The sequence below is a fragment of the Pholcus phalangioides genome, unplaced genomic scaffold (genome assembly GCF_987345545.1).
Source record: "Pholcus phalangioides strain wild (caught in Gottingen) unplaced genomic scaffold, Ppha-v1.0 ptg000017l_1, whole genome shotgun sequence".
NCBI classification, from domain to species: Eukaryota; Metazoa; Arthropoda; class Arachnida; order Araneae; family Pholcidae; genus Pholcus; species Pholcus phalangioides.
In genome coordinates, this window is record NW_028301610.1 from 50,927,180 (window position 1) to 51,071,358 (window position 144,179).

A 144,179-nucleotide genomic window follows, 5' to 3' on the forward strand; every position below is an offset into this window, starting at 1 on the left:
GGCCCACAATGAGGGGTTGGACACAAAAGACAAAAACATGTACAGGACAAAACGAGACGCAAGACATGTACTGCAAGATGTGTAGAAATAAACATGTAATTTGGGCTATTGAAGGTGAAGTATATGAGCACAAAAAGCGATGACAATGACGTGTGATAGATTTGGCGTTACCCAGAGTGCACCACGAGGAGGCCTATCACATTACACCCCGAACCACACTTGGTCTTCACTGATCAAGCAGTAGAAGTCAGATGACGGAATATCGTGACGAACCCAGGGCGTTGATGAGGCGATGTTAGATCACGAACACCGGTAGAACCACACAAGGTATCCAGCGATAAAGTGGTGGAGTCCAGTTAACGGATATCTCGACGAACCGAGGGCGTTGACGAAGAAGCGTCGTTAGATCGCGGACATCGGCGTGTTACACGTGGATTTCGCCGTTCAAGCGGTGAACGTCGTGACGAAGGGGTAGCATCAGATTGCAGCGTCATACGAGGAAACTATCAGATCACTGCTATTGACCGTGCCAGCCAACGCCAGATCTACAAAGGCATTAGGATCGAGAACGGACGCCAGACATCCCTGAACGGCATTCTTGGAGAACAATTGACGGGAACATCGGACCAGCCGAGTTGTTCGGATGACTTGAGATTTTAACGCTACACGAGACTGAAGCAAGATTTGAAGCACGGACGTGATTATATATAGCTCTCAAATCACTAAGCATGCAAATGAGGAGTAACGCACATGGGCCCCCATCAACATCGGCGTTCCAAGCGGCAAGTTCGGAAACTAGTTTCCCTTTCTTCCTAAAACAGTTCGTGATACGTCGGCACCGAAAACGTCCGTAAGTAACAAGCTTGTTTAGTCGACAGAAAATAATTATAAACATAACACAAACTCAATAATAAAACATAACACATGCACTACTATTACATCAGGGATAAAGGCCATGTTACAAAGCACAACTCAGATTCTAAGTATAATTGGGTTTACTCTCTCTGGGATATCATTGATAATGCTGGTTTCTCCTTCCTCAAACTTGAAACTAACTATCCAATTGCCAAATCCCACCTACCATTTATAATAATAAATCTGAAGGATCAAGATGCTCACCATGTTTTATCTCGAATTACTAATTCCGTTCGTTTCCCTCTCTATAACAATCTAAAAACAAATATAGCTTTGGAGGAATATTTTAATTTTAACATTGATCTACGCATAAAAAGAGTTTTTATTCAGTTGAGATTCCAGAGTCATGTACTAATTTTTTAGAGAGTGAGGCACCATAGTATGGACACATCATTATTTTCAAAGACCGGTTGGAATCAGTAGGGGTGGTAAGTCAATGGGAAGAATTTAGTACGAAGCTGTCCTCTGTTTTGCACGACGTCATACCCTTTGTTCGAAAAAAGCGTGTTTGTACATTGCACCCTCTATGGTTCACGGATAGCGTGAGGAACCTTTATCTTGAAAAGAAAAGAGCATTCAGAGAGTATAAAAGTGGACGTGGTGACCTATCATTGTTTACTGATAAAAGAAGACTGTTGAAGAAAGTGATAAGGGATAGTAAAAAGGAAGTTGAATCTAGGTTGGCAGATAACATTGGCTCTGACCCAAAATCATTTTTTCAATACGTCAATAATGGATGTAAGGGGACAGTTGGCCCCCTCTCGATAGGAGGCTCTAAGGTAGAGAGCAATGTAGGCATGTGTAGTGCTTTCAATGACTTTTTCGCGTCGGTTTTTAATGGAGATAATGATATTCGATATACGGGTGTTGCATGGGGTAATAAAACCCTCAACGATATTCAAGTAGAAGACGTGGAGGTCCTAAATCTTCTAAGAAATGTATGTGCAAGCAAAGCGCCAGGACCAGATATCTATCCCAGGGTTCTCAGGGAAGGTGCTAATGAATTGTTGGGGCCAGTCGCACAGATATACAGGAGCAGTGTTGCTGAGGGTATCGTCCCGAGAGATTGGAAACTGGCTAACGTTGTTCCGATATTTAAGAAGGGTAGTAGAGAAGTGGTGTCTAATTATCGTCCAGTGAGTTTGACGAGCTCCCTCTCGAAAATTTTGGAAATTATCATCAAAAGGCAGTTTGTGAAGTGGATAGACGAGAATAATGTATTGTCGGATAATCAGCATGGGTTCAGGAAGGGGAAGTCATGTGTAACTAACCTCCTTTGCTTCTATGATTACGTGACTAAGGCTTTGGGTAAGAGCAAAAATGTCGACGTTGTTTACCTTGATTTCCAGAAGGCATTCGATCGGGTCCAACATGGCAAACTCTTGAAGCGTTTATACGAGATTGGAATAGGGGGCAACTTGCTGAATTGGATAGAATCGTGGTTAAGAGATAGGTCGCAACGAGTTATGGTGAACGGGGAATTCTCTGGTTGGACAGACGTCACAAGTGGAGTTCCTCAGGGAAGTGTCCTTGGCCCCATACTTTTTTCACTTTTTATCGACAAACTCGATCAGGGTATCGATGGAATGACTACCAAATTCGCAGATGATGTGAAGCTAATGGGGGTAATCGGAAATGAAAGCGATAGGGAGTTGCTCCAGACCAACTTAAACAAGATTGCAGCATGGGCAAATGAATGGAGCATGACGTTTAGCGTAGATAAGTGCATGGTCGCTCATTTTGGTTCGAACAACCCACGGTTCTCTTACGAGTTGAATGGTGTTACTATCCCGGATGCAGCTAGAGTCACCGATTTGGGAATTCTCATTGACGAGCGACTTAAGTTTTCTGAACATTGTTCAGCGGTTGTCAAAAAAGCGAATAGAATGCTTGTGTGGTCTCATTTTCAAAAAGGTCTCTTCGCGTTCTCCTAAAGTCATTCTTCCGCTTTTTCGAGGCTTAGTTCGTCCTGGTCTGGAGTATGCTGTAAGGTTTTGGAGACCATACCTACAGAGGGACATAGACTTGATTGAAGGGGTGCAGAGAAGAGCTACGCGTGTCCTTATTGGCACACAGGGCTTGAGTTATGAAGAGAGACTTCATTTTTTGAATATGTTTACATTGGATGAACGCAGGTGTCGAGGAGATATGATCGAAGTGTTCAAAATTTTCAATGGGATGGATAGGATGGACCATGAATTTTTAGTACACCGCCAATCAACTGCTTTTACAAGGGGACACCAGTATCGATTGGTGAGGGACAATGCAAGGGAAATTTTCTCTAATAGGGTTGTTAATAAATGGAATAGCTTACCCCCGGAGGTAGTAAATTCTAACACAATTGACACGTTTAAAAAGAAATACGATAAACATGTTGGGGTAAATCGGGAAGCTATCCATTCTTAGAATAAGACAACCATAAGTATTCTTTATGGGCATTGTATAATATTTTATCATGTGTATATATTGTTTATAATTTGTGTTAATTGCATTTTTAATGGGGTTGCTGTATTTTTGAAACATATGATATCCATATTTTTATGGGCATCTTTTTATCAGCCACCTCGTTGGGCATTTTGCCTGTTGTGGCGTTGTATTTGTATTATAACCTGCGATAAATATACTGCAATATGAAGTACTGTCTGGTAATTCTACTCCTCTCAGCCTGGAAAATATTTTGCTTTTTAACGAGTACACTACATGGTTTAATATATATACAAATTTATTTAATCTGCATTGAAATTAAGAACTTTGCGAATAACTCCTAACTGTAATCAATTTGTTCATATTTTTATCCCCATGTCATGTTTAAACTATTTTTCAGTTCTTTTGCCTTCCCCCCCCCCCCAGTTATAATTTTGTGTTATGTAATATCTTTTTTTTGCCACCAATTGTTAAAGGCCAGCGGCCAAAACAATCAACTTGATTGATTTTCATAACTTGTTAGAATATTATGTTAATGGACAAACAATTTGTTTCTGTTTTTGATATCTGGTAACACATTATTGATCAAGTATTTAGTTTCAGAGTTTTGGTAACAGTACAAGAAACAGGGCTGCTCAAGTCTGAACAGCAACAGATGTCTCTTATTTTAAGTGTTTCAATCTCTGTAATATGTGTGTCTTTTTTCAATTGGATATTTCGGTTGCAATTACCTACACTCACACATCATTAATAAGAAGGATATATCAACAGATCCAAAATGATAAGTGGTTATGGGTCTCTTCATGCTGACTCTGCTGTGTGTGAGAGAAAACAATGAGTTCTTGAGCCTAACTCCAGTGAAGCCTACAAGTGAAGTTCTTAAGGATAGAAGCTGGCCAGATTCAAGTCAAGCCATTGAGTGGCAAAGGAGACTAGACACAATGGAAATATGGGATAAAATCTGCTTTAAGTTTCTATGGTGAGGCTTTAGATGTAGTCAATGGGAAAATGTAACTGCCAGGAAAGCCATTGGATGGATCATCAGCAACTATTGTAAGTCAATACAAGATTGACTTGGAACATAATAAAGAAAATAACTGTGCCCATGATGGTTCTAACAAATTCAATGACAGAGGACGGAAAGTAATGAGATTTGACTGTGCTAGGGATGTATGGCTAGAGCTACACATACTATTTGAAGCCACATCTGAAATCCAATTGTACAACATTTGTTTAGAGTTCTTCCAGTTTAAGTGGTCATCGACTGAGGATATGGCAGCAAACTTATCCAAACTGAAGGAGCTTAACAAAGGTTTAGAAAGTAAACAAAAACCAAGCATCCACATATGCTGCTGATAAGCAAGATAGATGCTCTTCCTCAAAGTTATCATGCCTTCAAATCAAGTTGGTTACTCTTGAGTGAAGAGAAAAACACTGATGATGATTTAATGACGTGGCCATGTTCTCATCATGAGCGGGAATTAAGGACAGACCATGGGCGGAGATACGGGGGGGGGGGCCCCCAGCGTCAAAGGTTAAGTTGACTGATCTAATGTATATGTATATATGCATATATGAATTGACATCATCATCATCATCGTGCCCCCCAGAAATAATGAACGTGCCTATGAGACAGACATCAATGAAACTGAATCAGATCACAAAGCATTAGTTGCAAGTTTCAACTAGAAATCCCAGAATCATCAGAAAAGAGAAGAAAGCACATCTTCAAGAAATACAGTATGTGTAATTACTGTTATCTGAAAGGACATTGGGTCAAGAACATCCGTAAATGGATTGCTGATGGTAAACCACCAAAACCCAGTTCAAGTCGTTTCACAAGATTTCAGAGTAAGGGTGGTGGTACCGCTACTACTGTCAGCACGACTCTCTTGGCTATAGATGTTTTCGCTGCAGAAGTGAATTGTGATGATTGATATATAGATAATAGTGCATCTAAACATGTTACCAAGAGTAGTAATTTCTTTGTAGACTGAAAAATTTGAATATCGGTATGGTATAACTGGCAAATATAAAAGTACTACTAGCAGTTGGGAAAGGTGCATTAAGAATAGTGGCCATGGTAAACGCTAGAAAACAATTTAAAAATTTACAAGATGTCTGGTACGTTCCTTATATAAGCAAGAATCTGTTTTCAGTATTAGCAATGCAAGACAGAAACCAGAACAGTATTTGAATCAACATGTAGAAAATGTTATCTGAAAATTAATGGCGAAGCAGTCCTTAGTAGATCACGAGATAGCAGTGGTGGTCTTTTCAGAGCTGAAATTAAAGTGCTAATACCAGAAACCCAAGTCGAAGTAAATATGGCGAGCAAGTATGATTCTCTTCTTCAGATTTACCATGAAAGATGGGGACATCAAGATAAACAACATGTGAAGTCATTAATGGAAAAAGAACTCAGTATCAAGGTCAACATTGATAAACAATTATGTGAAGCCTGTATCTATGGCAAGGCTCATCGTTTGAAGTTTGACACTAGAGAGTTAAGCCACAAAACCAGGAGAACTTATCTCTACAGATATATGTAGACCATTTGATGTATCGTGTAGAAAGTATCGATACTACTTTGCTGTTTTCAAGGACCAGTATTTTGCTATGTTTTCTTCCCAAAGCAGAAATCAGAGGCTGCAAGTGCACCAGAAGACATGCTAAAAACTTGGGGCATAAAGTTGAACAAATATTGAGTGACAATGGTGGAGAGTTCGACAACCAAGCAGTCCAAAGAGTTCTCAAAAAGAATGGAATTATTCACAGATTGACAGCACAGTATACTCCTGAACAAATTGAAACGAGAGAACAGAACTTGTTGAGATTGCACGAACTCTCAAGTACTCCAACAATGAAATGAGCTTCCCGGCTTTTCTGTGGGCTAAATGAATGAACACCAGGGGCTCTGCCACCGGACTTATCCCGTTCTCGAGATCTCTTCTAGCCCAGCTTTGTGGCAGAGTCTGGAACAACGTGAGTGCACCTAACAGTCTGAGTGTGTAGCTAGTGTTGTGTTTGATATTTCATTTCTGCCATCTATACTTCAAATTGTGAGTGAAGTGTAATGATTGAATATTTGTAACGTTGTAGGCCTGTTGCTCTCTGTGGGGAGACTAACTTGGAGAGATCGGCTCACATTCACGCCTTGAAATTGGAAACCAAAAAAAACCAACCTCAGCCGACCACCTTTTCTATGGGCTGAGTTTATCAATATATCAATACTTCAGCATATATTCTTAACAGGACTGGAAAATCTTCGGTTCATAATTTAAGTCTGTTTGAGCTATGGATGAAAAAGAAGCCTGAATAAGGCATATGTGTATCATTGAATCAGTCTGTTATGCTTATATCCTAACTCAAAGAAGGAAGATGATGGATAAGAAAGCAACAAGGGGTTATCTTATCAGATACGATGGAGATGAAAGGTAAATTTCCTGTCGTGATGTGGTATTTCAAGAGAAGCCTTTACAAATTGAAAATATTGTGACACTTTTAATTGAAAGAAATGATCAAGATAAACTTTCAAATGAGGAAAGTATACCCATAATGAAGAATCAGAGGAAAATAGCTGTAGGTCAGAAGATGAGGTTGAAATAAACGTCAGACAGCTCAGGATTTTTCAACTTGTTTCTGTTTCTAAGGTTTGAAGACTACATTTTATGTTGGCAGATGTCTCCATGGCTGATGCAAATGAACCAGAAACTTAACAAGATACAATCAATTGTACAGACAGTACACTTTGAAAGAAAGCCATGGACTCAAATGAATTCTTTAAGAGAAAATTGTACATGGATTCTACAGCCATTACATAAAGGATCGAAAGCTATACCTTGTAAGTGGGTGTATCCTATCAAGAATCATCCAGATAATTGTATTGACAAGCATAAAGCGAGACTTATAATCAATGGATTTAGTCAACGTCATGGTATTGATTGCAATCAAACTTTCAGTCCGTAACCAAGTTAGGAACAATACGCTCGATAATGAGTATTGCGGCAAGTGAGAAATTGCATTTGACTCAATTTGATGTGTCTACAACGTTTTTATATGTTGAACTAGAAGAAACCATTTTATGCAACAACTTGAAGGTTATAATGATGGGACAAACAATGTGTGTATTCTCAAGCGCAGTCTTTATGGACTTAAGCAAGCTCCTCACTGTTGGAACAAGTGTGAGATTTTTTGTTGGAACAGGGATTAAAAGCAAGTGAAGCCGATCCTTGTTTGTACACCAAAAATTACTCGTAGCGTTATATGTTGATGATGGTCTAGTCGCAGCAACTGATGAGAGAAAAGCTGAATGTTTCATCAAACAGTTGAAAATGAAATTTAACGTCGTCAGTAAACCAGCAACATACTTCTTAGAGTTGGAAACATATCAAAATTAGCCAACATGCATATGCAAAGAAAGTGAAGGAATTTGGTATGGAAAATTGTAGACCAGTTCATACACCTATTTTGAAAGAGCCATCAAAGGAAAATGGTCTCGAATCACAAGCGGATACATCATTTCCTTACAGAGAAGTAGTTGAAGCTATCATGTATCTTATGGTAGGCACCAGACCCGACCTAGCATACAGTGTAGGAATTTTATCACGCAAGCTAGAGAATTCTTCAAAAGAAGATTGGGTGAAAGCCAAATGTGTTCTCATACATTGCAAGTTCCACAAGTAAAAGCATTATCTACAAATGTAACTACCATCCCAGGGTATTAGAATGCTGTAGTGATGCTGACTTTAGAGGATGTGAATACAGGGGTGGTGATCTTGTATGCCGGTGGAGCTATCTCACGGCTCAGTCAACAACATTGACCACTGAAGCAGAAATTGTTGCAGCAACGAATGTTGTAAAGGATGTACAAAGCAGTTCTCTACAACTTAAAGAAGTTCCAGTGATCCAAATTGATAATAACGCGGCTATAAGAGTCACATAAAACCCAGAATTCCATCGCCACACAAAGCACTTTAAACATTTCTTCATTCGTGAAAAAGTGATGTAAGGAGAGTGTTGCGGAAGCGTTAAGACGCACCACTATATATTGTGATGTAACTTACGATATTTTAGATATTCCCGTGTTAAATACCTCATGTCTACGACGCGGCCGGAGATCTAAACGAACTAGTTTCGTAGCACGACATATTATACATTAATAGGAAATCATGAACAGGACATTAATCGGAAAGGTTATTATTATTTTCGCAGAGAATTACTATTTAATTTTATTCATTCATTGAAAATACTTCGACACGGTGCATTACACTAAACTCGATACAATTTATATTCAACATGGACACTCACTCCACCAAATTAAAAACACAATAATTATATATATAGTTTGAATCACTCACCGTCATCTCGGGGCAAGGTTTCTTGCGTCCCCTACATTGAGGGATCTAGACCCGGGGTTAGGAGGAGAGAGTAGAGTAAATAATTAACGACTCTTCAAGCGCGACATGAATGGTCGTCCAACCTCCAGCAACACTCTCTGGCAAAAGCCTCGTGTGTTCCCAAACCAAGTTGGTGAAGACCTCTGCTATTGCTCAAAGGCAATCGCCTGATTTCAGTAAGGGGTTTTCATTGGCCCAGAGGCACAATGTCTGTCTGTAGAGTTGTGATTGTGTTATGTAATATGTACTTATTCGGTGCTCAAGTGCGTCTTAGAAATACCTGGTGAGGGAAAGGAGAGCACACGTGTTGCATCCCATGTATGTATGTATGATGTGTGGTTTCTCGATGGGACGGCGAGAGGGGGAGAGAGTGTGTGTAGGATTGGATTGGATTTTAAATTTTCTGGCGCAAGGACCAATTTGGTCAAACTGCGCCAAAACAAACTATAAAAATAAGAAAAATCATCCTTTTGTCATGTCAAAATACTAAAATCATGCATGATAAAAAGCAACGTAAAGCATAAAAAAATGACATGAATCGTAAAAATCTATAATTTGTTATAAAAACCAATGGCTTTGATGAATTTAAAAATGCGAGATGCATCGCTATTGTCATTTAAAATGTCATGAAGTGAAAGATGACTTTCACCAAAAGCGGTCGTAAAATGATGACGATGATATGAACAAGTAAAAGCATGAACAATGGTCAATGGACTTTGACAATGAGGGCACTCTGGTTGACTCTCTCGTAATAACAAATATGATTGTGTGAGGCGACTGTGTCCTATGCGCAACCGGGCAAGAAGAACTTCCTCCTTTCGGTTAGTTCTGCAGCTCGAACGCCAATGGCCAAGTGTGGGCTTGATGGCATGTAATTTGTTATTAATTTGATTGTTCCAATGGTCCTGCCAGCGGTGATGCATCACTTCCCGGAGGATTGAGAAGTGGTCACTGGCAGGTACCAAAAGGCTATTATCAATGTTGGTTGTTGTTCGAGCTGCGGTGTCTGCTTTTTCGTTGCCCGGTATTCCTACATGACCTGGTACCCAGTAAAATTTTACTGTGGTACCATGATGAATGAGGTAATGCAGTTCATGAAAAATGGAATGAATGAATGGATGAGTGTGAAACGTACAGGAACACAGTGCTTGTAATGCGCTGAGAGAGTCGCTATAGATAATGCATCGTCGGTGGCATTTGAGTCGTATATGACGTAGAGCCTGAAGGATTGCGTACAGTTCTGCCGAATATATAGTGAATGTGTCTGGAAGTTTGAAAGATGTCTCCTCACAGCAGATGTAGGCACAACCGACATGGCCAGGGCTCTTGGAGCCGTCGGTATATATGGGGAAGTACCTGTTGTACCTACCCCTGTGCCTAAAGAATATCTGTCGATATATGACATCTGCTGTGGTGGCTCTAGAGTATGATGATAATGAAAGAGAGACATCTGGCAGAGAATGCTCCCATGGTGCCAGTTGGCAAGCAACTGGGGCCACACGACTGATGTCTAATTCTAGTTCTTCCACAAGTGCCCTCATACGAAGACTGTACGATGGAACACATGAAGGTCGAGCAGCAAATAGTCTATGAAATGAGGGATTAAAAGTGACACGATGAAGTGGATGATCTGGAAAAGGCTTCATCTTGATAAAATATTTCAAGGAAAGTTGTTGGCGTCTTGATGTCAGTGATGGCTCGTTGCATTCGACATACAGGCTCTAGTAGTAGTGTTTTGTGCGTTTCTGGAGTGGTCGTAGTGTTTTGTGCGTTTCTGGAGTGGTCTTGTTGTTTTTTGGTGCGTTTCTGGAGTGGTGTGCTATCTTCCTTCTCGGTTTATAACCTTAGGGTAATGTACTTTTTAGCTTCCTTACCTTACATCAAGTCTTACCTGGTTGTTTTGTGCTTTTATCACAATATCAATATCCTGGTAAGCTTTTTTCTTTTGGAGTTCAAATGCCTACCAGGAGTTTGAAGTTGTGATGCTCTGCTGAACTGATGCTAATCGCCACACGGGCATAATCGGCTGAACAGAAATGGTTCGAGAACCATAAGCCCCCCGCGAACTAGGCGTTGTTTTAAAACATTCAATGCCCATGTCCGCGGGGGGCTAACGAGTTTTCGATTTTTCAGGTTTATCCGTTGTAACCGGCTTGACCTGTAAAAAACTGGGTTTTTTTTTCATTTTAGCTCGTCTCCACCTCCCCATAAAACGAGCTTTTTTTTTTCCACAGCCACCAAGGAACACCGAAACAATTTTGTGTTCGGTTGTTCAAAAATTTAGAAGAAGAGGTATATCGTAAGTCCAGATTGGATAAAAAACCTCAAATATTAAATTACGTACCAGCCAACAATTTTTTTCAAATTTTGAAGAAAATGGTTGACTATTTAGTAGTAGTGTATTTGTTTATATTTGCCAAAGAAAAATGTTTCAAAAGGATACACTACACATGTATTACATTAAATAATATATTGTATAATCAAACAAATATATGTGTGGGTTTTTGATTGATTATACAAATTGAAAATTACAGTTTTATAGCAAAAAAGGTTAGAGCAACATTTCTTAGCTTCATAGTTCATTTCATTCATAGTTAAAGCAACATTTTTTTCAACAGTCTTTTCCTACATAAAATATGTTTTTTCAGTTCTTTTATTTTTTATTTATTTTTTTTTAAATTTTTAATTTTTTTTCAAAATTTTTTTTTTAATTTTTAAAATTTTTTTTCAAAATTTTTTAACGGCAAAAGTAAAATACATACAACATTTTTTCAGAGTAAATATGCAATCTTAAAGAAATAAAATAAAATATAAAAGCATAAAATATTTTCAATTTTTTTAATATTTTTTGTCGAGTTCATGTTAGATTTTAGAATTATTTATTTGCTATAAATAATTCTATATAATTATTGTTTAAATTCTATATTCTAAAAAAAAAAACTATACTTATGGTTGACATGCAATATTTTTACAGCATTTTTGTACAAACACATACATCATTTTTAGAGTTCATATGAATCAATATTTTGGCTTCAATAAACAAAATTGAGCGCTAACGCATTCATTCTGTATCATCGTGATTAATCTCATGATGTCCATATGATAAAAATTATTTACTTGACCCTGTGAATGTCTTATCTGTGAAAGAATTCAAAGTTATTTTTTCATTTTCGGTAGTGTAGACTTGGTGTTTTCTGGAAGTTATATTTCTTTGTAAATTTCTTAGCATTTTTTCTTGATAGAGACATTCTTTGTACATGTCTAAAGTTAGATCTTTTAAAATATTTTTTTTTACACCCTTCCCAGTTTTTTTTATTTCGTTGCCGAAAGTGTACGCATACATTTTCGGTTTTAAAGAGCAAAACTCTCTTATCGGGGTACCTTTTGTTTCATCTTTTAATAGACCTAGTTTATTTTGGTTTTCCCTATCATACAACGGGTGATTACAAGGGTAGTTACTAAAATCTATTATATCTTTAAATTTTTCTGCTAAAGTTTCATACAAGTTACAAGTGTTTATTTTCAACACCATGTTATCGGTATCAGTGTATAAAAGTTTACATTTTTCTGAACCGAAAAACTTTTGAAAATGTTTGTAATACAATTTATATAATTTTTCTTTAGCAAGTTCTAATATTGAAAATCCTATGAAAATAGGTTTATCTAATATAACTTTATTTTTCGTGCTTTTGAATAAAACACAATTTGTGTCTAAAACTTCAAAATACTCAATATTTGGTAATGACAAGTATTTTCGAGCTTGTTTTTTGTTGAGGGCACACTTTATGTCCATTTTATTCCTAACATTTTGACATGTCTTCCCATAAAAAGCATTGTTCATTAACTTGAAGAATCCTTTATCAAAATCGTTGAGCGATTGCTTCCTTAGATGATTATTTAAATCAACATATGGTTTCAAAAATGGAGTCTGATGAAAAGATAAGACTTTATGAATTTTTTTAAGTTTCAGCCCCATCTTAAGGTAATATTTCAGTAACCTGTAGTGACAGATATAGTTTTCTTTATCATGTAAAGTGTTCAATAACTTTTTGTTTTTACTTGGATATCTTAATTTCAATTTTTGAACAAGAGATTTTTGATATGGAGATAGCATATCAGCAGTTATTATTCTATGCTCTGGTGCCAAGGGGAAAGTATTATGTTTATCATGTAAATAGTAAGGGTATGACAAATCTACTTGAAATATGTAACCAATGTTATCGTCTTTTTTAAGTTTTAAAATATCTATTTCTTGAATTTCACTTTCATTTAACCACCGAAAGTTTGAAATGGGTAAATATTGCGTTTGACAAAAGCCATATAAGTTATTGACATCAAGAGAAATAATATAAATTTCTTCTAAATTAGGGTTATAGTTATCTAATTTAGGATTATTTGCAATGGTGTGGCGTGTATTATTAAAACAAATTCCTCCTCGCATACCTTCTTCTATGTATGTGTACATATCTATTTCAGGAAGAAGATGTATTTTTGCTTTCGTGAATTTTAATCCTGATTGAAAAGTCAAATGAGGCGTGGAAAAGAAATAAACAGGATCGAGGTTGTAATTTTTGAGAATGAGCATGCGAAAGTTCTCAAATACGTCCGCTAGTAATAATGTATCTGTTATCTGGTATATTTTCAAATAATCTGCGAATGTTTTGCAATCGAACGTCTTCCACACAAGCTGAGCATGATTGTATTCTTCTTCAGATATATTACTATTTGTTAAAGTATTGAAAAAATATTTTTTGGCTGGTAAGGATGTATCTTGGAGCTTTTTAATATCGTCAAAATATTCATACGGGAAAATACCTTTACTTTTCAAGAGGTATCTGTTTTTAGATTGGAAAAATTTATTAAAAAGCGGGAAATTGTAGTTCGATTTTATTAAATTGATTGCTAGATTTGCAAGAGAAGATTGTAAAAATTTGAAGGAGTCAAGCATAATTACATTGTCTATTTTTATGCACATTATTCGCTCGCTGTTGTGCGGCACAATTTTTAATTTTTTCACATGATGATTTCTAATGCCATTCATGATGAAATGCCCATCATATCCCTCTAGATTATGAATATAAAGTGGAATGAAATATTTTTTTTTATAATTTAAGTTGCATGAGTTATGAGCATATCCTCGAAAATTTCCTGTAACATGACAGTGATCTATGACAATATGGTCATCTATTGTAAAATTAATATCACATATGTGGCATTTAACATTCTTACTGAAATCAATCGTGTTCGCTTTTAAGGGTACAATATTTTTCAAATCCTGAATGAGACTTTCACTGAGCGATTTTACTGTATTTAAGAACACGTTAATGGCATCTTCACCGCAATAATATACTGTTAGAAACAATTCTTCATTTTTAACTACAACGATAGAAAAACTTATTGGTTTATGTAACTCAGTTCTAACGGTGTTACAAGTTTTTTGTTCCGATATTTTACACGTCAGGGCTTCAAAATCCGCGTACATGGAAATTGGATGCTTAAGGGTTTTTTCTATGGCTTTAAATTCTAAAGTTAATTTTTTGGGTAAACATACTGGGTAGTTATTAGTACATAAATTTCTGTGTTTTTCAAAAGTTATTTTCCGTTTAAAACCAATGAAACAAGATGGGCAAACGTGGTGGATTCCTTGTTTTGCACTACCTAATAATCTATTAATTTTAGTTATTACAAAATAATGATTATTGTGTAACAACAAATTGATGTGTTTCTTGTTTTTTTTCATCTTAGAAATATAACAAGGGTGAATGCTTTTCCGTTCGTAAATGTAAACATTTATACCGATACTGTTCTTTTCTTCGAATTGTCTTATATCATCTAAATTGACTGGAAAAGTGAGATGGTTAAAATTCAAATATTTTTTAAACTTGGTGTACGAGTACCCAAAGCATTTGTTATGTTTTACTGGAAAAAGAGCAGCTAACACCGCAAGTAAAAAACAATCTTTTTGATTAGTTTTTATGTTTAGGAGACATTTTTTTTTTTTTAAATCACTTGGTAACTTGGCGTCACTGCAAGCACCTGATAGAGGCTTATATCTCCCAATGGTTACGTCAATAAAATTTAGGGATTCTATAACCCACCCGGATCCATTCCTTATGAAACTTTCAACATTATCAATGATCTTTTCGAAGGCTCTCGAAAGAGCGTCTTCATAGTTATTCGCAGTTAATATTTTTTCTACCTTTGAACAACTATAGAATTTTTGACGACATATTTCGTCATCCTGTTTTTTTGTGAAAGTAAGTTCTACACAGAGTATAAATTTGATAAAGTTGAAAATGGTAAATAACTTACGTATTTCGTTTTTTAATCTCGTAAATAAATTATATGGATCTTTTTCCTGCAAATACTTTCGATATGTTTTAATGAAACCCCCGAAACTTTTTTTTCTCTGTATGAACATTGTTTTATAAGATTCGATCAACTAGTTCACCCTCTAGAAATAGTTTTTTTCCGTATACATTCAATGATACGGGATAAGTTCAGGTACATAATTTTACGGAATTACCTATTTTCAAGCTGAAAACCGTCTCCTATATGTTTCTATTTTCTGATGAGGAGGTTGATCACTAAGGTCTAAGACATATGTAAAGGTTTTTTTTTTTTTTTTTTTTTTGGTCGGGTTTTTATTAGTAGAGGATGGCTTTTTTTTTTTCTTTTATCGGAATCATGATAACCTCCTCTTCATCATTGAAAACTGAAATCAAAATCAGTCTTTTTTTTTTATCAGACCAAACCTATCCATCATCTAGATGTTTATGTTTAACATCTGGAGGAGGCACCTGATTTATGAGTCGTTGATCAGAGAAAACCTATCCATCGTCTAGATGTGTTTTTGCCACACCTAGAAGGAGGCTCCTTTGTCTCTAAATTGTGAGGATAACTTTTTTAATTAAGAGGTTACGATGCCAATAGAGATAATGTATGATGATACAGAAAGAATTAGCATTCTAAGTCTACAATACCTATAGCTTTCTATTATAGCTTTTCTATATAGCTTTCTGCATCAGCGCTCAGTCTACAAGAAAATCTATGTCTTATGTACATTGTATTTACAAAAATCATAGTTCCACAATCTTTATTGTTTTAGGTATTGCTGCATGCACTCAATAGCCTTTTTTAGCGTATCGAGCAAAGTTATGGGTAAGTTGAAGCGATTTTTAACATCTCCGTCAATAATACGGGATAAGTTTAGGTACATAATTTTACGGAATTCCCTATTTTCAAGCTGAAAGCCTTCACCTATGTGAATTTTGTAGCTTTCTATTTTGTGATGAGGAGGCTGATCACTAAGGTCTAAGTCATATGTAGAGCTTTTTTTCGTCGGATCTTCATCAGTGTTGGATGGTTTTTTTTGGTTTTTGGTTTTCTTTCTTTTATCAGGTATCACGATAACCTCCTCTTCTTCATCAGAGGAAACAGAAATGGGTCTTTTTTTATCTAAAAAATTATCAGACAAATCCTAACCTTACAAATAAATAAAATAGGTGTCTGGAACAGTAAATAAAAAAATATTGGAACGAGACTTACCGTTGTTGGTAGCCATCCTAACTTTGATGAAGATGATGAACAACTGATAGATTCGATTGTGGACTATGAAATTGTGGGTCGATGAGCTCCAGTATTTATACGGTTTTTCAAGACTACTATTGCGCGTACACTTAATGTTTCGTATTATACGAGTAAGTAGCTGTTATTGATTGTTTTCATGCTGTGGTTATTTCTTTCTACTAGTAATTAAGGATGTGGTTATTTTTTGAACTCGTAGAAGTGAACTCTTGACATTTTTAAACTCGAAGACGTGAACTCTTGACTTTTCTTTGAACAAAGACTCATTTGAATATAATCCTTGAGGTAAAGTTAGTTTCTAAACATAGTTTCTCTTGTCTGAAAAAAAAAAACTACCCGGATCTATATCCGCCGTTGCATATCCGGCATAAAAATGAAAGGAAGTCTCTAACAGTTTCGTCGTTCGAGACTTATTTGGATAATTCACCTCATTTATGAGTGCGTTTAATCTCTCATGGGAAGTTATTAGTGTATTGTCATGACCAAAAACGATTCAATGACGTTTTTAGCATGATAATTCAGATTCTACTTGAGTCTGATTTTAAAAACACTCCACAATGAACACAAAAGATCGTGTCAATCTAAAAATAATATATTTATTCATAAGTAGCATAAATTAAGATCACAGAAGTGGACAAAAACAATGACGGGGTTACACATTGTCAGATACAATATCTAGATGTGTGTACATTGAACGGCTTTTTATTCCAAGATTCGATCCAACAAACAGTTCTTGTATAATATGGTCACTATTCATAATTTTGAAGAAAAACACTTGTGATGACACAGTTTCTGCTAAATCAAAACTGTTTTCAATAGCGTCTGTGAGACAATGCTTCATGTTGTCGTAGAGCTTTTCACAAAGTATGTACGGAACAAAGTTTCCACATTCCGTATTTTCAACCATGAACCCAAAACCATAATGCGAACGATTCGATGCAACAAGTTTATGAACTTCCTCCAATATTTCCTCGTTAGTTATGACTTTGTAATATTTAGGGTCGAGGGAACCAAACGAATCTGGATAGTCAAAATTGAAACTTGTTGCAGCAGTAATACAATCCATCATTTTTCGATAAAGTTTGCAATCGAAAGTATAGGTCTTCAAAATTCCATCTTCTCCATGAACATAAACGAATCCGTAGTGGTCCATTTTAGTAAATACGGTGATTGTAACTCGGTTCCCGATTTTTATAGATAACAAAAGTTGGCTTTATTATAGTAAACTGTTGCAATCTTGTATGGCTCCGATATGTAAGATATTTGGATAAATTACTTGTTTGGCGACATAAGAGCAAACTATTTTTTCATTCACATCTTTATTTGATGTTAATTCATGCAGTTTTTTTCTTCTAACAATGTGTGATAAGAAATAGAAACAGTACAGAGCACACGATCTTGAGAAGGGAGATTGATAAACGACGTCATTCCACTCGATAGAAGTAGAATTTTTTTTGATAAATTTTAATATGTGTCTGCTTCTACATTTCATTCCATAACTATCGAAATAGTAACATTTTTTATTATCGAAATACATCGCCACCCAATGGGATCCCCGTTTATCACTCGTATCAAGGTTAGAAATGAAACCTTTGTGCTTTTTGTTTATTTTCATTGGAAGTTGATCTGCTGCAAAAACTCCTGCAAACACTCGCGATAAAATGTCGTCACTCATTGCGAGCTGATACAACTCGAATGTATTCATTGTTAAAAGTGAGTAAAAATGCTTCTACTTTTATCTATTTGAATCGTGACGGGAATTTGATAATAAACGATGAGTGTCATCGTTTCTTGCAACGCTTCACTGAATTTCATTTCGATAGATAGATTCGAGTTTTCTGGTGGGCTGGTATGTGTCATGTCCCCCGAAAAATCACTGGTAAGATCGTAACAGTAAAACGTGAAGCCTTTACTGTATGAATCATACGTTATATCGATATTTGATGAGCCATTGGAAAATTTATTCAGATCAGTGAATAAAGAGAAATAATTCCTCGCATAAATAGATTTATCAAAAATAGGACTGTATGGTTTGGTAGGAAAGGTGATGCCATCCTTACGTAAACAAATATAATTTAAATTGGCGTGAACGAAATTAAACGGGTTCTTTTTCTCATGACCATTGAAATTTTGATTACCAACCAAACCCAAAACTACGATGCTAGGTATCTCGCCTAAGAAAACGTTCGATATAGAGTGTGATTGAACACCACTTCCAATAGTGAAAGATTTCACTTCTGATCTTCGAAAATTCATCTGAATATTTCCACCTTCTAAAGCTTTAGCGTGACCGACTATAACAGAAGGTGAAACTTGAACTTTCCTAATGTACAAGCTTGCTTCTAATATTTGCAATTTATAATCGGATTTATCAGCTAAAAGACAGAAACTGTCCTTCGCTCTCTCAAATTTTATTTTCAAATTCACGCCGTTTATTAACAATTTAGACTGTTGACCCAAATCGAAATGCAGCTTCCCGATTAATTCCTTTGATTCCGATGATAAGGCGTTTCTTTTTATTAAACCAGCGTTTTCTGTCGTGCTCGGGTCGTAGTCATCCATTTTTTCTGTGTCTTTAAAAAACAAAGCGCTAGTGAGATAACTTTCTCTTGCATCGCGTGAGGTGAACAGTAATGATTCCAGATAAGCCTTATATGCGTAATTCGCGTCATTCAGTATCGGACGATCGTTGAGAGAAACTTGCATGGAAGCAAATGCAGTGTTTAATATATAATTTATAGGAGTTACTTTAGCACCAGCAGGAATCGATGTTCCATCTCGCTTAACGATTTTAGCTTTTAGGTGGAGAAAAATTTGAGATGGGTCAATGTATTTTTCTGAACTTGATCCTGATACGAGAAATTCTATAGGACCGGTTGAACTTCAATGAAAGCACTGTTTTCGATCGCAAGTTGCATGAAATTTTTCTCGAACAAATCGAGTTCACTCTTCAAACACGGACATGCGTTAGTAGCCATGATCAACAATAAATGATGCGGAACCATAAGAGTTCAGTTCATTTATAACTATCCGGAAAAAATGTCTTTTTTTCTGCGCTTTGTAGTGATGGACTTCTTTCTTTTTCTTCGTTTTCGACCTCCAGATTGCATTTTCTTGACGACATCATCGGCGATGTTGTCTCTCATTTCTATGAATCTATTTTTAACTGATGGTTTGAAATCCTTCCCGGCTAAAACGTCAGATGCAACGCCTACTCCTGTTTTCAAAATTTTCCGACCAAAATATTTCCCGATTAAAGGTACTACATGCCGAAAAAGATTTGAAAAATACCCGGACCCTCTTTGTATAGCTCTTCCTGCAAAATATGGGAGACCTGTTCCACTCTGATTTACATAATATTCAGTGCAATCTTTAGGGCACAACATGTTCGTTGCGTCTGAATGAACGTGTGATACAGCTTGTCTTTATATCTGCACGAAAGACAGCACGAGAAATATTTTACCATCAGTAAAATGTATATAATCACCTGAAGACCCTCGCAATTCCACCTCCACGTTTTCAATATAATTTTTCTGAAGATCGAGGTACAATGGATTTGAATAGCTGCGGACGACCTGATCACCCTCTTTTTCTTTTAATACTGGAATAATTTTTAGTAACGGCGCCATTGTGTTTCCAACTATTTGACTCGATATCAAGTCGGTGTATACGAAAACTTCAGATATTCCCGCCTCCAGTTGTAGACGATATTGGGCTACGTGTTCACCAACTCCAAATTTCATTTCTTCGAAACCTAGAATATCGGCGAACTCTCTTGATAAAAGTAGTTCATGATCATCTGGAACTGTTAATTTAACTGTATCATTTTTTAAAACGTCGATTTTAATTTTATCGAGATACTTTGAAAGTTGTTTCCCGTTTGAATATAAACCTTGAGGTAAAGAAAAGTTCTGTGTTTTCATGACCTTTGTTCTAAGCATAGTTTTTCTTATTTCGAAGTAATCACCCGAATCTATATTCACTGTTGATCCTGCATAAAAATGAAAAGAAGTTCCTGTCAGTATCGTAACATTTCTTTTCAAACTCAGCAGTGCAGCAAAGGTAGCGCAGTTGTCTTTATCAATGATAACTTCAAAACCTGGCGATACTATTACAGTCACATATCTTTCACTTTCATCAAGAGAAAAACGCACAACGCCTTTTATCATAACCATGTTTATATTATCATTTATAACATCAAAGAATTTCAAGTCTTTATTGTTGTTTTCTTTGATACTTTTGACTGGAATAATTTTTTTAGCCTCAAGCAGTTTTCGTTTATCAACCAAAGTAATATACTGTTCGCTCACGTCCTTCATGCCAGGTCTGAGTTTTAAATTTGTGTTCAGTTTAAATTTTGTAGTTGTTGTTAAAACTACGTTCAATTCGATCAAACTCAAGAGCTTCAGTAATAGCGGAGCGTTATCTTTCTCTATTCTAATTTCATAACCGTTTGGAATGTTCAACGTGACATCTTGAGTTTCATAATTGACATCGAAGTTGACAATATTCGTGTTTGCTGTGTACAGTATGTTTCTATTTATAGCCTCAAAGGCGGTGTCATACTTGTTGCTAGAAATCAAAATATCGTATTCTTTGATGTCGGGCTCATCAACTTCATCCGGATAAGTGACTTGGTATTTTGAATTCTTTTCCGTAATATTATGCCACGATTTTGGAAAAATTATATCTGTCAGAGCACACTTCCAATTCGATCCTTCTAAATTTAAGGGTGTTGGCAATTTGGTTATAAAATGACTCTGTGTGTTGTTGGGGAAAAGTTCATTGCTAACATTGCTAGCCAAAGTAATGAAAAATTGATTTCTCATTATTTCAAGTCAGAAGCCTTGATCCAGCTGTTGTACAGGTCAGAGAAGCCAAGCCATCTAACATAAAACTCTTTGCTTTTACCGAATCCACGCGATTTTAGAATTTTTTCGATACCCCAATAATCTTGAGAGGATTTAATAACACGCTGCAATTCTTCACCGTACCAGCGTCCAGTAACCGTTTCACCACGAAGATCAATCAAACCATAAGTTGGGGGATTTGTGGGATAACGCTTATTAATTAAAAAAATTTCCACAGACCAAGGTGTCTTGTATGATTTACGTTGTATTATTTTTCGAGTTTTCAAAACTCTTACCTGGTCATTCAGTTTGAATTTGAAATCAATAGGAGCCTTCGAACCGTACAATCGTTCAAATATTTCCGAGTGGTGAATTTTTCGTATTTTCGAAGGAGCGAATCCAGTGGTGCGGTTCACAGTATCGTTTATACTTTTGACAATGGCAGGTAAAATATCAATGTATTTATACGATCTTCGGTATGTGAACGCACGGTACAGTTTGCTTTTTATTGTTCGAATCATCCGTTCAGCTATGGCAGCTTTCGTGTCAGAAAACGTGGAGTAATGCTTCACGTTATGTTTTTTTAAAAAAGCTTGAAACTTTTTGTTGTAAAACTCGGTACCCCTATCAGTCTGAAGGTGAGAGCATCTGTCTGTTTTGAAAATTTCTTTGAAACCCCTTAAAACCTCATCTTGTGTCTTATTTTTCAGTAGTTGAACGAAGAGTTTGCGACGAAAAACATCTACAACTACTAAAAGATATTTGTAGCCTCTGTTATCTCGAGCATAACTTTTAAGATCAGCCAAGTCCATATGCCACAATTCATTCACACCCAGAGAAATTATAGGGCGAGTTTTGATCTTATATTTTCTGACATGACGATGCAGAGTGTACGGATCCTGACTTATTAACCAATTTTTGACTTTGCGTACTGGCACTTTAGCTTGCTTAGCTAACTTGTTGATACCTCCTAACGATGCTGGGTTTTTAAAATCGTAGTAAATGTCTTTCAGTATTCCAACCATTTTTTACCGGGACTGTGCGACCGCAGTTTTTTCCTTGTCTTCGGGGTTTTTGCTTTCCCGTGAGTCTTAACCGGAGTGAAATAAGATTCGAGAAATGGATCTCTTAAAGGAGAACGTTTGGCGCGAGCTTCCATTTCATTTTGCTTTAATGTATTGTTTTGAATCCATTCAATGGGAATGTTCTGCTTTGTGAGATGGTGAAAGAACAAAGGAAAACTTGGTGGTATGTCAACAAATTTCCTGTTACGCATAATGTATGAGAAAAAATCTATAATATTTGATCCAGGAAGTGGCTTTCCATTAATTTCTACTACACCCAGTTTTGACCATGACATATCACCCTCTCTCATTTTGTCAATCAAAAGTGGAACGAATTTTCTTGTCGAGAGCGGTATTGACAATAATATCTGTTTGACAATCGGATCCGCATCTTCTTCTTCTTCTATGGAAACTTTAGATGGCTGAGCTTCTTGTTCTTTACTATCAGGAACGACTGCAACCTTAACGGGATCTACTGGTGTATGAACTATTTTCTTGTATTTTGATAAAAGATTTGAAAGTAATTTAGCTTTGACATCGTCTGGAATATCGTTTGTATTCAGGAGTGACTCGATATCGCTTTCCAAATGGGATTCTACTTTATACCGTTTAGGTAGCGGTAGCAAGTATTCATGCGGAACCAAAGCCATTTTTTGAGCCATTTATCGCTGAAACAAACTTCCTATTGCACCAATAACAGCTGGGATGATATATGGTAAAAAACCACCTGCTTGATTTACTAAAATATTTTTTTTTCTTTTATTAGAGACTTTTTTATCACCAAGTTTTCTAATGACTGATTTATATTTTTTGATTTTTGAAACTTTAACAGGAACGTTCCCGTGTAAAACGTTGTAACAAACCTCACAAATAGAATGCAGCTGTGAAGGAGTGATGGTTTTTAACAGAGCTTGACGCTGAGATGGTGTCGTAGATTGCAAAAGTTTTAACAGGTGATAGTTTTTACGAACTGATTTCATGATTTAGGAACAAAGACCCAGTATTTACCGTCAGCATCCGGAAAACAAGAACTTCTCAATCGACACACCGAGGAAGATAAAGGGTGACAATCGATAAATATGTATGAAAACGGAGTCTCCGTTGCCTTTTTATATGCATCCAAAAAGAATCTGCACTGGCCGGGAAAAGCTTGACGAGCTAAACACTGAACCTGACTGGAATCTCTGATGTTTCTGAACAACACCAAATAATGCGTGTTAAGGGAAATATTGCGAAAAACTTTATTTTTCGGAAACAAATTTTGAGTGATTAAAATTACGCTCTTATTTTCGTGATGTGATTTAACGGTAAACAGTTGTGAGACACTACCGTCAATGGCTTCTAAGAGGTCGTCTATAATTATTAAATCATAATTATCGAAATTTTCGGGCAGCCCTTGATGGAAATGTATATCTAAATTATTTTCCTCTAAAAACCAAGGTTGGAACACAGAATAACACCACAGTACGTTTTCTATTTTTTTTTCGTAAACATTACTTTTTATTATTTTCCTCACAAAAGTCGATTTACCAGATTGAGAAGGTCCGCTCACCAAACAGGTGGATGGAAACCTCAGCATGAGATCATGTTTAAACACGTTCGCAGAGCTTTGAGTATTCATGGGGAAACAGCTGAACGCCGACGAAATATGGTTTTAGAACACCCTTTTCCAAGTAAAATATTCTAATATCATAGACGGTTGTTTTTTTATCTTTAAAGCATGTATGGAAATATATGCGTCTACCCAAGTGTATTGACCTATAACAAGAAGTGTTTGTTATGTTGACAGATCGAAAACTAGCAGGAGAAACGTCAACTCTAGTAAGCACAACATAGATGGTGAGAAATAAAACGAACAGGAAAGATATCACGATCAAATAAAATCGTATTTTTCTATCAACCATTATGAGGAGAGTTATTTTTATATCCTCACTGACCGGGAACTAAACAAAGAAGCAATTATGTTATGTGAAAAGCAATATATAGAAGGATGGAACACAGACCACTCCAGAAACGCACAAAACACTACGACCACTCCAGAAACGCACAAAACACTACTACTGGCTCTCCATTGGAGACGTCCGGAAAGCTCCAGAACAAATCCGCAGGGCGAGATGGTGGACTGGGTCGAGCACACTCAGATAGCTCCGAGGTGCCGACCCGTATACAATGGAGCCGTAGTCGAGCTTCGATCTTATTAAAGCTTTGTATAAGTGGAGGAGCGACTTACGGTCAGCTCCCCACGATGTAGAAGAGATTACCTTCAAGAGGTTCATCGTCTTCATGCAACGAGCTCTTAATTGCGCAATTTGAGGTTTGAAAGTGAGTTTCTTGTCAAATGTGATGCCGAGGAATTTAGTATTTTCTACAATAGGTATTAGATTGTTATTGAGAAACAATTGTGGGTCATCATGTAGGTCTCGACGCCGACAAAAGTGCATAGCAACAGTCTTGTCAGCGGAGAATGAAAAGCCGTTATTATGAGCCCACTTGCTAATCTTGTTGAGAGCGGTTTGTAATTGTCTCTCGGCTGACCTCATATTCACTGATTGGTAAGATATCAACAGATCATCCACGTAGAGTGCGCCAGTGACAGACAACGGGAGTTGGTTCAACACCCCGTTGAGTCTTAAAATAAAAAGTGTAACACTTAAAATGCTACCTTGAGGTACACCTTGTTCTTGAATTTGGGGAGCTGATAACGTGCTTCCGATCCGTACCTGAAAGATGCGGCGAGCAAGAAAGTTCTTAATGAAAATGGGCAAGTTGCCCCGCAAGCCGCTATTATAGAGGTCGGAAAGAATTCCGTGCCTCCAAGTACGGTCGTAGGCCTTTTCTATGTCGAAAAATATGGCTAGCATATGCTCCCTCTTCACAAATGCTTGTCTTATTGATGTCTCAAGGCGTAACAAATTGCATGTTGTGGACCTGAACCGTCTAAAGCCGCTTTGATGTTTCGATAAAATATTGTTAACCTCAAGGTAGTGCATAAGGCGATAGTTGACCATGCGTTCCATGAGCTTACATAGACAACTGGTCAAAGCAATAGGTCGGTAACTGATAGGTTGCTGAGGATTTTTGCCAGGCTTCGGGAATGCAAGAACAATGGCTGCTCGCCAGGTGTCAGGAAATGAATGACTGACCCAGATCCGATTAAATAATATGAGTAAATGTGAGAGTGATTCAGATGAGAGATGCCGAATCATGGAATAATGAATGGCGTCGGGCCCTACAGCTGAGTCAGGACTTCGCTGCAAGGCCGTCGTCAGTTCATGAAGGGTGAACAATGAGTTGTACCCCTCCGGTGTAAAAGGCCGGAAGGTGTACGATGTACGTTCGGCCGATGATTTAATGGGATGAAACGATGGGGGATAGTTCGCATCACTGGAGACTGTGGCGAAATGGGCGGCGATGGTATCCGCAATATCCCTCACATCGCTGATGATAGTGCCATTGGTGTTTAAAATGGTGATTGGATGAGACTGATAATGACCATTGATTTTTCGGATCCGGTCCCAAATGATTTTAGATGAAGTAGATGAATTGATTCCCGTGGTAAACTTTTGCCAGGACTCGCGTTGAGCCTGGCGCCTGGTTCTTCTCGCTATCGCCTTTGCTTTTAAAAACGCCAACTTGTTGTCATGGGTAGGATACCGCCGGAACCTACTCCACGCTTTCTTTTGTGCTTTAATCGTAAGATTACATTCGTGGTTCCACCAAGGTTTAGGAAATTTAGGAAGTTTCGAGGAGACTTTGGGTATCGTTTCTTTGGCTGCTGAGATCATACAACTGGTCACAAGGTCGACACAGTGGTCGACGTCGGGTTGCGAAACCATATCCTCCGTGATTTCTGCCTTGACCGTGAAGTCTGCCCATCGGGCGGCCACAAGCTTCCACCGAGGAGGACCCTCAGGTATGCTATGGCTTCGATCAAGGCACTTAACCACTAGAGGAAAATGATTGCTCCCGTGGAGGTCCGGATCAACCGACCAGGACCAGTTGGGCAAGAGTGAGGGTGAACATAAGGATAGATCTATTGCAGTGAAACTATTGTTTGGGGCATGAAAATGAGTGAAACTGCCATCATTCATGATGGCGAGGTCCATGTCTTCTAACAGCCGTTCAACCATTTCCCCACGAGGGGTGTTGCTGTTAGAACTCCATATTATGTTATGCGCATTGAAGTCTCCAAGAAGAAAAAATGGTGGAGGTAATTGATCAATCAGATCTTCTAGATCTCTCTGTAAGATGGTGTCATTTGGTGGCAAATAAATGGAACAGATGGTAATTCTTAGGCCAGTAGAAATTTCCACCGCGATTTCTTGCAGGTTCGTGCGCAGCGTTAGAACGCGCGACGACACGTGATGTGGAACCAGCAGAGCAACACCGCGGCAAGCTCTACTCCCGTCATCGTAATTGGTACGGAACAGGGAATGTCGCCTGATGTTCCATGTCTCCGAGGGCTTCGTAAAAGTTTCCTGGAGTGCCACGCAAACAGGATGATAACGATTGATCAAATCCTTGAGATCTTCATAATTGGATCTAAGACCACGAATGTTCCATTGGATTATGTTGGCCATAAATTAGGTAGAAGTAGACGGTTCGAGGTCTTTAAATTTATTCCGGTCTAGTTTCCGGCGAGTACCACCAGATTCTGATAGATTATCAAGATCCATGTCACCAATTGACTTGTCATCAATTAGTGACACATTCTTGAGGGTGGGACATTTTATTGCTCTCTGTATTGCTTTTCTTGAATATCCGGTCTTTTTAGATTTATTTCCAGAATTAATCTTGGGTTTAGTAACAGTAGGTTTTTTGAATGTGTGCACTGTTGCTTTTCCTGCCTCTTCTTCGGAGGTAGTGGACTCCCTCCGTAATCCAGCAGAGCAACAGCAGCCACAACTATTACACGGTTGGTTAGATGATGATGTTTGAGTTGATGTATCAGCTATTGGTTCAGTCTGAGTTGTTACGGATGCTTTGGTGACATTGTTAGTCATATTAGCTGATGATGGATTTGTTACCATATTAGAATATGATCTATTACCTATTGGAGTTTGGTTAGAGGTTATACGACGGCGTGCTTCGATATATGAGATGTTATTGAGGACCTTGATCTTCTGGATCTCTTTTTCTTCATTCCATTTCGGACACTTTCTGTCAAATGCGGGGTGGTCGCCACCGCAATTGACGCACTTGAATGGTGAATTAGTGCAGTTGTCCGAAATGTGGTCCTTCTCACCGCATTTTGCGCAGGTGGGTTGACTGCGGCACGCCGTTCGTGAGTGACCGTATTTTTGGCAGTTAAAGCATCGAACAGGGTTAGGAATGTATGGCCGGATTTTGAGGTTATAATAACCTATTTTAATATCTTTCGGCAATGTTGGTGATGAGAATGTGAGAATTATGTTTCGTGTGGGAGCTGGATTGCCATCTTTGCGGCTCATAATATGTTTGGCAGATGTTACGCCTTGAGACGCCAGCTCTTGTGTTAGTTCTTCTTCATCCATGTTAATTAAGTTATTATCTGAAATGACACCACGTGAATAATTCAACGTGGGATGGATTTTGACTGTTATTGGAATGTCTCCGAGAGATGTGAGCTTTTGAATGAGTTCGGCTTGTTTGGATGTGTTAGTCTCGATGAGAAGGTCTCCTGAACGAAGGGCCTTCACCGATTTTAAGGTACCAACTGTGCCATAGAGAGCTTTATCTATTACAAATGGTGATACTTTGGCCAGCGGTTTTTCAGCATCTGAAGAGTGCAGAAAGAAAAATGAGACAGTTGATGAAATTGAAGCAGTTACAGTGACATGTGTTTGGTTTGAAGCAGTTCTTTGACGTTTTGGTGCATTTTGATTTTTTCCCATATTTGAATGGGTATGGTTCCACTCCCACCCACCATGCCCACCATGGAGCCCTACAAGGGGACGCGCACACGTAACCGGTGAAGGTTAGTAGCAACGTCAGGTTAGGTGGGAGCTATACACCACCAAAGCAGGCGAGCAGACGCGTTCAAGATCAAAGATCGTCGTGAAGCAGCACCAACAAACCTCAACGACGTCCGGCAGGCCCGGCCCCTCTACCTGCCCAGTAGTGTAACCCCTTCAGCCACCGAGGCGACCACAGCCGATTGACCTGGACGGGGCTAATCCAAGCCTCCCGTTTCGGCTGAATCCGAGGCCAAAGCTAGCGCATCAGGCTAACCAGGATCCCCATCTCCAGCCTTACGGGTCTCCACGCACGGCAAACACGCAGGTAGACAGCGTCCCAGACAGAGCATACGCTAGAAGCAATGCCCCGTCTGGGAGGACCCCTCCCCGCCTAAGCGGGGTCCACAATGAGGGGTTGGACACAAGACATTAACATGTACAGGACAAAACAAGACGCAAGACAAGTACTGTAAGAAGTGTAGAAAAAAAACATGTAATCTTGGCTATTGAAAGTGAAGGATATGAGCACAAATAATCGATGACAATGACGTGTGATAGATTTAGCATTACCCAGGGTGCACCACGAGGAGGCCTATCACATTACACCCCGAGAGTGTGTGTAAGGTGCACTCGTGACATATTACCTACGAGAAGGGGGAAAATTTTACGAAGTAAAATTTTTCAATATGAGACTGGTGAGACACCCTTACATATGGCACGAGAGAAAAGGTGAGAGTGAATCGCATACATGTCAACTATAATGTAAATATGGCAAGCATAAAGTGGTGCACGACCAAACAAACAAAAACATGAAATTTTATGCAACAAACAGAGTTCAACAAGGAGAAAAAAAAATATGGTGTATGTGTGTGTATATGTAGGCACGTTACAAGTGAGCATCAGAATACATGTCAGGATGAAAAACAAAATATATGGCAATAGTATCAGAAGTTGTGTAAAAAAATTTTTTTGTGCCAGCAGTCAAGTATACTATATGGATCAAACAATGCCGTTTGGTTGGTATGTGTGTAATACACAATCAACAGTGTTATACCAAATAAAATATACAAAGAAAAATTTAAGACAAACTTGTGCTTCGTAGTTGCCAATGAAGATATAATCTATTAGAAATGTCCATCTATGTACATATCCTCTGCTCCAAAGAAAAAAACAATTTGACATTTCTCTCTTTTTTTTTTACAAAAGAATGAATCACAATTCAACATCACAACTATATATCAACAACTTGTGTGTGGGTGGGGCACATGTGTGGTGTAGTAGTAGTAGGTAGGGCCTCCAAAAAATGGCTCGGGGATCCATGATGTTCTTAAGTCAGCCACCTCGTTGGGCAATTTGCCTGTTGTGGCGTTGTATTTGTATTTGTATATGACATCAACACTAGAACTACTTTTACATGAAAACCCAAAAAAAAAACATGTCGCCTTCACAAGGAGCAGTATGCACAAACACATATCATCAATGATATAACTTCAATGTTGAGAAAGAACGAGGATTCACTGGAAAGAAAACTAGAAAAAAAAAATTAAGAACGTGCACACACACATACAGCAATATCGAGACAAACACACACCAATACTTAATTATATATAAACATGGGGAAGGTGTAGGAGATGACGAGTGAGTGACCCAAAAGGTGAGTGAGAGTGCCTGTACCAACTTAATGATATACCAAAAAGGCTTTAAGCATTTCACAAATTGAAAAATAAAATTCAAAAAAGATCACACAAAAAAAAAAAAGAATATATATTGGCATGACAAGTCGACTCGATGCACGACATACAAGCCAAGAAATTGAAGTAGATAGAGTCACTAGACTGGAACAGTTCTTGTTAGTGGACATATAAGTGACGGGTGACACAGTGGTTATGCAAATTCGACACTAATAAGAATAATATGTAAGTGAGCTTCCCTAAGTGAATGGAAAAAAAACTATGTGGGGCAACCAATATTATGCAAAAATGACCTCAAATTACAATTAGTAGAGATACGAGATACTTGAGGAGACGAAAAAGAGGAAGAAATTGGAAATACCTGAGTCATATCAGTCCACTTATCATCATCATCTGGAAGATGGGAATCATTTTTCGATGAATTTTTACAGTCATTGGTGGACACATGAGACACGGTACAGTTCTGTGGTCTCCGTTTTTCCAAGCAAGACACACATGAAGAAACAAATGCTTTCGTCAGCTTTACGATGTCAGGAAACCAATACTTCTGTCGAAGACGAAGGAGTGTTCGTGAATGTTTAGCATGTGTAGATGAAACACCATGCGACGACGATAAAGCATCTGGAACAAATGACTTGGGAAGAACAGTTTTCACTTTACTCGGTTTCGCTTTAGATGAAACACACAAGACGCCATTGTGGTGAAAGAATGTAATGTTCTGGTAAGTGTTTGTTGTTTGTAATACAGTCCTTGATGTGTTGACAAAACTCATCTTCACCTTGAGCTTGTTGCACGTCTTCAAGCGAGTGATTCGGTACGAGATGTACTGAAGTTGCATCCGAATCAGGAAATTTCTCTGGTAACGCAACACTGGCAGACGTGTTGTGTTCTTCAGGAACATGAGCAACATGCGAAACTTGATTCAAGTGTGTGTAAGGTGCACTCGTGACAAGAGATTGCAGTACAAAAAGGTCTCTACAGAGAATCAGTTGGCCGATATTTGGCTGATATAACAAAGCCATTGCATAAACCAAGATTAGTGACACTGTCCGCTAAAATAGGATTTGCATTGTAACGGAATTGTTTTATTAACGGGGGAAAATTAGAATATTATGTTAATGGACGAATAATTGATTTATCTATTTCCGTTTTTGGTATCTGGCAACTCATTATTAGTCAAGTATTCAGTTTCAGAGTTTTGGCAATAGTACGAAAAAACATGGCTGCTCAAGTCTGAACAGCAACCGATGCTGCCTCATTTTAAGTGTTTAAATCTCTTTAATATGTGCTTTGTTCAATTGAATATTCTGGTTATAATTAGTAACAAGGATATATCAACAGATCCAAAATAATAATCCAGCTTCAACGTGTAATATAATCCTGATATTTTCATCACCAACATTGCCGAAAGATATCAAAATTGGTTATAACCTCAAAATCCGGCCATAAATTCCTAACCCTGTTCGATGCTTCAACTGCCAAAAATATGGTCACTCACGAACGGCGTTCCGTAGTTAACCCACCTGCGCAAAGTGGGGTGAGAAGGACCACATTTCGGGCAACTGCACTTCATCATTCAAGTGCATCAATTGCGGTAGCAATCACCCCGCATTTGACAAGAAATATCCGAAATGGAACGAAAAAAGAGATCCAGGTCCTCAATAACAACTTGTATATCAAAGCATACCATCCTATAACCTCTAGCCAAGCTCCAATAGTTAGTAGCTCATACTCTAATATGGTAACAAATTCATCATCAGCTAATAAGACTAACAATGTCACCAAAGTAGCTGAAACATCATCTAACCAACCGTGCAATAGTGGTGGCGGCTGCTGGATTCTGGAGGGAGTGTACCTCCAAAGAAGAAGCGGGAAAAGCAATGGCGAACACATTCAAAATCCCTACAGGTACTAAACTTGAAACCATTTCTGGAAATAAAGCTAAAAAGAAACATTTCAAAGCCAGATATTCACAAAAAGCATACAAAGAGCGCTGAAATATCCCACCATGAAAAAAAAATTCACTAATGATGTCAAATTGACAAATCAATAGCTGGCATGGAATTGGACAATCCTCCAGAATGTGGTACTACTTACCGCAAGATTGACCGGAATAAACTGAAGGAATTAAGTAGAAGTGGACGGTTCAAGGTCCTTAATTTATGGCGAACATATGAAATATTCGTGATCTTAGATCCAATTACGGAGATCTCAAGGATTTGATCAATCGATACCATCCTGTTTGATTGGTACTCCAGGAAACTTTTACGAAGCCCTCACAGACATGGAACATCAGGCAACCTTCCCTCTTTCGTATTGACTACGATGACGGGAGTAAAGCTTGCCGCGTTGTTGCTCGGCTGGTTCCACACCACGTGTCATTGGACGTTTTCATGCTTTGCATGAACCTGCAGGCCATCGCAGTAGAAATCTCTACAGGCTCAGGAATTATCATCTGATCTATTTATTTGCCACCAAATGACACCATCTTACAGAGAGCGATTGAAGATCTGATTGAATAAGTGTTGATCTGAATACAGAACAAGTGTTTATTTCCTGCATCTTACAGTACTTGTCTTGCGTCTTGTTTGGTCCTGTCCATGTGCTTGTTCACGCAGCTGGGGAGGGTTCCTTCTAGACGGGGCATTACTTCTAGCATATGCCCTATCTGGGACACTGTGTGCCATGCGTGGATACCTGTTAGGCAGGAGATGGGTGTCCTGGTTAGCCTTATGTGCTAGCTTTGGCCTCGGATTCAGCCGAAACGGTGTATCGTTTTATTAATAGTACATTCCCGTTTGTTTTAATGTTACCCAATATTGAAATAAATTTGCGAATGACAACAATTAAATAAGACAGTTTTTCCCCCACTAGTATCATTTATTAACAATATAAACCTGTTAAAATATTTTTAGGATTAAGCAATGTAACAAACAAATTTTTCTTAAAGACATTAGAAAATATCACAATGCTATTGAAACGTTCTCACCAAATCGTCCCGTGCGTCAGGACAGACTTCGTTCTCCGAGTTTCTCACAACTTCGGTAATGGAAGAATAGTCCAGAGCATTTCTAGATGGCCAAGTTTAGCAAAACACTACATCAGCGAGTCCAGGATGGACGTAGACATGTCTTGAAGTCTGTCAGCAATATTCCATCCCAGATGAGAGGGCATCCCCTCTTCATTTCACATGCAGACCAGTGGACAGGTAGAGACGAAGCTACTCCAGCAGATCCAAACAGGAAACTGGTCCATCAACTCATGACAAGCAACCCTTCGCATGGAGTGAAGCGGGACGAGACGTCTCAGCAACAAACCTCTACGTATTCGAATACAGAAGTCTTAACGTGTCGATATCTAGCAACACTGCTGGTATATATGGAGAAACCCTTCATCTCAGCTATCACAAGAACGAATCAGTACTGAGAATCGACGCTACTGAAATGAACACAAACCTTTTAACAAATAACATCATGATAATGGTAATAAATCAACTGTAACCAACCTTGCGAACTTCATCCATGATCTGTCGGTTACTCTTGACTATGGGGAACAGATAGACACCATATACACAGATTTTGAAAAGGCTTTCGATAGAGTAGATCATCATGTACTCTTAACGAAATTACGCTCGCAACTTTGTCAAATGAATCTATAGCTTGGTTTGCTTCCCATTTGAGTGACAGAACAAACATCGTTAGACTGCCATCAGGACATCTTTCTAAACCAAATACAAGCACGCCTGGTGTTCCTCAGGGGTCCAATCTTGGTCCGTTACTTTTTCTCATCTTTGTATCTTCAAAATAGCTGTTGCCTCATCTCCGCTGATGACCTAAAATTTCATAGATCAATTCAATCCATAGAAGACTGCTTGGCTCTTCAAAATGATATATTCCATCTGAATGATTGGGGTCGGGACAACAATCTCGGTCTGAATGTTTCAAAGTGCAGTGTCGTATCATTCACGCGAAAACTAAATCCATTGCTTTACGATTACACGGTAAATACAGCAGCTATAGAAAGAAAGAGCATGGTAATGGATTTAGGTGTAATTTTCAATAGTGATTTGAACTTCAGCGGTCACGCGGAAAGTGAAAGTCCAACAAGTCACCTGGGCCATTCACCTTAGTTCCGGCGATGGTACGACTATATATCGCATGTCTTACCCTCACTTGAGCATGGCTCAGTGATATGGGGCCATATTCCTGCAGTGATGAGCGTACGTGTTGAACGTGTACAGAAAAAGTTTTTGAGGTCATTATTCAGGAAGACTTTTGATGTGTACGTCCCAGATGCGTCTACTTCGGATCTTCTCCCTTTTTTCAAGATGACATCTCTCGATAGCAGACGTACAAAGCGGGATCTGTCATTCCTTCACAAAGTTCTTCATGGCAGAATCGATGACTGTTATCTGACGAACCTAATTAATATCTCCTTGCCATCTCGCGAGCGACGGGTTAATATAGTTCCTGAAATGTTTTTATTTAACTCGTGCACGCACGAACATTTTAGATGCTTCACCAATTTTGCGAGCATGCAAAAATTATAATACGGGTGAATTCCCAGATATTTTCCACAAGGATTCCATGTTGTACTAGGTGTTATATGAATTTGTATATATTTTCTCATCAATTTTCGACGTTTTGTCTTCCTCATATTGAATTATCAATGTGTGCTTCCGTTGCGCGTATATATTTTTGTATTTTGTTTGTTGATTTTATTTTTAACGTGTAAATTCGATGAATTATTAATTTTCATTACTTGTATTTTTCGTATTCTTCTATCCATGTGTTTCCCATCTCTGTAATTGGGCTCAGCCTGTTGAGATGTATAAATAAATAAACATCTCATTGCATATTTATACGGAATAAAACACTATTACGTAACTTTGACATGGAAATTGGCAATACACAGAATGTAAACATTGAAGACCTGGTCAGGGCACACAATACTAGGTCTATTGCACTTTGAAATCCTTATGATGTTATTACCAACAAGGTGAGACCGATGGCATGAAGGTAAACATGATTTTCATGTATAATTATATTTGCAAAAACATTTATAACAAATTAATATTGTACAATTATATTTTCACATTTAAACTGAGCTATACGACGATTCTGCGGGATCTCTACCAGCAATCCGCGGGTCCCATGATCAGAAGAGGAAGTTAACAAGACGAAGCTTGAGGATCATGGAAACGGGTGAGGTAACTTTAGCCTCTCTCTCTCTTAGGAAGCGTTTCCTGCTCAGGTCCACTAGTAACTGAATATCTACTGAAACTAAAATTTTGACTAGTTTTATCCACAGTCAGTGCCGTCTTAATGCATGGGCCACCCGGTCACTTCAAGAGAAAAGAGGGTCTCACAAAAGTTAGATCTGGTTGAAATTTTCCAGAATTTGCGCCAGTAGGGCCTCGGGTGCCCGAGTGGCATGGTGGGCAACATACTCGTCTACCATCGTGAAGGTTGTTGTCTGGGTCCCGGGTTCGAACCCAAGGGAGGATATTTTCCCTAACGAACTCGAGGCGACCACCGATATAGACAGCGCCTTCACTTCCAACCCATCTCACTAATGGCAGTAAATTGCAATAAAGCGATATGGCCAGAGTTGGTGTTTGGTGAAGTAGTAGGGCCTCGGAAAAACCACTTGGTCCAGGGGGCCCATGATCTTAAGACGGCCCTGTTGGATTGGATTGGATTTTAAATTTTCTGGCGCAAGGACCAATTTGATCAAACTGCGCCAAAACAAATAAGAAAAATCATCCTTTTGTCATGTCAAAATACTAAAATCATGCATGATAAAAAGCAACGTAAAGCATAAAAAAATGACATGAATTGTAAAAATCTATAATTTGTTATAAAAACCAATGGCTTTGATGAACTTAAAAATGCGAGATGCATCGCTGTGGTCATTTAAAATGTCATGAAGTGAAAGATGACTTTGACCAAAAGCGGTCGTAAAATGATGACGATGATGTGAACAAGTAAAAGCATGAACAATGGTCAATGAACTTTGACAATGTGGGCACTGTGGCTGACTCTCTCGTAATAAAATATATGATTGTGTGATACGACTGTGTCCTATGCGCAACCGGGTAAGCAGAACTTCCTCCTTTCGGTTAGTTCTGCAGCTCGAACGCCAATGGCCAAGTGTGGGCTTGATGGCATGTAATTTGTTATTAATTTGATTGTTCCAATGGTCCTGCCAGCGGTGATGCATCACTTCCCGGAGGATTGAGAAGTGGTCACTGGCAGGTACCAAAAGGTTATTGTCAATGTTGGTTGTTGTTCGAGCTGCGGTGTCTGCTTTTTCGTTGCCCGGTATTCCTACATGACCTGGTACCCAGTAAAATTTTACTGTGGTACCATGATGAATGAGGTAATGCAGTTCATGAAAAATGCCATGAATGAATGGATGAGTGTGGAAACTGACAGAACACAGTGCTTGTAATGCGCTGAGAGAGTCACTATAAATGATGCATCGTCGGTGGCGTTTGCGTCGTATATGACGTAGAGCCTGAAGGATTGCGTACAGTTCTGCCGAATATATAGTGAATATGTCTGGAAGTTTGAAAGATGTCTCCTCACAGCAGATGTAGGCACAACCGACATGCCCAGGGCTCTTAGAGCCGTCGGTATATATGGGGAAGTACCTGTTGTACCTGCCCCTGTGACTAAAGAATATCTGTCGATATATGACATCTGCTGTGGTGGCTCTAGGGTATAATGATAATGAAAGAGAGACATCTGGCAGAGACTGCTCCCATGGTGCCAGTTGCCAAGCAACTGGGGCCACACGACTGATGTCTAATTCTAGTTCTTCCACAAGTGCCCTCATACGAAGACCGTAAGATGGAACACATGAAGGGCGAGCAGCAAATAGTCTATGAAATGAGGGATTAAAAATGACACGATGAAGTGGATGATCTGGTAAAGACTTCATCTTGATAAAATATTTCAAGGAAAGTTGCTGGCGTCTTGATGTCAGTGATGGCTCGTTGCATTCGACATACAGGCTCTCCATTGGAGACGTCCGGAAAGCTCCAGAACAAATCCGTAGGGCGAGATGGTGGACTGGGTCGAGCACACTCAGATAGCTCCGAGGTGCCGACCCGTATACAATGGAGCCGTAGTCGAGCTTTATGTAAGTGGAGGAGCGACTTACGGTCAGCTCCCCACGATGTAGAAGAGATGACCTTCAAGAGGTTCATCGTCTTCATGCAACGAGCTCTTAATTGCGCAATATGAGGTTTGAAAGTGAGTTTCTTGTCAAATGTGATGCCGAGGAATTTAGTATTTTCTACAATAGGTATTAGATTGTTATTGAGAAACAATTGTGGGTCATCGTGTAGGTCTCGACGCCGACAAAAGTGCATAGCAACAGTCTTGTCAGCGGAGAATGAAAAGCCGTTATTATGAGCCCACTTGCTAATCTTGTTGAGAGCGGTTTGTAATTGTCTCTCGGCTGACCTCATATTCACTGATTGGTAAGATATCAACAGATCATCCACGTAAAGTGCGCCAGTGACAGACAACGGGAGTTGGTTCAACACCCCGTTGAGTCTTAAAATAAAAAGTGTTACACTTAAAATGCTACCTTGAGGTACACCTTGTTCTTGAATTTGGGGAGCTGATAACGTGCTTCCGATCCGTACCTGAAAGATGCGGCGAGCAAGAAAGTTCTTAATGAAAATGGGCAAGTTGCCCCGCAAGCCGCTATTATAGAGGTCGGAAAGAATTCCGTGCCTCCATGTACGGTCGTAGGCCTTTTCTATGTCGAAAAATATGGCTAGCATATGCTCCCTCTTTACAAATGCTTGTCTTATTGATGTCTCAAGGCGTAACAAATTGCATGTTGTGGACCTGAACCGTCTAAAGCCGCTTTGATGTTTCGATAAAATATTGTTAACCTCAAGGTAGTGCATAAGGCGATAGTTGACCATGCGTTCCATGAGCTTACATAGACAACTGGTCAAAGCAATAGGTCTGTAACTGTTAGGTTGCTGAGGATTTTTGCCAGGCTTCGGGAATGCAAGAACAATGGCTGCTCGCCAGGTGTCAGGAAATGAATGACTGACCCAGATCCGATTAAATAATATGAGTAAATGTGAGAGTGATTCAGATGAGAGATGCCGAATCATGGAATAATGAATGGCATCGGGCCCTACAGCTGAGTCAGGACTTCGCTGCAAGGCCGTCGTCAGTTCATGAAGGGTGAACAATGAGTTGTATCCCTCCGGTGTAAAAGGCCGGAAGGTGTACGATGTACGTTCGGCCGATGATTAAATGGGATGAAACGATGGGGGATAATTCGCATCACTGGAGACAGTGGCGAAATGGGCGGCGATGGTATCCGCAATATCCCTCACATCGCTGATGATAGTGCCATTGGTGTTTAAAATGGTGATTGGATGAGACTGATAATGACCATTGATTTTTCGGATCCGGTCCCAAATGTCTTTCGATGAAGTAGATGAATTGATTCCCGTGGTAAACTTTTGCCAGGACTCCCGTTGAGCCTGGCGCCTGGTTCTTCTCGCTATCGCCTTTGCTTTTAAAAACGCCAACTTGTTGTCATGGGTAGGATACCGCCGGAACCTACTCCACGCTTTCTTTTGTGCTTTAATCGTAAGATTACATTCGTGGTTCCACCAAGGTTTAGGAAATTTAGGAAGTTTCGAGGAGACTTTGGGTATCGTTTCTTTGGCTGCTGAGATCATACAACTGGTCACAAGGTCGACACAGTGGTCGACGTCGGGTTGCGAAACCATATCCTCCGTGATTTCTGCCTTGACCGTGAAGTCTGCCCATCGGGCGGCCACAAGCTTCCACCGAGGAGGACCCTCAGGTATGCTATGGCTTCGATCAAGGCACTTAACCACTAGAGGAAAATGATTGCTCCCGTGGAGGTCCGGATCAACCGACCAGGACCAGTTGGGCAAGAGTGAGGGTGAACATAAGGATAGATCTATTGCAGTGAAACTATTGTTTGGGGCATGAAAATGAGTGAAACTGCCATCATTCATGATGGCGAGGTTCATGTCTTCTAACAGTCGTTCAACCATTTCGCCACGTGGGGTGTTGCTGTTAGAACCCCATATCAGGTTATGTGCATTGAAGTCTCCAAGAAGAAAAAATGGTGGAGGTAATTGATCAATCAGATCTTCTAGATCTCTCTGTAAGATGGTGTCATTTGGTGGCAAATAAATAGAACAGATGGTAATTCTTAGGCCTGTAGAGATTTCCACCGCGATGGCTTGCAGGTTCGTGCGCAGCGTTAGAACGCGCGACGACACATGATGTGGAACCAGCAGAGCAACACCGCGGCAGGCTCTACTCCCGTCATCGTAATCAATACGGAACAGGGAATGTCGCCTGATGTTCCATGTCTCCGAGGGCTTCGTAAAAGTTTCCTGGAGTGCCACGCAAACAGGATGATAACGATTGATCAAATCCTTGAGATCTTCATAATTGGATCTAAGACCACGAATGTTCCATTGAATTATGTTGGCCATAAATTTCAATTTCAAATAGAAGTAGACGGTTCAAGGTCCTTAAATTTATTCCGGTGAATCTTGCGGCGGGTAGTACCGGATTCTGTAGGATTGTCAAGATCCATGTCACCAATCGATGTGTCATCGATAAGTGACAAATTTTTAACGGAGGGATGTGTCAAAGCTCTCTGTATGGCTTTTTTGGAATACCCCGTCTTGAAAGGTTTCTTTTTTGTTTTATTTCCAGAACTAATTTTCGGTTTGTACCAGTAGATATTTTGAATGTGTTCGCTGTTTCTTTTCCCGCTTCTTCTTCGGAGGTAGTGGACTCCCTCCGGAATCCAGCGGAGCAACAGCAGCCACAACTATTGCATGGTTGATTGGATGAAGTTTGAGTGGATGTGTTAGCAATTGGTTCGGTCTGAGTTGTAATAGAAACTTTTGTTACACTGTTAATCTTGTTAGTAGTCGGTGATTGTGAAGTCGTATTGGCGTATGATTTACCAACTATTGGAGCTTGGTTAGATGTTATGCGACGACGTGCTTCAATATACGAGATGTTATTAAGGACCTTGATCTTCTGGATCTCTTTTTCTTCATTCCATTTCGGACACTTCCTGTCAAATGCGGGGTGAATGCCACCGCAATTGACGCACTTGAATGATGTTGAAGTGCAGTTGTCCGAAATGTGGTCCTTCTCACCGCATTTTGCGCAGGTGGGTTGACTGCGGCACGCCGTTCGTGAGTGACCGAATTTCTGGCAGTTGAAACATCTTACGGGGTTAGGTATGTATGGGCGGATTTTGAGACTATATTAGCCTATCTTAATATCTTTCGGCAATGTCGGTGATGAGAATGTCAGAATTATGTTACGTGATGGAGCTGGATTGCCATCTTTGCGGCTCATGATATGTTTGGCAGATGTTACGCCTTGAGACGCCAGCTCCTCTGTTAGTAGTTCTTCATCCATATTAATCAAGTTAGTATCTGAAATCACACCACGTGAATAATTCAACGTGGGGTGGATTTTGACTATTATTGGAATGTCTCCGAGGCTTTTGAACGAGTTCGGATTGTTTAGGTGTGTTAGTTTCAATGAGAAGGTCTCCTGAACGAAGAGCCTTCACTGATTTTAATGTGCCTATTGCGCCATAGAGAGCTTTGTCTATTATGATTGGTGACACTTTGGCCAGTGGTTTATCAGTGTCAGTACAATGCAGGAAGAAAAATGAAACAGTAGGAGCAGGATCAGTGACAATAGTTTCGCTCATAGCAGTTCTTTGACGTTTTGGTGCATTTTGATTTTTCCCCATTTTGGAGATAATGTGTTCGGCCCCTACCGACCATGCAGCCCTACAAGGGGACGCGCACACGTAACCGATGAAGGTTAGTAGCAACGCCAGGTTAGGTAGGAGCTATACACCACCGAAGCAGGCGAGCAGACGCGTTCAAGATCGCCGTGAAGCAGCACCAACAAACCTCAACGACGTCCGGCAGGCCCGGCCCCTCTACGTGCCCAGTAGTGTAACCCCTTTAGCCACCGAGGCGACCAGCCGATTGACCCAGACGGGGCTAATCCAGGCCTCCCGTTTCGGCTGAATCCGAGGCCAAAGCTAGCGCATCAGGCTAACCAGGATCCCCATCTCCAGCCTTACGGGTCTCCACGCACGGCAAACACGCAGGTAGACAGCGTCCCGGATGGAGCATACGCTAGAAGCAATGCCCCATCCGGGAGGACCCCTCCCCGCCTGAGCGGGGCCCACAATGAGGGGTTGGACACAAAAGACAAAAACATGTACAGGACAAAACGAGACGCAAGACGTGTACTGCAAGATGTGTAGAAATAAACATGTAATTTGGGCTATTGAAGGTGAAGTATATGAGCACAAAAAGCGATGACAATGACGTGTGATAGATTTGGCGTTACCCAGAGTGCACCACGAGGAGGCCTATCACATTACACCCCAAGACGGCCCTGTCCACAGTTGCTGCATTACTCTAACTAGAATTATTTCGACTATCATTTTTTGTTTGATGTAATTCTTCCTGCACGTGGGAAAATTTTCGACTAACCTGTACACTCTTTGACAACAAATGTCTTAAGGTCACAAGCATTATACTTGCCAATAATTTTACAATTTCGATCATGAATTAAATAAACTGGACCTATAATGGATACGAACTAATACTTGGTCCTTAACATTACACTCATGTTGGACTCCCCTTTTGTCGTAATAATATCTTTGTCTTCGCTGTTGCTTTTTCACTCTTTGACTTGAACCACGGTATTGGGAATATTGGCTCTTTCCGAGATGGGAAGGTGCAAAGCCCAATCGAAGGGCAAGGCAAGCTCACGACCAAGAAACAATTTCAAAGGAGAGGCACCAGTGGTCTCTGAGGGCAGAGTGCAAGGCCAAACCAAAAAAGACATTCTTATCCCAGGTACGATGGTTATCGGAAATATAACAAGAAATCATTAGTTTGAAGGTTTTGTTTATTCGCTGTCAAATTTGACTGCGGGTGATAAAAATACACTCATGTCCATAAATTGAGGATAATGCCAGCTCCGGCAAATAAAGGTTCAGAAACAAAACAAACGTTACTTATTCATAAAGAACAAAAACGATGGTGTATGTATGATACCATTCGTAAAAACTACGATTTTTGCTCCCTGGAGCAATTGTAAAATATATCTCCTTTACAAAAACTTACTATTACATGGTTGGTATGATGGTTAATACATTGTACGTCTCCCATGCGATGAAATACAGTCCGTACAACGCCTAGGCATGCTGAGTATCAAATTATCGATCTGATCTTGGGGAAGATCACTCCACTCAGCAAGCAATGCTCTCCGAAGTTCCGGTACACATGTAGGAGGTGGTTGACGGGCTGCAACTCGTCAGCCAAGCATGTCCCACACATGTTCTATCAAGTCAGGTGAGAATGCTGGCCATTCCATAGGGGTTATATCCTAAGATTCAAGGCATTCGTTTACGATGTTTGCACGGTGAGGACGGGCGTTGTCATCCATAAACACAAATTCTGCGCCATGGCACCCCTAAACAAACGTACATGTTGTTCCAGAATGATGTCCCTATAAATTTGGGCTTTCATGGTTCCGGTTTGAACATACAGATCTGTTCCGGAACCCAGTATAATTCCACCCCAAACGAGCAATGCTGCACCACCGTAACGGTGTCGTTCAATGATGTTGTCTTGGTGGTAACGGGTACCTGGCGTTCTCCATATGAAAGTCCGACGTGAATCAGACTGCAAGCTAAACCTGGACTCGTCGGAAAACATCACACAAGCCCACTGTGACAATGTCCACATTGCATGTTTTCTACTCCAGGCTAATTGCTGCCGACAATGAGTTGCCGTGAGCGGAACACATCCGACAGGCCTGCAAGCAAATAGACCAATATCTCCCAAACGTCTGTGCACGGTTTGCCTTGAAACTGTGGTACCCGTGGCTGCAGTTAGCTTACGAGACAGGTCGGATGCTGTGCTCCGTCTGCTTCTTTTGGCAGTTACTGCCAAATACCGGTCTTCATTCGGCGTTGTAACTCGGGGGCGACCTGTACTGTAACGTCTGCTGACATTTCCGTTATCTTGGAATCGTTGCCAAAGCCTAGAGATGACACTTTGGGCAATTCCAAGTTCCTCGGATACTTCCATCTGAGTACGCCCACATTCCAGGCGGCCGATAATTCTACCACGTAAAAAATCATCCACATGCGTCCTCTGTGTCATAACTATTCGCTTATGGCACTGAGCGCCTTACAGAACTCTTGTGAACAATTTTACTTCTTTGCCACCATTCCTTATATACCCCCTCTTGTACTATCGGCATCATCTGGTGGCTTCCTAAAATTTGCATATCATTCTTGCAGATGTGTGTGATAATTCTACAGGTGAAATTTTTACTTTAGATTTCGATTTTCGTGCGATTCTGAATTATCCTAAATGTATGGTCATGAGTGTAAATCAAAGATATATTACCCCTTTTTTAATAAAATTTGAAATGAAACAGGGACCACTATCAGATGCAATATTTTTTGGAAACCCGAACCTAATATACAATATTCAAACAAGTTTTTTGCAATAACTAATGCAGTTATTTTACAAAGGGGGAAAAACCAACCCATTTAGAGTAATAGCCGACTATGACTAAAAGATGCACATTTCCTTTAGAGGAAACGGGAAAGTTTCCCATGGTATCTACTCCCACTATTTTTCCTGGGAAATTCACTGTTGAGGATATCATGGCATCCCATTTTTTTTAATTGTCATTTTCTTGTCTAATAAATTGGACAGCTCAAAACATATTTTTTGACATCTTTTCTGATGCCAAGCCAATAGGCTCTTTTCAAGCACCTTTGAAATGTTTTACCCACTCCCTTATGACCAGAAGTGGGGTGATTATGCATTTCCACAAGAAATTTTTTCTACAGGCATTAGGAATAACTAATAATTTACCTGATTCAAAAGGAATAATATTTTTCTAACTTATGATCAATAATCCTATTTTCAGAATATTTTATGATGTCTGCATGCTCCAGTCTCTGGTAATTAATTCCGAGGCATCCAAAAGGGAAAACAAATATAACTTGTTATCAAAAACATCTTCAAAATCTATTTCATTTTTTGTCAAAGAAGTTATTCTTGACAATCCATCGGGAACCTGCATGGTTGAACCTTGACGATGTTAAAATTGACGAGGATACTCCTGTAACAGCTATGGGTAGGCTCAGCAGATGGGCTTGAGGTTTTTCGCGTCAAAAAACCAGGCTGCAGCCTTGTGGTCAGTCACAACTGTCACAGGTTCCCCAGAGAACCAACCTCTAAACTTATGACAAGCCCACACCACCGCTAAACCTTTCTGCTTGGAAACAGAATAATTCTATTTAGTAGAATCGAGTGTGCGGCTTGCAAAAGCCAGGGGCCTCTCGCCCTCAGGTTGAACTTGCTGCAACACAGTGCCTATGCTGATACCCGAAGCATCTGTATAAATTTTTAGAGCACAACTTTTTCTGGTGGTCAAGGACTTATTCAAACTATCAAAGGCTTGTTGATGAAGTGCCATCTTAACGCATGTGCTCAAGCCAGGAAGCAATAACTCTAGAAAATTTTTGCCCACTGGTTTCCTGCTTCGAATAAATGCAGAGTTTAGTTAGAAACAAAATCTCTGATGTTTGCTACGACACTTTTTCTGATATCGAATAGATTTGCCTTCATTGATTCAAAAGAAGATTGGCCCCGGAATAAATGTCAATTTTTGGAATACTTGGGAAAACAAATCTTTTCTCTCCATCTCTTCGTGAGTACAGTTTGGGACCCCTGGGAATAGGAGATCATGCAGAGACCTTTTTAAGAATGAAACTGAACATTCTATTTGCGTTTTTGATCACCGCAGAACAGAGTCGCTTGTCAATGAGAATGTTCAAATTGATGATCCTAGTTGAATCAGCACACACACACAATAAGTGAAGCATGGGTTGTTCAAACCAAAATGTGCAACCATGCACTTCCGGGCCGTTCAAGTATTACGACGTCATCGATGGGGGGGGGGGGGAGGGGTTTCCGATTTGCTGATTTTTGATGACAAGGGGGGGGGGAGGGGGGATTTGGATAATGCTTACGTCATCAACCACCCTTTATGAAAATATGAGTTAGAATTCAGAGGGGCAGAGCTGATGACGAAATTTTGCTGGGGAGGGGGTCAAAAATGGCTAAAAATTTTCTTGCGTAATACTTGAAAGGCCCCTTATTAATGCTAAAAGTCAGGCTTCTCTGCAAAAATTCTATAATTTATGTCATCACCAGCATGTGGCACATGGCCATATATAGTAGCTATATCAGATTAGCCCCCTGTGATGTCATGAACTCAAACGGAATATCACAAAAGCAGGGGAATCTAGTCATGTTGAAGAACAGTTCTGGAGTTCAAGTCTGGTGAGCAGCAGCCGGCATCCGATAGAAGATCTTATAGTGATTGATGAACATTGCACGATATTCTAGTCAAATTGACGTCGGAAGATGGAATGGAACTGGACGTTGCAACATTCCATTTGCATACCCGGATTAATTTTAGTGTTTCCCAACACTGATTCAAACGGATAACAATAATGAGAGAAGTTTTTCTTCCACTTAAATAATTTATTAACAATACGTTAAAAATTTTTTAGGACTGACAAAGTAACAAATTTTTCTTTAAAGTGTTATTAGAAAATATCACAAAATTTTATGAAACGTTCTCACCCGAGACGGTCCAACAGGGTATCCTTCAATACTTTGTTATCAGAGTTCTCGCATCTTCTACAATGAAAGAACAGTCCAAGAATCCGCATCACCTCCCGATGGCAAAGTTCAGCAAGAATCTGCACTAGCAGGTCCAGGGCCGCAACTAGATGCTTGGTCACCCGGGGCAAGCGCGCATTTTGACGTCCCCTTGTAATGTTGAAGGAGAAATTTCAGAATAAAATTTGCGCCCCCTCGGACCTACCACCTGGAACACGAGATCCGCCTGTTTCTCCTAATTGCGGCCTTGAGCAAGTTCAGAAAGGATGCAGATACGTCCCAAAGTTGGTCAGCAATATTCCAACCTCGATGATAGGGCGTCCCCCTCGTACTTTCACATGCAGAAACCAACAGGAGGACAGGCGGTGGTGCTACCTTGACAGCGTCGCAGCAAGAAACTGGATCATCATTCATGACAATGGAAGGAGAGCAACCCTTTGCACGGAGCGTAGCCGGACAATACGCCTCAGCAAGCATCGAAGGCAGGAATCAAATCAGTGTCAATACTCAGCACGCTGCTGGTATATATGGGGAAACTCTTCGTTTATGTGATAGTGTATGACGAATCAGAACTGAGAATCGACGGTACTGAAATTCGACGACGTCGCGAATTTCATGCGCTCTTTTTTCTAGCTCCCGTGATGACAGGTCACGCTTTCTTTCAGGGCGAGAACATCGAATGACAAAGGGCAGCCGACGGTAACGCTTCAACATCGTCCCTACCGAGCTATGGTCAGCGAGAGTGCATAACGCAACTTGCACCACAACTCCGGTTTTATCTTGTCAGAAGATCGCCTTACTGGACATCATCAACGATAATGGACCATCTCGGTCAAGCTGCGCCAAAACAAATGTTCTTAATAAAATTGGTAAAAGACTTGTTCTTGTCAAATCAAAAAGTAAAAGTAGCATGAAACGTAAAACAATGACAGATTGTATGAAATTATAAATATACTTTTTCGTACAAGCCAATGGCTTTGATGGGTGGCAACACAGGTTGCATCGGGGATAGACAAGTTTTCATTTATTTATTTTTTGTGTTATCATTAATTTCCGGTTCTAAATTTTTTTTTTCTCTTGAGTTAATAACAACACTGAGTTCGTCAGAGGTTTCATCGTTTTGCTCTACTTGTAAACTCAAATGCTCGGCGCGAGCAACCAGTGTTAAATGCTCTTCTTGCTCATTGAATATCCACGGTAAATGTGTGGGAATCACCGGAAAGCTGTCGGATTCTCAAACTGTCCACTGGCGCTGCCCAAAATGCTCTTTGGGACTAATAATAATAGACTCGACAGACTCTAACAACCAAATTAGCAAACATCGATCTGACAAATTGAGTGTTAACCAAATTAATTCTGTAATCACTTCTGGTTCTGCTCCGGATGCTGCTACTGAAACTTCAGGTGAATCGATCACACAAGAAGGTCCTTTTGACGACCATGTATCTGCAGCGGAAAAAATCTCAGGCATATTGACGCAATCACCGGAGGATTTCGACATTGCCATCGCCATCAGGCTTGCCTTGTCTCTGCAGGTTGACTCAAACGCGAAACTGAAGTCTGTGTATGAAAGTATCAATTCATTAGGTACCCGTATATATAAGATGGAGAGCTCCATTAGAAACTGTGAAATTCGAATGGAAGATGTAGGTGCTAAACTGAGATGCACGGAGCAATCTTTGAGTGACGGTCGAATGAAGCTTGATGAAATTATACAAGAGAATGCATCCCTGAAGCAGAAGATTACTGAATTAGAGGATCCTAGCCGTCGCGAAAATTTGGTATTTACGGGTGTACCGGAGGAGGTTTCTGAGAAAAGCTGGAAAATACGAGCCGATCATCTAGGTGTCTTTCGATAAGGTCCATAGAATCGGTAGGAAAGGTGATAAATATCCACGACGTGTGATTTGTAAGTTTTCAAACAGAAACAGCTTGTTTTTAAAAACCGATTGAAGCTCAAAAGAAACAAATATATATATCGACGAGGATTTTTCTGTGCATACCCACCTGGTCCGAAGTAAGCTGCGATCGTACGCCCGTGATCTCAATATTCGTTTGAATTATAACAAACTCTTTACTGTGGTGATCGCATATTTACGTATGATAGTCACTCCAATCGTATTGTTGATATTGTTGGTGACCGTGATCAACAAACGCCAACCGAACTCGATGATCAGTCGTTAACTGATACTACAAATTTGGAGTAAATGGCCGTCCCTTATCAAAAAATTGTAATGTTCCTTCCAGAATAAATAACAATGTCTTGGAACTCTAAATCTAAATTTGTAGATTGCCAGTGTATACGAAATAATAATCATGGTGTGCCGGTTCAAATCTTTTGTTGGAACATTAATGGTTTACTATCCAAAAATACAGATTTACTAAATCAGATATCTAATTTTGATGTATTCATTTTGATTGAAACCGATATTCGTCTTCGCCGTCGTTGGGAACGGACGTGCTATTATCGCGCTCCGCTCACCGACACGCCAGTGCGCCATTTTGTGTCTTTCTTTGTGTTTTTCTTCGTTCTCGTGAGTTTTACTTAGCGTGTTGTTTATTTTTGGGTCATATTCTGCGGTGATTTTCTTTTTTTTTTAGCGCACGTTGGATTGTGAGATAAGTGGTTTTTTTTTTTATATTGCTCTCATTTTTTTTTAAATTTTCGTTGTGTATTTTCGATCGACTTATATTTATTTTTCTCGTTCGCATTTCATTTTCGTTGTTTTTTCGCCAGGTTCGCTCGCTTCTTTGATATAAGTTCGTAGGTTTTGGACGTTAGTGTTAGCAAACAGTGTATACTTTTTCCCGGGTACTCTCAATAACGTTGTTTTCCTTCCATTTGGGCCTATTGTTGTAGTGTTAGTGTTTTGAGATAGTTAGCTAAGTTGTTAGTTAGTTAGAGTCGATAGTTAGTTAGTGTTGTAATTCTAATAAGTATAAATTGTACTTCGTAGCTTAATACTTTTTTTAGAGGGTGTTGTATTCTTTATATACATATTTATTTTATTCTTCGTGATTTAGTGCTGAGCATTCTACTTTACGTAATTTTTTCGTATAATCTCTTACGTATATTTTGCATAGTAATGTATTTTACATTATTTTAATTTCCAGTTAACGTTTCTCATTTTCGTATTGTTAAGTATTATTATTATTATCTAGCTTTAGCAATAGTGTTAGTATGCCTCGACCTCGACTAGTGTTGTGTAGAGCTTGCGACGGGAGGTTTCCCTGGTCTAGGGGTATAGTAGCTGATAGTTTCAATTGTAAGGGGTGCTTGGATAGAAAAAGGCTGGAACACGAGGTCGAAGCTTTACGGGAAAAAGTTAGGGTGCTAGAGGGTCCGGTTATAACGGACCCTCTGGTCGTCGAGCCACCTGTTGATGAAGAAGCAATCTCCACGAACAACGACATTTTAGAGGGCGAATGGGTGGTCGTGGATGAGGTAGAGGGGGATAGTGATAGGGGTTTAATCATCGGCGATTCTATGGTTAGGGAACTTGGGAACCGAGTGTGTAGGGATTTTCGGGGTTTCGAGCGCTGTTGTCTTCCTGGGGGGAAGATTGGCAACGTTCGAGACGTTTTTCATCGCCGAAAGTTGCCCTTGCGGGTGATTCTGTGGGTGGGAACAAATCAGGTAGGAGCGAATATTAGTGAGTCTCTGTCAGAGTACCGGGATTTACTATTATCCGCTAGGGAGGGGGGTTCAGATGTGGCAGTGATTCCAGTGCTGCCAAGGGGTAGTAGGGGATATAGGAGTAGGATCCACCAATTCAATATAGGCCTGAAGGACATTTGCTCCTCACTTGGGGTCACGTTCTTGGAGCTTCCCGCATTTACCGATAGGTGGCTTCGTTCGGATGGGATCCATCTAAATAAGAGAGGGGTCTGGGAGGTTTACGATAGTCTTAGGTCAGGTTTTTTACTCCCAGACCACGTAGTCGGGAATGCGGGTTAGTTAATGATAATCACAACAGTACTGACGGGGAATTACCCACCTCTGACTTGGATGGCTTCTCGATTGACAACAAACCACCGGGCAAATTAAAATGTGTGTTAATAAATGCCAGGAGCTTGGGTAACAAGAAAGATTTTTTAGAAACTATGATAGTTGTGGAGGACTTGGATCTTATAGCCATTACAGAATCTTGGGCAAACGATGGGGATGAATCTTTCTTACACATCTCCGGATACGATACTTTTTTGAGAAATAGATCTGATAGGAAAGGGGGTGGAGTGTTGATATACGTGAAATCATGTTTGAAGGCTAGAGAGTGTAACGTACAGAGAAGTGATATTGAAACCATATGGGTTGAACTTGAGAACAAAAGACGTCATAAGCTTATTGTTGGGGTTTGTTACAATCCACCGAATAGGGATCAAAACTACATCGCCAAAATGCACGATGAAATTTCCTACATGTGTAAGCGAAAGAGGGTTCTCATACTAGGGGATTTCAATTACCCGGGTATTGATTGGGAGAACCTTTCATCTGGAAATCAGTATGAAAGAGACTTTCTTAAGTTGGTGCTCGAAAATTTTTTGTATCAGCATGTATCAGAAGCCACTAGGGGTACTGCTATTTTGGATTTAGTTCTTACTAGTTCTGAGGATCTAGTTGAACATGTTTCGGTGGGGGAAGAGTTTTCTTCCAGTGATCATCGTATCGTCAGATTTCACTGTAACTTTTCCTCGGGTAAGGTTGATAACAAAAGATTGGTTCCTTGTTTTCGGAGAACTAACTTTGATGTTTTGCGAAGAAGGTTAGCGGAAGTTTTCAAAGACCGGTTGGAATCAGTAGGGGTGGTAAGTCAATGGGAAGAATTTAGTACGAAGCTGTCCTCTGTTTTGCACGACGTCATACCCTTTGTTCGAAAAAAGCGTGTTTGTACATCACACCCTCTATGGTTCACGGATAGCGTGCGGAACCTTTATCTTGAAAAGAAAAGAGCATTCAGAGAGTATAAAAGTGGACGAGGTGACCTATCATTGTTTACTGATGAAAGAAGACTGTTGAAGAAAGCGATAAGGGATAGTAAAAAGCAAGTTGAATCTAGGTTGGCAGATAACATTGGCTCTGACCCAAAATCATTTTTTCGATACGTCAATAATGGATGTAAGGGGACAGTTGGCCCCCTCTCGATAGGAGGCTCAAAAGTAGAGAGCAATGTAGGCATGTGTAGTGCTTTCAATGACTTTTTCGCGTCGGTTTTTAATGGAGATAATGATATTCGATATACGGGTGTTGCATGGGGTAATAAAACGCTCAACGATATTCAAGTGGAAGACGTGGAGGTCCTAAATCTTCTAAGAAATGTATGTGCAAGCAAAGCACCAGGACCAGATGATATCTATCCCAGGGTTCTCAGGGAAGGTGCTAATGAATTGTTGGGGCCAGTCGCACAGATATACAGGAGTAGTGTTGCTGAGGGTATCGTCCCGAGAGATTGGAAACTGGCTAACGTTGTTCCGATATTTAAGAAGGGTAGTAGAGAAGTGGTGTCTAATTATCGTCCAGTGAGTTTGACGAGCTCCCTCTCGAAAATTTTGGAAATTATCATCAAAAGGCAGTTTGTGAAGTGGATAGACGAGAATAATGTATTGTCGGATAATCAGCATGGGTTCAGGAAGGGGAAGTCATGTGTAACTAACCTCCTTTGCTTCTATGATTACGTGACTAAGGCTTTGGGTAAGAGCAAAAATGTCGACGTTGTTTACCTTGATTTCCAGAAGGCATTCGATCGGGTCCAACATGGCAAACTCTTGAAGCGTTTACACGAGATTGGAATAGGGGGCAACTTGCTGAATTGGATAGAATCGTGGTTAAGAGATAGGTCGCAACGAGTTATGGTGAACGGGGAATTCTCTGGTTGGACAGACGTCACAAGTGGAGTTCCTCAGGGAAGTGTCCTTGGCCCCATACTTTTTTCACTTTTTATCGATAAACTCGATCAGGGTATCGATGGAATTACTAGCAAATTCGCAGATGATGTGAAGCTAATGGGGGTAATCGGGAATGAAAGCGATAGGGAGTTGCTCCAGACCAACTTAAACAAGATTGCAGCATGGGCAAATGAATGGAGCATGACGTTTAGCGTAGATAAGTGCATGGTCGCTCATTTTGGTTCGAACAACCCACGGTTCTCTTACGAGTTGAATGGTGTCACTATCCCGGATGCAACTAGAGTCACCGATTTGGGAATTCTCATTGACGAGCGACTTAAGTTTTCTGAACATTGTTCAGCGGTTGTCAAAAAATCGAATAGAATGCTTGGTCTCATTTTCAAAAAGGTCTCTTCGCGTTCTCCTAAAGTCATTCTTCCTCTTTTTCGAGGCTTAGTTCGTCCTGGACTGGAGTATGCTGTAAGGTTTTGGAGACCATACCTACAGAGGGACATAGACTTGGTTGAAGGGGTGCAGAGAAGAGCTACGCGTGTCCTTATTGGCACACAGGGCTTGAGTTATGAAGAAAGACTTCATTTTTTGAATATGTTTACATTGGATGAACGCAGGTGTCGAGGAGATATGATCGAAGTGTTCAAAATTTTCAATGGGATGGATAGGATGGACCATGAACTTTTAGTACACCGCCAATCGACTGCTTTTACAAGGGGACACCAGTATCGATTGGTGAGGGACAATGCAAGGTTATGGTGTCGCAGGGAATTTTTCTCCAATAGGGTTGTTAATAAATGGAATAGCTTACCCCCGGAGGTAGTAAATTGTAACACAATTGACACGTTTAAAAAGAAATACGATAAACATGTTGGGGTAAATCGAGAAGCTATCCATTCTTAGAATAAGACAACCATAAGTATTCTTTATGGGCATCGTATAATATTTTATCATGTGTATATATTGTTTGTAATTTGTGTTAATTGCATTTTTAATTGGGTTGCTGTATTTTTGAAACATATGACAACCATATTTTTATGGGCATCTTTTTATCAGCCACCTCGTTGGGCATTTTGCCTGTTGTGGCGTTGTATTTGTATTTGTATTTGTAATATTTGTATTTGTATTTGAAACATGGGTACCAACTATTTATACTAATAATTTGATTTGGCATAATTTTCAAGTTTTCCAGAGTTCGGCATCCAGATCCCATAACTTTGGCCGACACTCGGGGGGTATCATCGTCGCCGTTCGTAAATGGAGGGCGAGGGTGATAACGATTACTGATAACTGGATCGCGATAGAAGTAAGTTTGGACATTTCAACATTTGTGGTGATTGCTGTTTATTTTCCACCTTCATCCAATTTTACCAGATTATTTATCGAACTACAAATATTAATTTTTGATTTGAATGAGAGAGGAAATCAGGTATTTTTATGTGGTGACTTTAACGCAAGGACAGGGAACGATGGTGATTTTTTTCCCCCAGAATGCTTGGGAGGATTTGCTGCTGAAAAGCTCAAAGTCAGGCGCTGTTCACGGGATCGTGTTAAAAATAACAGCGGGAGACCTTTTTTGGATTTCTTGCAGGAATGTTCTCTTAAGCCCCTTTCACACGGAGCAGATGCGATTCCGCATACCCTTTCACACGAGCACTTTAGGTTGAAATTCGCGCATAAAAACTATTTTTTCGCGATTTTTGTAATTATTTTTCTCCTTCACCCCCCATAGGCAGCCTAGAGGCATTCTTTGGTAGTTTAATCTTGAGCCCCATAGAATATGGGTATAAAGATGCCTTCATTTCGATAGGAGAAAATATCTTATAATATTTTCAAAAAATCTGTAAGAAAAATTCCAAAAACACATCCAAGGTTCGAAAAATCCAATTCAAAAACATCGAAAACATTCGATGTTCCAAAAAAAAAAAAAAATCTGGAAATATCAACGAATTTGCAAGTAGAAAAAAAGGGGAGGGGTGGAGACTTTCAAAATGTCTGTGCTTAGAAATATTCACATCACAATTCTGTCTTAGGCCGGGATTACACTATAAAAGATTTAAGACTGTAAAAGCTCTTTGATAAAACGTGAAAAATCAAACCATTAAGAACACCGGTTGCATTTGCTTGAATGCAACCGATGCGCCAATTGGTTGAATTTTTCAACTTTTATAAAAGATCTTTTACAAAACTTTATAGTATAATTCTGGCCTTAAGTCCGGATTACACTATAAAATTTTTATAATTCTTTTAAAAAAGCAACTAATAAATTTATCGGTTGCATTTTTCAAGTTTTATAAAATAACTTTCATAAACCTTTTAGAGTGAAATCCCATCCTTAGTCTCCCTTCTGAAATATAAAATTTCATTTTTTTAAGTTTATAGACTGAATATCGAGTAAAATATACTTGTCTTAATCCGGCCCTGAGTGAACACCGTACGTGGATAACATTGTTTAATAAAAGTATTTTTTTTAAATTCAAAAAAAATTAAAAGAAATAATAAATATTTCAGATATTTATATTTTTTAAATAATTTTAAAAATTTAAAAAGAAAAAAATTAAAATTTTTAAATTAAATTTAAAAGTTATTAAAGTATGTAGTCAAGTAAATATTCGTAATGAACAGAACGGCTTATAATTTTGGTCCCGTCAGTGGTTCTTGTTGGCAGGTTTTATTATATAAAATTGTGAAATATGGACAAAAGGCAGTTAAAGTTGCTATATCTCCATCTCAGAAGGAAACGGAGGGATAGACGTATGTAGGTACATTATATTAATGAGCAGGGACCATCATATGGTGTTTTTAAGTGCATTTATGGGAAATAATTAAAAAAATTCCGTGAAAAATCACCTTCAAAAAGTAGCCAAAGATGCGGACGAATTCGCTCCGCATCGTGTGAATAGCTCCGAATAAACCTATTGTCAAAACATCTATGTGCGGATGCGGAGCCCGCACTTAGGTTTTGACACATGCGGACGATGTCCGGACCCGCATGAACATTTCCTAGGTGCGGAGATTTTTCGGCTCGTCTGAAAGGCGCAGTATATTCCAATTGTTGAAACTTCTTCCGGACCCGCATCCGCTCCGTGTGAAAGGGGCCTTAGTACTACCCCGGACTTAATGGTAGAATAACGGGCGACCTCGAAGGTCATTTTACATTTGCGAAACAGCAAGGAAACAGTGTAATAGATTATGTGGCTGTATTTACTTACTAATATTACTAGGCTGGAAATTTTGGATTATCCCGATTCTGATCATTTTCCGACCCTCACCACTTTTCTTATAAACCGGTCGAATAATTTCTCAATCAATTCATCCCGAAAATCTTTTCGCTCGACTTGGAAGGAAGAGTATCATGAGATATTCTCGAATAAGTTAGATGAAAATCTCAGCGAAAATGCCTCAAAATTAGTTGAGTATTTCAACTCGCATGATTTGGACAATGTCGTGAATCTTTTCAATGACGCTGTGATAACCGCAGCAAACCACTGTGGTCTTATTAAGGTGAGTAGTGGTATAAAAAGTAAGATTAAAAATCCGTGGTTTGATCACGACTGCCAGTCACTCAGAAAAAGCTTATGAAAATTGCTAAGAAATTTTCGGAACACTAATACTGAGCGTGATCTCAATGAATACCTTCACACTAAAGCTCTATATGCGAAAATAATTAAGATAAAAAAGTTCGAGTATTTACAGAATACGATATTTAAACTTGTGTCGGTGAAAACTTCTGCTGAATTTTGGGACATAGTCAACAAGTACAGGCGACGGAGAAGCAGCTATATGCCAGATATACCAATGCAAATGTGGTTTGATTATTTTTCTTCCCAACTTTCAACGATGCGACCCAATTGCAATTTAAATTATCGCTTTTTTCCTGTAGATCCTATTTTAGATAGAGAAGTGGTTTATGAGGAAATCGATTCTGTTATTCTTAAATTAAAAAATAAAAAGTCGCCGGGATTAGATAATATTTTAAATGAATATATCAGAGCCTTCTCCCCTGACACCCGCTCACTCCTGGTGAAAATTTTCAATAATTTAATGCATCATTTTATCCTGCTGCATGGAAAAAATAATTAGTCCTGTTTTTAAGAAAGTTGATCTGAGTGATCCCTCTAATTATAGAGCTATTTCGTTGGCATCCTGTCTTGCTAAACTTTTCACTTCTGTATTGAATAACAGACTAAATAAATGGTTAAAATATAACGATATTATCGGTGAATGTCAAGCTGGATTTAGGGAGGGATATGGAGCAATAGATCATATTTTTACTTTGAGTAGTTTACTTGGCATTCAGCTCCAGCGTAAGCGAAGAAAAGTCTATGGCGCTTTTATCGACCTAAGTAGAGCATTCGACTCCGTCCCATATGATATTAAACTCTGGGAGAAATTGCAGAACTATGGTCTTAGTTACCGATTTGTTTCTCTGATTAATGATTTATATGATGACGCGACTGCTCAAATTTGTATTGGCAGTGAATATTCACACTCATTCAACATAAACACTGGCGTTCTTCAAGGAGAAATACTTAGTCCAAATCTTTTCTCAATTTATATAAATGAAGTTATAGATATTTTAGATAACGCAGAAATTCCTGGCATAAATATTGATGATCGAACAGAAATACATATTTTACTGTACGCCGATGATTGGTTCTTGTATCCGCGAGCAGCACCATATCTTCAAAGAAAAATAAATTTAATTTTTGATAGATTTAAGCGTTTAAAGCTAACAGTGAATTTCAATAAAACAAAAATAATGGTTTTCCGAAGAGGAGGTAAACTATCTTCACACGACAATTGGTCATGGGAGAACACAACGATTGGTATTGTACCGGAATACACCTATCTTGGTGTACCTTTCTCCTCCTCGGGTCTCTTCACAAAAGCTAACAAACACTTCTCAGGAAGGGCCCAGCTTGCAATCAATAATTTAATACCAATTCTCGCAAAAATGAAATGTAATAATTTAAATATACATTGTAAGCTTTTTCAATCATTAGTTACATCTGTATTTTTTTACGCGGCCCCTATATGGAGTATTTTTGATTTAAACAGCATCGAAAGAATTCAATAATTTTTTTTCAAAAGAGTTTATAACCTGCCTAGAAATGTACCTGGTTACGTCATTAGGACAGAATTGGGACGTCCGCTTTTGAAAGTATTAGTAATTCGACTCATAATAAAATTCTGGACGAGATTACTGAAAATGCCCGAAACCAGACTTCCGAGAATCTGCCTCGCTAAACTAAATAACATGTGTGATACAACTTCTGATCATTCCCGGAACTGGGTAGCACACCTAAATGTTATGTTAACAAGAAATGGGAAACCGCATTCAGATAATTGTAATGTTCCCCGGACTATTTCTAGATCTCTTCCCAGTTTACTTAAAGCAGTGGCTGATATTGGATTTCAAATTGATTTCAACAAAATTCACAACTCTAAACATTTCCGTTTCTCTATTCTACCTGCAGTATATCTTTTCATCAACCTTCCAATTAACATAATAAGGTTTTTTTATGAACTTAAGATTAACCATGACATATCGACATCCTACTGGCAGAACCTTGTTTTTTAGAAATGTTTGCAACAGACGTGAGGCCAACGATCTTCTCCACGTAATTTTTGGTTGCCCAATGTACATATCTTTCCGCCGGAAACGTATCTCACAGTCGTATTAACTCCCTAGAATCAAATGAGCAGTATCTCATACGCTTCCTGGATACCCATGTTTCTGATCGACCTTTTATTTTTGGATTATTTAATTTTTTTCGAGATGTGCAATTATTTTTGAACTTGTTTGAAATTTATGAATGAAGCTTATTGTGCGATCATTTTTGAGATTTTTTCTTCTTTACCTTGTGGATTGTTATGTGTAATTGATTTTCCCCGATGATATTTATTAGATACAAATGTAATCTTTTTTTTTTCTCTGTTTTTGTACCACTTATTGTAATAGGCCAACGGCCTTTAATATAATTAATAAATCTATCTATCTATCTATCAATGGCTTTGATGAATTTAAAAATGCGAGATGCATCGCAATGGTCAGATAAAATGTCGCGAGGTGAAAGATGATTCTGACCAAAAGCGGTCGTAAAATGACGATGATGTGAACAAGTAAAAGCATCAGCAATGGTCAATGGACTTTGACAATAAGGGCACTCTGGTTGACTCTCTCGTAATAATAAATATGATTGTGTGAGGCGACTGTGTCCTATGCGCAACCGGGCAAGCAGAACTTCCTCCTTTCGGTTAGTCCTGCAGCTCGAACGCCAGTGGCCAAGTGTGGGCTTGATGGCATGAAGTTTATTATTAATTTGATTGTTCCAATGATCCTGCCAGTGGCGATGCATCACTTCCCGGAGGATTGAGAAGTGGTCACTGGCAGGTATCAAAAGGCTATTGTCAATGTTAGTTGTTGTTCGAGCTGCGTTGTCTGCTTTTTCGTTGCCCGGTATTCCTACATGACTTGGTACCCAGTAAAATTTTACTGTGGTACCGTGATGAATGAGGTGATGCAGTTCATAAAAAATGGCATGAATAAATGGATGAATGTGAAAAGTAAAAGAACACAATGCTTGCAATGAGCTAAGAGAGTCGCTATAAATGATGCATCGTCGGTGGCGTTTGCGTCGTATATGACGTAGAGCCTGAAGGATTGCGTACAGCTCTGCCGAGTAAATAGAAAATATGTCGGGAAGTTTGAAAGATGTCTCCTCACAGCAGATGTAGGCACAACCGACATGCCCAGGGCTCTTAGAGCCGTCGGTATATATGGGAAAGTACCTGTTGTACCTACCCCTGTGCCTAAAGAATATCTGTCGATATATGACATCTGCTGTGGTGGCTCTAGGGTATAATGATAATGAAAGAGAGACATCTGGCAGAGACTGCTCCCATGGTGCCAGTTGCCAAGCAACTGGGGCCACACGACTGATGTCTATTTGTAGTTCTTCCACAAGTGCCCTCATACGAATACCGTAAGATGGAACACATGAAGGGCGAGCAGCAAATAGTCTATGAAATGAGGGATTAAAAATGACACGATGAAGTGGATGACCTGGTAAAGACTTCATTTTGAAATAATATTTCAAGGAAAGTTGCTGGCGTCTTGATGTCAGTGATGGCTCGTTGCATTCGACATAGAGGCTTTCCATGGGAGAAGTTCGGAAAGCTCCAGAGCAAATGCGGAGAGCGAGATGATGAATTGGGTCGAGCACACTCAGATAGCTCCGTGGGGCAGACCCGTATACAATGGAACCGTAGTCGAGCTTTGATCGTATTAGAGCTTTATATAAGTGGAGGAGCGACTTACGGTCAGCTCCCCACGATGTAGAAGAGATGACCTTCAAGAGGTTCATCGTCTTCATGCAACGAGCTCTTAATTGCGCAATTTGATGTTTGAAAGTGAGTTTCTTGTCAAATGTGATGCCGAGGAATTTAGTATTTTCTACAATAGGTATTAGATTGTTATTTAGAAACAACTGTGGGTCATCGTGTAGGTCTCGACGCCGGCAAAAATGCACAGCGACGGTTTTGTCGGCGGAGAAAGAAACACCGTTATCATGAGCTCACTTGCTGATCTTGTTGAGTGCGTTTTGTAATTGTCTCTCGGCTGACCTCATATTCACTGATTGATATGATATCAACAGATCATCCACGTAGAGTGCGCCAGTGACAGACAACGGGAGTTGGTTCAACACCCCGTTGTCACTTAAAATAAAAAGTGTTACACTTAAAATGCTACCTTGAGGTACACATTGTTCTTGAATTTGGGGAGCTGATAATGTGCTTCCGATCCGTACCTGGAAGATGCGGCGAGCAAGAAAGTTCTTAATGAAAATGGGCAAGTTGCTCCGCAAGCCGCTATTATAGAGGTCAGAAAGAATTCCGTGCCTCCAAGTACGGTCGTAGGCATTTTCTATGTCGAAAAATATGGCTAGCATATGCTCCCTCTTCACAAATGCTTGTCTTATTGATGTCTCAAGGCGTAACATATTGCATGTTGTGGACCTGAACCGTCTAAAGCCGCTTTGATGTTTAGATAAAATATTGTTAACCTCAAGGTAGTGCATAAGGCGATAGTTGACCATGCGTTCCATGAGCTTACATAAACAACTGGTCAAAGCAATAGGTCTGTAACTGTTCGGTTGCTGAGGATTTTTTCCAGGCTTCGGGAATGCAAGAACAATGGCTGCTCGCCAGGTGTCAGGAAATGAATGGCTGACCCAGATCCGATTGAATAAAATAAGTAAATGTGACAGTGATTGTGGTGATAGATGCCGAATCATGGAATAATGAATAGCATCGGGCCCTACAGCTGAGTCAGGACTTCGCTGCAAGGCCGTCGTCAGTTCATGAAGGGTGAACAATGAATTGTACCCCTCCGGTGTAAAAGGCCGGAAGGTGTACGATGTACGTTCGGCTGATGATTTAATGGGATGAAACGATGGGGGATAGTTCGCATCACTGGAGACAGCGGCGAAATGGGCGGCGATGGTATCCGCAATATCCCTCACATCGCTGATAATAGTGCCATTGGTATTTAAAATGGTAAGTGGATGAGACTGATAATGACCATTGATTTTTCGGATCCGGTCCCAAATGACTTTAGATGAAGTAGATGAATTGATTCCCGTCGTAAACTTTTGCCAGGACTCGCGTTGAGCCTGGCGCCTGGTTCTTCTCGCTATCGCCTTTGCTTTTAAAAATGCCAGCTTGTTGTCATGGGTAGGATACCGCCGGAACCTACTCCATGCTTTCTTTTGTGCTTTAATAGTAAGATTACATTCGTGGTTCCACCAAGGTTTAGGAAATTTAGGAAGTTTCGAGGAGACTTTGGGTATTGATTCATTTGCTGCAGAGATGATACAACTGGTCACAATGTCGACACAGTGGTCGACGTCGGGTTGCGAAACCATATCCTCCGTGATTTCTGCCTTGACCGTGAAGTCTGCCCATCGGGCGGCCACAAGCTTCCACCGAGGAGGACCCTCAGGTATGCTATGGCTTCGATCAAGGCACTTAACCACTAGAGGAAAATGATTGCTCCCGTGGAGGTCCGAATCAACCGACCAGGATCAGTTGGGCAAGAGTGAAGGTGAGCATAACGATAAATCTATTGCAGTGAAACTATTGTTTGGGGCATGGAAATGAGTTAAACTGCCATCATTCATGATGGCAAGGTCCATGTCGTCTAACAGCCGTTCTACCATTTCCCCACGAGGGGTGTTGCTGTTAGAACCCCATATCATATTATGTGCATTGAAGTCTCCAAGAAGAAAAAATGGTGGAGGTAATTGATCAATCAGATCTTCTAGATCTCTCTGTAAGATGGTGTCATTTGGTGGCAAATAAATGGAACAGATGGTAATTCTTAGGCCAGTAGAAATTTCCACCGCGATTTCTTGCAGGTTCGTGCGCAGCGTTAGAACGCGCGACGACACGTGATGTGGAACCAGCAGAGCAACACCGCGGCAAGCTCTACTCCCGTCATCGTAATTGGTACGGAACAGGGAATGTCGCCTGATGTTCCATGTCTCCGAGGGCTTCGTAAAAGTTTCCTGGAGTGCCACGCAAACAGGATGATAGTGATTGATCAAATCCTTGAGATCTTCGTAATTGGATCTAAGACCACGAATGTTCCATTGAATAATGTTGGCCATAAATTTCAAATAGATGTAGACGGTTCAAGGTCTTTGAACTTATTTCGGTCCAATTTCCGGCGAGTAGTACCGGATTCTGTAGGATTATCGAGATCCATGTCACCAATTGATTTGTCATCAAGAAGTGACATGTTTTGCACTGTAGGGTTCTTCTTTGCTCTCTGAATGGCTTTTCTTGAATATCCGGTCTTGAATAGTTTTATTTTAGATTTATTTCCACTATTGATTTTTGGCTTAGTAGCTGTAGTTATTTTGAATGTGTTCGCTGTTGCTTTTCCTGCTTCTTCGGAGGTGGTGGACTCCTTCCGTAATCCAGCAGAGCAACAGCAGCCACAACTATTACACGATTGGTTAGATGATGTTTGAGTTGATGTATCAGCTATTGGTTCAGTCTGAGTTGTTACGGATGTTTTGGTGACTTTGTTAGTCGTATTAGCTGTTGATGGATTTGTTACCATATTAGAGTATGATCTACTAGCTATTGGAGTTTGGTTCGGGATTCTACGACGACGTGCTTCAATATATGAGATGTTATTTAGGACCTTGATCTTCTGGATCTCTTTTTCTTCATTCCATTTCGGACATTTCCTGTCAAATGCGGGGTGGTCGCCACCGCAATTGACGCACTTGAATGGTGAATTAGTGCAGCTGTCCGAAACGTGGTCCCTCTCGCCGCACTTTGCGCAAGTGGGTTGACCACGGCACGCCATTCGTGAGTGACCGAATTTTTGGCAGTTGAAACATCTTACAGGGTTAGGTATGTATGGCCGGATTTTGAGGTTATAATAACCTATTTTGATATCTTTCGGCAATGTTGGGGATGAAAATGTCAGGATTATATTACGTGATGGAGCTAGATTGCCATCTTTGCGGCTCATAATATGTTTGGCAGATGTTACGCCTTGAGACTCTAGCTCCTGGGTTAGTTCATCTTCATCCATGTTAATTAAGTTATTATCTGAAATGACACCACGTGAATAATTCAGCGTGGGGTGGATTTTGATTGTTATGGGAATGTCCCCGAGAGATGTGAGCTTTTGAATGAGTTCGGCTTGTTTGGGAGTGTTAGTTTCGACGAGAAGGTCTCCTGAACGGAGAGCCTTCACTGATTTCAGAGTTCCAACTGCGCCATAGAGAGCTTTATCAATCAAGAATGGTGATACTTTTTACAGCTGTTTATCGGTATCAGAACTATGCAAAAAGAAGAATGAGACAGTAGATAGATTTGAAGAAGCGGTTTCTGTGACAATTGTTTGTTTTTCCCATATTTGAATGGGTATTGTTCCACTCTCACCCACCATGGAGCCCTACGAGGGGACGCGCACACGTAACCGGTGAAGGTTAGTAGCAACGTCAGGTTAGGTGGGAGCTATACACCACCAAAGCAGGCGAGCAGACGCGTTCAAGATCCAAGATCGTCGTGAAGCAGCACCAACAAACCTCAACGACGTCCGGCAGGCCCGGCCCCTCTACTTGCCCAGTAGTGTAACCCCTTCAGCCACCGAGGCGACCACAGCCGATTGACCTGGACGGGGCTAATCCAAGCCTCCCGTTTCGGCTGAATCCGAGGCCAAAGCTAGCGCATCAGGCTAACCAGGATCCCCATCTCCAGCCTTACGGGTCTCCACGCACGGCAAACACGCAGGTAGACGGCGTCCCAGACAGAGCATACGCTAGAAGCAACGCCCCGTCTGGGAGGACCCCTCCCCGCCTAAGCGGGGTCCACAATGAGGGGTTGGACACAAGACATAAACATGTACAGGACAAAACAAGACGCAAGACAAGTACTGCAAAATGTGTAGAAAAAAACATGTAATCTGGGCTATTGAAAGTGTAGGATATGAGCACAAATAAGCGATGACAATGACGTGTGATAGATTTAGCATTACCCAGGGTGCACCACGAGGAGGCCTATCACATTACACCCCAGTAGTTGTTCGAGCTGCGTTGCCTGCTTTTCATTGCCCGGTATTCCAACATGACCTGGTACCCAGTAAAATTTCACTGTGGTGAGGTGATGCAGTTCATGTGAAAAATTACGTGAATAAATGGATGAGAGTGATAAGTGAAGGAACACAGTGCCTGGAATGAGCTTAGAGAGTCACTATAAATGAAGCATCGTCGGTGGCGTTTGCTTCGTATATGACGTAGAGCCAGGGGGGCAGCAGAGGTAGCGATTGCTCCCCCAATCGAAATTTTGCCTACATTGGCGCCTATTTTTCTAAATGACTTTTGATCTTTTAAAAAACTTGAAAAATATTGACTTTTTCATTTTCTACCTTGATTGACTAAAATGATGTGAGTAAGGAAAAAATCTACATTTATATTTGCGCCTCTTGCAGTTTCACAGTGATTGGGTTTGTACTAATCCTTAAGAGAAGGATAAGAAAGTGAGTTTTTTTCATTACCATTTTTGACAATTTCTCTCAAGCTCTTCATTTGGAAGCATGTTCAGATTAGCCTCTGTTCCCCATCTTTATTAAAGGGGAGAATCTTGCCCACTTCTTTTTTCTCTTGCTATTGGTCGTTCTCGGTAGAGCTCCTTGAAATACTTTTCATAGGTATGAGGATATGACGTTCACGAAATGCTCATTCTGTTCTGAAGGGCCACCAAGAGCATTGATTAAGGCACCTTTTCAAGAAATTAGGCACGGGAACCTATATTGGACAGACCATTGAACCTATGAAGTAATGGCTAAGATTGAAGCTCCAAGAAGTATCGCCTTTTCTTTGGTCGCCTTATGTAGAGCTTGAGTTCCTAGAATTTCTAGGCTAGAAATACCACTTTATGAATGGGGGACTTAGCTAGATTCATAACGCCTAGAAATGCCACGTTACCTACAGGTTATCTGCCTTGGCAAGAGCTACTACTACTAATTATAGGGCAATGCCAAAGACTGAGAAAAGGTGGAAAACAGCTATGAGCTTTTGAGCCCTAAAAAACCTAAGGTTCTGGAAGAGTTTTTCTTGAAAATGAAGACCTATAATCTTGGGCCAATAGCGCTCTGATATGTAGAGAAAATTAGTCTTCTATATTTGTACGACAATATATTGTACTATAAATGTATTATGTACGGTGGTAGTATATAGTTTTATATTAAAATGTGACTTTTTCAGAAACATTGCCTTTTTTCATGGTGTAGTTTCTCGTTTTCACGAATCACTGTTTGTTTCATCATTATGCATATACAGCAGTGTGCCGAATCGGCGAAATAATTCCCTGCAAAAAGTTATGGCCGGTGTGTTTGTCGACTCATGACATATATCTCCCGTCCAATTAATCCCAGTATTTCTTAAACTTTTGGCATCCGTGGCTCTCCCCCCGATTTCGTCATCATTTATCCGTGACTGCCCAGAATAGCCTGACGCAGGGGTTCTCGAACTTTTTCCACCCGAGGGGCCCTTTTCCCCTATTCAATGCTTATCCGCGAGGTCCGCCTGCTCCCTAGAGCTGTTTAACAAAAAATATTTTCGAAAAACCTTTGTCAATGTCACCGCTCCGTGGTACCCCTGACGAAGATTGGAGGCACACAAGGGTGTCGCGGTGCACAGTTTGAGAACCCTTTAGCCTAATGTAAAAAAAACCCACTACAAAGAACTGAATGAGCACGCATCAATCCACCAACGCGTTGAGACGTTCCTCAAAAAAGGGTGACGATAAGCCATAATCACATACACTTTGAGAATCCGTTGAATATTTCATAAATGTAATAATAAAAATGCACTATGTGTATACTCATCGCTTTTTAAAGCAGAATTTCGGGCGTTATTTGTTTATTTCCCACAACAACAGATTGGTGGTCTACGCAGGGCCGTCTTACGACCATCAAAGGGACTTTTCTAAGGCTCTCTACCTGTTCAGAAATGCCTGACTAACGGTTCTCTCTGTCGAAAATTTTAACTGGATCTCATCTTCATGAAGTCCTTCTTGCACTTGAAGCACCTGGACCGGCCGCTCCTGGAATTGTCTACGTATTATGAGGAAAGTTTAAAAGTAACTGAAGATACATACAGATACTATTTCAGAAAAACAAAGTGTCCACGAAACGTTGAGTTTTAAAAGATTATCTAGTTTTTATGGCACTTATCCGAGCGCTTACGATTTTCTAATATGATTTATGGCGTCGTGAGGTTTGCCCGAAAGGCCCTCTGGTCAAATTACGAAGGAAAAAATCCAAGAACTTATTAGTCCAGAGGGTTCTCAAACTGTGCGTCACCAACCTTTGTCGGGGGCACCGCGAAGCATCCCGAAGGTTTTTCTAAGAGAACCTTTGTTAAACTGCTCTGGGGAGCCGCGGACAATCATTGATTAAAGTAACGGGGCACCGCGGATAGAAAAAGTTTCAGAACCCCTGCGCTAGTCTGTACCATTCATTACTAGACATATTTCCATTCTTCTGATTTGTTATATAAAACACATGGCATGAATTTATTTCACTAGAAATTAATATACATATACTATGCACAATGCCTTTTTTTAAGTTTTTCAACTTCGAGCAGAGAGAACTCTCCTTTAAATAGTATCTCCAAAGGAAGCCGGTAGATAATAGAACATGAAAAATATTTCAATCGATTCATACACCTGCCACTTTCACTTCGATTCGGAAGATGAGCAGTGGCATTACAAACACGCCTCAGAGATACTTAAATAGATTGCGGACACATGCGACAATTTCTGGCACACACTAATTCGTTTGAAGCAGTGGTTCCTAAACCTTTTTGGATTTAGGCTACCCTCTGTGCGTCTGCAATCTAGTAGTATGTGATAACCACTGCGATCGTGTGGGCATCATGGTAGATTCACCCATCACCTCCTAGCGATAGAAGGCCTCTGCACTGTTTGCCATAAACGTCATTCAGACTACCTAGCAAGTTTGCCACATTTTGAAACACAGCATCCTATTTCGTTTCTTCTCTTATTTTGGCGTAGAATATTCCTGATTGGCTCACAAATACGGCGTAGTGATTGGATGTGGGGCATAGAAATCGCCAATTCTGAACATTTATTTTCCTCACAACGATGATACTGGCAAGAGCAGGGAATTTTTTTCCCTTAATATTCTGAGGGAAAATGGACTGCTTACTGACGTCACAAGCTGAGTGCGGAGGCCTTCTATCTCTAAGAGGTTCTGATTCACCCCGGTTTAAACTGCACTAGTGGCACATTGGCGATGACCGGGGCGAGTCTTTTTTTTTTTTTTTTTTTTTAATTTCTGGGTACGAATACTAACGCTTTCGTTTGGAAAGCCTTCCCGCAGAGAGCAGGCAGGCTTTGATCATTTTTGTCGCACCACGGTCATTTTCTGCACACGAGGGCTAATTAGATCGGGACCTACAATTTATTGCAGATTTCGAACGGCAGGCTGGTTTTTTTATACTCATCGACAGGTTGGTGCGCTAACCCCTCGATGGGGGACTCCCTGCGGTAGCAATTTTTTGCTGCGGTCAAGTCGCCGTTTTTTGTTGTACCCGTGTCAGGAAAGTTTACTGACAAGGACGAACCGGGTATCGAACTCGCGACACCTCTAAACATCCTTTGGTACTTTAGGCGAGCATCTTATCGACCGCGCCCCTTAGGCAGGCTTTCACCATGGTATTTGCATAACACGAAACGTCAGGCATCTGCCAGTTTTACTTCTAATATGGAAGCCAGATGGCAAAACTTCTCGAACTGAAACCATACATAACTATGACATCCTATATACGTTACGGTCACGCATAATATAAGAAAGAACTTTCCGGCATGCATTAATTTGTTAGAAATTCCATAAATCTGTCATGCTATCTTCCATAAGTCTTGGAAGCACGATTAAGTAGAAGTAGTGTACATGTGATACGTGCTCACGAAAAGAGTGTAACATGATAAAAATGATTAAATGGAAGCATGAAGATTTCTCTGTGCTTTCATGTCTCGGAATAATTTTAGAGAGAGAAAAATATATATTTTTTTTCCTTTTTTATATTTTATTTTCTCCTATCATTTTTTTTTATATTTTAATCTAAATTTTTTCCAACTACCTGTTAGGGTGACTTCCCAGTTGTTTTTGGTGTTTGCATTTGGTGTTTGCACAAGTACACAAAACATAAAATGGAATTTAAAATTAATTTAAAAATTAAAATACCTTAATCACACACACACACAATTGAAAAGTAATTCATTTATAATTTTGAAAAAAATAACATCAACTGAAAAACAAAATAAATTTGTATGTTTTTTTAAATTGGGAAATTTATAAAGTTCTTTCCACTAATGTATAATTTTAAGTTTGCGCCTTAAGCACGAACAAAAAAATGGCGCCTTTCACAATTTCGCTCCCCCATGGACCAAACCTGGCTACGCCACTGCGTAGAGCCTGAAAGATAATAGCGTAGAGTGCCGCCGAACAAATAGAGAATGTGTCTGGTAGTTTGAAAGATGTCTCCTCATGGCAGATGTAGACACAACCGACATGGCCAGCGCTCTTAGAGCCGTCTGTATATATGGGGAAGTACCTACCCCCGTGTGCCTAAAGAATATCTGTCGATATATGGCATCTGCTGTGGTGGCTCTAGGATATAATGATAGACATCTGGCGGAGTCTGTTCCCATGGTGCCAGTTGTCGAGCAACTGGAGCCACACGAGTGCTTTCATACGTAGACCATAAGATGGAACACATGAATTGCGAGCAGCGAAAAGCCTATGAAATAAAGGATAGAAAACGACGCGAGATAAAGTGGATGATCTGGTAGAGACTTCGTTTTGATATAATATTTTAAAGAAAGTTGCTGACGTCTAGGTGTAATCGATGGCTCATTGCATTCTACATAGAGACTATCCATGGGAGAAGTTCGGAAAGCTCCAGAACAAATCCGGAGGGCTTAAATGGTGGACTGAGTCGAGCACACTCAGATAGCTCCGATGTGCAGACCCGACCTTTGACCTTATTAGAGCTTTATATACATGGAGGAGCGACTTACGGTCTGCTCCCCACGATGTAGGAGATGACCTTCAAGAGGTTCATCGTCTTCATGCAACGAGGTCTCAATTGTGCAATATGAGGTTTAAAAGTGAGTTTCTTGTCGAATATGATGCCGAGGAATTTTGTGTTTTCTAAAATAGGTATTAGATTATTGTTAACAGACAGCTGTGGGTCATCATGAAGGTCTCTACGCCCACAAACGTGCACAGCGACAGTCTTGTGGGCGGAGAAAGAGAAGCCATTATCATGAGCCCACTTGCTGATCTTGTTGAGGGCGGTTTGTAATTGTCTTTCGGCTGACCTCATATTCACTGATTGATACGATTTTAACAGATCATCCACGTAGAGTGCGCCAGTGACTGACAACGGGAGTTGGTTCAACACCCCGTTGAGTCTTAAAATAAAAAGTGTTACACTTAAAATGCTACCTTGAGGTACATCTTGTTCTTGAATTTGGGGAGCTGATAACGTGCTTCCGATCCTTACCTGAAAGATGCGCCGAGCAAGAAAGTTCTTAATAAAAATGGGAAAGTTGCCCCGCAAGCTGCAATTATAGATTTCCATGCCTCCAAGTACGGTCATAGGCCTTTTCTATATCAAAAAATATGGCTATCACGTGCTATCCTTTCACGAATGCTTGTCTGATTGAAGTCTCAAGGCGTAACAAATTGCATGTTGTAGACCTGAACCGTCTAAAGCCGCTTTGATGTTTCGATAAATGTTATTAACCTCAAGGTAGGCGATAGTTGACCATGCGTTCCATGAGCTTACATGGACAACTGGTCAAAACAATAGGTTGCTGAGGATTTTTGCCAGGCTTCGGGAATGCAAGAACAATGACTGCTCGCCAGGTGTCAGGAAATGAAAGATTGACCCAGATCCGATTAAATAATAGGAATAAATGTGAGAGTGATTCTGGATCATGGAATAATGAATGGCATCAGACCCTACAGCTGAGTCATGACTTCGCTGCAAAACCGTTGTTGGTTCATGATGGGTGAACAATGAATTGTACCCCTCCGGGGTGTACGTATTGCGTTCGGCTGATGATTTGATGCGATGAAACGATGGGAGATAATTCGCATCACTGGAAACATGGTGCACGCAATATCCCTCACATCGCTGATGACAGTGCCATTGGTATTTAATATAGTGATGGGATGAGACTGATAATGACCATTGATTTTTCGGATCCGGTCCCAAATGATTTTAGACGAAGTTGATGAATTGATTCCCGTGGTAAACTTTTGCCAGGACTCGCGTTGAGCCTGGCGCCTGGTTGTTCTCGCTATCGCCTTTGCTTTTAAAAATGCCAACTTTTTGTCATGGGTAGGATACAGTCGGAACCTACTCTATGCTTTCTTTTGTGTTTTAAGAGTGAGATTTCATTCATGGTTCCACCAAGGTTTAAGAAGTTTGGACTAGATTTTGAGTATTGCTTCATTTGCTGCAGAGATGATACAACTGGTCACACGGTGGTCGACATCGGGCTGCGAGATCATATCCTCCGTGATTTCTGCTTTGACCCTAAAGTTAGCTCATCGGGCGGCCACAAGCTTCCACCGAGGAGGTCCCTCAGGTATGATATGGCATCGATCAAGGCACTTAACCGCTAGAGGGAAATGATTGCTCCCGTTGAGGTACGGATCAACCGACCAGGACCAGTTGGTCAAGAGTGAAGGTGAACATAACGATAAATCTATTGCAGTGAAACTGCCATCATTCATGATGGCGAGGTCCATGTCGTCTAACAGCCGTTCTACCATTTCCCCACGAGGGGTGTTGCTGTTAGAATCCCAAATCATGTTATGAGCATTGAAGTCTCCAAGAAGAAAAAATGGTGGAGGTAATTTATCAATCAGATCTTCTAGATCTCTCTGTAAGATGGTGTCATTTGGTGGCAAATAAATGGAACAGATGGTAACTCTTAGGCCTGTAGAGATTTCCACCGCGATGGCTTGCAGGTTCGTTCGCAACGTTAGAACGCGTGACGACACGTGATGTGGAACCAGCAGAGCAACACCGCGGCAAGCTGTGCAGACTGAGATTTCTGTTGGTGGTCAGGTAGTTGCGGATCTGTCTGGCATTGTGGTGTCGTGTGAGCGGGTCTCTTATTGCTTCCAGGCTAGCTCTGCTATCCGTGTAAATCCTTATTCTGTCCTCTGTTTTTATGGCTTGCTCTGTAGCCATTTTGAGGGCCCACAGCTCTGCTTGGAAGACACTACAACCGTCCTGCAGATTTGATTGCTACCGTCCCATTGATTGGTAGTGATTCCATCAGTCAGCCATACAAGGGCTGCTGCCTTGCCGTCCGCTGTTTGGGAGCCGTCTGTGTAGATTGCTTTGCATTTGGGGTCCACGAGTTGCTCATCAGTTGTTATCTGGGCATCGATCGGCTCACAGGATGGACCCAACACCCTGCCAATCACATTTCTTTCATAATTGGTTGAGTCAAGATGTATTCCTGCTGACGTGATGTTTCTTCCCAGCCTGGTGAGTCTGGTTGATTTTGCAAGGAATTGCGTGATTAAGGCCCACGGAGGAGTACCTGCCAGCACCTGCATTGCCATGGTAGACGTCGTGCGGTAACATCTAGTCATGTACAGGAGAAATCCTCTTTGTGCGGAATTCAGCATGCGCTGCGTTCTAACCGTCATAGAGGAGCTCCATATGTAATTATCTTAACCGCAACTTGGGTATAGAGAATCCTTCGGTATTTTGTTTTGAGGACCCGCTGCATTCCGCATTCGCTGTAGGGTCCTCATTGCTTTTGCCTTTTGCTCCTTCGTGTGTGCTAAAAAATTTAGTTTGCCATCTATGGTTAGGCCTAGACACTTGAGGGTAGCAGAATGTCTAATTGGCTCCCCATTCAGTTTGATAGTGGGACGGGATTTCTCACTAAACCAAATGTACCGGCACTTGGAAATTGCTGCAGACAAGTGGTACTCTGTTAACCAATCACTGACTATCTTCATCGCAGTCGCCCCTTGAGCCGTCACGCCATTAATTTTCGGGGCCGATAAAAGGAGGAGGACGTCATCTGCATACGCTTGTATTCTCACTCCTTCCGGCCAATTGCGTTTGAGCAGTTGATCTGCCACCAGGTTCCATAGCATGAGGACCGAGCATGACCCCTGCGGGCAGCCTCTGGTCTGGTGATGAGAGACGAACTGTCCTTGTGTCTCCATGCCTATAACTCTGTCCTACAGGACATTCTCCAGAGTTGCTGTTATTTCACGTGGCGCCGGAATTGATTTTAGGAGCTTTCGGAGAATGGGGAATCTCAGTGAATTAAATGCTCCTTTTATGTCCAGGAACACAAGTGCCACATAGCGGTTGCTTCTTTTTGCCGCATCGATGGCATCCAGCAGGTCACAGAGTGCCTCTTCTGTGGAGCGGCCCATGCGAAAGCCATATTGGTGCTGGTGAAAAAAGTTCACTTTGTCGAGGTGATACGTGAGACGTTGCTGCCACACATGGGCAAGATTCTGGTGCAATGTGATGGGCCGGAACGAGTCCAAGTTGTCGGGGGATCTGCCATTCTTAAGGAACATTAACACTTGTCCCGTTTTAAAAGCCGCTGGCACTGAATTCAGTCTGAGGCATTTGTTGTATAGAGCATCGAGGTTATCTGGAAATTTTTCGTGTATAATGGTCAGCATGGGAATCGTTATTTTGTCAGGCCCTGGAGCCTTTTTCTTGCCTGTTCTCGCTAGTGCTCTCCCGATTTCGCTTTTAGTAATGCTAGGTTCCGGATTGTCATTGGTTGCGATGTGAGAAACATTTTCATCTTCGTTAGATATATATTCAGCCAGGTCTGCGCTCTCATCTATTGGGTATAGTGTGTGTAGTTGGGCCTCTACTGCTTCGAGGATCGTTTTTTCCCCATCACCTAGGAATAGCACTTGTGGGGGGAACGTGGACTTTCTCACCGAAGCCTTGTAGACAGCGCCAAATGGGTTGACTGCACTATGACAGAATGCGCGCCATGCGTCCGTTTTTGCTGCTGTCATTTGTTTGGTGTAAATGGCCTTCTGTTTCTTATATTTGGTTAGGGCTTCTGCCTTGCTCGCATCGGCTGATTTCTCCCATCTTTTGTGCAGTTTTTCTTCTCTCTTCTGCCAGCTTAGGTGACCACAACTTCACCTCTCTATTAGCCAGTCTGTGTTCGGATTGGAGTGTTCTTTCGCCAATTAACTTCAACGTCTGCATGAGAGAGGTGGTGGTATGCTCCAGTTGCTCGATGTTGTTGCAATTTGATATTTCGTCTAGCCAGTCTGTGGCTTGCTTCCCGAACTTGTTGGCAAATATTTTCATTCTTCTTTGGGAGGAACTAAACTTTACTCATTGAGCCACCAGTGGCTGCTCTCTGTGACCTCTTCCCCTACCTGCCAATTAGTTGGGCTTTCCTGTCTCGTATTCGTTAATGAGAGGTCTGGCCATCCTTTTGAGTCCCCGAGCTGATATGTCGGTCTGATGTTATCCCCGTTGAGGATATACAGATCTCGCTCTATGACCATATCCAAGATGGCCTGTCCCCTATCGTCCTCCCGTTTATAGTTCCAATAACTATTTTTACCGTTCAGGTCCATTGCAGTATGCGTAGGTGTAGAGCCTGCTTTTCTATATATTGTTGAAATTTCCTCCAATGCTGGCGTGATGTCTTGAATTGGAGAGCAGTAGCTGCTGATGAGGATATGATCTTTCCCCGTGTGGTCGTGCACCGCCAGCGTTGCTCCTCTAATATTTGGATTAGGAATAAATATGGCAGTCTTTAGGTTAGCAGAGGACCATTTTTGCCATCGGGATCCCCTTTAATTTCCCGTTTGCAACCCATGGCTCTTGAACGAGGATTATGTCCATCCAGAGTTCTGCTACTGTTTGCATCAGTTGGTTTGTGGCCTTCCGAGCATGGTCCATGTTAATCTGTAAAATTCTGACTTTGCTGTCGGGTAATGGATTTACTCCCACGTGAGAAGGAAGCAGTTTATTGGTTGATAGTTTGAACATACCAAGTTAGCCGCCGGTGCTCTTCTCTTTCCCTGTCTTTAATGACGTTTGATTATTGGTTTGAGTGTCTCTCGACCTGTGATACACTGCGCTGCGCCCTGTTATATGCTTTGAAGCAGGGGCAGTTCAGACTTGAAGCCATATGATCTGACCTGAATCGGGTGCCCTTTGCCTGGTTTGACCACAGGCAGTACAGTTTGTTCGTCTGGCAGTCCCGGGTATTGTGTCTGTCTGCGCATTTAGCGCAGAATGGGTCGCCTGATCTGGATCCTGTGTCTTAGTACTCTCGTTGCACGCTGTCGGGCTGGCTTCCTCCTGTGTGTCCCTACTGATATATGAGTTTTTTGTATTTTATTTCCCGCGGGTTCCTCTTCTCCCGGTTTCGAACCTTCCAAATTGTTGAATCTGTGTTGCCCCCCTCTACTTGCTGGTGGCTGTGTCCGCTGAAAGTTGTGATGATCCGAGTCATCTTGGGGCATATCGTAGGCCAGTGGGTCAATTTCATTCGCCAAATACAACTGTAGTAATTTGCTCCCATTCGGGTCATCCGTGGGAAATATTTGGCCGTCTGCCGTCCTGAATGTATCGATTGTAGCGTTGGGGGCGTGGCTAATCCTGGCTTGATCTATAATTTCTCGCAGGAGGTTGAATGCCTTGTGTTGCTTCCCTTTCGGCACCAAACGGCGCTCTTTCTTACCCCCTTTCCTTGGGGAGGTTAGCAGAGTCCACAGTTGCTGTGCCGCTTTTACCTCAAGATGCTCTTTTTTTAGGAATTTTGCCACCTTACACTTGCGTTTAGAGGGTGTGAGCACCGGCTGGAGTGCGCCCCCACCTGCTGACTGTTCAGTCTCCTCTTCATCAGGAAGAGGGGACGCAAGTTTGTTTGTTTTCTTTTTTTTAACCTTATGGCCAGGGAGTCGATATTTGTCCCTTGTTTTTTGGGGTTGCGAGAAAACTACAATCGGCACTGTTTTGTGTTTCCATTTTTGTGTCGCTGGTTATCCATTCCTCAGAGTGGAGATCGGCATTAAAGCCCTCCTGCAGCAGGCTGGCCCCCTCGATGCTGCCATTTTGGGGGGTTGAATTAGGACGGTCCGACATTTCCAGCATAATTCTTTCCTCAGAGGTATCCCGTGTCCATATAAGCAGGGATCTCTTTCTTTTTACGAGATGCAACAAAATAGTAGCAGCAATTCACAAGGAAAAATTTTGCAGTCCAAAAAAGCGATGGGGGTGGAGAGGATGCAGGAATCGCATTTACGCGAGGGAAAAGAAAAGATACCCTTTGAATGGCCTGGGGCGAGTTTGTGTGGACGATTTCCTTCCCCTTCCTCACAGATTGAGTGAGAGGGGGGGGGGGGTCGTTGTCACCAGCTTGTCTTCCTTCATTGTCCTTTCTTTTCTTCTCTCTTAGGCCGGTGGAAAGAAAATAGCGAAAAATGGCGAAGAAGAATATTTAAAAATTTTATGGAGTCTGAACAGTTCCATCCACAGAGACAAAAATCTTTAAGATGGATTAGCGCCTTTCACGAGTCTTTGCATATGCTACACTACTAGTGATTGAGAAGATCAGAAATTTAGGGCGGGGGAGTATATCTATTTCCCTAAGGGGTTGCTTCGTGAAAAATACAAAGCGGATGACTTACCCCGTTATTCAAAGGTGGATTTAGATTTACGATTATCCAATATGATACGAAAGAGGCGAGGATCACATATCACTGTCTCCCATGTTGAAACAGTCCACAGCCGAATACACACACACTCACAAAAATTTTGCATTCTGCTCCTTGAAATCAGACCTGAACGTCAAAATATCGTGATCAAAATTATCCAGAATATGCGCCGTGAATTACACACAACAAAGACAAAAGCAAAACTTGGGTATTTGCTAACAGTTGATTTTGAGAGCAGCTCTCGCACTCTCCGGGCAGGGAAAAACTTGACCGTCGGCTAAGCACATACGCGGGGAAATGGGGGAGCTATCGTATAGAGAGCCAAACTGGACACGTCTTAACCGTATGCCTGTTAAGACAGCACTCCTAGTTCTTCCACAAGTGCCGTGAGACGGAACACATAAAGGGCGAGCAGCAAAAAGTCTATGAAATGGATGACTCGGTAAAGACTTCATTTTAATATAATATTTCAAAGAAGGCTGTTGGCGTCTTGTTGCAATAGATGGCTCGTTGCATTCAACATACAGACTCTCCATAGGAGACGTCCGGAAATCTCCATAACAAATGCGGAGAGCAAGATGATGAACTGGGTCGAGCACACTCAGATAGCTCCGAGGTGGGGTGTAATGTGATAGGCCTCCTCGTGGTGCACCCTGGGTAACGCCAAATCTATCACACGTCATTGTCATCGCTTTTTGTGCTCATATACTTCACCTTCAATAGCCCAAATTACATGATTATTTCTACACATCTTGCAGTACATGTCTTGCGTCTCGTTTTACCCTGTACATGTTTTTGTCTTTTGTGTCCAACCCCTCATTGTGGGCCCCGCTTAGGTGGGGAGGGGTCCTCCCAGACGGGGCATTGCTTCTAGCGTATGCCCTATCTGGGACGCTGTCTACCTGCGTGTTCGCCGTGCGTGGAGACCCGTAAGGCTGGAGATGGGGATCCTGGTTAGCCTGATGCGCTAGCTTTGGCCTCGGATTCAGCCGAAACGGGAGGCTTGGATTAGCCCCGTCCAGGTCAATCGGCTGTGGTCGCCTCGGTGGCTGAAGGGGTTACACTACTGGGCAAGTAGAGGGGCCGGGCCTGCCGGACGTCGTTGAGGTTTGTTGGTGCTGCTTCACGACGATCTTGGATCTTGAACGCGTCTGCTCGCCTGCTTTGGTGGTGTATAGCTCCCACCTAACCTGACGTTGCTACTAACCTTCACCGGTTACGTGTGCGCGTCCCCTCGTAGGGCTCCATGGTGGGTGAGAGTGGAACAATACCCATTCAAATATGGGAAAAACAAACAATGCACCAAAACGTCAAAGAACTGCTCTTAGTGAAACAATTGTCACAGAAACCGCTTCTTCAAATCTATCTACTGTCTCATTCTTCTTTTTGCATAGTTCTGATACCGATAAACAGCTGTCAAAAGTATCACCATTCTTGATAGATAAAGCTCTCTATAGAGCAGTTGGAACTCTGAAATCAGTGAAGGCTCTCCGTTCAGGAGACCTTCTCGTCGAAACTAACACTTCCAAACACGCCGAACTCATTCAAAAGCTCACATCTCTCGGGGACATTCCCATAACAGTCAAAATCCACCCCACGCTGAATTATTCACGTGGCGTCATCTCAGACCCTAACTTAATTAACATGGATGAAGATGAACTAACCCAGGAGCTAGCGTCTCAAGGCGTAACATCTGCCAAACATATCATGAGCCACAAAGATGGCAATCTAGCTCCATCACGTAATATAATCCTGACGTTTTCATCCCCAACATTGCCGAAAGATGTCAAAATCGGTTACTATAACCTTCATATCCGGCCATACATACCTAACCCTGTAAGATGTTTCAACTGCCAAAAATTCGGTCGCTCACGAATGGCGTGCCGTAGTCAACCCACTTGCGCAAAGTGCGGCGAGAGGGACCACGTTTCGGACAGCTGCACTAATTCACCATTCAAGTGCGTCAATTGCGGTGGCGACCACCCCGCATTTGACAGGATATGTCCGAAATGGAATGAAGAAAAAGAGATCCAGAAGATCAAGGTTCTTAATAACATCTCATATATTGAAGCACGCCGTCGTATAATCTCTAACAAAACTCCAATAGCTAGTAGATCATACTCTAATATGCTAACAAATCCATCAACAGCTAATAAGACTAACAATGTCACCAAAGCATCTGTAACAACTCAGACTGAACCCATAGCTGATACATCCACTCAAACATCATCTAACCAACCATGTAATAGTTGTGGCTGCTGTTGCTCTGCTGGATTACGGAAGGAGTCCACCACCTCCGAAGAAGCAGGAAAAGCAACAGCGAACACATTCAAGGTAACTACAGGTACTAAGCCAAAAATCAATGCTGGAAATAAATCTAAAATAAAACTATTCAAGACCGGATATTCAAGAAAAGCCATTCAGAGAGCAAAGAAGAACCCTACAGTGCAAAACATGTCACTTCTTGATGACAAATCAATTGGTGACATGGATCTCGATAATCCTACAGAATCCGGTACTACTCGCCGGAAATTGGACCGAAATAAGTTCAAAGACCTTGAACCGTCTACATCTATTTGAAATTTATGGCCAACATTATTCAATGGAACATTCGTGGTCTTAGATCCAATTACGAAGATCTCAAGGATTTGATCAATCGTTATCATCCTGTTTGCGTGGCACTCCAGGAAACTTTTACAAAGCCCTCGGAGACATGGAACATCAGGCGACATTCCCTCTTTCGTATTGACTACGATGACGGGAGTAGAGGTGCGGTGAGAAGGACCACATTTCGGACAACTGCACTAATTCACCATTCAAGTGCGTCAATTGCGGTGGCGACCACCCCGCATTTGACAGAAAGTGTCCGAAATGGAATGAAGAAAAAGAGATCCAGAAGATCAAGGTCCTCAATAACATCTCATATATCGAAGCACGCCGTCGTATAACCTCTAACCAAACTCCAATAGGTAATAGATCATATTCTAATATGGTAACAAATCCATCATCAGCTAATATGACTAACAATGTCACCAAAGCATCCGTAACAACTCAGACTGAACCAATAGCTGATACATCAACTCAAACATCATCATCTAACCAACCGTGTAATAGTTGTGGCTGCTGTTGCTCTGCTGGATTACGGAGGGAGTCCACTACCTCCGAAGAAGAGGCAGGAAAAGCAACAGTGCACACATTCAAAAAACCTACTGTTACTAAACCCAAGATTAATTCTGGAAATAAATCTAAAAAGACCGGATATTCAAGAAAAGCAATACAGAGAGCAATAAAATGTCCCACCCTCAAGAATGTGTCACTAATTGATGACAAGTCAATTGGTGACATGGATCTTGATAATCTATCAGAATCTGGTGGTACTCGCCGGAAACTAGACCGGAATAAATTTAAAGACCTCGAACCGTCTACTTCTACCTAATTTATGGCCAACATAATCCAATGGAACATTCGTGGTCTTAGATCCAATTATGAAGATCTCAAGGATTTGATCAATCGTTATCATCCTGTTTGCGTGGCACTCCAGGAAACTTTTACGAAGCCCTCGGAGACATGGAACATCAGGCGACATTCCCTGTTCCGTATTGATTACGATGACGGGAGTAGAGCCTGCCGCGGTGTTGCTCTGCTGGTTCCACATCACGTGTCGTCGCGCGTTCTAACGCTGCGCACGAACCTGCAAGCCATCGCGGTGGAAATCTCTACAGGCCTAAGAATTACCATCTGTTCTATTTATTTGCCACCAAATGACACCATCTTACAGAGAGATCTAGAAGATCTGATTGATCAATTACCTCCACCATTTTTTCTTCTTGGAGACTTCAATGCACATAACCTGATATGGGGTTCTAACAGCAACACCCCTCGTGGCGAAATGGTTGAACGGCTGTTAGAAGACATGGACCTCGCCATCATGAATGATGGCAGTTTCACTCATTTTCATGCCCCAAACAATAGTTTCACTGCAATAGATCTATCCTTATGTTCACCCTCACTCTTGCCCAACTGGTCCTGGTCGGTTGATCCGAACCTCCACGGGAGCAATCATTTTCCTCTAGTGGTTAAGTGCCTTGATCGAAGCCATAGCATACCTGAGGGTCCTCCTCGGTGGAAGCTTGTGGCCGCCCGATGGGCAGACTTCACGGTCAAGGCAGAAATCACGGAGGATATGGTTTCGCAACCCGACGTTGACCTTGTGACCAGTTGTATCATCTCAGCAGCCAATGAAACAATACCCAAAGTCTCCTCGAAACTTCCTAAATTTCCTAAACCTTGGTGGAACCACGAATGTAATCTTACGATGATAGCATGGAGTAGGTTCCGGCGGTATCCTACCCATGACAACAAGTTGGCATTTTTAAAAGCAAAGGCGATAGCGAGAAAAACCAGGCGCCAGGCTCAACGCGAGTCCTGGCACAAGTTTACCACGGGAATCAATTCATCTAAAGTAATTTGGGACCGGATCCGAAAAATCAATGGTCATTATCAGTCTCATCCACTTACCATTTTAAATACCAATGGCACTATTATCAGCGATGTGAGGGATATTGCGGATACCATCGCCGCCCATTTCGCCACTGTCTCCAGTGATGCGAACTATCCCCCATCGTTTCATCCCATTAAATCATCGGCCGAACGTACATCGTACACCGACCGGCCTTTTACACCGGAGGGGTACAATTCATTGTTCACCCTTCATGAACTGACGACGGCCTTGCAGCGAAGTCCTGACACAGCTGTAGGGCCCGATGCTATTCATTATTCCATGATTCGGCATCTATCACCAGAATCACTGTCACATTTACTCGGATCTGGGTCAGCCATTGTTCTTGCATTCCCGAAGCCTGGCAAAAATCCTCAGCAACCTAACAGTTACAGACCTATTGCTTTGACCAGTTGTCTATGTAAGCTCATGGAACGCATGGTCAACTATCGCCTTATGCACTACCTTGAGGTTAACAATATTTTATCGAAACATCAAAGCGGCTTTAGACGGTTCAGGTCCACAACATGCAATATGTTACGCCTTGAGACATCAATAAGACAAGCATTTGTGAAGAGGGAGCATATGCTAGCCATATTTTTCGACATAGAAAAGGCCTACGACCGTACTTGGAGGCACGGAATTCTTTCTGACCTCTATAATAGCGGCTTGCGGAGCAACTTGCCCATTTTCATTAAGAACTTTCTTGCTCGCCGCATCTTCCAGGTACGAATCGGAAGCACATTATCAGCTCCCCAAATTCAAGAACAATGTGTACCTCAAGGTAGCATTTTAAGCGTAACACTTTTTATTTTAAGACTCAACGGGGTGTTGAACCAACTCCCGTTGTCTGTCACTGGCGCACTCTACGTGGATGATCTGTTGATATCGTATCAATCAGTGAATATGAGGTCAGCCGAGAGACAATTACAAAACGCACTCAACAAGATCACCAAGTGGGCTCATGATAACGGTGTTTCTTTCTCCGCCGACGTGCATTTTTGCCGGCGTCGTGAGCTTCATGATGAATCACAATTATTTTTAAATAATAGTCAAATACCTATTGTAGAGAATACAAAAATCCTCGGCATTACATTTGATTGGATTGGATTTTCAATTTATTGGCGCAAGGACCAATTTGGTCAAACTGCGCCAAAGCAAGACATAAAAATGAGAAAAATGTCATTCTGTCATGTCAAAAAACTAAAACATAAAACGGAACATGAAACGTAAAACAATGACATAAATTGTAAAAACTATAATTTGTCGTATAAACCAATGGCTTTGATGAATTTAAAAATGCGAGATGCATCGCTATTGTCATTTAAAATGTCATGAAGTGAAAGATGACTATGACCAAAAGCGGTCGTAAAATGATGACGATGATGTGAACAAGTAAAAGCATGAGCAATGGTCAATGGACTTTGACAATGAAGGCACTCTGGTTGACTCTCTCGTAATAATAAATATGATTGTGTGAGGCGACTGTGTCCTATGCGTAACCGGGCGAGCAGAACTTCCTCCTTTCTGTTAGTTCTGCAGCTCGAACGCCAGTGGCCAAGTGTGGGCTTGATGGCATGAAGTTTATTATTTATCTGATGGCTCCAATGATCCTGCCAGCGGTGATGCATCACTTCCCGGAGGATTGAGAAGTGGTCACTGGCAGGTACCAAAAGGCTATTGTCAATGTTAGTTGTTGTTCGAGCTGCGGTGTCTGCTTTTTCGTTGCCCGGTATTCCTACATGACCTGGTACCCAGTAAAATTTTACTGTGGTACCATGATGAATGAGGTAATGCAGTTCATGAAAAATGGCATGGATGAGTGTGAAACGTACAGGAACACAGTGCTTGTAATGCGCTGAGAGAGTCGCTATAGATGATGCATCGTCGGTGGCGTTTGCGTCGTATATGACGTAGAGCCTGAAGGATTGCGTACAGTTCTGCCGAATATATAGTGAATGTGTCTGGAAGTTTGAAAGATGTCTCCTCACAGCAGATGTAGGCACAACCGACATGGCCAGGGCTCTTGGAACCGTCGGTATATATGGGGAAGTACCTGTTGTACCTACCCCTGTGCCTAAAGAATATCTGTCGATATATGACATCTGCTGTGGTGGCTCTAGGATATAATGATAATGAAAGAGAGACATCTGGCAGAGACTGCTCCCATGGTGCCAGTTGCCAAGCAACTGGGGCCACACGACTGATGTCTAATTCTAGTTCTTCCACAAGTGCCCTCATACGAAGACCGTAAGATGGAACACGTGAATGGCGAGCAGCAAATAGTCTATGAAATGAGGGATTAAAAATGACACGATGAAGTGGATGATCTGGAAAAGACTTCATCTTGATAAAATATTTCAAGGAAAGTTGCTGGCGTCTTGATGTCAGTGATGGCTCGTTGCATTCGACATACAGGCTCTCCATTGGAGACGTCCGGAAAGCTCCAGAACAAATCCGTAGGGCGAGATGGTGGACCGGGTCGAGCACACTCAGATAGCTCCGAGGTGCCGACCCGTATACAATGGAGCCGTAGTCGAGCTTCGATCTTATTAAAGCTTTATATAAGTAGAGGAGCGACTTACGGTCAGCTCCCCACGATGTAGAAGAGATGACCTTCAAGAGGTTCATCGTCTTCATGCAACGAGCTCTTAATTGCGCAATTTGAGGTTTGAAAGTGAGTTTCTTGTCAAATGTGATGCCGAGGAATTTAGTATTTTCTACAATAGGTATTAGATTGTTATTGAGAAACAATTGTGGGTCATCGTGTAGGTCTCGACGCCGACAAAAGTGCATAGCAACAGTCTTGTCAGCGGAGAATGAAAAGCCGTTATCATGAGCCCACTTGCTAATCTTGTTGAGAGCGGTTTGTAATTGTCTCTCGGCTGACCTCATATTCACTGATTGGTAAGATATCAACAGATCATCCACATAGAGTGCGCCAGTGACTGACAACGGGAGTTGTTTCAACACCCCGTTGAGTCTTAAAATAAAAAGTGTTACACTTAAAATGCTACCTTGAGGTACACCTTGTTCTTGAATTTGGGGAGCTGATAATGTGCTTCCGATCCGTACCTGGAAGATGCGGCGAGCAAGAAAGTTCTTAATGAAAATGGGCAAGTTGCCCCGCAAGCCGCTATTATAGAGGTCGGAAAGAATTCCGTGCCTCCAAGTACGGTCGTAGGCCTTTTCTATGTCGAAAAATATGGCTAGCATATGCTCCCTCTTCACAAATGCTTGTCTTATTGATGTCTCAAGGCGTAATAGATTGCATGTTGTGGACCTGAACCGTCTAAAGCCGCTTTGACGTTTCGATAAAATATTGTTAACCTCAAGGTAGTGCATAAGGCGATAGTTGACCATGCGTTCCATGAGCTTACACAAACAACTGGTCAAAGCAATAGGTCTGTAACTGTTAGGTTGCTGAGGATTTTTGCCAGGCTTCGGGAATGCAAAAACAATGGCTGCTCGCCAGGTGTCAGGAAATGAATGACTGACCCAGATCCGATTAAATAAAATGAGTAAATGTGACAGTGATTCTGGTGAGAGATGCCGAATCATGGAATAATGAATAGCATCGGGCCCTACAGCTGAGTCAGGACTTCGCTGCAAGGCCGTCGTCAGTTCATGAAGGGTGAACAATGAATTGTACCCCTCCGGTGTAAAAGGCCGGAAGGTGTACGATGTACGTTCGGCTGATGATTTAATGGGATGAAACGATGGGGGATAGTTCGCATCACTGGAGACAGCGGCGAAATGGGCGGCGATGGTATCCGCAATATCCCTCACATCGCTGATGATAGTGCCATTGGTATTTAAAATGGTAAGTGGATGAGACTGATAATGACCATTGATTTTTCGGATCCGGTCCCAAATGATTTTGGATGAAGTAGATGAATTGATTCCCGTGGTAAACTTTTGCCAGGACTCGCGTTGAGCCTGGCGCCTGGTTCTTCTCGCTATCGCCTTTGCTTTTAAAAATGCCAACTTGTTGTCATGGGTAGGATACCGCCGGAACCTACTCCATGCTTTCTTTTGTGCTTTAATAGTAAGATTACATTCGTGGTTCCACCAAGGTTTAGGAAATTTAGGAAGTTTCGAGGAGACTTTGGGTATTGATTCATTTGCTGCAGAGATGACACAACTGGTGACAAGGTCGACACAGTGGTCGACGTCGGGTTGCGAAACCATATCCTCCGTGATTTCTGCCTTGACCGTGAAGTCTGCCCATCGGGCGGCCACAAGCTTCCATCGAGGATGCCCCTCAGGTATGCTATGGCTTCGATCAAGGCACTTAACCACTAGAGGAAAATGATTGCTCCCGTGGAGGTCCGGATCAACCGACCAGGACCAGTTGGGCAAGAGTGAAGGTGAGCATAACGATAAATCTATTGCAGTGAAACTATTGTTTGGGGCATGGAAATGAGTGAAACTGCCATCATTCATGATGGCAAGGTCAATGTCTTCTAACAGCCGTTCTACCATTTCCCCACGAGGGGTGTTGCTGTTAGAACCCCATATCATGTTATGAGCATTGAAGTCTCCAAGAAGAAAAAATGGTGGAGGTAATTGATCAATCAGATCTTCTAGATCTCTCTGTAAGATGGTGTCATTTGGTGGCAAATAAATGGAACAGATGGTAATTCTTAGGCCAGTAGAAATTTCCACCGCGATGGCTTGCAGGTTCGTGCGCAGCGTTAGAACGCGCGACGACACGTGATGTGGAACCAGCAGAGCAACACCGCGGCAAGCTCTACTCCCGTCATCGTAATTAATACGGAACAGGGAATGTCGCCTGATGTTCCATGTCTCCGAGGGCTTCGTAAAAGTTTCCTGGAGTGCCACGCAAACAGGATGATAGTGATTGATCAAATCCTTGAGATCTTCGTAATTGGATCTAAGACCACGAATGTTCCATTGAATAATGTTGGCCATAAATTTCAAATAGATGTAGACGGTTCAAGGTCTTTGAACTTATTTCTGTCCAATTTCCGGCGAGTAGTACCGGATTCTGTAGGATTATCGAGATCCATGTCACCAATTGATTTGTCATCAAGAAGTGACATGTTTTGTAATGTAGGCTGCTTCTTTGCTCTCTGAATGGCTTTTCTTGAATATCCGGTCTTGAATAGTTTAATTTTAGATTTATTTCCACTATTGATTTTTGGCTTAGTAGCTGTAGTTACTTTGAATGTGTTCGCTGTTGCTTTTCCTGCTTCTTCGGAGGTAGTGGACTCCCTCCGTATTCCAGCAGAGCAACAGCAGCCACAATTATTACATGGTTGGTTAGATGATGTTTGAGTGGATGTATCAGCAATGGGTTCGGTCTGAGTTGTTACAGATGCTTTCGTGACATTGTTAGTCTTATTAGCTGTTGATGGATTTGTTACCATATTAGAGTATGATGTACTAGCTATTGGAGTTTGGTTAGGGATTACACGACGGCGTGCTTCAATATATGAGATGTTATTAAGGACCTTGATCTTCTGGATCTCTTTTTCTTCATTCCATTTCGGACATATCCTGTCAAATGCGGGGTGATTGCCACCGCAATTGACGCACTTGAATGGTGAATTAGTGCAGCTGTCCGAAATGTGGTCCCTCTCGCCGCACTTTGCGCAGGTGGGTTGACCACGGCACGCCATTCGTGAGTGACCGAATTTTTGGCAGTTGAAACATCTTACAGGGTTAGGTATGTATGGCCGGATATGGAGGTTATAGTAACCGATTTTGACATCTTTCGGCAATGTTGGGGATGAAAATGTCAGGATTATATTACGTGATGGAGCTAGATTGCCATCTTTGCGGCTCATGATATGTTTGGCAGATGTTACGACTCTAGCTCCTGGGTTAGTTCATCTTCATCCATGTTAATTAAGTTAGGGTCTGAGATGACACCACGTGAATAATTCAGCGTGGGGTGGATTTTGATTGTTATGGGAATGTCCCCGAGAGATGTGAGCTTTTGAATGAGTTCGGCTTGTTTGGGAGTGTTAGTTTCGACGAGAAGGTCTCCTGAACGGAGAGCCTTCACTGATTTCAGAGTTCCAACTGCGCCATAGAGAGCTTTATCAATCAAGAATGGTGATACTTTTGACAGCTGTTTATTGGTATCCGAGCTATGCAAGAAGAAGAATGAGACAGATGATAGATTTGAAGAAGCGGTTTCTGTGACAATAGTTTCACTTAGAGTAGTTCTTTGACGTTTTGGTGCATTTTTTGTTTTTCCCATATTTGAATGGGTATTGTTCCACTCCCACCCACCATGCCCACCATGGAGCCCAACGAGGGGACGCGCACACGTAACCGGTGAAGGTTAGTAGCAACGTCAGGTTAGGTGGGAGCTATACACCACCAAAGCAGGCGAGCAGACGCGTTCAAGATCCAAGATCGTCGTGAAGCAGCACCAACAAACCTCAACGACGTCCGGCAGGCCCGGCCCCTCTACCTGCCCAGTAGTGTAACCCCTTCAGCCACCGAGGCGACCACAGCCGATTGACCTGGACGGGGCTAATCCAAGCCTCCCGTTTCAGCTGAATCCGAGGCCAAAGCTAGCGCATCAGGCTAACCAGGATCCCCATCTCCAGCCTTACGGGTCTCCACGCACGGCAAACACGCAGGTAGACAGCATCCCAGACAGAGCATATGCTAGAAGCAACGCCCCGTCTGGGAGGACGCCTCCCCGCCTAAGCGGGGTCCACAATGAGGGGTTGGACACAAGACACAAACATGCACAGGACAAAACAAGACGCAAGACAAGTACTGCAAGATGTGTAGAAAAAAACATGTAATCTGGGCTATTGAAGGTGCAGTATATGAGCACAAAAAGCGATGACAATGACGTGTGATAGATTTAGCATTACCCAGGGTGCACCACGAGGAGGCCTATCACATTACACCCCGCATTACATTTGACAATTCTCATATTTCACAGTTGAGAGCTCGTTGCATGAAGACGATGAACCTCTTGAAGGTCATCTCATCTACATCATGGGGAGCAGACCGTAAGTCACTCTTTCACTTATATAAATCTCTAGTAAGATCAAAGCTCGACTACGGTTCCATTGTATACGGGTCAGCACCTCGGAGCTATCTGGGTGTGCTCGACCCAGTTCATCATCTTGCTCTCCGCATTTGTTCTGGAGCTTTCCGGACTTCCCCTATGGAGAGTCTGTATGTTGAATGCAACGAGCCATCTATTACAACAAGACGCCAATAGCTTTCTTTGAAATATTATATTAAAATGAAATCTTTACCAGGTCATCCACTTCATAATGTCATTTTCATTCCGTCATTTCATAGCCTTTTTGCTGCTCGCCCTTCATGTGTTCCATCTTACGGTCTTCGTATGAGGGCACTTGTGGAAGAACTAGAATTAGACATCAGTCGTGTGGCCCCAGTTGCTTTGCAACTGGCACCATGGGAGCAGTCTCTGCCAGATGTCTCTCTTTCATTATCATTATACCCTAGAGCCACCACAGCAGATGTCATATACCGACAGATTTTCTTTAGGCACAGGGGTAGGTACAACAGGTACTTCCCCATACATACCGACGGCTCCAAGAGGCCTGGCCATGTCGGTTGTGCCTACATCTGCTGTGAGGAGACATCTTTCAAACTTCCCGACATATTTTCTATTTATTCGGCAGAGCTGTACGCAGTCCTTCAGGCTCTACGTCATATACGACGCAAACGCCACCGACGATGCATAATTTATAGCGACTCTCTCAGCGCATTACAAGCACTGTGTTCCTGTACGTTTCACACTCATCCATTCATTCATGCCATTTTTCATGAACTGCATTACCTCATTCATCATGGTACCACAGTAAAATTTTACTGGGTACTAGGTCATGTAGGAATACCGGGCAACGAAAAAGCTCGAACAACAACTAACATTGACAATAACCTTTTGGTACCTGCCAGTGACCACTTCTCAATCCTCCGGGAAGTGATGCATCGCCACTGGCAGGATCGTTGGAACCATCAGATAAATAATAAACTTCATGCCATCAAGCCCACACTTGGCCATTGGCGTTCGAGCTGCAGAACTAACCGAAAGGAGGAAGTTCTGCTTGCCCGGTTGCATAGGACACAGTCGCCTCACACAATCATATTTATTATTACGAGAGAGTCAACCAGAGTGCCCTCATTGTCAAAGGCCATTGACCATTTTTCATGCTTTTACTTGTTCACATCGTCGTAATCATTTTACGACCGCTTTTGGTCATAGTCATCTTTCACTTCATGACATTTTAAATGACAATAGCGATGCATCTCGCATTTTTAAATTCATCAAAGCCATTGGTTTATACGACAATTTATAGTTTTTAAGGCGCAAGGACCAATTTGGTCCTTGCGCCAATAAATTGAAAATCACGTCCAATCGCTCCGAGGTGCTGACCCGTATACCCGCTGGAACCGTAGTCGAGCTCTGATCTTATCAGAGCTTTATACAAGTGAATAAGTGACTTATGGTCTGCTCCCATGATGTAGACGAGATGACCTTCAAGAGGTTCATCGTCTTCATACAACGAGCTCTTAACTGTGCAATATGAGGTTTGAAGGCGAGTTTCTTGTCAAATGTGATGCAGAGGAATTTAGTGTTTTCTACAATAGGTATTACGTGTCTCCAGGTACGGTCGTAGGCCTTTTCTACGTCAGAAAATATGGCTATCATGTGCTCCCTCTTTACAAACGCTTGTCTTACTGATGTCTCAAGGCGTAACACATTGCGCGTTGTAGACCTGAACCGTCTATAGTCGCTTTGATGTTTCGATAAAATGTTATTAACATAAGGCGATAGTTGACCATGCGTTCCATGAGCATACATAAACATCTGGTCAAAGGAATAAGTCTGTAACTATTAGGTTCCTGAGGATTTTTGCCAGGCTTCGGGAATGCAAGAACTATAGCTGATCGCCAGATGTCTGGAAATGAATGACTGACTCAGATCCGATTAAATAATATTAGTAAATGTGAGAGTGATTCTAGTGAGAGATGCCGAATCATGGCATAATGAATGCTATCGGGCCCTACAGCTGCGTCAGGACTTCGCTGCAAGGCCGTCGTCAGTTCATGAAGGGTGAACAATGAATTGTACCCCTCCGGTGTAAAAGGCCGGAAGGTGTACGATATACGCTCGGCCGATGATTTAATGGGATGAAACGATGGGGATAGTTCGCATCACTGGAGACAGCGGCGAAATGGGCGGCGATGGTATCCGCAATATCCCTCACATCACTGATGATAGTGCCATTGGTGTTTAAAATGGTGATGGGATGAGACTGGTAATGACCATTGATTTTTCGGATCCGGTCCCAAATGATTTTGGTTGAAGTTGATTCCCGTCGTAAATTTCTGCCAGGACTCGCGTTGAGCCTGGCGCCTGGTTTTTCTCGCTATCGCCTTTGCTTTTAAAAATGCCAACTTGTTGTCATGTGTAGGATACCGCCAGAACCTACTCCATGCTTTCTTTTGTGCTTTAATTATAAGATTACATTCGTGGTTTCAATTTCAATTTTATTCATCACATCATAAAACTTACATTGGCAAAACGATGAAAATCCATCCAAGGGATCGTTGTCGATCCATACTGGTGGACACAATTATTATGGAGTTAATTTTCAAAAACGAATAGTAAATATTAATAATAAACTAAAATGAATAAGTAACAAACAAAACCATCTAATGAATATGACATACATACACACACTATTACATTCATTTAAATTAAAATTAGTGATTTGTTTTATTAATATAAATAAAATAAATTATAAATGAAGCGAATAATTAGTACTGGTATTAAAATAAATAATGGCAACAACGGAAGGTGCGATTCAGAAATGTTTTGAATGATAGGGTAGTGTTTGCCTTTTTTGCGAGAGCTCAATAGGGAAAAAAAATATATTGCATATTAAAAATAGTTTTCAATATCATTTATATAGAGCAAATATTGTTTGAGACGTTTTTTTAATACAAATATTGAAGTGCAGTGAAGAACATTCACTTTTATCAAGATGGTGATGGGATGAGATTGGTAATGACCATTGATTTTTCGGATCCGGTCCCAAATGACTTTAGATGAAGTAGATGAATTGATTCCCGTGGTAAACTTTTGCCAGGACTCGCGTTGAGCCTGGCGCCTGGTTCTTCTCGCTATCGCCTTTGCTTTTAAAAATGCCAGCTTGTTGTCATGGGTAGGATACCGCCGGAACCTACTCCATGCTTTCTTTTGTGCTTTAATAGTAAGATTACATTCGTGGTTCCACCAAGGTTTAGGAAATTTAGAGGAGATTTTCGGTATTGTTTCATTTGCTGCAGAGATCATACAACTGGTCACAAGGTCGACGTCGGGTTGCGAAACCATATCCTCCGTGATTTCTGCCCATCGGGCGGCCACAAGCTTCCACCGAGGAGGTCCCTCAGGAATGCTATGGCTTCGATCAAGGCACTTAACCACTAGAGGGAAATGATTTCTCCCGTGCATGTCCGGATCAACCGACCAGGACCAGTTGGGCAAGAGTGTGGGTGAACATAACGACAGATCTATTTCAGTGAAACTATTGTTTGGGGCATGGAAATGACTGAAACTACCATCATTCATGATGGCGAGGTCCATGTCTTCTAACAGCCGTTCTACCATTTCCCCACGAGGGGTGTTGCTGTTAGAACCCCATATCATGTTATGAGCATTGAAGTCTCCAAGAAGAAAAAATGGTGGAGGTAATTGATCAATCAGATCTTCTAGATCTCTCTGTAAGATGGTGTCATTTGGTGGCAAATAAATGGAACAGATGGTAATTCTTAGGCCTGTAGAGATTTCCACCGCGATGGCTTGCAGGTTCGTGCGCAGCGTTTGAACGCGCGACAACACGTAATGTGGAACCAGCAGAGCAACACCGCGTCAGGCCCTACTCCCGTCATCGTAGTCAATACGAAAGAGGGAATGTCGCCTGATGTTCCATGTCTCCGAGGGCTTTGTAAAAGTTTCCTGGAGTGCCATGCAAACAGGATGATAACGATTGATCAAATCCTTGAGATCTTCATAATTGGATTGGATTGGATTTTCAATTTATTGGCGCAAGGACCAATTTGGTCAAACTGCGCCAAAGCAAGACATAAAAATGAGAAAAATGTCATTCTGTCATGTCAAAAAACTAAAACATATAAAACGGAACATGGAACGTAAAACAATGACATAAATTGTAAAAACTATAATTTGTCGTATAAACCAATGGCTTTGATGAATTTAAAAATGCGAGATGCATCGCTATTGTCATTTAAAATGTCATGAAGTGAAAGATGACTATGACCAAAAGCGGTCGTAAAATGATGACGATGATGTGAACAAGTAAAAGCATGAGCAATGGTCAATGGACTTTGACAATGAAGGCACTCTGGTTGACTCTCTCGTAATAATAAATATGATTGTGTGAGGCGACTGTGTCCTATGCGCAACCGGGCAAGCAGAACTTCCTCCTTTCGGTTAGTCCTGCAGCTCGAACGCCAGTGGCCAAGTGTGGGCTTGATGGCATGAAGTTTATTATTAACTTGATTGTTCCAATGATCCTGCCAGTGGCGATGCATCACTTCCCGGAGGATTGAGAAGTGGTCACTGGCAGGTACCAAAAGGCTATTGTCAATGTTAGTTGTTGTTCGAGCTTTTTCGTTGCCCGGTATTCCTACATGACCTAGTACCCAGTAAAATTTTACTGTGGTACCATGATGAATGAGGTAATGCAGTTCATGAAAAATGGCATGAATGAATGGATGAGTGTGAAACGTACAGGAACACAGTGCTTGTAATGCGCTGAGAGAGTCGCTATAAATGATGCATCGTCGGTGGCGTTTGCGTCGTATATGACGTAGAGCCTGAAGGATTGCGTACAGCTCTGCCGAGTAAATAGAAAATATGTCGGGAAGTTTGAAAGATGTCTCCTCACAGCAGATGTAGGCACAACCGACATGGCCAGGCCTCTTGGAGCCGTCGGTATGTATGGGGAAGTACCTGTTGTACCTACCCCTGTGCCTAAAGAATATCTGTCGATATATGACATCTGCTGTGGTGGCTCTAGAGTATGATGATAATGAAAGAGAGACATCTGGCAGAGACTGCTCCCATGGTGCCAGTTGCCAAGCAACTGGGGCCACACGACTGATGTCTATTTGTAGTTCTTCCACAAGTGCCCTCATACGAAGACCGTAAGATGGAACACATGAAGGGCGAGCAGCAAATAGTCTATGAAATGAGGGATTAAAAATTACACGATGAAGTGGATGATCTGGTAAAGACTTCATTTTGAAATAATATTTCAAGGAAAGTTGCTGGCGTCTTGATGTCAGTGATGGCTCGTTGCATTCGACATAGAGGCTTTCCATGGGAGAAGTTCGGAAAGCTCCAGAGCAAATGCGAGATGATGAATTGGGTCGAGCACACTCAGATAACTCCGAGGTGCTGACCCGTATACAATGGAGCCGTAGTCAAGCTTTGATCTTATTAGAGCTTTATACAAGTGAATGAGTGACTTACGGTCTGCTCCCCATGATGTAGACGAGATGACCTTCAAGAGGTTCATCGTCTTCATGCAACGAGCTCTTAATTGGCAATATGAGGTTTGAAAGTAAGCTTTTTATCGAATGTGATGCCGAGGAATTTTGTATTTTCTACTATTGGTATTTGACTATTGTTTAGAAACAATTGTGGGTCATCATGTAGGTCTCGACACCGACAAAAGTGCATAGCGACAGTTTTGTCAGCGGAGAATGAGAAGCCGTTATTATGTGCCCACTTGCTGATCTTGTTGAGTGCGGTTTGCAATTGTCTCTCGGCTGTCCTCATATTCACTGATTGATATGATATCAAGAGATCATCCACGTAAAGTGCGCCAGTGACAGACAACGGGAGTTGGTTCAACACCCCGTTGAGTCTTAAAATAAAAAGTGTAACACTTAAAATGCTACCTTGAGGTACACCTTGTTCTTGAATTTGGGGAGCTGATAATGTGCTTCCGATCCGTACCTGGAAGATGCGGCGAGCGAGAAAGTTCTTAATGAAAATGGGCAAGTTGCCCCGCAAGCCGCTATTATAGAGGTCGGAAAGAATTCCGTGCCTCCAAGTACGGTCGTAGGCCTTTTCTATGTCGAAAAATATGGCTAGCATATGCTCCCTCTTTACAAATGCTTGTCTTATTGATGTCTCAAGGCGTAACATATTGCATGTTGTGGACCTGAACCGTCTAAAGCCGCTTTGATGTTTCGATAAAATATTGTTAACCTCAAGGTAGTGCATAAGGCGATAGTTGACCATGCGTTCCATGAGCTTACATAGACAACTGGTCAAAGCAATAGGTCTGTAACTGTTAGGTTGCTGAGGATTTTTGCCAGGCTTCGGGAATGCAAGAACAATGGCTGCTCGCCAGGTGTCAGGAAATGAATGGCTGACCCAGATCCGATTGAATAATATGAGTAAATGTGACAGTGATTCTGGTGATAGATGCCGAATCATGGAATAATGAATAGCATCGGGCACTACAGCTGAGTCAGGACTTCGCTGCAAGGCCGTCGTCAGTTCATGAAGGGTGAACAATGAATTGTACCCCTCCGGTGTAAAAGGCCGGAAGGTGTACGATGTACGTTCGGCTGATGATTTAATGGGATGAAACGATGGGGGATAATTCGCATCACTGGAAACAGCGGCGAAATGAGCGGCGATGGTATTCGCAATATCCCTCACATCGCTGATGATAGTGCCATTGGTGTTTAAAATGGTAAGTGGATGAGACTGATAATGACCATTGATTTTTCGGATCCGGTCCCAAATGATTTTGGATGAAGTTGATGAATTGATTCCCGTCGTAAACTTTTCCAGGACTCGCGTTGAGCCTGGCGCCTGGTTCTTCTCGCCATCGCCTTTGCTTTTAAAAATGCCAACTTGTTGTCATGGGTAGGATACCGCCGGAACCTACTCCATGCTTTCTTTTGTGCTTTAATAGTCAGATTACATTCGTGGTTCCACCAAGGTTTAGGAAATTTAGGAAGTTTCGAGGAGACTTTGGGTATTGATTCATTTGCTGCAGAGATGACACAACTGGTGACAAGGTCGACACAGTGGTCGACGTCGGGTTGCGAAACCATATCCTCCGTGATTTCTGCCTTGACCGTGAAGTCTGCCCATCGGGCGGCCACAAGCTTCCACCGAGGAGGACCCTCAGGTATGCTATGGCTTCGATCAAGGCACTTAACCACTAGAGGAAAATGATTGCTCCCGTGGAGGTCCGGATCAACCGACCAGGACCAGTTGGGCAAGAGTGAAGGTGAGCATAACGATAAATCTATTGCAGTGAAACTATTGTTTGGGGCATGGAAATGAGTGAAACTGCCATCATTCATGGTGGCAAGGTCCATGTCATCTAACAGTCGTTCAACCATTTCCCCACGTGGGGTGTTGCTGTTAGAACCCCATATCATGTTATGTGCATTGAAGTCTCCAAGAAGAAAAAATGGTGGAGGTAATTGATCAATCAGATCTTCTAGATCTCTCTGTAAGATGGTGTCATTTGGTGGCAAGTAAATGGAACAGATGGTAATTCTTAGGCCAGTAGAAATTTCCACCGCGATGGCTTGCAGGTTCGTGCGCAGCGTTAGAACGCGCGACGACACGTGATGTGGAACCAGCAGAGCAACACCGCGGCAAGCTCTACTCCCGTCATCGTAATTGATACGGAACAGGGAATGTCGCCTGATGTTCCATGTCTCCGAGGGCTTCGTGAAAGTTTCCTGGAGTGCCACGCAAACAGGATGATAGTGATTGATCAAATCCTTGAGATCTTCGTAATTGGATCTAAGACCACGAATGTTCCATTGAATTATGTTGGCCATAAATTAAGTAGAAGTAGACGGTTCAAGATCTTTAAATTTATTCCGGTCTAGTTTACGGCGAGTAGTACCGGAATCTGATCTATTGTCAAGGTCCATGTCACCAATTGATGTGTCATCAATTAATGACACATTCTTCATGGATGGACATTTGAGCGCTCTCTGTACAGCTTTTCGTGAATATCCGGTCTTGAATGGTTTCTTTTTCGATTTGTTTGCAGAGTTGATTTTTGGTTTAGTATCTGTAGTTATTTTGAATGTGTTAGCCGTTGCTTTTCCCACTTCTTCTTCGGAGGTAGTGGACTCCCTCCGGAAACCAGCGGAGCAACAGCAGCCACAACTATTACACGGTTGGTTAGATGATGATGTTTGAGTTGATGTATCAGCTATTGGTTCAGTCTGAGTTGTTACGGATGCTTTGGTGACATTGTTAGTCATATTAGCTGATGATGGATTTGTTACCATATTAGAATATGATCTATTACCTATTGGAGTTTGGTTAGAGGTTATACGACGGCGTGCTTCGATATATGAGATGTTATTGAGGACCTTGATCTTCTGGATCTCTTTTTCTTCATTCCATTTCGGACACTTTCTGTCAAATGCGGGGTGGTCGCCATCGCAATTGACGCACTTGAATGGTGAATTAGTGCAGTTGTCCGAAATGTGGTCCTTCTCACCGCATTTTGCGCAGGTGGGTTGGCTGCGGCACGCCGTTCGTGAGTGGCCGTATTTTTGGCAGTTATAGCATCGAACAGGGTTAGGAATGTATGGCCGGATTTTGAGGTTATAATAACCTATTTTGATATCTTTCGGCAATGTTGGTGATGAGAATGTGAGAATTATGTTTCGTGTGGGAGCTGGATTGCCATCTTTGCGGCTCATAATATGTTTGGCAGATGTTACGCCTTGAGACGCCAGCTCTTGTGTTAGTTCTTCTTCATCCATGTTAATTAAGTTATTATCTGAAATGACACCACGTGAATAATTCAACGTGGGATGGATTTTGACTGTTATTGGAATGTCTCCGAGAGATGTGAGCTTTTGAACGAGTTCGGATTGTTTAGGTGTGTTAGTTTCGATGAGAAGGTCTCCTGAACGAAGGGCCTTCACCGATTTTAAGGTACCAACTGTGCCATAGAGAGCTTTATCTATTACAAATGGTGATACTTTGGCCAGCGGTTTTTCGTTATCTGAAGAGTGCAGAAAGAAAAATGAGACAGTTGATGAAATTGAAGCAGTTACAGTGACATGTGTTTGGTTTGAAGCAGTTCTTTGACGTTTTGGTGCATTTTGATTTTTTCCCATATTTGAATGGGTATTGTTCCACTCCCACCCACCATGCCCACCATGGAGCCCTACGAGGGGACGCGCACACGTAACCGGTGAAAGTTAGTAGCAACGTCAGGTTAGGTGGGAGCTATACACCACCAAAGCAGGCGAGCAGACGCGTTCAAGATCCAAGATCGTCGTGAAGCAGCACCAACAAACCTCAACGACGTCCGGCAGGCCCGGCCCCTCTACCTGCCCAGTAGTGTAACCCCTTCAGCCACCGAGGCGACCACAGCCGATTGACCTGGACGGGGCTAATCCAAGCCTCCCGTTTCGGCTGAATCCGAGGCCAAAGCTAGCGCATCAGGCTAACCAGGATCCCCATCTCCAGCCTTACGGGTCTCCACGCACGGCAAACACGCAGGTAGACAGCGTCCCAGACAGAGCATACGCTAGAAGCAACGCCCCGTCTGGGAGGACCCCTCCCCGCCTAAGCGGGGTCCACAATGAGGGGTTGGACACAAGACATAAACATATACAGGACAAAACAAGACGCAAGACAAGTACTGTAAGTTGTGTAGAAAAAACATGTAATCTTGGCTATTGAAAGTGAAGGATATGAGCACAAATAAGCGATGACAATGACGTGTGATAGATTTAGCATTACCCAGGGTGCACCACGAGGAGGCCTATCACATTACACCCCTCTTCATAATTGGATCTAAGACCACGAATGTTCCATTGAATTATGTTGGCCATAAATTTAAATTTTAAATAGAAGTAGACGGTTCAAGGTCCTTAAATTTATTCCGGTCAATCTTGCGGCGGGTAGTACCGGATTCTGTAGGATTGTCAAGATCCATGTCACCAATCGATGTATCATCGATAAGTGACACATTTTTAACGGTGGGATGTGTCAAAGCTCTCTGTATGGCTTTCTTGGAATACCCCGTCTTGAAAGGTTTCTTTTTTGTTTTATTTCCAGAACTAATTTTCGGTTTGGTACCAGTAGATATTTTGAATGTGTTCGCTGTTGCTTTTCCCGCTTCTTCTTCGGAGGTAGTGGACTCCCTCCGGAATCCAGCGGAGCAACAGCAGCCACAACTATTGCATGGTTGATTGGATGAAGTTTGAGTGTATGTGTTAGCAATTGGTTCGGTCTGAGTTGTAATAGAAACTTTTGTTACACTGTTAATCTTGCTAGTAGTCGGTGATTGTGAAGTCGTATTTGCGTATGATTTACCAACTATTGGAGCTTGGTTAGATGTTATGCGACGACGTGCTTCGATATACGAGATGTTATTAAGGACCTTGATCTTCTGGATCTCTTTTTCTTCATTCCATTTCGGACACTTCCTGTCAAATGCGGGGTGAATGCCACCGCAATTGACGCACTTGAATGATGTTGAAGTGCAGTTGTCCGAAATGTGGTCCTTCTCACCGCATTTTGCGCAGGTGGGTTGACTGCGGCACGCCGTTCGTGAGTGACCGAATTTCTGGCAGTTGAAACATCTTACGGGGTTAGGTATGTATGGGCGGATTTTGAGGCTATAATAGCCTATCTTAATATCTTTCGGCAATGTCGGTGATGAAAATGTCAGGATTATGTTACGTGATGGAGCTGGATTACCATCTTTGCGGCTCATGATATGTTTGGCAGATGTTACGCCTTGAGACGCCAGCTCTTCTGTTAGTAGTTCTTAATCCATATTAATCAAGTTAGTATCTGAAATGACACCACGTGAATAATTCAACGTGGCATGGATTTTGACTATTATTGGAATGTCTCCGAGAGATGTGAGCTTTTGAACGAGTTCGGATTGTTTTGGTGTGTTAGTTTCAATGAGAAGGTCTCCTGAACGAAGAGCCTTCACGGATTTTAATGTGCCTATTGCGCCATAGAGAGCTTTGTCTATTATGAATGGTGACACTTTGGCCAGCGGTTTATCAGTGTCAGTACAATGCAGGAAGAAAAATGAAACAGTAGGAGCAGGATCAGTGACAACAGTTTCGCTCATAGCAGTTCTTTGACGTTTTGGTGCATTTTGATTTTTCCCCATTTTAGAGATAATGTGTTCGGCCCCTACCGACCATGCTCACCATGGAGCCCTACAAGGGGACGCGCACACGTAATCGATGAAGGTTAGTGGCAACGCCAGGTTAGGTAGGAGCTATACACAGGCGAGCAGACGCGTTCAAGATTCAAGATCGCCGTGAAGCAGCACCAACAAACCTCAACGACGTCCGGCAGGCCCGGCCCCTCTACCTGCCCAGTAGTGTAACCCCTTCAGCCACCGAGGCGACCAGCCGATTGACCTGGACGGGGCTAATCCAAGCCTCCCGTTTCGGCTGAATCCGAGGCCAAAGCTAGCGCATCAGGCTAACCAGGATCCCCATCTCCAGCCTTACGGGTCTCCACGCACGGCAAACACGCAGGTAGACGGCGTCCCAGATAGGGCATACGCTAGAAGCAATGCCCCGTCTGGGACGACCCCTCCCCGCCTAAGCGGGGCCCACAATGAGGGGTTGGACGCAAAAGACAAGGACATGTACAGGACAGACAGATAGACGCAAGACAAGTATTGTAAGGTGTATGGAAATTCACATGTAATCTGGGCTATTGAAATGTGAATGATATGAGCTCAAATATGCGAAGACAATGACGTGTGATAGATTTAGCGTGACCCAGGGTGCACCACGAGGAGGCCTATCACATTACACCCCTCACGGAGATCCGGCAAGTCATCTGCTCCACAGAAGAATGGGTGAAGTCAGTACTATCAACCCCTGGCAACAGGGAAAAAATGAACAATTTCAGACGACGGGCTCGAGAAACGCACCGTGTCAAAGTAGCGAAGAAGGATACCGATGGCTAATTCCTGGCAAGTCGTCTCCGGCCGGACCCCCGCGTCCTCTTCTTGTTTTTTATTTTGTTTTTTCTACCTCTTCTCGTAAAAAACCAAAAAAGAAAAATCTCTCTTTTTTCCCACAGCCGGCGAATCAATCTCAATTCAGCTCAGCTCAGCAAAACAAAGTTGCTTCGTCTCCCCCTTCGCTTTGGAGGCCAAAATCTTCAACCCGTCCCAACCATCAAATACTTAGGCTGCACCCTCGACAAAAACTTCTCTTCTGAGAACACATCGCACACGTCCGTAACAAAGTCACAGGCATCGTAGGTATGTTAAACAAAATTACCTTCCCAAACGCCAAGCTCACCATTAAAAAAATCATTTTATACAAATCGATACTCCGTCCCCGCATGCTCTACGCTTCCCCAGTTTGGACCGTTGCCCGCAAAGGCAACATTTCAATACTGCAAAAACAGCAAAACAAAATCCTGAGAAGACTCCTTCATGCGTCGTGGTTTGTTAGAAATATTAATATCCGCTCCGATCTTGACCTCCCACTTCTGCCCTATATTTATTTCTGAAATTTTTTCCACGCACAAAATATAAAACTAGAACAGCCATCTTTCTGCACTATATCTAGGAATTAGGTTCAAATCTATATATTTACTAGATCTTTTATACATTTTTTTTAAAATCAAGAACTTTACCAATTTTCAATAACCATGCATACCATACTAAGTTACTTTTACTTCAATAGCATTGAAGTTAAAAAAACGAAATTTTTTATTTTCTGATGCAAATCAGTGTACTCCGCAAGTGAGAATAGTTGCAGTACGTCTGATCAAAAGCAGTCATGAGTACATGTGTGTACTGTGCTTAAATCTAAGGAACACTTGTGGAAACTACGTTTCCTAGCTCAAAATCTGTTTGCAAGAACCCTAGGACATGCTAGGCAGATGTAGTTCCTCAGTTTTCTAAGATCTGTTCATCTACTTGCGTGATTGTTATAAAGAGCTGGAACCTCGTAATGAAAATTAAGCTATCTTATTAGTTATGTACAACAGTGACTGTAATACCACCTTATTCTTTATTCAAAGTAATGGAGTAAAGAATAAACATCGTGATGATTTAAATAGACTTAATAGTTAACATTGATTTATGAATACTAAAATCTGTCTGTGCATTCCGAGTATGTTTTTTCTAATCACATGAGTACTAGATTTAAATTTTTTTGAAAGGTTTAAAGGATATGTTTAATTCACAAAAATATTACATCATGAGAATAACCTACATTTTATTTTCTTATCAGTATTTAAAATAACATTAACCTTACAATACAATTCTTGTATTTATGTTCACCTATGCTCGAGTTCATATAATCTAGGAATAAATGAATATTATGAGAAGTTTTTATCATGTTTCTCCATTATTTCTTTAGTGCTGCTCAAGAACTTTGATAATATATATTGTGTTAATTTTCATGTGTGCCTTAACTCAAATCGACTTGATCAGAAATTTGCTATAATGAGCTCAATGTATGACTTCGGTAATAATTTTCAATCATCGTTGTCTTGTCACGTATTTATTTTTTGTGTGTTTATAATTTACTGATATTTATTTCTAACAATCAGCCTGCTATTTAGTATACAGTGATCAAACTCAGAATATCCCATAAAAACCTGTTCACTTGCACCGTAATTAAATTTGATATATACATTTTCAGTCCTCCAGGTTATGTTTAACTCAAAATTTTTCTTTTTGATATGTTTGTTAATTGTGAAATAAATCATTTCACACTTCGTACCCTGGAGGATCTTGAAAACCGATCTTATCAAACTAAATATCGTAAATTTCAACATACGTAGTGTCTAATTTCAATTCACTTTTACCTTACTTATATTTAGTTATTAACAAAATAGATGTTCTCGTTCTGACAGAAGTATGGGTTTATACTTACGACGTTGATTTATACAAAATACCAGGTTTCAATTTAATTTCTTATTGTCGTGATTATAATCAATCTGGAGGTATTTTTTCTTATACTAAATCCTGCCCTTTTGTAAATCTTGACTCGCTAAAATGATTGCCTTATCTCTAACCACATTATAAGCAGAGTAAAGTAGTTTGTATATAGATCTCATTCGATATACTGTTTTTTGTTGATGAATTGGATGCAATTTTAAAATGCATAAAATCTAAAAATATTATTTTTATTGGTGACATCAATATTGATATTTTACGTTATGACTCGAATGATCATTGTTATTATATGGATATGCTCTCTTGTCATGGATTAACATCACTAATCAATGATGTGACCAGGCCCATTTCTCAGTCCTGTTTAGATCACATTTTTATTTGCAAATTTAATAACACATTTCTAACATTTAATCATCTATATTTACTACTGATTTAAGTGACCATTATCCTATAATTTGCAAGTTAATATTTTCATCTCCTAGATCGATGATTGCTAATAATACACAAAAGTTGGTGAAACACATCGATTATACTGTAATTTCTTTCTATCTTTTAACCATAATTTTAATTTTTCTACAAATGATCCAGGCAAGGCATTTGATGAATTCGTTCTAAAACTCGAAACAATTGTGAGTAATCACACTGTTAATACGTGAATTGATCAAAATGAAACATAAGTTATACTTAAAAACAAAAGAATTTCCATTTGATAATTTGATTTTAACTGCCAACAAAAGTACTGTTTCTCAAGTTAAATAAAAAATTAAAATTGCTAAACAAAATTATTCTCAACAATTTAGTAGTTGGAAATTTATTAATAAATTAATCAGGCTCTAATGAAAAACAATATCAAGGCTTCTATGAGAACCAAATCTATCGCTTTAGCTGATAAATTTAACTTTCATTTTGTAAATACAGTAGTTACTTCATTGGGCTCTTCAATGCCTGTTGAACTTTGGTACCAATTATTCATTGAACGTCCTCAACTTTGTTCTGTGACAAAACTGAAAACAACGTACTGTCGTTTATCATCCCACCCCCTTTGTCTTTATTGTGGTGAAAATCACCTTGCCAAGGACTGTAAGGGCCCTTTCACACGGAGCGGATGCGGGTCCGGAAGAAGTTTTAACAATTGGAATATACTGCGCCTTTCAGACGAGCCGAAAAATCTCCGCACCTATGAAATGTTCATGCGGGTCCGGACGTCGTCCGCATGTGTCAAAACCTAAGTGCGGGCTCCGCATCCGCACATAGAAGTTTTGACAATAGGTTTATTCGGAGCTATTCACACGATGCGGAGCGAATTCGTCCGCATCTTTGGCTACTTATTGAAGGTGATTTTTCACGGAATTTTTTTAATTATTTGCCATAAATGCCCTTAAAAACGCCATGTGATGGTCCCTGCTCATTAATATAATGTACCTACATACGTCTATCCCTCCGTTTCCTTCTGAGATGGAGATATAGCAACTTTAACTGCCTTTTGTCCATATTTCACAATTTTATACAATAAAACCTGTCAACAAGAACCACTGACGGGACCAAAATTATAAGCCGTTCTGTTCATTACGAATATTTACTTGACTACATACTTTAATAACTTTTAAATTTAATTTAAAAATTTTAATTTTTTTCTTTTTAATATATTTTTTACAAAATATTCAACACAGTTGGACGCAGAAAATTTCATAGTATTTAAAAAATGTGTTTTTTGGAAAATTAACGTGCACCAATCACCCCCCCCCCCCCTTAAAGTCAAACTGTACTTCATCTGTTGATTTCCAGATGGCAGCACGAGTTCAAGTATTTGGCCTAGAATTTTTTTTAATGATCTGGCAACTCTAGTAAAGTTTCAATCTAGCCTCGATCAAATGTAGAACGTGTCTTGTGACTTTGTTTTTCTCTGGTACTGTACTCGTCGTTGTTTTAAGAATGACTGATGAGATTGATATTTATTGATATTGAACATCTGATTGCGCTGGTGTCCCAAAATCCCTGTATTTGGGATAAATCTTTAGAAGAGTATCATTCACGCACATCCACGACTGAGGCATGGAGGATCGTATGCAGTGAATTAAATTTAAAGTTTGGAGAACTCTCAGACAAAGAAAAAAACATTTATGGTAAGTCAAACAAATTTATTGCAATGTTAGTATATAGCAAATCTACTACTATTTCATTTCTTATTTAATTACTTTGATGGTAGTATGACACTAGTAGCTGATAATAATTTTCCTATGTAATAATGTTTGAAAAAAAAAGGATAACGTTCCAAAAATCAAGATTAAGTCAATTAACTCAATTTTATATCTTGTCCAACTGCCATTTGACGGAACCTTGTACACTCATGAAGTAGTCTGCAAATTCCATTCTGATTGATTTTTCCTTCATCTTCCCTTTGTTCTTCGGCAAAAGCTCACGAGGAATCTGTTGTAAGCCAGTTATGGACAGAGTGTCCTCAAACTGATATCCGTCTCGTTCCCTTACAAAGTTGTGTAGCACACAACAAGCTTGAACTATTCGTGTAGCAAGCGGAATAGAGACATTCAGTGGCCTATGAAAAATACGCCACTTGTTGCTAAGGATGCCAAATGCACACTCAACGAACCTCCTTGCAACCGTAAGACGATAGTTAAAAACTCGCTTTGTTACAGAGTGTAGTCTCCCTCCAAAAGGACGCATCATATTTGTATGCAAAGAAAATGCTTCGTCCCCGACAAATACGTATGGTACTGAATCATTTGTTCCTGGTAGTGGTTTGGGGGGTGGAAGTTCAAGTTTCCCGCTCTCCACGTCCTTCCAGAAAGATGTATTTCCAAAAATTGTAGGATCAGCATCTTTTCCATATGCCCCTATGTCAACAAATGTGAACCTATATTCACTGTCCACCACCGCCATTAGAACAATTGAAAAATAACCTTTGTAATTGAAAAACACTTTGAACCACTATCGTGGGGCTTTATAATTTCTATATGTTTGCCGTCCACAGCCCCGATACAGTTAGGAAAATGTGCCTTTTTCTCGAAACCTTGCGCTGCTGCTGCAAATGATTCTGCAGATGGGTTTGGAATGCATTCTTCTTTTAAAACTTCCCAGATTGCAGTACAGACTTCATCAACAATGTAGGAAATGGTTGATAACTCCCATCATGAAATTGCAGTGAAGGTCTGTGAATGTTTCCGGTAGCCAGGTACCTGCAACAACAAATGCATATTTGTTAAACAATATCCCAAATGTCCTATTCCCCCCCCCCTCTCCACACACACACTTTGATTGTTACGTGTTTGTTGCAGGAAAAGCTGTCATAAAGAAATGGCGTAATATCAGAGACCAGTGGGTGAAAACGGCCAAGAAAGTGAGTGACGAAAAGAAGTCTGGAGCCGCTGCGACCTATATGAAGTATTATACCTATCATGAACAGCTGAGTTTTTTAAAAAAAACTGCAGCTATAAATGAAACAGTGTCTAGCTATGTGGCAGACGATCCTGAATTTCCTGCTTCCCCAGCGGACAATGATATGGACCAAAGTGTCAATCCTGCACCTAGTTTGCCAAGGAAAAAACCACCATCGCCCGCTGAAAAGGAAGGCACTATAAAGAAAGGAAAAATCGATTTAGAGAAACATATTTTGGATAGTCTGAAAGACGAAGATCCAAAGTTGTTATTCTTTAAAAGGGATTCTCCCAAGTGTGAAAGATTTCTCAGATGATGAAAATCTTCAGTTCCAATGTGGTGTATTGAACTTAATTCAAAACATAAGAAAAAACCGTATGTATCAAGCCCCACTCGCTCTACAGACCTTTTCATCACAAGCTGCAGACGCTCCTCAATGCTCCACTTGGCAGTGGGAACCTACTCCTCATCGTGCTCTTTCAAGCCAGTGTTCGACTCCTGTTATATCACCAAGCAACAGTGATGCATCAAGTTCTTTCTAGGATTTAGATTTTGGAAATGTTACAAAAAATGTAGCAAGTATTAATTTATCAACCTTTTTTTAGACATGTATGTTGATATTGCTCATCAGTACCCGTACTTGTAAACGTGTTTTTTTTCAACTATTACTATCTATCATTATTATTGCAAACAGTAAAGATTGTTGTTTATTGTAATTCCAGGGTCGTATTTTGTACCTGTAATAAGGGTCATTCAAGTATTACGTCATCATCAATAGGAGGATTGGGGGGGGGGGGGGTTTTCCGAGTTTGCAGACTTTTGATGGGAAGGGGAGGTTTGAACTGATTATAATAGCATATAAAAGTATTTTCTTTCGAAATTTTAATTTCTTAATATTTTTTGCATCAACAAAAATTGTTGGGGGGGGAGGTCTCGTTCCCCTCCGCTCCGTAGGCCTCTGATCCCAATATGCGAGGTACAGGGCAAAGCTTGGAAGGGGGTCAGAGTTTTGCCGTTTTTTGCCGAAAAAGGGGGGGGGAAATTGCTGAAAATCTGCTGCCGTAATACTTGAACGGCCCCTTACTTATACACTAAAATTAATTTATTTCGCACATATAACAACAAATTACGACAGTAAGAAAATAATATTACCTCAGCGTAACGGCGAGTCTTTCCACTGGTTGAATATAATCTCTCATGTTTGTTGGAGTCTTCTGCAAGTGCGGTTTCAGCTTTTCTAACAGTTCGTCAAACGTGTCAACTGACATCCGAAAAAAGTAAAAGAACTTGTCATTGTCGCCCCTAAGCTTGTCGTAAATACCCCTAAACACACCAAGTGAAGGTCTCTTCATTAATGGGATGTACCCACAAGCGTCTATCTCTTCGTTTCCTTCTGAGATAAAGAAGATACAGTAATCGTAGCTTCCTTTTATCCATACTTCACAATTTTAATTTTAAATCAAATAAAACTGAAAAAAATTAAATACTATCTAAAAACAACGCGCTATTCACATACAGTGTTCACTGGGTGAAAGCAAAATGTGCACTGAAGATGCGGGCGATTCGTCCGCATCTTCAGCGCTCGTTTGAAAGGGTATGCGGATCCGCATCCGCTCCGTGTGAAAGGGGCCTAATGGTGTGAAAATTGTAACTCTGAAGATCATCTACCCACTGATAAGCTTTGTCGTAAGTATCAAAACGAAGTAAGAGTATTGAATTTCATAGTAACAAAAAATGTGCCGATCCTCGTTGCTAGACGTGCATGCAGAACATCCATCGATTCATCGATTGAACGCAGGTGTCGAGGAGATATGATCGAAGTGTTTAAAATTTTCAATGGGATGGATCATGAACTTCGCCAATCGACTGCTTTTACAAGGGGACACCAGTATCGATTGGTGAGGGACAAGGCTATGGTGTCGCAGGGAATTTTTCTCTAATAGAGTTGTTAATAAATGGAATAGCTTACCCCCGGAGGTAGTAAATTGTAACACAATTGACACGTTTAAAAAGAAGTACACTGCTCAAAACAATTAGGGGAGCACATGGTTTTAACAAAATTACGCAAAGATGTATACCGATAAGTAACATAAAATGAATCATCCATAATTTAAAGCCTAGCAGGAAACGGAAGAAGAAAACTTTATATGCAAATCAAAGTTCATGACGTCAAAAACCAGAAACAGGAGATAAGGGCAGAAATCGGGATGTTGCAGAAACGTCTGTTTTACTGCCGTAACTGTGAAATTCGATTGCGCAGTATTGTTTTTTGAGACAAGGTGACTTGAGGATGTCTCAACAACGGGATTTACCGGAATCCATGGCATGGCGTGTTATAGGCAGACTGGAATCCGGGCAAACACAACGTAGTGTTGCGGACGCTGTTGGAGTCGCCAGAAGTGTTGTTGCAAGGCTGTGGAATCGATTCCAAGAAACAGGAAATGTTAGACGTCGACCAGGGCAAGGTCGGGCACGCGCCACTGCAGCAACTGATGACCGGTATGTACGGTTACCAGCCCGTCGAAACAGAACAGAGAATGCTACGCAGCTGCAATGACGGTTGCTGTTGGCAACAGGACGAAGGATGACCAGCCAAACAGTACGTAATCGGCTTCATGAGGGAGGGCTCTATGCACGTAGGCCAATGGTCTGCATTCCGTTGACCCCACGCCACCGTGCGGCCCGAAGAAGATGGGCTGCTGAACATCGAGATTGGGAGCAACATGATTGGAGCCAAGTGCTGTTTACAGACGAGTCCCGATTCATTCTGGAGTGTGACACTCGACGTGTTCTGGTATGGAGGGACAGGGGCACTCGAAATTACCCCGCATTCGTTCGTGAAAGGTCACAATACAGACGAGCTGGTTGGATGGTATGGGGTGGAATCAGCATAGGCGGACGTACGGACCTGCATATCATTCGGAATGGCACTTTGACGGCCCGAAGGTATGCAGACGAGATACTGCGACCTCATGTCATCCCTTACGCTGAAGCCATTGGAGATTCCTTTGTTTTCCAGGATGATAATGCTCGACCGCATAGAGCTCGTCTGGTGGAGAACATGCTTGAAGCTGAAACAATACAGCATATGGAATGGCCAGCGTGCTCTCCTGACCTGAATCCAATCGAGCATGTTTGGGACATGCTCGGACGACGCATTGCTGCGCGACCAAGGCCGCCTGTTACTGTCCGAGACTTGCAGATTGCACTTCTTGAGGAGTGGAACAGTATTCCCCAAAGTCTGATCGATAACCTCATTGCATCCATGGCAAACAGGTGTGCAGCAGTCTTAGCTGTTCGAGGAGACCACACGCTCTATTAAAACTCATGCATCATGTCTAAACAGTACTTTTTTTTTATCGTTTACATGTAACCAAATTGTTGCCCTAAATCATCTTTTCATGTTTTTTCCATATTTTCAAAGAATTAAAGCTTAATTCCAAATTTTTTTACGTCTTTTTTCTGAATTGCGCATTGATACGCGTGTACTATCCATTGTATGCCAATACGTGGCTGTCTCGCACGGTTTTCCTCACTTTTTTGCTTGCTCCCCTAATTGTTTTGAGCAGTGTACTATAAACATGTTGGGGTAAATCGAGAAGCTATCCATTCTTAGAATAAGACAACCATAAGTATTCTTTATGGGCATTGTATAACATTTTATCATGTGTATATATTGTTTATAATTTGTGTTAATTGCATTTTTAATTGGGTTGCTGTATTTTTTTCAAATATATGACAACCATATTTTTATGGGCATTTTGTCTGTTGTGGCGTTGTATTTGTATATGCAGGAGTAACAGCTTCATCAATTTCTTCGGATAGTTTACATTCTTTTAAATTGGATATAATGAATGCAGTTTCTTCAGAACTAAAAAAATTCAGGCAGTCACTTGTTGAAGAAACAAAGCAGTCTATTGTGGAGGTAATCACACAATCAATAAAAGAGATTATCCCCGACATGTTGAAGTCCCTGATGGAGGGTGTTCAACCTAATTTGATGGAATCGAGAAATGTTCGAAAGAGGCCTAATGCACCGGAGAACTTGATATCTGATGCAATTCAGTTTAACCCTGTTCGAGGCGGAAAAACTAAATTAGCTCTTGAACTGGGAGCTCTATCGCAGAGCAGTGGAAAGTGAATGAAATCATTAATTTTTTCCATTTTGCAGACTACTTTTCTTTCGAAGAGCTGAATCAGTTCCTTCAACCAATTTTCATTTTTATTTTATTATTTTTTTCTTTCTATTATTCCTGTGGTTCTTAACTGTGGTTCCAACTTCAAGGCGCAAATGCGAGCCGATCTCCCCGTTAAAAAGTCTCGCCACAGAGAGCAACAGTCCTACAACGATAAATCATTCAATCATAACACTTCACTCATAGTTAGAAAAACTGGTGGCAGCACTACACATAACCATTACAGAGAAACAAAAAAACTTCACGTCAGGTTTCACTAAACGTACACGCACATTCCCGCATGTACCGATTCGTTAGGGGTTCCGCGGGGGGGGTGTAGCAGTAGTAGGTCGGGGATCCATGATGTTCTTAAGTCAGCCACCTCGTTGGGCAATTTGCCTGTTGTGGCGTTGTATTTGTATAAGCATAGAATTTCATGTCAAGTCGATGACATATAAGGTTACCTTAATGTTCTTATGTTTTGTGGAAATGAAGTTAATTTCCCAGTGGTAAGCATGGTGCAGTATTTTTTTCACGTCCAATTTTAGAAATGTCAATAGCATCTCTTCAAAAATTACAATTTTCAAGCAATTTATGGATAATTTTGATATTCTGGTTTTCCGCAAAACTTGGCTCACCGTCTAAAAAATTCTTCCTTCTAGGTTTCCATATTTATCGTCTTGACAGGAATTACTTCTCAGGTGGTGGTGTCATTACTGCCATTCGCTCTTCAATATCCTCCAAATTGGTGTGGCCCTTCTGTGATCCCTGTATGGAAATTCTTATCACGCAAGTTTTTATTAACAAATCTTTTTTCCTTATTAACATATATAGACGTCCTTTAGACCAGGTTTTTCACATATTTCTGGAGATTTTTTTGTTACTTGCTGATATGAACTGTCATAATAAACCATGCGGTAGTAATCACGACTCTAGTGCGGGCAATCAATTATACAACTGGATTCTCCAAAATAACATATGCCCTACTTTTTATAGAGGTTCCACAGCATCTTATATTGACTTGTGTTTCAGCTCTCCAAACTTAAATCGTCAGTTGATTTGGTCTACAACTGCTTCTCTTTACAATAGTGATCATATTCCAATTCGGATTTCTTTACCTTCATACTGTCTTACTGCCAATAATATAAAACATTCCATTCACTGGCCTACTCTTGTTGCCCATCTAAAAGAGATCACCATGGAATCAATTTATAATAATCTTTATGACCAGATCAAACAAGCAGTTCATTCATCCTATAAAAAAAAACAAAAAACATTCTCTTACAAATTAATACTTGATCAGGATGGACGTCAATTACTTAAGAGAAAGAAATGTTCGTTTCGTACTTATCGTAGAATTCCTTCTATTCAGAACTTCATCAATTACAAACAGCATGCTGCCATTTTCAGGCGTCATCTTGGAATCCTTCGTTTCAGAGATAATGCCACTTTCTTCCCCTTCACAACATATGTGGCATTTAAGTCATGGGATAATTCCAACCATATTTTTTCTACCGCTCAGAACAATGTGGTAACTCCTTCAGATCAAATAGCCACTGGCGTCGGAGCCGGGGGTGCTCGAGCACCCACGGAAGTTTGTAGAACGGGTTCGAGCACCCACAGAATTGATTCAAAAATCGAAATTTCCTGCATGAATCTCAAGACGGGCACCCACAGGTTCGAAACACTTCCGACGCCCCTGCAAATAGCTCTTTTAAAATCTCATCATTTTCCAACATTCAATGATGACCCCCCCCCCTCTTCTTTGTTTATTTATTGGCTCACCTCGATCATTTTGTGACATCACTAATAGTTCCTTTACAGAAGGTGAACTCATGAAAGCTATCGAGTCTGGCAGATCAAATACACCAGGTCCAGATGGCATTCCTCTTAAAACTTTCAATCATCTTCCCAAAAAGGGACTTGAACTTTTATTACCTTTTAATAAGTTATGGCAAACTTCATCTTGTCCTCACTCATTCAAAGAGGGCAGAATCATTTTCATACACAAATCTGGTAAACCACCATCTGATCCGAAATCTTTTCGTCCTTTGACACTTATTAATACAATTAACAAAATCTTTGAAAGAATAATTCTTTTCAGACTAAATTGGATTTCACTGAAATTCAATATTTTTCCTCCATGTTTTTATGGGTTCAGAAGCTTGTCTCATGAATGTGAAATACAATGTCTCTAAGTCTTTTCAAAAGAAGGAAACCAGTTATTTGTTGGCATTGGATATTCGTTCTGCATACGATTCCGTAAAGCATAATTTGTTAATTCACAAACTGGCCAGGATGGGTTTTCAAGGTCTCATACTTAATTGGCTTTATGAATACTTCACTCACAGATCTCATTTCATTGATAGGAGAGGGGATAAATCCCAAATATTTTCTCCATCCTGTCAGCAGACCAACCAAACTGGGAGATAGAGACCGACGGGTGCTGTCCAGAGAAATTCAGAAGAGCCGCACCCAACCGATGGCCCTCATCTGCGAGGAGTTTCAACACGCATCCGGGAGTATTGTTTCAATGAATACCATCCGTAAGGAAGCACATCTGATTGGTTTTCATGGTCGTGCTGCTGCTCATAAGCCTTTGATCACAAAGTCCAACCGCGTTGCTCGGTTAATGTGGTGCAAAGCACATCGAAATTGGACCGTAGATCAGTGGAAACGGGTTCTTTGGAGCGACGAATCAAGGTTCACCCTCTACCGTTCGGATGGCAGGGTCTGTCGTCTGCCTGGAGAACGTCTCCTGCCAGAATGCATTGTGCCAACAGTCAAGTTCGGCGGAGGTGGAATTATGGACTGGGACCCTTGGTCCCCATTCATGGTAAGCTCAACGCCGATGCCTACTGCACTATTTTGGATGACAATGTGCTTCCTACGTTGTGGCAGTTTTACGGGGTGGACTCCTGTTACTTCCAGGACGACAATGCTAGCTGTCATACTGCGAGGTTAACCAAGGCTTGGTATGGTGCCAATGAGGTTCATCGAATGGACTGGCCTGCCCAGAGCCCAGACCTGAACCCTATCGAGAACCTCTGGGACGAGTTGGATCACCGAATTAAGGGGTGCCCTACCCGTCCAAAATCGGTGAAGGAACTGACATGTCTTCTCCAAGCCGAGTGGAAGAAAATACCACTAGCCGTCACACAAGGACTTGTGGAAAGTATGCCCCGGAGGGTTCACGCTGTAATTGCCTCTCGTGAGGGCTCTACCAACTATTGATTTTGAATAAAGTTAGTTTTTCTTTTCTATCACAGGTATCCAAATACTTATTGGTAGATAGTGTATTACTTTGTGTTTTTCATGTGGAATTTTTTGTTTCTTTCTTCCCTTTCACTTCAGGGATTAGCCTTGGCACAGTAGGAGCAGGTTTCTACAGCGCGCGCAGCGTAAAAATGCTGATTGGTAAAAAAAAACTGAATTTCAGGTTTTTACCCAATAAGCGTTTTCACGCTGCACACAGCGCAAAAGTTTTACTCCTAAGAAAACCCGGCATCCAAACATGACATCAGCGCCCTCTCTGTTGAAGGAGAACTACTGCGCTGGGCTGTGATTGGCTGTTTGCGTTGGGAAGGAATCGTTTTTCTCCCCGCGCCATTTTGTTTACTTTACTCACGTGCAGACGTTTGGTTAGCTATTGCTCTTGATTTTTTCGGTGAATCTTTGAATTTCTGAAAAGGTCTTTCTATATATAAGGGCCAACTAAAATTCTCTACATACCTTGTAGCTATCCGAAGTTTCATTGCAGATTTGATAGTTGCAAAATGAATACGGGTGTTCACATGTATAAATTTCCGAAAGACAGCAACAGGTATAAGTGAAAAATTTCCTTCATTTCCTTTTTTATATTATTTTCCAGGACATGCAAAAAGAATTGGTTTATCGGGACTATTGTTGGTTATTCATCCGTAATTTTCATTTTACCACATCAGAACCGTAAAAATGTTCGAAATTTCACTGAAGGGGAAAGAGCCAAACATTGATAGGGGTAATAAATTTGATGATTAGAAGGTAATCGAAGTTCCACACACTGCACTTTTTGATCTTAAAAACTAAAAAGTGCAGTGAGTATTTGCTTATGCAACGAAATCCACAATTTTATTTTAAAATTCATTGCTCAGGCAAATTCAATTTCACATATATGTATCTACAATTGAAATATTTCAATTCATTTTCACGGATGTTGAGGGGGTAAACATGACATATGTCAGGGCAGCATGGTTTTATTTGTAATTAATGTAAATTTACAATTAATAAAAATAAAATTGGTGATAATACTGGGAAACATGTATCATATGACAACAAAATTTAAGAAATAAATATATTTTCTATTTTTGAAAAAAGTTCCAGATTCAAAATGAGGATAAATTTTCCAAACATTTTGCTTGAAAAGGCATAAAAAAATAATTATTTTGTTCGCAAATTTTACAAAATACTATGGTACTCATTGAAATTTTTTAATTTCAAAAAATGGTAATTTCATTCATTTATGTGAGTATAGTTATAGTTTGTCAGTCAAGCCCTGAATCACAGATATACAAATACAACGCCACAATAGAAAAAATGCCCAACGAGGTCGCTGAGAAAAAGATATCCATATTTATTATGGGTGTCATATTTCAAAAATACAGCAACCCAATTAAAAATGCAATTACAAACAATATATTATACAATGTGCCCATAAGAATACTTATGGTTGTCTTGTTCTAAGTATGGATAGCTTCTCGATTTACCCCAAAAGGTTTATCGTACTTCTTTTTAAACTTGTCAATTGTGTTACAATTTACTACCTCCGGGGGTAAGCTATTCCATTTATTCACAACCCTATTAGAAAAAAATTCCCTGCGACACCACAACCTTGCATTGTCCCTCACCAATCGATACTGGTGTCCCCTTGTAAAAGCAGTCGATCGACGGTGTTTTAAAAGTTCATGGTCCATCCTATCCAACCCACTAAAAATTTTGAATGCTTCGATCATGTCTCCCTGACACCTGCGTTGATCCAATGTAAACATATTCAAAAAATGAAGTCTCTTCATAACTCAAGCCCTGTGTGCCAATAAGGACATGCGTAACTCTTCTCTGCACCCCCCCCCAACCAAGCCAATGTCCCTCTGTAGGTATGGTCTCCAAAACCTTACAGCATACTCCAGTCCAGGACGAACTAAGCCTCGAAAAAGCGGAAGAATGACTTTAGGAGAACGCGAAGAGACCTTTTTGAAAATGAGACCACACAAGCATTCTATTCGCTTTTTTAACCACCGATGAACAATGTTCAGAAAACTTAAGTCTACTTATGTAAAAAAAACTTAGGGGTGTAATGTGATAGGCCTCCTCGTGGTGCACCCTGGGTAACGCCAAATCTATCACACGTCATTGTCATCGCTTTTTGTGCTCATATACTTCACCTTCAATAGCCCAAATTACATGTTTATTTTTACACATCTTGCAGTACATGTCTTGCGTCTCGTTTCGTCCTGTACATGTTTATCTTCTGTGTCCAACCCCTCATTGTGGGCCCCGCTCCGGCGGGGAGGGGTCCTCCCGGATGGGGCATTGCTTCTAGCGTATGCTCCATCCGGGACGCTGTCTACCTGCGTGTTTGCCGTGCGTGGAGACCCGTAAGGCTGGAGATGGGGATCCTGGTTAGCCTGATGCGCTAGCTTTGGCCTCGGATTCAGCCGAAACGGGAGGCCTGGATTAGCCCCGTCTGGGTCAATCGGCTGGTCGCCTCGGTGGCTGAAGGGGTTACACTACTGGGCAGGTAGAGGGACCGTGCCTGCCGGACTTCGTGAGGTTTCTTGGTGCTGCTTCACGTCGCTCTTGGATCTGGAACGCGTCTGCTCGCCTGTTTCGGTGGTGTATAGTTCCTACCTAACCTGGCGTTGCCACTAACCTTCACCGGTTACGTGTGCGCGTCCCCTCGTAGGGCTCCATGGTGGGCATGGTCGGTAGGGGCCGAACAAACTATCTCCAAAATGGGGAAAAATACAAATGCACCAAAACGTCAACGTATAGCTATGAGCGAAACAATTGTCACTGAACCTGCTCCTACTGTTTCATTTTTCTTCTTGCATTCTACTGACACCGATAAACCTCTGGCCAAAGCATCGCCATTCTTAATAGACAAAGCTCTCTACGGCGCAATAGGCACATTAAAATCAGTGAAGGCTCTTCGTTCAGGAGACCTTCTAATTGAAACTAACACACCGAAACAATCCGAACTTATTCAAAAGCTCACATCTCTTGGGAATATTCCCATAACAGCAAAAATTCATCCCACGTTGAATTATTCACGTGGTGTCATTTCAGATACTAACTTGATTAACATGGATGAAGAACTACTAACAGAAGAGCTGGCGTCTCAAGGCGTAACATCTGCCAAGCATATCATGAGCCGCAAAGATGGCAATCCAGCTCCATCACGTAACATAATCCTGACATTCTCATCACCGACATTGCCGAAAGATATTAAGATAGGCTATTATAGCCTCAAAATCCGCCCATACATTCCTAACCCTGTCAGATGCTTTAACTGCCAGAAATTCGGTCACTCACGAACGGCGTGCCGAAGTCAACCCACCTGCGCAAAATGCGGTGAGAAGGACCACATTTCGGACAACTGCACTTCAACATCATTCAAGTGCGTCAATTGCGGTGGCATTCACCCCGCATTTGACAGAAAGTGTCCGAAATGGAATGAAGAAAAAGAGATCCAGAAGATCAAGGTCCTTAACAACATCTCATATATCGAAGCACGCCGTCGTATAACCTCTAACCAAACTCCAATAGGTAATAGATCATATTCTAATATGGTAACAAATCCATCATCAGCTAATATGACTAACAATGTTGTCACCAAAGCATCCGTAACAACTCAGACTGAACCAATAGCTGACACATCAACTCAAACATCATCATCTAACCAACCGTGCAATAGTTGTGGCTGCTGTTGCTCCGCTGGATTCCGGAGGGAGTCCACTACCTCCGAAGAAGAAGCGGGAAAAGCAACGGCTAACACATTCAAAATAACTACAGATACTAAACCAAAAATCAACTCTGCAAACAAATCAAAAAAGAAACCATTCAAGACCGGATATTCACGAAAAGCTGTACAGAGAGCGCTGAAATGTCCATCCATGAAGAATGTGTCACTTCTTGATGACAAATCAATTGGTGACATGGAGCTTGACAATAGATCAGATTCCGGTACTACTCGCCGTAAACTAGACCGGAATAAATTTAAAGATCTTGAACCGTCTAATTCTACTTAATTTATGGCCAACATAATTCAATGGAACATTCGTGGTCTTAGATCCAATTATGAAGATCTCAAGGATTTGATCAATCGTTATCATCCTGTTTGCGTGGCACTCCAGGAAACTTTTACGAAGCCCTCGGAGACATGGAACAAAAGGCGACATTCCCTGTTCCGTATCAATTACGATGACGGGAGTAGAGCCTGCCGCGGTGTTGCTCTGCTGGTTCCACATCACGTGTCGTCGCGCGTTCTAACGCTGCGCACGAACCTGCAAGCCATCGCGGTGGAGATCTCTACAGGCCTAAGAATAACCATCTGTTCTATTTATTTGCCACCAAATGACACCATCTTACAGAGAGATCTAGAAGATCTGATTGATCAATTACCTCCACCATTTTTTCTTCTTGGAGACTTCAATGCACATAACATGATATGGGGTTCTAACAGCAACACCCCTCGTGGGGAAATGGTAGAACGGCTGTTAGAAGACATGGACCTTGCCATCATGAATGATGGCAGTTTCACTCATTTCCATGCCCCAAACAATAGTTTCACTGCAATAGATTTATCGTTATGCTCACCTTCACTCTTGCCCAACTGGTCCTGGTCGGTTGATCCGGACCTCCACGGGAGCAATCATTTTCCTCTAGTGGTTAAGTGCCTTGATCGAAGCCATAGCATACCTGAGGGTCCTTCTCGGTGGAAGCTTGTGGCCGCCCGATGGGCAGACTTCACGGTCAAGGCAGAAATCACGGAGGATATGGTTTCGCAACCCGACGTCGACCACTGTGTCGACCTTGTGACCAGTTGTATCATCTCTGCAGCAAATGAAACAATACCCAAAGTCTCCTCGAAACTTCCTAAATTTCCAAAACCTTGGTGGAACCACGAATGTAATCTTACGATTAAAGCACAAAAGAAAGCATGGAGTAGGTTCCGGCGGTATCCTACCCATGACAACAAGTTGGCATTTTTAAAAGCAAAGGCGATAGCGAGAACCACCAGGCGCCAGGCTCAACGCGAGTCCTGGCAAAAGTTTACCACGGGAATCAATTCATCTACTTCATCGAAAGTCATCTGGGACCGGATCCGAAAAATCAATGGTCATTATCAGTCTCATCCACTTACCATTTTAAATACCAATGGCACTATTATCAGCGATGTGAGGGATATTGCGGATACCATCGCCGCCCATTTCGCCGCTGTCTCCAGTGATGCGAACTATCCCCCATCGTTTCATCCCATTAAATCATCAGCCGAACGTACATCGTACACTTTCCGGCCTTTTACACCGGAGGGGTACAATTCATTGTTCACCCTTCATGAACTGACGACGGCCTTGCAGCGAAGTCCTGACTCAGCTGTAGGGCCCGATGCTATTCATTATTCCATGATTCGGCATCTATCACCAGAATCACTGTCACATTTACTCATTTTATTCAATCGGATCTGGGTCAGTCATTCATTTCCTGACACCTGGCGAGCAGCCATTGTTCTTGCATTCCCGAAGCCTGGCAAAAATCTTCAGCAACCTAATAGTTACCGACCTATTGCTTTGACCAGTTGTCTATGTAAGCTCATGGAACGCATGGTCAACTATCGCCTTACGCACTACCTTGAGGTTAACAATATTTTATCGAAACATCAAAGCGGCTTTAGACGGTTCAGGTCCACAACATGCAATTTGTTACGCCTTGAGACATCAATAAGACAAGCATTTGTGAAGAGGGAGCATATGCTAGCCATATTTTTCGATATAGAAAAGGCCTACGATCGTACTTGGAGGCACGGAATTCTCTCCGACCTCTATAATTGCGGCTTGCGGGGCAACTTGCCCATTTTCATTAAGAACTTTCTCGCTCGCCGCATCTTCCAGGTACGGATCGGAAGCACATTATCAGCTCCCCAAATTCAAGAACAAGGTGTACCTCAAGGTAGTATTTTAAGTGTGACACTTTTTATTTTGAGACTCAACGGGGTGTTGGACCAACTCCCGTTGTCAGTCACTGGCGCACTTTACGTGGATGATCTGTTAATATCATATCAATCAGTGAATATGAGGTCAGCCGAGAGACAATTACAAACTGCTCTCAACAAGATCAGCAAGTGGGCTCATGATAACGGTTTCTCTTTCTCCGCTGACAAAACCGTCGCTGTGCATTTTTGCCGGCGTCGTGAGCTTCATGATGACCCACAATTATTTTTAAATAATAGTCAAATACCTATTGTAGAGAATACAAAATTCCTCGGCATTACATTTGACAAGAAACTTACATTTAAACCTCATATTTCACAGTTGAGAGCTCGTTGCATGAAGACGATGAACCTCTTGAAGGTCATCTCTTCTACATCGTGGGGAGCTGACCGTAAGTCGCTCCTTCACTTATATAAAGCTCTAATAAGATCAAAGCTCGACTACGGTTCCATTGTATACGGGTCAGCACCTCGGAGCTATCTGAGTGTGCTCGACCCAATCCATCATCTCGCTCTCCGCATTTGCTCTGGAGCTTTCCGAACTTCTCCCATGGAAAGCCTCTATGTCGAATGCAACGAGCCATCACTGACATCAAGACGCCAATAACTTTCTTTGAAATATCATATCAAAATGAAGTCTTTGCCAGGTCATCCACTTCATCGTGTCATTTTTAATCCCTCATTTCATAGACTTTTTGCTGCTCGACCTTCATGTGTTCCGTCTTACGGTCTTCGTATGAGGGCACTTGTGGAAGAACTAGAATTAGACATGAGTCGTGTGGCCCCAGTTGCTTGGCAACTGGCACCATGGGAGCAGTCTCTGCCAGATGTCTCTCTTTCGTTATCATTATACCCTAGAGCCACCACAGCAGATGTCATATATCGACAGATATTCTTCAGGCACAGGGGTAGGTACAATAGGTACTTCCCCATATATACCGATGGCTCCAAAAGCCCTGGGCATGTCGGTTGTGCCTACATCTGCTGTGAGGAGACATCTTTCAAACTTAACGACACGTTCTCTATTTATTCGGCAGAACTGTACGCAATCCTTCAGGCTCTACGTCATATACGACGCAAACGCCACCGACGGTGCATCATTTATAGTGACTCTCTCAGCGCATTGCAAGCACTGTGTTCCTTCACTTTTCACACTCATCCATTCATTCATGCCATTTTTCATGAACTGCATCACCTCATTCATCACGGTACCACAGTAAAATTTTACTGGGTACCAAGTCATGTAGGAATACCGGGCAACGAAAAAGCAGACAACGCAGCTCGAACAACAACTAACATTGATAATAGCCTTTTGGTACCTGCCAGTGACCACTTCTCAATCCTCCGGGAAGTGATGCATCGCCGCTGGCAGGATCATTGGAACAATCAAACTAATAATAAACTTCATGCCATCAAGCCCACACTTGGTCATTGGCATTCGAGCTGCAGGACCAACCGAAAGGAAGAAGTTCTGCTTGCCCGGTTACGCATAGGACACAGTCGCATCACACAATCATATCTTTTACTACGAGAGAGTCAACCGCAGTGCCCTCATTGTCAAAGTCCATTGACCATTGCCCATGCTTTTACTTGTTCGCACCATCGTCATCATTTTACGACCGCTTTTGGTCAGAATCATCTTTCACTTCGTAACATTTTATCAGACCATTGCGATGCATCTCGCATTTTTAAATTCATCAAAGCCATTGGTTTTTATGACAAATTATAGTTTCTACAATTCATGTCATTGTTTCATATTGCTTTTTGTCATGCACAGTTTTAGTTTTTTACATGACAAAAGGACATTTTTCTTATTTTTATATTTGTTTGGCGCAGTTTGACCAAACTGGTCCTTGCGCCAATAAACCCAAAATCCAATCCAATCCAATCCAAAAAAACTTAGTAAAACTTAACTACATTATTGCTACCTGGGGCCAACTGTCCCCTTACATCCACTACTGACGTATCTAAAAATGATTTTGGGTCAGAGCCAATGTTATCTGCCAACCTAGATTCAACTTCTCCTTTTTACTATCCCTTATCGATTTCTTCAGCGCTCTTTTATCAGTAAACAATGATATGTCACCTCGTCCACTTTTATACTCACTGAATGATCTTTTCTTTTCAAGATAGAGGTTACACACGCTATCCGTGAACCATAGAGGGTGCGATGTACAAACACGCTTTTTTCAAACAAAGGGCATGACGTCGTGCAAAATCGAGGACAGCTTGGTACTAAATTCTTCCCATTGACTTGCCATTCCTGGGATGTCGACCATATGTGTACTGCAAAACCCTACAAAAAATCTAGTAATAAATTAATTTATAAATGTCACACTAAGTAGATGAACTGGATAATGTAAATAACAATTATGATGTATATTGCAGGATACAGAGTTTGTAAACCTGTTATTGTACAAATAAAAGAACTTCCAGCCACGAGGTCAAGTGGGAATCCGGGCGGGGGTCTGAGTTTTGAAAAGTTTCTTTTTAGGGTTATTTGCCCTAAATATGAGTTGGGCCCCAGAGTTTGGGACCTACTCGACCGAGCAGGAAGGCTTTGTGCCGTCCGATCATCAGATTAAAGCGCATATCCTTAGGAATGGAACGCAAGTACTTTGTAAGCTTACCACCCTGAGACTGATTCCAACCGGTCTTTGAAAACATCAAAGTTAGTTCTCCGAAAACAAGGAACCAGTCTTTTGTTACCAACCTTACCCGAAGAAAAGTTTGTGAAAACTAACACGATGATCACTGGAAGAAAACACGTCCCCCACCGAAACGTGTTCAACAAGATCCTCAGAACTAGTAAGAACCAAATTCAAAATAGCAGTACCCTTAGTGGCCTCTGATACATGCTAATGCAAAACATTATCGAGCACCAACTTAAGTAAAAAGTGGTACTGTGTATAGTTGGGCCTAAATTTTACTGTCCTGTATTCGTATCCTGTTCCGAATGATTGCCATATAACGGGAAGAGGGGTGTGCTCACCCTCAGTCGTCTACACATCGATGAAAAACACTAATAAACCAGACATGCACCTCGTCCATATTCCTCTGTGAAACCTCTAACGAATTGGTACGTGTTGGAATGTGCATGTACGAGTAGTGAAACCTGGCGTGAAGCTTATGTGTAGTGCTGCCATCTGCCACCATTTTTTCCAACTATGAGTGAAGTGTAATGATTGAATGATTTATCGTTGTAGGCCTGTTGCTCTGCGGCGATACCTTTTAATGGGGAAATCGGCTCGCATTTGCGCCTCGAAGTTGGGAACCACAGGAAACAAATTTCAGCCGACCACCACTGTGTTGACGGTCGGGTTCGAACATGGATCCTCGCAATGCGAGTCCGTCACTATGACCACATAAATTTTTTAGAAGCTATTTCTGTATCTGGAAAACCAGGTCCAGTAACGTTTCTTTCACTTTAGGATGTGATGACCCTATTTCATGTTGATAGATATACTGATATAAATTCTGTGGTGGCCTAACTCCTGCTAATCATTTCATCTGATCAAAAAGGAAAACAACTGATTCTGATTATAAAAAAGTTGTTCCAAATGTTTCACATTTGTAAAGTGAGTTAAGATTTTCTGGAACTATTGAAAACACGAACATTTATGTTTATGAAAAACTCTTTATAACTATAAATTACTATGGTGATAAAACTTAGTCAACCAGGCTACATTTCTGTGAAAAAAAATTTCAAAACAAAAATTCCGATTTCTTGCTTACATAAAAATACTGTCATGGAATGACATTAGTCTAATGCTGTTCTGCAGGATACACTAGTTAAAATTGTGAACTGCGAAATTTAAATAGTTTCAGTAAAAATAACCTAGAGTGGCATGCATAATTTTGTCCTCGTGCCAGAAGCATGAATGTTCATGGGAAAAAAACGTAGGAAATGGCATTTTAATGTTCACTCTACTCATGTTACTCTATAGAATTTATTATCCTAAAATTCTTTTTGTGGCGTGTTTCGATAGTATTTGCATTTCAGTTTTGCCTGGAATGTGATTAGAAAGCAAAATAACGTATCAAACTTTGATAAAAAAAAAAAAAAGTGTGAAATTTGGACATTCGTGCTTCTGGCTTGCAGGAGACGATATGGGAATGTGATAGTCACACTTCTCGATTAAAAGAAATAGAGAATAATATATAAGAAAATCTTTAATTAGTTAAATTTGAAAAATAAGATATTTATTGAGAACTCGTATTTCTCAAGATTTTCTTTTAAAAATCAACTGATTCATTGTTTACATAATCAAAATAATCCTAGTTTAAAAAGTCATGATTTTTTTCATACCCTGCTGTTGTGTGATCGAAAGTTTCCATTTTTTTCCTCAAAAAATAGATTTCTCGTGTCATAAATGGGTAGCTGCCTGCAACAACCCGAAACTCATAGGGATTTCTGCTGAGAAACTACATGCCAATGCTCGTATTTGTGAGAGACATTTCCAGGATTGGTGGTTCATGAACATCGAATTAAAAAATAGCTCAGTTAAAAATGTTATACCCAATGCTCCAAAGCCCTGTGAAGAATCTCGAGGGCAGTAAAGGCCATGCACCCTTTGACAGTTTTGCCACTTCATTGAGTATTGCTTCTAAGCTCCCAATTGCACCACACTGTCCAAGCCCTGCAATCATGAATACCACGGCTGTTGAAAATGCAATTTTTTGTGTAACGGTGCAAGTGGATGCATCCACTCCTAAACCCTCAACTTCATACTTTTTTCCACAGTTCACCTCGCCATAAAACATTTTGCACTCCTGTTTCAAGGAAAAAGTACACTCCACGCAAAGTGAAGTTGGCACAAAAACTTAAACAGCGGAGAAATAATTCCAGAAAGTTGAAAGCACGATTCGGTGCCTATAGAAAACAATTTAACACAAAAGTCACTTACGCAAACTCTTGCGGCACATGGCGTAGAAGAAAACTTTGGATTGGATTGGATTTTGGGTTTATTGGCGCAAGGACCAGTTTGGTCAAACTGCGCCAAACAAATATAAAAATAAGAAAAATGTCCTTTTGTCATGTAAAAAACTAAAACTGTGCATGACAAAAAGCAATATGAAACAATGACATGAATTGTAAAAACTATAATTTGTCATAAAAACCAATGGCTTTGATGAATTTAAAAATGCGAGATGCATCGCAATGGTCTGATAAAATGTTACGAAGTGAAAGATGATTCTGACCAAAAGCGGTCGTAAAATGATGACGATGGTGCGAACAAGTAAAAGCATGGGCAATGGACTTTGACAATGAGGGCACTGCGGTTGACTCTCTCGTAGTAAAAGATATGATTGTGTGATGCGACTGTGTCCTATGCGTAACCGGGCAAGCAGAACTTCTTCCTTTCGGTTGGTCCTGCAGCTCGAATGCCAATGACCAAGTGTGGGCTTGATGGCATGAAGTTTATTATTAGTTTGATTGTTCCAATGATCCTGCCAGCGGCGATGCATCACTTCCCGGAGGATTGAGAAGTGGTCACTGGCAGGTACCAAAAGGCTATTATCAATGTTAGTTGTTGTTCGAGCTGCGTTGTCTGCTTTTTCGTTGCCCGGTATTCCTACATGACTTGGTACCCAGTAAAATTTTACTGTGGTACCGTGATGAATGAGGTGATGCAGTTCATGAAAAATGGCATGAATGAATGGATGAGTGTGAAAAGTGAAGGAACACAGTGCTTGCAATGCGCTGAGAGAGTCACTATAAATGATGCACCGTCGGTGGCGTTTGCGTCGTATATGACGTAGAGCCTGAAGGATTGCGTACAGTTCTGCCGAATAAATAGAGAACGTGTCGTTAAGTTTGAAAGATGTCTCCTCACAGCAGATGTAGGCACAACCGACATGCCCAGGGCTTTTGGAGCCATCGGTATATATGGGGAAGTACCTATTGTACCTACCCCTGTGCCTGAAGAATATCTGTCGATATATGACATCTGCTGTGGTGGCTCTAGGGTATAATGATAACGAAAGAGAGACATCTGGCAGAGACTGCTCCCATGGTGCCAGTTGCCAAGCAACTGGGGCCACACGACTCATGTCTAATTCTAGTTCTTCCGCAAGTGCCCTCATACGAAGACCGTAAGACGGAACACATGAAGGTCGAGCAGCAAAAAGTCTATGAAATGAGGGATTAAAAATGACACGATGAAGTGGATGACCTGGCAAAGACTTCATTTTGATATGATATTTCAAAGAAAGTTGTTGGCGTCTTGATGTCAGTGATGGCTCGTTGCATTCGACATAGAGGCTTTCCATGGGAGAAGTTCGGAAAGCTCCAGAGCAAATGCGGAGAGCGAGATGATGGATTGGGTCGAGTACACTCAGATAGCTCCGAGGTGCTGACCCGTATACAATGGAACCGTAGTCGAGCTTTGATCTTATTAGAGCTTTATATAAGTGAAGGAGCGACTTACGGTCAGCTCCCCACGATGTAGAAGAGATGACCTTCAAGAGGTTCATCGTCTTCATGCAACGAGCTCTCAACTGTGAAATATGAGGTTTAAATGTAAGTTTCTTGTCAAATGTAATGCCGAGGAATTTTGTATTCTCTACAATAGGTATTTGACTATTATTTAAAAATAATTGTGGGTCATCATGAAGCTCACGACGCCGGCAAAAATGCACAGCGACGGTTTTGTCAGCGGAGAAAGAGAAACCGTTATCATGAGCCCACTTGCTGATCTTGTTGAGAGCAGTTTGTAATTGTCTCTCGGCTGACCTCATATTCACTGATTGGTAAGATATCAACAGATCATCCACGTAAAGTGCGCCAGTGACTGACAACGGGAGTTGGTTCAACAACCCGTTGAGTCTCAAAATAAAAAGTGTCACACTTAAAATACTACCTTGAGGTACACCTTGTTCTTGAATTTGGGGAGCTGATAATGTGCTTCCGATCCGTACCTGGAAGATGCGGCGAGCGAGAAAGTTCTTAATGAAAATGGGCAAGTTGCCCCGCAAGCCGCAATTATAGAGGTCGGAGAGAATTCCGTGCCTCCAAGTACGATCGTAGGCCTTTTCTATATCGAAAAATATGGCTAGCATATGCTCCCTCTTCACAAATGCTTGTCTTATTGATGTCTCAAGGCGTAACATATTGCAAGTTGTGGACCTGAACCGTCTAAAGCCGCTTTGATGTTTAGATAAAATATTGTTAACCTCAAGGTAGTGCATAAGGCGATAGTTGACCATGCGTTCCATGAGCTTACATAGACAACTGGTCAAAGCAATAGGTCGGTAACTATTAGGTTGCTGAGGATTTTTGCCAGGCTTCGGGAATGCAAGAACAATGGCTGCTCGCCAGGTGTCAGGAAATGAATGACTGACCCAGATCCGATTGAATAAAATGAGTAAATGTGACAGTGATTCTGGTGATAGATGCCGAATCATGGAATAATGAATAGCATCGGGCCCTACAGCTGAGTCAGGACTTCGCTGCAAGGCCGTCGTCAGTTCATGAAGGGTGAACAATGAATTGTACCCCTCCGGTGTAAAAGGCCGGAAAGTGTACGATGTACGTTCGGCTGATGATTTAATGGGATGAAACGATGGGGGATAGTTCGCATCACTGGAGACAGCGGCGAAATGGGCGGCGATGGTATCCGCAATATCCCTCACATCGCTGATAATAGTGCCATTGGTATTTAAAATGGTAAGTGGATGAGACTGATAATGACCATTGATTTTTCGGATCCGGTCCCAGATGACTTTCGATGAAGTAGATGAATTGATTCCCGTGGTAAACTTTTGCCAGGACTCGCGTTGAGCCTGGCGCCTGGTTCTTCTCGCTATCGCCTTTGCTTTTAAAAATGCCAACTTGTTGTCATGGGTAGGATACCGCCGGAACCTACTCCATGCTTTCTTTTGTGCTTTAATCGTAAGATTACATTCGTGGTTCCACCAAGGTTTTGGAAATTTAGGAAGTTTCGAGGAGACTTTGGGTATTGTTTCATTTGCTGCAGAGATGATACAACTGGTTACAAGGTCGACACAGTGGTCGACGTCGGGTTGCGAAACCATATCCTCCGTGATTTCTGCCTTGACCGTGAAGTCTGCCCATCGGGCGGCCACAAGCTTCCACCGAGGAGGACCCTCAGGTATGCTATGGCTTCGATCAAGGCACTTAACCACTAGAGGAAAATGATTGCTCCCGTGGAGGTCCGGATCAACCGACCAGGACCAGTTGGGCAAGAGTGAAGGTGAGCATAACGATAAATCTATTGCAGTGAAACTATTGTTTGGGGCATGGAAATAAGTGAAACTGCCATCATTCATGATGGCAAGGTCCATGTCTTCTAACAGCCGTTCTACCATTTCCCCACGAGGGTTGTTGCTGTTAGAACCCCATATCATGTTATGTGCATTGAAGTCTCCAAGAAGAAAAAATGGTGGAGGTAATTGATCAATCAGATCTTCTAGATCTCTCTGTAAGATGGTGTCATTTGGTGGCAAATAAATAGAACAGATGGTTATTCTTAGGCCTGTAGAGATCTCCACCGCGATGGCTTGCAGGTTCGTGCGCAGCGTTAAAACGCGCGACGACACATGATGTGGAACCAGCAGAGCAACACCGCGGCAGGCTCTACTCCCGTCATCGTAATCAATACGGAACAGGGAATGTCGCCTGATGTTCCATGTCTCCGAGGGCTTCGTAAAAGTTTCCTGGAGTGCCACGCAAACAGGATGATAACGATTGATCAAATCCTTGAGATCTTCATAATTGGATCTAAGACCACGAATGTTCCATTGAATTATGTTGGCCATAAATTAAGTAGAATTAGACGGTTCAAGATCTTTAAATTTATTCCGGTCTAGTTTACGGCGAGTAGTACCGGAATCTGATCTATTGTCAAGCTCCATGTCACCAATTGATTTGTCATCAAGAAGTGACACATTCTTCATGGATGGACATTTCAGCGCTCTCTGTACAGCTTTTCGTGAATATCCGGTCTTGAATGGTTTCTTTTTTGATTTGTTTGCAGAGTTGATTTTTGGTTTAGTATCTGTAGTTATTTTGAATGTGTTAGCCGTTGCTTTTCCCGCTTCTTCTTCGGAGGTAGTGGACTCCCTCCGGAATCCAGCGGAGCAACAGCAGCCACAACTATTGCACGGTTGGTTAGATGATGATGTTTGAGTTGATGTGTCAGCTATTGGTTCAGTCTGAGTTGTTACGGATGCTTTGGTGACAACATTGTTAGTCATATTAGCTGATGATGGATTTGTTACCATATTAGAATATGATCTATTACCTATTGGAGTTTGGTTAGAGGTTATACGACGGCGTGCTTCGATATATGAGATGTTGTTAAGGACCTTGATCTTCTGGATGTCTTTTTCTTCATTCCATTTCGGACACTTTCTGTCAAATGCGGGGTGAATGCCACCGCAATTGACGCACTTGAATGATGTTGAAGTGCAGTTGTCCGAAATGTGGTCCTTCTCACCGCATTTTGCGCAGGTGGGTTGACTTCGGCACGCCGTTCGTGAGTGACCGAATTTCTGGCAGTTAAAGCATCTGACAGGGTTAGGAATGTATGGGCGGATTTTGAGACTATAATAGCCTATCTTAATATCTTTCGGCAATGTCGGTGATGAGAATGTCAGGATTATGTTACGTGATGGAGCTGGATTGCCATCTTTGCGGCTCATGATATGCTTGGCAGATGTTACGCCTTGAGACGCCAGCTCTTCTGTTAGTAGTTCTTCATCCATGTTAATCAAGTTAGTATCTGAAATGACACCACGTGAATAATTCAACGTGGGATGAATTTTTGCTGTTATGGGAATATTCCCAAGAGATGTGAGCTTTTGAATAAGTTCGGATTGTTTCGGTGTGTTAGTTTCAATTAGAAGGTCTCCTGAACGAAGAGCCTTCACTGATTTTAATGTGCCTATTGCGCCGTAGAGAGCTTTGTCTATTAAGAATGGTGATGCTTTGGCCAGAGGTTTATCGGTGTCAGTAGAATGCAAGAAGAAAAATGAAACAGTAGGAGCAGGTTCAGTGACAATTGTTTCGCTCATAGCTATACGTTGACGTTTTGGTGCATTTGTATTTTTCCCCATTTTGGAGATAGTTTGTTCGGCCCCTACCGACCATGCCCACCATGGAGCCCTACGAGGGGACGCGCACACGTAACCGGTGAAGGTTAGTGGCAACGCCAGGTTAGGTAGGAACTATACACCACCGAAACAGGCGAGCAGACGCGTTCCAGATCCAAGAGCGACGTGAAGCAGCACCAAGAAACCTCACGAAGTCCGGCAGGCACGGTCCCTCTACCTGCCCAGTAGTGTAACCCCTTCAGCCACCGAGGCGACCAGCCGATTGACCCAGACGGGGCTAATCCAGGCCTCCCGTTTCGGCTGAATCCGAGGCCAAAGCTAGCGCATCAGGCTAACCAGGATCCCCATCTCCAGCCTTACGGGTCTCCACGCACGGCAAACACGCAGGTAGACAGCGTCCCGGATGGAGCATACGCTAGAAGCAATGCCCCATCCGGGAGGACCCCTCCCCGCCGGAGCGGGGCCCACAATGAGGGGTTGGACACAGAAGATAAACATGTACAGGACGAAACGAGACGCAAGACATGTACTGCAAGATGTGTAAAAATAAACATGTAATTTGGGCTATTGAAGGTGAAGTATATGAGCACAAAAAGCGATGACAATGACGTGTGATAGATTTGGCGTTACCCAGGGTGCACCACGAGGAGGCCTATCACATTACACCCCGAAGAAAACTTTTCTTCATTCATTTCTTGTCGAGTTGAACTGAGTATACAGAAGGCCAATGGGAAGAGATACTCAGTTTGACAAAGTGCATGCCTACAAAATATTTTGTAACAGTCGTTCTGCCTATTCTTTGCTGCAACAATTTTTGCAATTACCATCCATCTCCGCAAACACTCCAGCGGTTTATTTCTTCCCACCTGTCAAAACCGGGCTTTAATTCAAATGTAATGGCAGCTTTGAAAAATATTCTTGATGGGAAGGGCGAACAGGAAAGATTGTTTTCCCTCATTTTTGATAATATATGATAAGGCAGATGATAAAATTGATGGTTTTGAGGACTTCGGTAATGGTGTTAGGTCTCCACAAATAGTTAACCAAGCATTTGTTCTGATGCTACGGAGCCTAACCACCAGAAAGAAGTTACCACTTGGGTTTTTTCTCGAATCACATGCCTGCAGAGACGATGAAACATAATTCTGGGTGCACTGCAGGCATTAATTTGCGATCGAGGTACTAATAATTTCAGTCTCTTTGGCATGCTAAACATATGCCCTGACCAGCCATATTTCCAATTTCACGGGCAACAGATCTACGGCATTTGTTGAAAAGCTTGTGCCGTAATTTGATGACGTAACGAGTAAAGGAACAGTTTCATTGAAATACTACATGCAATAATTTTTTTGCAAGGCAGGCTGATCATTGACTCCGAAATCTTTAATAATGTTGTCGCAAGAGTTGCTTCAGAAGTTGATTGCATACAAAATTTTTCAGCCATGCAAGAGGTAGTGGGGGGGGGGGGAAACCATATGAACCCTACCGCACACGAATTTTGGTCAGCCTATAAACTGGCATCTGTTAACATGTGCAGCTCCAGCAAATTTGAGAATTGTAAACCAGATGATAAGTTTGTTGTGTACCAGATAAGAGTATATAAAATCAGTTAAAACAGAGGCAGAAAAACCACAACAAAATTCTGATGATGAAACAGTGAGTGCAGTATCGATGGCTAGAGACCATCAAGATAACCAAAATTCATCCATGGATGAAATGAATCTTTTAGAGTTGAACACTTGCGCATATATTTCGGGGTATCTTGCACACAGAGCTCTTGCTGGAGTTACATGCACAACGTGTGAAAACCAGTTGATAGATGGGGGAGGAGTCAAAACAACTTACCAACCACACCATGTATACTTATTTTAAGGAATATGGAAGTGGCACACAGTATGGCCGAAAATACTGTAAAATATATTGCTACGTACATGGCACTGCTGAAAAAACTATCTTTGGTAAATGAATCGATCCTTAAAAGATCCAATCCATCCTTAACTGATAGGCTGACTGAAACACCACTTTTGAATTTTATAGACTACAACGATCATGCCTCTGTTATTAAGAAAAAAATTAGTATCCATGCAGCAAAGTTGCTAATTAAAATGCATATCAGGGAGCTTAATAAAAGGATGGCAACCTTAGAACTCAAAACATTACAAGCAAAAAAAGGAAAGCATGCTTAATATATCATTCTCTTTTGTGAATTCTTATTGTACATCCTAGCGTGAATCTTTACGCACATCCTATTGGAAAGCAAGCATATATAATGCACCATTCTCTTTCATGAATTCGTAACAGGGTTCATAGTTCTATTTCTAATAATTTTCTGTCAACAGTGGGCTGTAATTACCAGTACAGATTGGAAAATACGGTATAAAAATGAATTTGTTTGAATAAAACTAAACATTTTTCCCTATATCTATCCACATGGAACATCAGGCGACATTCTCTGTTCCGTATTGATTACGATGACGGGAGTAGGGCTTGCCGCGGTGTTGCTCTGCTGGCGTGTCGTCGCGCGTTCTAACGCTGCGCACGAACCTGCAAGCCATCGCGGTGGAAATCTCTACAGGCCTAAGAATTACCATCTGTTCTATTTATTTGCCACCAAATGACACCATCTTACAGAGAGATCTAGAAGATCTGATTGATCAATTACCTCCACCATTTTTTCTTCTTGGAGACTTCAATGAACATAACATGATATGGGGTTCTAACAGCAACACCCCTCGTGGGGAAATGGTAGAACGGCTGTTAGACGACATGGACCTCGCCATCATGAATGATGGTAGTTTCACTCATTTCCATGCCCCAAACAATAGTTTCGGCGCAATAGATTTATCGTTATGCTCACCTTCACTCTTGCCATCCTGGTCGGTTGATCCGGACCTCGAGAAAGCAGACATCGCAGCTCGAGCAATTAAAATTGACAGTAATCTTTTGGTCCCTGCCAGTGACCACTTCCCAATCCTCCGAGAAGTGATGCATCGCCGCTGGCAGGACCATTGGAACAATCAGATAAATAATAAACTACATGCCATCAAGCCCACACTTGGCCATTGGCGTTCGAGTTGCAGAACTAACCGAAAGGAGGAAGTCCTGCTCGCACGGTAGCGCATAGGACACAGTCGCGTCACGCACTCTTATCTTTTATTAAGAGAGAGTCAACCGGAGTACCCTCATTGTCAAAGTCCATTGGTCATGCTTTTACTTGTTCACATCATTTTACGACCGCTTTTGGTCAGTTATCTTTCACTTCGCGACATTTAAATGATCATTGCGATGCATCTCGCATTTTTAAATTCATCAAAGCCATTGGTTTTTACAATTACATATAGTTTACAATCCACGTCATTGTTTTACGTAGGCTTACTGTTTTGACAATTTTCCTTGTTTTATATTGTCATTGTTTTGGCGCCAATATGTTCAAAATCTAATCCCTTGTGAAGCTGCTGGGTGTAGACAGGGTGCGTACTACCGCTTACCATCCACAAAGCAATGGAGTCATCGAGAGGTTCCACAGGGACTTGAAAGCTGTTATCATGTGCCACACCACTGAAAGATGGGTTGACGTTCTTCCTACTATTCTCCTCGGAATACGTTCAAACCTGATTTTGGTACTACGCCGGTGGACATTGTCTACGGAACATCTGAGGTAACCCGGAAACTTCTCCAAAGATTCTGGTAAGCACATCTCAAAATCCGAATATGTCTCAAACTTGCATATGTCTGTCAAACCTTCAAAAAAACATTTTTGTTATCATTGATCATTTTTTCTGCACACGAGGGCTAATTAGACCGGGACCTACAATTTATTGCCAGGGTAACGGCAGGGTAGTTTTTTTATACTCATCGAGAGGTTGGTGCGCTAACCCCTCGATGGGGGGACTCCCTGCAGTAGCAATTTTTTCTGTGGTACCCTTATGTCGGGAAAGTTTTCTGACTAGGACGAACCGGGTATCGAACTCGCGACACCTCTAAACATCCGTTGGTACTTTAGGCGAGTATCTTACCGACTGGGCTTCCGCGCCTTATTTTTTGACATGGCAAAGGGACAATTTTTCTTGTTTGTGTATGGTCATTTTTTTGGCGTAGTTTGACCAAATTGGTTCTTGCGCCAGCAAATCCAACATTTTTGTGTACAAGGACTTGGCCAAATCCAAACACGTTTTTGTAAGGGTTGACACTGTAGGACGCTCACTACAGCAGTCTTACTTCATGAAGTTTTGAGCAGGACTGATAAACATTTTACTTTGCGTATCAATAATGAATCTAAGTGTATTTCTATTGATCGTTTAATTCTCTCAATGCAAAGAATCTGATGTTTGCAAATCATCTCTATGTAATGACAAAGACTCAGTACAGGGCTTATTCACGAGGTACAGACGGAAAGTTTGTTTTGTAATACCTTATGAAGCTTAACGTCCTTCGGACTCGTGAGGAAGTACTGTGGCGGCGCTGTCGTCAAGAGTACGTAGGTGTTGGCATTCCAATATCATAAATCTGCCAACACATCGTTTTCGTGAGCACGCCTTTTCTTTACCTCTCTTTCGCTGTTTTGAGAGAGAAAGCTTTCGTTTCTTGCAGAGTCAAGATGTCATTTTCTGTGTCCATTTTTCTCTGTTCTTTTTATATGTGTAACGTACCATGCGTTCTCGTCAAATTAATAAACTTCATATTTAGCCGTTATCTGGAATCAAACAATTATTGTGGAGTCGAATTTTAGCTATCTATGAATAAATCACCACTCAACTTTTTACACTGATGATACCCTCCATACCTACTTTGTCATCAGGTGCAAGCCAGAATTTTCGTGCCCCTTGCATGTAGAAGCAGTTGAAGGGGGAATTCAGAACCCCTTCTGGTTCAGCGCCCGGGGCAGAATATTCGTCTTCTTCCCCCCCCCCCCCCGCCCACGTTTGCAACCCTATTCACAAGTTTGCTCATGGTCTAGATCAGGGGTGGCCAACGTCTGTCTGTTCGCGGGCCAACATAATGGTCAGCTATATCGTCACGGGCCTCTTCAGTGGTGCAAGTTCGGTATAGTATAAGCCACTCCGTTGTTAAATTAATTTCGTTACTAGAAATAAGAAGTTTGTAAGCAGTTTGTTAATCAAGAAATCTGCTGTTGGAACCGATAGTTCAAATAATAATCACAATTTTTTCACGGCACTTTTACTTTGTCACGGGCCGCGGACCAACTGTTGGTCACCCTTGGTCTAGATCACTCTTTTGGTCATTAACATGCCTCTACAACCTCCAGGTAACGCTTTTGGTTATTCACATGCTTGTAAATTCTATAGATCACTTTTTGGTCACTCACTGACCTAGCTTCTGGCTGTCTAAGCAGAGGTGGATTAATTGAGGGTTATACAAATTTGGCCCCCTTCTGGCTATGGCCCGCTAAGCACCCCCCCCCATAAGTACGCCACTGCAGGGGAGGGGCTATCAGGGCTTCTCGTAATTATTTTATTTTTAAGTCTACAAATTCACCATAGTGGAGCCGAAAAATCTGAGCAAAGAGCCCCTCCCATCACCAAAAAAAAAACCTAGCTCAAGAGCCCTCCTTCACAAGGTGGGCTCTTGAAAATTTAGGCCTCGGCAACATCCAATAATTTGAAATCTTTCAGGTGCGAATAAATAAGTACCTGGATTAAACGTTACAAGTGTATACCGCTCATAATACTTTTTTAAAAACTGTCCTAAACGCTTTATACGGGAAATATCAATGAATATTAGTGAAAGATGGGGTCACGAAAATGAATCGTATTAAGCGGGAAGAGGTTCTGCCGCAAGAGCAGTGCCGCGACCAGATTCTTGGTCAACATTTTGTTCCCCCCCCCCCTGTAATGTTGAGAGAGAGAAGGGAAGTAAAAGGATGAAATACCCTCCTTCCCCCACAAGTTTTGGCTCTGAGGAACGTTAGTCTCGGGTGAACGTTTCCCTTATGAGAGGAATCCACTCTATAAAATTGTGTGATGTCGGATGTTACAGGTAAGGGACTATAATTGATAACTGCTTTGTTTTTGTGTGTCGGGGTTTGCATTAATTTTTTTCTTCAGATATTCAAAGATCGTCTCTAATCAAATAGTTTCTGGTATCCGAGGTAGTTCAGAATTGGTTTCCTCTGGTTGACTGAGATCCTTACTTTATTCATATTTTACGTAATTGTTATCAAAATATCGCAGAGAGAAACGTTTAATACTTTCACAGGGACAAAAAATATTAATAATTAAAGTATCTACCTAATTTGACTGGAAAAAAATATCTATCGAATACATACGGGTTAATCTAACGTGGATTATTCAATTGTAACATACGAATGTATTTTTTATTTGTGCATATTATTGGTGTAATGTGATAGGCCTCCTCATGGTGCACCCTGGGTAACACCAAATCTATCACAGGTCATTGTTTTTGCTTATTTGTGCTCATATCCTTCATTTTCAATAGTACATATTACATGTTTATTTCCACACGTCTTGCGTCTGTTTATCCTGTTCATGTACTTGTCTTGTGTACAGCCCCTCATTGTGGACCCTACTCAGGCGGGGAGGGGTCCTCCCAGATGGGGCATTGCTTCTAGCGTATGCCCTATCTGGGACGCTGTCTACCCTCGTGTTTGCCGTGCGTGGAGACCCGTAAGGCTGGAGATGGGGATTCTGGTTAGCCTGATGCGCTAGCTTTGGCCTCGGATTCAGCCACAGAGTAATAATACTATAGAGTGCGCGCTAGGGGTTACAATGTGAAGCAAAGATCCGGAGTCACGTGACTCCGGTCGAAAGGCTGGTCAGGGAATCTCGCTGGCAATGCTTTCCTTATGGCTACTCGTATGACGATCTACACGCGCTGTCTTATTTTTGATTAGAATGGCCAACACTTGCGCAGCTTTCGGATGTTCTGAGCGGTTTAGGAAAGGGGGACCAGTATCCTTTCACAAGGGAATACTTTTTTGCTTATTCCTCTTCTTATAAATTAAAAATTGGAATATTAAATTGACGATGCAATGGATTTCTGACGTAATCTCAGTTTTTAACGACTCCATTTTGGATTTAACTCAATTAAAGTTCCAAGTTTTGGTAAAATTCAAATGTCATGAATCATTATTAAATGTTTTAATAGAATTTTTGGCAATAAATGATTGAAATTGTGAGTTTTATGAAGTTTTAACTGAAATATACGTCTCCGCAAGATATGGCGAGATTTGGCGAGCTAGTGAGTTCATTCGAGTTTTGCTCAACTTGGAAGAAAATATGCTTTTCAGAAGGAGAAATTTATGAAAAATATTCTATTTAAATAGAATGTGAGCAAAACTCCCCCCCCCCCTAGACAATTGCAGTTTTGCATAAAAATGCATAACAACCTCTAAAAATAATAGTATTTTTACCCCTCTTCACACCTGAGATAAAACTATTACAGAAAAGAAATTTTTTTATTCATTAATTTATGTTTGTTGTATGTGAAATTGCCTCTTCAAACAAGAAAATTAATTATTCAATTGATTTTTTGAGTCAATATCTGTACTAAGACCTGAAGTCATATATTGTGTACCTCAGATGTTATCTTGAAAAAGAATCATTCTAAAAACGATTTAATACCTTAAATTAAGATTAACATATGCATACTTTTGGGGCGAAGAGATTACATATGTCACATATATATATATATATATGTGACATGTGTAAATATTATATTATATATATGAAATATTATATCCTAAAATATTATATATATATATATACACAATTTAAATTATTACATATGTACTCTACATGGAATTTTAATTCTTATAATTTAGAGAAATTGATGATGAGATTCTGTAATTTTCTTGAGTAAAATCTATTTTAATCCTGAAATATTATGTAAGTGTTTACAGTTTTTTGTGATGAGGTTATAAAAGGTTTTTCAGGAATGTTAGGAATGAAACTTTTTCTTATTGTTTGAATATTATTTCATGACTGAATATGGTATGAGTGTGAATGTGTTACATTACATAACATAATATGATGCATTATAATTAATTATACATTAATTATGAGTATATAGAGTAATTGTAATGTTCTGGAAAGATATATTTTTGTTTTAATAACCCCTAGTATAAATAAATTTTCGAAATTAAAAGCGACAAAGTGAATGAAGAGAATATTTAAAAATATAAATGAATTAGGCTTTACAACATATACGTTGTTCCGTTTTCCAATATTTGTTTATTTTATAGAATTTATTTTTTCAAATCTGATACTCCCTAAATATTTCACATAAAAATGAGTGAAATTCATTGAAAAAATGAAGGAAAGTTTTCATCAACTTGATCGAATTGAGTCAAATTTCGTTACAGCAACATCCTAGCTTCTGCGAAAACGCGCCAAATGTAATAGCGCAGAACCTGTTATTTCCCCGACAATACTGCTCATCTTTTCTTCACGTTCGACAAGTTTTATGAATAGCGTGCGCGGTCTATTTATATCTTAAGTCTATGGATTCAGCCGAAACGGGAGGCATGGATTAGCCCCGTCTAGGTCAATCGGCTGGTCGCCCAGGTTTATTCGGTGGCTTAATGGTTACACTACTGGGCAGGTAGAGGGACCGGGTCTGCCGGACTTCGTGCTGCTTCACGTTGATCTTAGATCTTGAACGCGTCTGCTCACCTGTTTCAGTGGTGTATAGCAAGCCTTTTTTTTACATGTTAACTGGTGGGGATTTTGCCCCACTATTTGCCCCACCAGTGAAGATAAAAAATGCCACTGGGGGGGGGGGGGCAAAGCCCTTTTTTTGTTTTCCTGATGCAGCTTCAACTTCAAACCCTACCAATATGAAGGGAGTCAAAGAAAAAAACTCTCACAAAAAGATTTCACCATTTGCGAGGCCGATTTTTTATAACTGAACTTTTTTTTTTTTCAAGGTGGAAAATTCAACTAAAAAGATGTTTTCCAGGGACCACCACCACAGGGGATAACACATTGCAGGCGAGTCATAAATCCAGCAATTGGTCCAGCTTGTGGATTAGGAGCTCAAGTTCTTATAACTGTCTCATTTACATGTTTCCACCGAAGTCGCTCGTACCAGCGCCACCTATCGACTGTTTTTTAGTTATTTTCTTTCCCTGACTTAAAAAAAATTCCCGTGACCCATCGACGCTAACCCTACAAACCATTTTTTTTTCAGTTTTAACGGACTTTTTGCCCCATCCTGTATACGCTATTTAGCGCAAGGTAAATAAATGTGTTTAAACGCTGACTAACTCGTCAGCAACCAAACCAGTAGCAAACTGAAATAAGAATATCGAGTACCGACTAGTACACGAACCGACGACTCTCACATCAATTATATGAACAAGAATTCAAACGTACGAGTTTTATCAAAAAATTTGAACGATGTATATGGTACAAAAACAGCAACGTTCAATCTATCTTTTCGCCTAATAAAAAATAAAAGCGAGAAAAAATTAGTTGGTTTTTTTTTTTGCATTCGTCGTTACCCGCCACCTTTCCCCCTCTTTTATATGTATCTATTTTTTCATTCGTCTATTCCTAACGCAAAGAGAGACAGAGAGAATGGCAACTTTCCCCTTTATTTTTCATTACTGACGGTTACTTGGTTGCCAAGAAAAATATTCAACAATAATTGGTGATTTCCCTTTCATTTGGCATTTTTGTCAAAAAACACACAGCTATATCCCAAATTTTCCCGAATCGTAAAAGGAGTTTTCCAGATTTTTTAATTTTCCCTTGCTTTACATTTTAGACACTAACTTCATAAAAAGTTCCTGGAGCCACTACAAGTGCCTAGGGCCGTATTTACGTTTTTTTCGCCTATGGGCTATACAAATTTTGCCAGCCCCTTCCCATGCCATTACTAATAAATCATAAACAAGACAAAAGTGGTACTGTATTGTTGCACCTAAATTTTACTTTTCTGTCCTGTATTCGTATCCTTTTCCGATCCATAATGATTGCCATATAACGGAGTGGGGAGTATGCTCAACCGGCGTCCCGCAGGCGTCTACACATCGATGAAAAACACTGATAAATTTAATTCGAATGTGTGGTGCATGCATTCGAATACGAAAGTATCTCATCAACAATCAATGGTGCAGAGATACTTTCTGCGTACTTGGTTATAGTCTAGCAACAAAATCAATAACGCACACATTACATAATATCTATACATGTTATCTTTAACCGCACGTCCTAAAGTGTATTTTGAAATATTGAAATACTTTTTCAAAATTTTTTGGTGGACCGATTAAAATTCTAGACGGGGCCGCCAGTGGTTTGTGCTCTCCTGTGAATTAAATACTTGTATTACTTGAATATACAGAGTGTCGCACAATCGTCTGACGGTTTCCAAAATGGGAATAGCAAGAAAACGGTGACAGATATTAAAGTCATTCTTGCGGAATGTAAACGTGCGAAGTCAGGAATTTCATCTACGTCATTCATGTTGCAAGGAATTGAATAGTTACTAAAATAAAAAAAATTAACCGTTTATATGGGCAACCTGTGACACAAGATGTGCTGTGTCACGGATTGAGTCAGTATATCCCGATAAGAATGAATCGCGGAGTGTCATAAGTTTCTGCCCATAATCCCCCACGCTCGGAGAGTATAATCGTCCTAGTTTTTAATTTCGACAGTCGAGTTCTTTTAGTTTTCTCTTTCTTTGATAGAGTTGAAAATGAATTCTTTCATCAATTTTGGCATAGACGAGAGCGAGTTGATACTGTTGACAGAAAACATGGTTACCAATGAACTTTTCCACGATTTGGTTGCTGAGCAAAACCAATTCTGTAATTATTGCATGAGGAAGCGTCCCGCTAGCCCTGATGTGCTTGCGAAAAAGAGACGAGTCGACGTTGCTGGACCAAGTGCATATGCTCGTTCAGAGAAGAAAGAGGTTAGTTTCATAATATATTCTCTCACTTTATAATTTTCAAGTTAAATTCATTACGAATCAAATTTTATTTCATGTCACCAGTAAATTGTTTAGTTAATTGCTTTTTAATTTTTTTTTTTTTGCTATGTCGCGAAACAAATTGATTAGTCATGTCGCTAGTTAGATTTATTTCAAAGAGTATTCAAACGTATTATAGAAAAATTTTATTCAGTTGTATATGAGTACATCCGCAGACTCTTAAATAAATTTATACATTTGCGCACTGACGAGATTAGCGGTTTTCGTCGTGGGTGTATTTCCGTAAAAATAACGTATATCCTAGGTTTTATTATAATATGCGATAAAAAATATTTCCTCCTAGCGGATGAGAGGAATTACACCTTACAAAGTTCATTTGATTTTTATATGTCATAGTCATAAGAGTAAATAATATAAGTATCGTGAATAATGTGAACATTCTCTAGCCGCTTTCCAGTTCGTAAGATCAGGAGCTCTGAACATCCGTTTTTTATTTATTTAATTAATTAATACAAACTACAAGCTAAAGTTCAGTTATATTTTGCATATATGAATACAAGATAAAACATGTGCAGTGGAACTTCGGTTGACGAGTCATTCGCATAACGACTAAAAATTTGAAACATTTTTCCACGTTTAACGAGCGATAATTCGCATTACAAGTAAAAAAATTTGCATTTTGTTTATTTAATCCACATTTTTTTGCTTTAATCCACATACCTGTTTTTGGCAATATTCTCCCCTACAAACTCTGGTAAGCGTGTTCCCATTCGAGAAATTAACGCGCGTGCGAGTGTGAATATTTACGATACTAAACTATGAGTAGCAGCATTGCAGCCATACGTATGTGCGTTTGAAGTTTTCATTAAATTCTTTTTAAATTCTGGAAAAAACTGTGGGCTGAGTGCGAAATTGAACGTGACTTTGAGGGGCTAGCTGATGCACAGGAGCCAGCATTTGTAGAAGAGACTAGTCCATGGTTTTCTCCAAGCACACAGAGGTGTATGAGGATGACATTCAAGTGGTGAAAAATGTGTAGAAGTTCACGCTAGATGAAGTTATGGATCTCTTTTGCATGCACCAGCAAGAGTTTATGTATGGTATCTCGTCTGAGGAAGAGAGAAGTCCCTCTCTCATAAAATGAGATTAGAGAGATGTGTAGAATATGGAAATATGAGCAAAACTCTGTAGAAAAGAACCACCCAGATATAGCAGTGTGCGAGCAATCAATCTATCCAACGCGATAACTGAAATTTCCCAGAAAAGGAGGAAAAAGCAAGTGTTATAGATAAGGTTGTTTTTGAAAGTCATGCAAAAAAGAATAAGTGTGCAAACATTGAGTCTGTAAATCGTTCTAAACCTAAACGATAGTCCTCCTCTCTCTCTCTCTCTCGTTGTTTAGAGTAAGTTAATTTGAAAACATTATCCTATTGTAATGCTTAATTATGGATATTACGTTTATTTTATTGTATTATGTATTATTAATGTGTTTAACTATTTATTGAATGTCGTTTTTATATGAATGAATGTGGAACGAATTATCCGAGTTACTGTTATTTCCTATGGAGAAGTTCGATTCGAATAACGAGTCCGATTGCGGAACAAAATAAACTCGTTAACCGAAGTTCCACTGTATATTTATATACAATATAAAAATTTAAAAATATACTTCATCAGTATACATGCGATTCCCTGATCGTAAATCACGGTTGGTGTCATTTTCAAAGTTCTAATCAAATTTGTTTCAAAAATGTGCCCCCCCCCACGTGATCCACTATGTTACGCGGTTCTTTGGCTTTATTGTTATTTGATTGTTTTTATATTTATTTATTTTATTTCAATTTTTTCCCCCAAGGGGGAGCAGTCCATTGCGAAGCCAAAGCCGATAGCTGTTGTACTTCCCTGGATTAGAACTGTTCCGGAAATAGAACCAACACGAACAGCTGTCCTATTGGAGTCCTCCAAGAGAGAGGTGGATCATCATGGTCACCAATTTATTATTGGACACCTCCAAGACAAAGAGATTCTTCATCATGGTCACCGTCTCATTATAATGACGATGAACCATCATGGCCGGAAGCATTATCAGTTCACAGGGATCCCACAAGCCATGAATCGTTAGAGGATGCTCCAAGCCCTGCATCGTCGAGGGGATCCTCAAACTCGCCGATAGTGAGATGTTTTGACAGAATACATAATTTAATCGACAGCGATGACGACTTCCAATAAAGCTATTGAAAATCACAATTTTATTTATTTATTACCAAATATGTTTTATTAAGTAGTGCAAATGTTTTAAATTCGATGTTAACGATGATTTATTATCCATATACATCTTATTTTGTGTTACAGTGAATTAAATATGTACTATCATCGAAAAACAGTAGTTATCGGTGCAGCATGTTCTGAGACAAGTGCCATCATTGGTACCAGCGAGAGAATGGAAGCAGCGCAGAGTAAAAAAAAAAAAAACTTACCTTCCTTAACTTTTTTCTTTCTTATCAAGTGTTGCGACTCGTGTGAAGATATCATTTGCAAGTAAAATTTTAACAATTGATATCGTTAAGTATTTGCAATAAAATCGCTGTGAAGATACTCGCGGGTGATTAATTTCGACTTCTAAATTTATTATGTGATTTCTTTCGAAAGAAAGTAAACATTCAATTTCACCGCATCATGTTAGAGGGACAGCGTAAAATTTCAATGTCTTGAAATTAAAAAATCAGACAGAAATAATAATTTCAGTTGAAAGGTTAGCGTTTTATATTATGGTATAATGGTGAGGTGATTGGGGAAAGAAAAAGTTGAATCTCATTGAAAATTTATGAAACACATAAATTATATATATATATATATATATACACATACATAATTTTTTTTCGATTTGGGCAATCAGAAAACTCAACATTCAGTTTTATATCACATTGGTCGTAGAAAAAAAAAAAACTGAAGTAATTTCGTATTGAAAATTATGATATGGAACTTGTGGAGAGGAGAGACAATTTGTTATGGAAGAGAAGTTAGCGTATAATTTTATTGTTTGCGTAAATTTATAAAGGGAAAAAGCATATTGAAGTTTGTTGAAAATTATATTAAGCGATTTGAAAGAAAAAAACAAATAATACAACATTTATTTCAAACCAAAGGTTAAATAAAGACCAATACTATAACATGATGATCGAGTTATAGTGCGATTTAAAAATTTTCGATGAAAATTAATTGATTATGGGTGATTCCTCTGAACTAGAGTAAAAATCCGTTTTAATGTACTCGGGTTGAGTACTTTTACCCATTCTACTAGTATTCGATTACGGGGTAAGTAAAAATAATAAAATAAATAATTATATAGTGAAGATTCTTGAACAAAAATTAAATATGCAATAAAGTTAACTTACAACAAGTTTCATCCTCTTACTCCTTACATACAAAACATCAGATGATGGAGAATATGAAGACATGTCTCTTCTCAAAGTATGAGAAAAGAAAGTGAACTTTATCATGTATTCGAATATGCGGCGGAGTGATTAATTAACACTAGAACTGCGGACTGGGTCAAATTGACCCAAACTGTGAAAAAACGGTATTTCATGTCCCGATAAATTTGGGCTTTCATGAACATGCAGATCTGTTCTGGAACCCAGTATAATTCCACCCCAAACGAGCAATGCTGCACCACCGTAACGGTGTCGTTCAATGATGTTGTCTTGGTGGTAACGGGTACCTGGCGTTCTCCATATGAAAGTCCGACGTGAATCAGACTGCAAGCTAAACCTGGCCTTGTCGGAAAACATCACACAAGCCCACTGTGACGATGTCCACATTGCATGTTCTCTACTCCAGGCTAATCGCTGCCGACAGTGAGTTGCCATGAGCGGAACACATCTGACAGGCCTGCGAGCATATAGACCAATATCTCCCAAACGTCTGTACACGGTTTCCCTTGAAACTGTGGTACCCGTGGCTGCAGATAGCTGACGAGACAGGTCGGATGCTGTGCTCCGTCTGCTTCTTTTGGCAGTTACTGCCAAATACCGGTCTTCATTCGGCGTTGTAACTCGGGAGCGACCTGTACTGTAACGTCCACTGACATTTCCGTTATCTTGGAATCGTTGCCAAAGCCTAGAGATGACACTTTGGGCAATTCCAAGTTCCTCGGATACTTCCATCTGAGTACGCCTACATTCCAGGCGGCCGATAATTCTACCACGTAAAAAATCATCCACATGCGTCCTCTGTGTCATAACTATTCGCTTATGGCACTGAGCGCCTTACGGAACTCCTGTGAACAATTTCACTTCTTTGCCACCATTCCTTATATACCCCCCTCTTACACTCTCGTCATTGTGACGTACTATCGCCATCATCTGGTGGCTTCCTAAAATTTGCATATCATTCTTGCAGATGTGTGTGATAATTCTACAGGTGAAATTTTTACTTTAGATTTCGATTTCCGTTTAATGCTGAATTATCCTTAATTTATGGACATGAGTGTATATCACCAGTGCTTCCAACACACAGGGTCCAGGTACCTAGGGCGGGCATTGGACAGATACCTTCAAGGGGACGTTGAGATTCCATTTCGAGGGGCCCTTGATGAATTTCATTGTTTTCTTATTGCTTTAACATTGAAAAATTTGTAATAGCGGTAGCCCGAGATAAATCCAGTCTGAGGCCCCCACTAAAAATATGCGAATTGGGTGCTTTTGATTTAGAAGTCGAATTAGTCCTTGTGGTTGCCCCCCCCCCTGGATTTTATTCCTTCAACAAATGAACATTTTTCGTGACCCTAACAGGGAAGATGTTCGACAAGCCTTCAAGTCATGGGGGGCCCCATGGGAAAGTTTAAATGTTTCATTTCGGGGGCCCTTGTTTGATCTTAGTTTTTTTGTTTTAAAATTTTAAAATTTTCAAAAGCGGAAGTCCAAGATAAATCGTCTGGGCCCCCGACTAAAAATCCGTGCATTGGGTCCCGGCTACTCTATGTAGGGGCCCTGGATTTTAATCGTTGGTGAAATGAATACAAATGAAAATTTTACGTGGCACTCACACAGGGAAGTTCGGCCGGTCTCTGGGTCGAGGCCCCCATAGGGAAGTTGACAGGTTTCATTTCGGTCTGTGATGGATCTCATTGGTTTTTGTTCCTTTAGCAGTAAAAGTTCACTATAAATCTTCTTACGGACCACGCTCCTTGGTTGGGGCCCTTGAATTTTAATCGTTTGTGAAATTAATACAAATGATAATTTTTCGCGGCCCTCACGGGGAGGGGGGGGGGGAATGTGCAACAGGGCTCCATGCAGGGGACCCAAATGGAGAAGTTGACTCATTGCGTGGATTTTGATGAATCTCTGGATTTTTGTTGATCATTATAAAATTCGTCTATAAGCTTGCGCCTTCACATGTTACTTTTCATTGCAGTCTGACGAAGTGGGACAAAATAAACAAGATATGATGTGAAGAGAAAAAAAAATTGGTCCCCTAGTAAATTATATTATAACTGCGACAAACATTTGTGAATGTTTATTCATATTTTTATCGCACATAACAAATGCTGTTTATACGTACAGGCCGAATTCAGAGATTCGTTTTAATTATTTTTCCCTTCTTTAGAGATATTATCTGAGAAATTCACAGGGAAAAAAATATTTCCTGTTTTTTGGATTCATTTTTGTCCATGAAACAAAATCAGAATAAAAATTAGTTTTTTTCAACGAAAATGAGTGATTTTAGAAAAATACATATATCTGATAATAGTGCTATAATGAATGAAATTTTTGTTTTCGAAATTATAAAGCGCGGGCACACTCAGAATCCATATATCGACACATCACTAAACCAGGACCGTAACTACAGGGGGCAACTGCCCCGGAAGGAAGAATTTAAGCGGCGGCAGTAGTAGGTGGGAACAAAGAACACCATTACAAAATCATCGAATGTTAAATTTGTGGAGGCGGCAAAAATTCTAAGTACGGCCCTGACTAAACTAACACTTTTGTCGATATACATTTATGTAAACCCCC

General features: G+C 41.0%; 1 protein-coding gene across 1 annotated transcript; it reads right to left on the minus strand.

Annotated features, from left to right (window-relative positions):
* Positions 1-15,356: 15,356 nt before the first annotated feature.
* Positions 15,357-16,603, minus strand: LOC149074076 (uncharacterized). The gene is made up of 2 exons (XM_089246894.1): positions 16,287-16,603; positions 15,357-16,196 (listed from the first exon to the last, which is right to left on the minus strand). The coding sequence occupies exons 1-2, from the start codon at positions 16,300-16,302 to the stop codon at positions 15,835-15,837; spliced, it is 378 nt and encodes a 125-aa protein (XP_089103020.1). The 5' UTR covers positions 16,303-16,603; the 3' UTR covers positions 15,357-15,834.
* Positions 16,604-144,179: the final 127,576 nt, after the last annotated feature.